General features: G+C 42.8%; 1 protein-coding gene and 1 long non-coding RNA gene across 4 annotated transcripts; one reads left to right on the top strand and one right to left on the bottom strand.

Annotated features, from left to right (window-relative positions):
* Nucleotides 1–29,589: 29,589 nt before the first annotated feature.
* Nucleotides 29,590–140,705, bottom strand: ANTXR2 (ANTXR cell adhesion molecule 2). 2 transcript variants are annotated; one of them, XM_032186531.1, is made up of 17 exons: nucleotides 140,627–140,705; nucleotides 140,007–140,078; nucleotides 136,950–137,021; nucleotides 131,508–131,589; nucleotides 130,416–130,520; nucleotides 130,252–130,320; nucleotides 129,274–129,354; nucleotides 112,216–112,276; nucleotides 111,051–111,146; nucleotides 106,879–106,948; nucleotides 88,879–88,957; nucleotides 86,091–86,186; nucleotides 80,783–80,824; nucleotides 79,541–79,636; nucleotides 75,877–76,044; nucleotides 74,502–74,582; nucleotides 29,590–31,452 (listed from the first exon to the last, which is right to left on the bottom strand). In XM_032186531.1, the coding sequence occupies exons 3-17, from the start codon at nucleotides 137,012–137,014 to the stop codon at nucleotides 31,414–31,416; spliced, it is 1,230 nt and encodes a 409-aa protein (XP_032042422.1). In that variant the 5' UTR covers nucleotides 137,015–137,021; nucleotides 140,007–140,078; nucleotides 140,627–140,705; the 3' UTR covers nucleotides 29,590–31,413. The 2 variants fall into 2 exon arrangements, with proteins under 2 accessions (XP_032042422.1, XP_032042423.1); XM_032186532.1 differs by lacking the exon at nucleotides 140,627–140,705 and adding an exon at nucleotides 87,474–87,497 and having other exon boundaries at nucleotides 140,007–140,065.
* Nucleotides 76,742–109,505, top strand: LOC116488716. 2 transcript variants are annotated; one of them, XR_004253217.1, is made up of 4 exons: nucleotides 76,742–76,846; nucleotides 77,884–78,072; nucleotides 84,866–84,995; nucleotides 109,426–109,505. It is a non-coding gene; the product is annotated as an uncharacterized LOC116488716 (long non-coding RNA). The 2 variants fall into 2 exon arrangements; XR_004253216.1 differs by lacking the exon at nucleotides 76,742–76,846 and adding an exon at nucleotides 77,727–77,790.
* Nucleotides 140,706–144,179: the final 3,474 nt, after the last annotated feature.

Below are 144,179 nucleotides of genomic sequence, written 5' to 3'. Positions count from 1 at the left end.
GCTGCTCTGTGTCCAGGTCAGCAGCAGGCTCACACCACAACGCTCGCTCCGAGTTCCAGGTGTCAGAGAATTCAGCTAGAAAGAAATGACGCGTAGCATAATTTTTTTTATACTCTAGGATGGATTGTGCCTGGTAGTGCTATTGGTCTAATGAGGTATTTTATGTCTTTTTCTATTGAAAGAGGATTATTTTTAAGCCCACAGTTAAGAGAATGTCCGGTATTTTGCTATGATTATCATGTAATTCAGGCTCTGGTGGGACAGAAAAAATTACCAGAGGTGAAGATAGCAAAGGTTAAATTGTGTTGGTAGTAGCTATAAAGAGCAATAAATCCTAGAGAGTATGAAAATAGAGGAATACTCTATCTCAAGCAGCAGAAAATCGTGTTCTTCGAATTTGATACTCTAAATGTGAGAAAAGAAAATATATATGCTGTTCTCCTCCTCCGGTACAATTTCAAAAGAATATTTATCAGCAACTTTAGCCACGAGGTGGGAAAATACACAGAAGCCAAAGTGAAGCTTTAGTGAGTTTTGTTTTACTATTATTGGTTTCTGTTCAATTTGAACATCCTCACAAAGAACATTGAGATAATAAGAGAAAGGAAAAAATCATTAATTTCTTAAATGCAGCATTGTCATGCACTGGTCCTCCAACGACAACTATTTACACAGGGCTTCTCATCATGCCCTTCACAACTGCTGTACAATAAATAATAAAAGATTAAAACCCTAAACCTGGAAAACTTAGGAAAAAAATATTAGAAAATTTTATTTCAGATTATAAAAATCCTTGAATGATTTACTTTAAGGGACAATTTCATTGCTGCCATGTGCAAGAACTAATGATCACCCAGGGCATCTGATTGGCGAGAACGTTGCTTGGGAAACATAGTCATAGGTAGGTGATAAAGTAATCCTTTCTCCATGACTGCCTCACTGTCACCAGGATATCTTTTACCATTTGTTACAAGAAAATGATAGTCCACGTACATATTTATATCTGGGTGGCAATAACATTGGCAGTAACATGCAGTGAGTGATCCATGTTGTTTTAAGGAGCCCGGCTTCTTCCCTGCACCAGCGACCCTTGTCCTGCATTTGATCAGGGTTAAAATAAGAGTTTGTCATGACACAGCCAGCTTCCCTCGCCTCAGTGCTTGCAGAGAAAAATATTCTTTTTCACAAAGTGTGTTGCTTAAACAGAAAAAAAAGGTGCTCTCTGGCTCCTCTCTGGTGTTAGCTAACAATCCGCTTAATTAGGATGGAGGATCTGTTGGAGCCTTACATTCCCCCCGTGAGAACAATGTGTCTTCTGCAGTTTTTCAGAGGAGGGTTGCTGAAATATATGTCTGGTTGGTTACTGCCACAATGCACAAGTACTTTTGTGATGGTCACAGGGGAAAGGATGCTAGGTTCAGGTCCCGTTCAGCTGAGAGCCATGTTACAGTAAGCATGGATTTGATTTGATTTAAAAGAAGAAAAAAAAAGCCTGTGAAATTAGCACATTTATGTACAGCCTATTGTTAGGCAAAGCTGTCAAATGGAGTAGCAGGTGGTGATGCCAAAGCCAAGAAAAAAATACAATTAAAAGTGAAAGGCACTGTACGGTACAGAAAGTAAATGCCTGTGTTTCTGGATGATGAGGAAGACAATTGTGTTCATCTCCATATTTGATGGAGGTGCCCTGTAGTTGTAATAAATCACACCTGTAGCATTTCCATTGCCTTCCTGCTCTCACATGTCTTCAGCCAGTGCCTCGCAGTACGGTTAGTATTGCCGAAGGGTGCCGAGAGCACCGTGCGTCTCTCTTAGCTCCCCTCGTCTTTCTGTTGAGCTGAGCGACTTGTAGGAGCTCTTTGCTTGCTTGTTTCCTTTGCTGCAGAGATGCTCTTTGTGTCGGTAGCTTGGGGAAATCTTCTCCGTGCTTCAGAAGCCTCTCCCTTGCCAATGTCTTTCTGCGTTTTTTCACCTTAGCAGATACTAATTCTCTGTTCCTTGCTCAAGAGTCAGCCTTCTTCATTTATCTGCACTGATTGCTAGCATTTGCTATCTTCGAGCCCAGGTACTTGAGTGATCTAAGTCCTTCTGTGTCTGACTGCGTAGTTGTTTGTTATTTACCTTCCTGACTTTATTATAGTCTGTGAATATGGTTATCTCCCTTCCTACCCATTACTCTAGGCTTCTCCTAGGCAGTAAGGAGTCTAGCAAAACCCTTCTGGTTCTTTGCTGCTGGCTCCTTTCCAGTGTAGGTCAAGTCTCATTAAAGTTTCTGTTGTTTCCCTCTGAAAGCTTTTCATCCAATAACTGAACTCTGGTTTTTCTATACAAACTACAAAGGTGTCATCTAGCAGTGGGCAGTTTTCCACTTCCTGAAAGCGTTAATTCTGTGCTGGAATAAGGGTGGATATTCAAATCTGAAGCCAGGTAGACCTGAGGGCAGAAGTGGTGCCCAGCGGATGGTGCTGGAGGAGATCAGCGGCTCCTAGTCATGTCCCCAGAGCGTGGCACGTCCTCCTGCACAGGGAGGGTCCCACGGACACGTCCCCAGGGCTCTCCTCCTTACCCTGGTCACAGCGGGGAAGGCAGTGCAGTAGGAAAAGGCACCACGAGCTGTGTAGTTGGCACAGCTAGCTTCTGACTTCCCTCTCCAAGAAACATTGGGACTGAACAAAAGTGTCTAGAGTAGCTCACATGAGAAGGATGTCATAAATATAAAACTCTATCTTACCGTTAGGGCAGAGCCGAATGCAATCCACGTGAAGCCGAGTGTAGGGATAAAACCTTTCTCTTAGATGAAATGGGGTGACTGAAAACATGCCAGAGATGTAAACTTGGGAGCCCCTGAACAGGCACCATACCCCTAAACTTATAAGATGAAGGACATTTAATTGGGTTGTGACGTCCACAAATGACATTTATCTGTTCAATTGCACATGGAAAGATGGGATTTATGTGAAAACTTGCATAGTTCTTTTCATTATGTTTATTTAGGAATTATACATATGTAGCAATGAGCTACATTTAAATGACTTCTCAGGGTACAAAAAGAGAAGTTCCTGTGTTGGAATGTTTTTTATAAATGGTGAGCGTAGCTTGTTGATCTTTTATTTATATTCAGAGCTGGTCCCTTAAAGGGAAACCATTAAAAGACTGGGGATATCATCACTTTTTAGTTGGAAATTGAAATCTTTGGGGGAGAAGAGCTCAGCTACCTCTCCTGTCACTAGAAAAGTGAGATGAAGGAAAATATGGGTTTGGGTTAAGGTACTGGAGGATCATTACTTTTTTTTTTTAATCCAAAATTTAAGAAGTTTAAAAGAAGAGAAAATCTCTAAGGCTAAATGTGATAGTGCTGCTTCTGCAGTATTTACACCCACCTTGCCATGGTCCCCTTTGCACAGCACACAGAAAAAGCAAAACGTGAACTTCACAGAAACCCAGAATTGCCAGGAGAATGGAGTTAAACCTGAGGGCTGAGTGAGTGAAGAGGAAATGACTTTTGAAACCCCTCTTTTTATGCTGTTGCCAGCCCCTAGCTGAAAACATCAGTATCAAACGGTACGGAGAAAGGATTCAAAAAGTGATGCCACTTAAGTAAGCAAGGTCCTTCACACAGAGTAAGCCCATACCGCATTCAGTTTTCAGGAAGAAATCGTGGTGGCTGGCAAGCTGCGGCGCAGTCCGGCTCTCACCTTCCCCTCACCCTCTGAAACGCAGCCAGCGTGGGGAGCGGTTTTGGCACCTAGCTCTCTGTCAGCACAGAAGGGGCAGGGAGCGTTGCCTGCCAAGTCGGTGGACCTTCAGGAGCTGACAGCCTGAACCCCACAGATCACCGGCCATGCGTGCGCGGCGCCTGGGCCTTGGGCTGCCCCCGCCTTCCAACTCCATCTCCCGCAGCCCGGGCGCCTTGGCTGGCTGCAGCACCCCCCGTGCCGTCAGCAGCTCCCGCCGTTCCGCACGGCCTCCTCCTGGAAGGGGACTCGCAGCCAAAGGAGGGCCGCCAGTGTTACAGTCCCGATGTGTTTGTCATTCAGGGGCAGTAACAGGACAGTTGGTGGTACAACGGGGCCCGTCTGCTTCAGCCTGCTCTCCAGAAGACATAAGGAGCTGGAATGAAGGCAGTTATGCGGTGTCCTGACTCGGTCGCCTGCGTGTGCGTGTCCTGAGCCCCAAAGCTGCAAGCATTTGCATTCGCTGGGGTGTGAAGTGCCACTTGAAAAACCTGTGATTCTCTGCAGGCCTCCCGCTCCTGCTTCTCACACCTCGGACCCGACCAGTGGCGCTGCGAGCAGCGCTTGTGCTTTTGCAGACGCGTTAGTGATGCGCAGAGGCCAGCAGAGCTCAGCTGTCGCGCCGAGGCAGCCAGATCAGCATGGTGCAGCCTGCCTCGCCTCGGTGCAGGCGCTGCTCTTGCCCTGCTGCTCTCCACCTCCAGCTTGAGACTGCAGTCCTGATGCAGCCCCATGCTCCTGCTTCCAGGACGAGTTCAGTGAGGGCAGGCACCTGATTGTAAGCACGTGGTGATTTGGGGGTTAGGCACAAGGCTGAGAACATCTCAGAGGAGTGATGGGTGGGCATGGCAGCCCTAGGAAATGCTTCGTCCTGTCTCAGAAGGATAAAGCTTAACCCTCTTGTTTACCAGAGTAGCAATCCCAAAGAGCAAGATTGCTCAACAAGAAGCACACCAGATTTGCTGCTGGGGAGCATCAGTTTTAAACTCGAGTCTTACCAGCTTCAGAGCACAGAGCACAATTTCTTTTTGTACAGGTCCTCCCTCCCTCACTTCTTCCTTCATCCTCACAGTAACTGCAAACAAATGAGTATCATCCTTTGTGGGCACAAGGCTGGGTTTTGCAGGATGCTACGTGCTGTGAACTGGGAGTATATTAGAGAAGAGTTGGCATTGATTTTGCGGCTGGAGGCTTTGCTTTCTTTATCTGGGCATGCGTCAGAGATGATTCTTTAACACGAAGAAAATAGAGAATAATTAAATATAACTCTGTCTTCTTCCCCCCCACCCTTTTAATCTACCTATTTTTATACTGTCGTTATGCACATCTTGGAATGCATGTGCCTTGTTGGTAGCGCAGTGTAAAAGCAAGCTTGAAAATGCTGTGTTCCACTTCAGCATCCAACCAACAGCGAGAACCACAATCTCTGCAACAGCATATGATTATGAACCTGCCAAGAGAAGAGGAGCCGAGCCTTCCTCGCTGTTTCCCTGATGGCTCTCTCCTGTGCTGCAAACTTTTTTTTTTGTAGTTTCTGAGGAAGCGAAGACAGCCGTTAAATGGTTGCAGAGCAGCCAGTATGTGAAAAGGGGTTGCCTAGGCACTAATAGATTAGAAATAAACATAATGATGAGGTAGCTCGTTATGAAAACATAGCTAAGTTGCAGTGTCATGCTGGAAAGCAGTTTGGGTACATGGAAGGAATTTTGGCAGAGGGTAAGGCCTAAGGGGCCTTAGGCAGGAGACGTGGACCTCTGGTACCACGCAGTGCTCCTGGTACGGTTACCTTGGCGTGGCCCTGATGGAGCCAGATCCCCCTGGTCTTGTTTGTAGTAATAAGCTTGTTTCAGTAATAAGCTCGAGTATGAGGATCGGGGCCTAAAAGCTATGACTCAGAGCAGGCAGTGCTGCTAAAAACTTGGCTTAATTTGTTTCACTGAACTGCTAGAGAAGCTCGTGCAGACACTTATTTTAAACCTGTCTTGTACTGATGGAACTTAATCTGATCCCCTGGTGATTTAAGCTGTATTTGACATAAGCTGGAATTAAATTGATTTCCATTCACTCCCACGGAAGTTTCCAGCAATTTAGGTAGCTCAATCTTGGAGGTGTTTCTAAGAGCTTGGATCCCAGATGCATCTGAGGAACTGCAGAGCCTTGCGGGGCCTGAGAAGTCTGGAGGTGACAGCCCGTGAAAGGGATATCGCAGGGTACCTGGGCTGCCAGTAAGTCACAGCCCAGTTTGCTTGAGAGTCACTTACTGCTCTTCCCTGTACGTTTGGATAAAGGTGTGAAGGCAAACTTAACTCACAGCGTTACTTGGTCAAAACATTCCCATTGAATGCTTTGCCTGAGGCGTTTTAAGTTCTTTTCTATTGCAGAGATTTATGATTTACGATAGACTCCAAGATGGTGATTGAATGTATCTGTGCTTCAAGACCTAATCACGTAAGCAGGAATTAAAAAAGATATTTTTAAGAGGAATAGGAACTCTGCTTCAATTCCCACAGCTATCAGGGAATCCTTCAAATCCTACAGCAAAGATACGTTTATATTATTATTTTTTTTAATATCCAAATCTACCTGAAGTAAGAAATTGGTTAGAGAAACATCTTTATAAAAGGGAAGCCAGAGAAAAGACTTGCAAGCTCCTAGCCTGAAGGATATAGCACTGGAGATAAATAGAGCTGCTGTAGTATTCCTGCAGAATCCCTCTTCTTGCTCCTGCTCTGTGCTGAAATACATTATTCTGTATGTGGCAGCAGGGTGGTGAGGTAGGAGAGTCACCGCTTTGTTTTGAGAAATGGAGAGGACTGCTCTACTGGTATCTCTCAACACAGGGACCTGCTGGGAAGTGAGCAGGTTGTCTGGCAGAAGTACTAGCTGGTGTTGTACCTTGTACCACAGTCTGCCCTTAACAGGAGGTAGTCTCTCCATCCTGTCGCACCAGTTTAACTTTACTGGTGGAACTGGAGGACACCACAGTGGTGGCCTCTCTGATGCCTCACACTTGGCAGCTGGAGGTGGGCTGCAGGCAGGCAGCCCAGGCAAGCAGGAGCTGTGATTCCTGCTTCTCCCAAGTGCTGCTGGGGGGAATGGAGCCATCGCCACCACAGTGTGGGGCTTCCCCACGAGCTCCCAAACACCTCTTAAAAGCCAGGAGCACGTATAGCACAGGTTCCCAGGCAGATGCTCTTTGAGCTCATGGTTGTAGGCAGCATCATTTCCATTCCTGGTTTGTTGTAAGTCTGGAATTCTTTCCAAACTAAAGACAGGATGTTATTGCAAGGTGGTGAGTACACAAACAGCTTTTATCCCATGGGTGAGGCCCTGGCATTGCTGCCTCTGTTTCTCACAAAGGTGTGGAGTTCCCAAGTGGTGTGGCTGAGCCCATGCAGGAAGCCTTCAGGAAGCTGATTTGCCCAATGGGCACTAACATGTGGCTCCTTGGTTCTTCTCTCAAGTTTTGCTCTTGTTGCATTAGGGCTCAGGTTTGATTCAGTGCCTTTCTTTCATTTGTAATCATGCTGGCAGTTTGTAGAGGGCAGCTCTCATTACACAAACTCTTGGAAATGAGAGAGCCTGAACATCAGTGTGTTGTCAGGGCCAAAGAAAAATAGAGAGCCGGCTGCCAAAGTCAGGCATGTGCAGCGATCTGCTCTCCCTGCACGTGTTGCATCCACCCCTCTTCCATGGAGAGGGGCGGAGGGGAGCAGAAGGAGATGGGGTGTTGGAGAAACAGGGCACCAGCCCCTTCCCCAGGAGACCTGCCTGTGCAGTAGAGACAGAAGCTTTATAGGTGGGGCTGTGTTACACCACATCCATATCATCACTCAACACTGAGCAGCAGATGCAGCCAGAAGTTTTTGTATCCCGCTTTCCTCCCAAGGAGGGGTTGCTTTGTTTCTGCGAGTCTCCAGCTTGCAGCCTTCTGACCCGCACAGGCTATGGCCTGCGAGGCATGCAAAACACATCTCAGCTGTTACACCGAGCCTCTGCGCTGTGTAGGTGATACAAACAGCAAACCTTTGTTCTCCTGCGAGGCAGTACCGGGAATCTGAGCAGCGGAGAAGGGCAGACCATGCTTGCAGCAGTCACTGAGCAGTCACCAGTTCAAAATGCCTTTGCAGCGCTGCTCAGTGTGTCTTCCATCACCACTTCTCAGCAACTTGGCAACAACTTTATTGGAAGAGCAGCAACTTTCATATGGTATGAATTAGATTTGTTTTTCACTCAAGACCATTGGGAGAAATTGTATTCCCTTCCATCTTTACGTGTACCATTTTAAGAGCTGTGCTAACTGCTCCCTTTGAAGAGTCAAAAAGCTGAACTTTTGAACTGTCAGTTTTCGGCGTTCATTCCAAAAGCGCATTTATTGCCAGTTCTGTATCTCCTGAGTCTTTCTGACCCCACATCCCCAAAGCAGGTGTTCCTATCCCACATCCAGTTATTTGTATGCTACAAGCTGTAAAATGCAAGTCTGGAGGCAAGTTTCTGGGTGTAAATTCGAGCTGACCTTAGGCATAGTAACTGCTGTGTAAAACCACGTACAGAATGTACGCACAGCGAGCTTTCTGACTTTCTGGTGAATCAAAGATCCAAACGTCAAATCTGGCTTCAAACTCATGTGGCTGTAGCCACAAGTCAATACAAACTTGGAGCCAAACTTTCAGAAATAAAATGGGAGAAACTTCAGGACAGTTCCCTGCTCAGGCTGGATAAGATTAAACGAATCAGTTAGACTTGCTAACCAGGCAGGACTGAACTGGAAGCACTGGGAAGGTAAAATCACATGAAAATATAACACATGAGGTTCTGCTAGCACCAAGCTGTTGCAGTCTGGACCTTATACTTAAATAAGTGCAGTACTTACAAGTAGGATGGTTGTACTTAATGCTTTAAACTCTAGAAAGCCATGAGGAATCAGGGTTCCTGTCTAGTGAAAACCAAAGTTGCCAAAGCTTGGGTTTCCCCACTGCTACCACAGTCCTTCTCTGATGAACTGCCCAGGATGGGATCTTGGATTGCCCAGGGCCACCCTCTGCTGCCAGGTGCTACTTGGGTCAAGAGCCAGTCCCCTGTAAGGGCATTTTGGGCACAGCACCGCACTGCCAGACCTGCAGCCTGAGGCCAGGTTCGAGATGATGCCGGGGGAAGGTTAGAAAGCCCTCCTGGTGAAAGGAAGTTCCTGAAACTGAAGAAGGAAAGAAGAGGTCAGGAAGAGAAGAATCGCAGCTCAGACCTTGCTTGTTTTTTGGCAGAGGGACTTGTTAAAGGAGCCAAATGGAGAAAATGAGCTGTGAATAGCTGTGTGACTTAGTGGTAAGTCGCAGCTGCAGTTAGAGGACAGGACAGCATTAAAAAGGCCGGAGAAGTTTGATGAGAAGCAGCGAAGTACATTCCTGTTTTGCTATCTGGAGCTGTGGAGCTTTATCAAGGCTCCCACCCCTGCATGCTTGGCAAACCCCCTGCACTGCCACCACCTCCGGGCTGGGGGCACGGCCCCACATCCACCCCATTGCTATGGGGCAGGGGCGGCGCAGGCCCCACGTGTCGGGGAGGAGTCCCAGCTCTCCAGCTTGGCGAGGAGCTGAATAAACAGCACACGCCTGCACACTGGGGTCTCCCTCCTGCCAGCAGGACCTGAACCCGCACGGGAAAGCTCCGCTCTCAACAGAGAGGCTAATCCCCCAACAGCCAAAATGGCAAGTGGCACGGGAGTCCCTTCATGTCCCCCAGGGGAGCACCTGCTGCACTACTGCCCTGTGATGAACCACGGCCTGCGAAGTCATCCCAGGCCGGCCTGGCAGTCGGTGCCTTCCGCGAGAGGAGGAAGGATTTCTAAGCTCTGCACATCCAGCTGGCAGCCTGCTCACTCCATTACCACTAAGTTGTCAATCCTTCCAACTTGTTTGAGGTTATTTTTGACTGGGGAAGCACGTGGGCTTCAGCTGCAGATTTTTAATGACTTACTGCAAAGCGAGAAACTCGATCAAAATCATTATTTGACAGGTCAGGTCTCTGTGGTTCAGCCTCTGAACCTCTCAGGAGCAGAATGGAGGAGTTTGGTGTACCTTGCTGGGCAGAATCCTTTCTGCTGGGTTCGGAGAGCACGGGACTGGCTGCTGCTCTTTCTTTTTCTCTTCCTGGCAAAAATGTGGAAACCTGCCACAAGTTACTGCTTCTAGGAGCTTTGCACCTGTTTGCACCAGGTCTGAGCTCCGTCCTGACACTGGGAGGGAGCCCCAAAGAAAGAACAGTTTACTTTATTATTTTTTTTTAATTATTTGTATTTGATTTTCTGATTGCAGCTGATGGCTTGGTTCCGCACAGGGTTTGCAAAAGGTCACGGCATGCAGCACTGACTCACCGCAGCCTCAGCCCTTGGAGCGCTAACAGTTTGAGCAACACTCAGCGTGCAGTTTTCCAGAATATTAATGTTAGGGAAAGGAAGAAGAGTCACTGAATGTTGTTAAGGATTCAGTTTTGTAAAAGACATCTGGTTTGAATGATTATGTTACCTAATAACCATCTCAGTCTTCTGTGGGCTGGCATTTGACTGCGTATGCTGGCTAAGCAGTGGGTGTCTTTTTCTGCATTTGGATTTCCTTCCTGTGTGCCTTCACTGTTGTCCCTTTTTTAGTGAGCCTCCAGCTTCTCAGAAGTTTAGGAAGCGTGTGCCTTTCACAGGGACTCCTTAAAAGTTCTCCACCTTTTCCCAGCTGCTCCCCTCTCTTTGGCTCTGTTTCGGGGATGTGGTGGAAGGCTTGGGAAATGTGACCTCATGGAAGCCACGAGCAGATAAGCTGTGTTCAAAGAAGTCCTTTTACACAGAGGTAGAAAACAGCTGGTTCCTGTGTCTGGAGCTGAATGTGAAACAAATCCTAGCTTTTAGTGAGGTCCTGGTTTTCTTCCTCTCTTAAGAAAAATCCCAACACTCCTAAAAATCTGTCACCAAGCCATAGCACGTGGCCTTACTGGCACCACCAGTTGTGCCTATGTCTCTCGTGGGGCAGGCATCAAAGGAAATGGCTTCTTTCAAGGCAGGATAGGATGACTTGATGCGTTTTGTTTTTTGTTTTTTTTTTTTCCCTGCTAGCCACATTTGAGGACTGACATCACCTTTGTGGTCTCACCACTGATGAGTCTGACATGTGGGACTGCAGCTTTCTGGATATCCAGGATGTTCAGCAGACCAGGATATCCTAAAACAGATCCGATCCCACTTGCTAAGCTTCTGGTGCTGGTGTCTTCTTGGACTGTGACCCACTAGCCCAGTCCCCTTCCCTTTTGGAGAAAGGAGCGTGCCCTCATCAGGTGGTGCCACGCATATGTCTCCAGGCACACCGTGAGCTGTTGAAGTGTGCTGAGACCCTGCCCAAGCCAAATGGGGCCACAGCAGCTTACCCTTTAGTTAAACAAATGATTCTCGGTATGTTTTTGTTGTAAAAGAGGTCATACTCCGGGTGGCAGAGAGCTGGAGGAAAGGCGCTAGAGGTGTGGAGTCTGCGTGGTACCCTTGGCCCCAGCCCAGCAGCACCTCCCTGTGGGGTGAGGGGTCTTCCCCCTGGTCTTGGCCCACGTGTTGGGACAAGAAGGAGGGAGAAAGGGGCAGCGAAAGCTGCAGGGTGGCAGCAAAGGTGTGGTCTAGAGGGAGGGGACATGGCTGGTGCTCTGGGGAAGTGAGCTCCTTGCCCTGCTCCATGCTCTGCATCTCATCCTTCTTACCTGCTCCTGTCATCTAACAAAGCATGCCAGCTGAAAAACTGGCCTGGGACATGCCCCCTTGGTTTTCCTTAGCCCGTGTGGAAGGAAGGAAAGCTTGCTGCGTTTCTGTTACATCGCTGATAATTAACATACCACAATGCTGTTACGGGCCCCAATAAAAATAAAAAGTCTTTGCAGTTATAATGAGATATTCATGCATGGCAGCACCAGATATAAACTAAACTTTTATTGTATGTGTTAGCTACGGTAAATGAAGCGAAACAGGGCTAAATTCATTACGTCCCATCTCAGCTGCATCTCACAAATAACAGGCCTTGAACATTTCCATCAGAAAGTCCATTTCCTCTTGTTGCCAACAGCCGTTAAGCAGCGCTGAATATTCTCTCTGCAGAGCTGGGCGAACCTGAGGGTGATACAGGACAGCGGTAAACATTTGTTAAGTAATGAATATAACCTGTTTACAAGGAGTGCCCGATAGTCACAACGTAGGAAATAGCATCTCGTGCCTTTTGTCTCTGTCAGCGGGCTGGGGAGCTGAGCAGAGGCAGCGTCGGCCGCGCTGCAGCACCAGCGGGCAGGTCCTGATGGGCTTAGGGTGGGGAAACTGAGGCACACGGAGGCAGCACCCAGCTGCTTGTTTCGGTGGGAAGGGGGTACAAAGGGTGTCGGGCTTGGGGCTGCAGCTCAAAGGCTTGCTTGGTGAGGACCCACAAGCTTCCCTTCTTTTTTTTTTTTTTTTTTTTTTTCTTCTTTGGGGTTGGAGAGCAGGGTGGTCTTTAAGCTAATTTTCCAGCTGACTTTGCAGCACAAGCCCTGGCGTTTTCTGCATTATTTTTTTTATACTGAGGTATCTTGCAAATTGAAGAGCACTGACTTAAAAGGTTGTCTAGTTTGGCACTGGTTTCGATAGATAAAGCTAGACATTTTCTGCTGATAATACTTGCACAAATTCAGAATTAATCATTGCATAATAGAAGCTGGTAGCTTTGGTTGTTAATTCTCTATTGAGGCTGCATCCCCATGTTTATTCTCATTTGTTCTGATAAGGTCCATTGTCTCTAATATTGCTTCGTAAAGGGTAAGAAATAAATCAACGGTATTTAGCTTTTCTAACCATCTGGTCTGGCTTCCGTCCCAAAATCAATTTTTAAGTTGGGCACAGTTCGTGTATTTTTGCCTTGTAACAGAGAGCGTCTCTGGGGAGAGCAGGGAAGAAGAAGTTGCTGCTAATCTCCCCCCAGGGATTAATCATGTTGGAGACGTTGCACTTTCAACTCCACAGGTTTTCGTTGCTGTCATAGCTCCGCTCGTCGGGCTGAGCTTTTGCAGAGTGACAAAAGGAACTTCTTTTTCTTTGTGTTAATGGGATCAGTACTTTGAACAGCAATGCGTCGCTTTGAAGGATGAAAGCACTTGGTTTGGACGTGGAGTTGAGTTGCTGTGGTAGCCCTCAGATACTGTTAATCTTCAACATGTGTATACATTACAACACACTTCTCGGGTCATTATAAAACCATCCTGTGGAGTTAAGCCAATTGCTTTTAAGAGGTGTTGTTAATGTAATGAAATTTAATGCATTTGGGAGCTACTACATGGCCACAGATGGGAAATACGTCTTGTAAACTATAAATTTTTAAAAATTATTTAGCATTGTCGTTGCTATATGGGGCCATGTGGCACTGAGCACGAGATAATTCCACAGTTTTCATTAAAACACACAATAATGAGACACTTAAAGTCCACGGATGATGTTTTGGGGAACTATTATAATGATTAGAAAGGAAAATGGGTTTAATAAAAGTTGTAAACGATTATGATCAGCCAGACCTTGTCCCTTTCTGCAAGCCCCATCTGCATTGCACATCTGGGCGCGAGAAGCAGGGAGTAGCCCTGTTCCATCTCAGCCACCCTGGCTCAGAAGAGAAGGCATTTGCATGTCAGGCTCGCTCTGGGACACAGCAATGATAAAGAAAGTTAAGGAGGACAAATCTGTAGGAAAATAAACAAATGCCTTTTCAATCAGACGTTGCAGTCCTCAACTCCTGGCAACCCGTTCCTGGATGCACAGGACTCATTTTCCCAAAGCCATGGAGCCTCTCTATTTTGCCAGACTGATCCAAAAGGATTTTAGCCTAAGTGAAGATTTAGGGCCAATATTTATTACAGCAGATGGGACACGGTATAACGGGGTCCTGAGCCTCCTGAGGAGGGGAGGAATAGGTCTGGAAGTGCCACTGGAGCTGTGTGTGGTGCTGGTGCTCCCTCCACGTCAGAGAGGGTCTGAGAGCGAAGGCACCAAGGTTCGGGACAGCTTCCTCTGTCGGAGGAGAGGGAGCAACCAAGCGGTGCAGCTGCAAGCCGGCAGCTGCCTCACCCTGCACAAAACTTGGAGCTGGGGCTTTTTGACCGAAGCTTTAGCTGTCAGGCTCCGTCACACCTACCTCTGAAGCCTGGCAGGTACAGCTCAGTAGCTTTTGGTGCGTGTTGGCTGTCAGGCTGAGGAAAGTGAAGTTACAGTTGTGATCTCGTAAAAAAAAAAAACGATGGCTGCACTTAGATGGACTTGCGCCAGGCAGTGCAATCTGTGGGTGGGACTGAGACTTGCGAGGTAACAGAGCCGCTGTGTTGAGCGAAGCGCTCGGCCAGCTCCAACAGCTGGAAATTGGGGCGAGCTCTGTGTGCACAAGGGTCTTGCAAGTGCTCAGAAGCTGCAGCCCCAAATTCCAGCCAGCGAAGGAATATTGTGCAGGCAAGGTTCAGGTTATTCAGGTTTGTAGCTGCATGCATGGCAGCTGTGCCCTGGAGAGCCACTCGTCTGGGTGGAGAAACGATGGGTGCTCGCAGCCACCTCTCCGACTGCAGTTTGCTGTCGCACTCCCTGCAGTGCTCTGTAATTCCTGGGTGCCACGTGGCGCCTTTCCTCGCGGGGGCAGCTGGAAGCAAGGAGGAGCTCATCTGATCACTTAGGAAAGCAAAAAAAGGAGATAACGGGGAGGGGAAAGAGACTCCAGTGATCCTGTGAGGACACTACTGAATATGTAGCTGCGTGGGCCGACTGGACTGTGTGTACCACTGGGATTAAGTGGGCTTTTCTTGAGTCAGCAATCGTTTGTGTCGTTTGATATTTCACGTGAGTGGCAGCCTCTTCAGGAAGAAGCCGAGGCAGTGCCTGAGAGCCATGGTCTGGCTGAGCTCCTCCATGCAGGTACCTGCCCAGGAGGGGCCCACGTTTCAGACAGCACTTTGAGCCGGACTCTGTCCTTCCTTTCTTGACAAGCAGCCCCCTTGCTGCTCTGGGGAAATAAAACCAGAGCAGTGGTGCTGGCCACATTCTGGGTGGGCCCCCAGCGAGATTTACCTAAGGGAGCATTGCTGGAGCTGTTGGGAGGTGATGCTCTGGTCCCTGCCACGCGTGGGCTTGACCCACAGCCCCCAGGTGTGTGCAGGCACCGGGTTTAACCATGAGCAGGGAGCTAGCGGGGCTGCTGGCTGGGAGGCAGCAAGTCCTCCTTGCCTGGATGCGAGCCCATGGGTGCGGGTGCCCCAGCAGCGTGGCCCAGCTCGGCTCCGGCACGAGTCAGGGCGGGCTGCTGGCAGCTGACCTAAATTGAGAGTGAGCAAAGAGAGCAAGCAGCTGCCCCACCACTGTTGCTCTGTTTTCAGCGTGGATCGAGCCTCCCTAATCCCCTCGGATTTTGTATCTACCAAAACAGCTTGGGCCCATCAGTAAATTGCAGTGGCATATGGTCCAGGTTTATGAGTAATCTGGCACACGCTTAAGGCAAGGAGGGACGTCATCCTTCAGCAAATACAGAAAATATTGTGGGGCTTTTTTTTATGACTATATTTAATATAGTTGATGAGAAAGCTGTGAGAAATGTTTACCTTTTAAGCCAGTCCTATTTAACTTCAGCTGCTGGTTGAAGCAGCTACGTAACGAGAAACAAATAGAAATAAATGCAGTCTCATGGTCCTGCAGACATTTTGTCACTAAAGCCTGACCTGGGGGGTGCCGTTGCAGTCTGAGGGCAGTGCTGTCACCTGGTGCCACCAGCCGCCCCAGACAGAACATCTGGGTGCTGGAGGCACCCAGCATCACATCGGCTGCTTCCAGAAGTGCTTGTCACCTCCGTACAGGTGAGGAAGTTCCTCGAGATGGGGCATCTGCCCCCCACTCAGCCCTGCCGCAGCCCTGGGGTGTTCCCAGGGGAGCAGGGGAAAACAGGAGCCACTCCAGTTGCATTCCAGGACATCCCCGTCCTGCAGAAGGCTTGAACTTGCTTTCGCTCTTCCCAAGGATTCATATTTCCTCAACGTCTTTGGGGGAAACCTCACACTTGTCAGCTCTTTCCTAATTCCGTGCTGCTGGCCTCTCCACACCACGTGATGCTTCGGCAGCGGACAGTTTTCCCTGGTTTACAAACCAAAGGGGGCAGCCTTTCTTTGGTGATTTGAAGCGGTGAGTTTGCACCACAGAGTTTACGGTGCGTGTAAACCCAAGACACTGGGTCTCGAGGGCTGCGATCAGTAAGTGCGCTGCCCAGGGTGTGTTCTCCTTCTGTGATGCTCAGTTTTGCTCTCTCGTTAGACACAAAAACCTCACCCCCTTCTCCATCAGCTTTTAAGAAAAAGGTATTTCTCAAGAAAAGAAAACAAGATGGCCTGAAAAAATACTTTTATGCAGTTTTTTATGTACAAGAAAAAGTAGAAATGTTGTGCTTCCCTTTCCGAAGATAAGCTTTCACCTCAGCATTTCTGAAGCTTCACGAGCAAATTGCAGGCGCCAAAAAATCAGTCTTTAGCTGACTTGCGCAGGCTGGATTGGACGCAAACATTGTGTGTCAAATAATACTGCCCTGCAAAATAATAAAAGAGAAGGGGGGGGGGGGGACTTTTGGTGGTTAGCAGATGGTCTGTTCAGATGAAATTATTTGAAGTAGCAAAGCCACTCCATCAGCTGGTTCGATTTAGTTACAGATACAAAAATGTTAGGGGCTAGTTTCGGAGAAGCCCTGCAGTCCATATGCTTGTCACTTTGCAGAGAATTACCACAGAGTGTGGTTTAGACGAATTGGGGGTGCTGAGCATGATCTCCTATCCTGACCGCAGAGCATGGCAGCACGTGTGCTTCATCTAGAAGTTCAGTACCTTGGTACCAAAGCAAACCTTGCGTGGTCTGGGATGTATGTTGTTGTTGCAGCTGGCTCCTGTGCTCCGTGTCCTGAGCACAGCTGCTGCCTCTTGGCAGCTGGGTACGGCCAGGGAGGGCTCTGGGGAAGTACCAAGGGCAGCCAAAGCAAAGCACTGGGTTTTCTGACCTGCATCTTGCAGGTAGAAATAACAGTAATGGAGCTCAGGTGAGATTCGTGGTGTGCTGTGCCCACCACCGCCTCCTTAAACGCTGATTACGGCAAGTAATCTGCAAGTTGCTGCAAAGCTGAGCCCCAGCTGCCATCGGGCTCTGCACCAGTTTTCCAAGCACAGCACCAGAGGCAGCAAGGTGTGTGTAGGTGATGCAGAGAACGGTCCACACGAATCCTCAGGAATCTCTTCTGGAGGGCTTATAGCAGCAAAACAGGCTGTCAGCAAGCTGCTATTAATTGCCATCAAAATAGCTGAACCGATGTGGGAAGAGTTAGAAATGAACATCAAACAGGAATGCAGCAAAGCCTCATTTGTAAAAGTACCTTTTGCAGAATATATTTACCTTTCCTGAAAGCAAAACCTGCAAAATGATCAGTTTCTGAAAGCCATTTCCTTACCAAAATCTTCTTGGTTAATGCTGCGTGGATGTAGTTCTATTTGCAATAGCACCTCAGAAATTACATGAACTGTAAAAATCTCCTCAGAGATGTTTCGTGGCGTTGTTTCTGAAAAAGAATTCAGTTACGGCCCCCAGGCAAGGTGCAGGTGAGCAAGTTGTCCAAGGAAAGGTCCCGTGCTGTCAGCCCCTTGCTTTCAAACCAGCCTTAAGCAGTCCTATATAACTGGCTTCGATCTTTGGTTTATAAAACTTTAAAGATGCCTGTGGGATGGTATTTTATTCAAATTGTATGCATCTTGGTGGCTCAATTTAATAGCTGTTCCCTACAATCTTTTTTTCAGGTAATGCCCCAGTTTGTTTTTTTTAATTTTGCATGGTCCAATTCTGCATGTTGGAAATGAAAGAAAAAATGTATTATGAAAGAGTGAGGGTGAGACGATGAGACCACAGCAGTGGTGTGTAAAAATCCCTGTCCCTGGATCAGCGCATTGTGGAGCTGGTAACTGTGGCCTGGGAGAGCGTGCAGGGAAAATGCACGTGCTTGCACCATTCTTATATTCTTCTGTGCTTATACTCGTAAGAGGGAGCCTGCCATGTGTCAGGAAACTGGACTGGATGGGCGCTTGCTCTGAACTGTTACCCTTGCTCAGGTATTGCTTGGGCCTTAGGAACAACTGGTCTGCCTAACTCTGATGATCAGGTGGTGGAGCGAGTGGTCCCTGGGCTCGTGCTCCTGCTAGAGCCACTGTCACCTCTTCTGTCCAGGCTTTGACTTAGTGAGCTCAGTTTTTTGACTCAGTTTTTGGTTGAGGAGGAGGAGGCATGTTCCCGGGTTGATTACCTGCAGGGAGCAGATGGGTGCTTGCCTTTCTGTGCCATGCCACTAGCCCACGAGTGGTGTTTTCCTGCTCAACAGGAGACCTCCCTCCAACTCGGCCATTTCGTGGTGAGTGGGCTGAAGAGCCAGTCGTAGAGAAAGGGGTGCAGCACCCCGATAATCATTCTCTTGGTTACGTGACCAGCGGCCCCTTCTGATTCATTTGTTTCTAAAGCAAAGCGATGGAGCTCCAAGCAGGGGGCTTAAGTTTTCTCAAATCACAGGAAAGTCAAGGGCATCTGCTCACCGTTCTTAATTTAAGCGTGTGATGACAGGATCTTCACATGCTCAGTTGCTTCGCCTGATTTCGTGGTTGCTTGTTTTGATCGGGGACGCAGCCCCTCCTCACCCTGCTGCTGAGTGTGGGCAGGGCGAAGGCCCTTCGTCCCCAAGCCCTGCGTGCCGAGGAGGGCACAGAAACCCCATGAGGTTACAGAATGGTGCCTGGCCAAAAAAACTCCAAATAAGACCTCTCGTGGATTCACCTGCTGTCTCTCTCTAGGTAAGAAAGCCAATAATCAGAAGAGGTCAACATTTTCTTCTAGTTGCCATGCAACTAGATGCTGCAGTTAGTCCTTCCTCTTCATGTTTGAGGAAACCGTGGTAGCTGAGGCTTTCCCCTTGGGTATTTGTTGGAGGAGACCAAGTTTAAAAGGCACCAGAGACCTTGGCAATATCACACATGCAGCTTTATGGAAAATTATCCTGTGCTCTAGGCAAAGATTTCATCAGTGAAGTCAGGTCATGATAATGAGAAATGAGATGGTAGGGGAAGAGAAAGGGATGCGGAGAAGAGAAAAAAACAAAAACCAGGAGGGGGGTTATTTACTGTTGGATCTATTGTGGTTATAAACAGCTAGTGTAGAAAAAAAAAAATAAGTTCTTCTGCTCCTGCAGCAAGAGGCTTACAGGTGGAGGAGGGCTGCGTGGACCTGCTTGGCAGGACGGGAAGCGGACGGGGAGCCTGGAACTTGAGGGATGTCCCGGCCACGCTACCGAGCAGCCGGCAGCAGCGTGCTGCAGGAGGCACTCAGACGGGCACAGGCCACGTAGGGAACTGAGCACTGTGACAGCGTGCCTCTGCCCCCAGCTTTGTAGGACGAGGCATTTGGGAACGCAGCACCGATGGAAGCAGAGGGAAAACAAAATTAGACAGCAAAGGCTTTGAACGTGGACTGCCATTATTCAAAATATTTGAGCATGTGCCCTTGCTCCTCCAAGACACGGGAGCTCTTTAGCCCCTGGGTTGAATCTCCAGCAAGGTGATTGAAACGTGAAAAAATGAGGAAGCCTGTGTAAGAGGGATGCTGTGGATATATGGGGTTTATTCGAGCAAAAGTATGTCTCTAGGAACATTTTAGGTACCCCAGGAGATTCCAGAATGCCATGGTTTGCCTTTCAGCATACTTGCTATTTTTGGTATAAGTCCTTTTTCTTATTCTCTGGGGAACATAAACAGGAAAAGCCAGTATCTTGTGCTACCAAGGAACTGCCCATTGCCAGCTGTGCTGCCAGCCGTGTATTGCACAACCACAGGGACCCGAGCTAAGCCTTGTCTCAGTTTCTTCTCTTCCACACCGCTCTCTGCTGCATTTCATCAGGTGACCGCAGGTTGTGCCAGCACTCAGGGCATGTCCGAGCGGCAGAGCAGCGTGACGCTCGTCGCCAGCGATTACATCTAATGTATTGCAGCGATGGTCGGTGCCAACAAGATTTCTCCTTGGCAAGATCAGCGCTAGGGCAGAGGAGATTTGTGAGTCACTTAGGAAACCACTCCCAGCCTGCTGGCTGCGGTGCAGCTGAAGGTCGGGATGTCCCCGTGACGCCCCTGCGCCTCTGTCCCCTGTCCCTTGTGGCTGCTCCTGCAGCAAGCCCCTCAGTCAGGCTTGCAGAAGAAGAAACAGGTCCAGTGCAGCACGTTTTGGCCAGTCTCTGCCTGGCAGGATCGTTTCCAGTCCTGAGAGCCACCGAGCTGACAGGGAGTCGTTCTCAAGAGGCTGGGGGCTGATGTCAGTGGTAACGTCCCACTTGTTCCCAAGCTGCAATGCTGAGCTTTGGCTGAAAGCTGCTGCAAATCCTGCCTGAAGTAGTTATCCAGGAATCATGAATAATCTCCACTGCTGGGTAGGGAAGGGTGAGGGAAATCTCTGCGCTGGGTGATCCCCAGGAGTCACCTTCTCCTTGCAGACCCGCTGCCGGGCTAGCTTTAGGGAGGGGAGGCAGAACATCGCTGCAGGCGTGCACTCAGCCAGCAGCCTGGGGACTGCTGAGCCTGGCTTGAGCTTTGCCCAGGCTGCCCTCCTTGCCTCACAGCTGGGGGAGATGCAGAAAGAGGCTGAAGGCAGCTCCGGAGCCGTGGTTTTCGTTTGCTTGACAAGACAGAGCTCGGAGGTCAGAGAGAGTCAGAGCAGACCCGCGTGGTGCTGCTGGGAAACCCTGGCACCAGGCAGAAGCCACAAAGCTTTCTGCAGCTGGAAGCCAAATGAAAGCATTCCCTGTGTGCGGCGAGAGGCAGGTTTTCAAGCCTGGGGAAAGCTCCGAAATGTGCACTCGGTTGATGTGGGTTGGGACCATCACCACTGCAATACGTTTAGGGTGGGATGGGTTGTATGTTTTTTTTCGCCCCTCCTCCGGAAAAACATGCAAAGTGAGAAGGTAAAGCAGGGAGCCAGGGTGCCCCTCCGGTGTTGAGACTTACTTCCTGGTGTGGCATCGTGGCAGCATGACTTGGGAGCCCTGGGGCTGTGCCAGGGCGTGCAGACTGGTGGTGCTGCTGGCCTGGTGGCCGCGAGAGCCTTCCCTGCCACTGACAGCCAAAACTAAACCACAGCTCTTGCTGGGGGCCGCCAGCAGCTGGGGAATGAAAATAGCTCCCTGAAATGCAGCTGCGGTGGCTCCATGTGGGAAAGCCACCTTGCTTCTGTGCTGTGCCCAGGGCTAACACAGGAGGGGGAACGTGACATTTCCAAAGCGTGGGAGCTTCTGAATAGTTATGGCCTTAAAGATACCGTCCCTGCAGGTATCGTTGCAGAAAAACAAATATTTTTTCCTCAGGCTGGTGTCTCTCAGCCTATTCTTAGTGCCCTTGATGTTCTGTTTTTATCTCGCAACTCGATGACTCAGAATTTGGAGCTGGAGCTGCGCACAGGCGCAAAGCGCGCTGCTGCTGCAGGACTCTCGCTGTATCCCTGAAAGCCGAAGGAGTTAACTGGCTTTCAGATTGGCCTATTCATGCTAATAAAGTACCTTGGAAGTGGTCCAGCCAGCAGGCACCTGGGTATTATCCGAGCATCTGACACCCCTAGAGAACCAGAGCCTTGATGAGCTTTATAGACTAACAGAAATCTTGGAAAAGAAAGGAGGCTTTCCATTGAAAATGGATTTTCAGGGCCAGCTGAAGGACATGACGTTCAAGATCATTGCTTTAAAATAATTTCAGCTGCAGTTAATGTGAAGCAAAAAAGAAAAGAAAACCCAAGACAGCGAAAGGATAATTAATTCTGAGTTTGAACTGCAATTTGAAAGGGCTATATTGTGAAGTGACCCTTTACCAACTTATATCTGAACTGGCTCTTCTCATAAAACCCTCTTCCAGATGAAATGCGGTGTTGTTTTACTTTTATACCATATGTTTGTTCTCCCCAAGTATTGCGGAGTGACCTTGAATTCAGGCCTCTCCTGGAAGAGGTGGATGTCGCGAGGGGGGTCCGCAGCCAGCGTGGGCACAGCTGTCGCGGCAGCTCAGCCCTCCCCAGTGCCGAAGGCTTGGTCTTAGCAGGGTTCCCAAGCCCTTCTCCAAGAGAGGCCTTTCTCCTCACTTCTTTCTTCCTTCCTTCTCCCAAACTAACTGTGCCTTCACTGAAATAAGTCTTACCCAGTGTTGCAAAAGGAGGTTTTTGACTGTTCAGGCACCCACTGGGGCAGCTGCAGCATCAGTGCTACCCTCAGCGGCTCACCCCATAAAGCTTCCTTTCTCCACAGCAGCTTTCACCTCTAAGCAAGTTTACATCAAGAGGTGTTGCTCTCTGGCTCCATCCTCATCTACCTGGTGTGGTTCCTCCATTTCGAGGATGTTTAGCAGCCAGAGATGTTTTCTCCAAATGATCAGAAATGCTTTTGGTAAGGAGATGTTGCAGGGACTAACGCCTCAGAGTGCAACGTTTACTACTGGGCAATTCCAATGTAATTTGAAAGATCCAGCTTTCTGGCCTGCTTATTCTTTCACAGCTTACAGAGAATCAAAACAAAAAGCATCAAGGCCAGAGCTCTAATGAGATTCACATTTTGGACATCATATTAGTACAATAATGCATTTCACACTGTTGTTTCCTAATTTGCCTAATCAAATAAGAGGAGATCAAGCATTACATAGCCCAGCCTCCCCATTCCAACAAGGTAGCACTGAACCCATCAGTTTTGCAGTTCAATTAATTTTCCCTACACAGGTTGGCTAAAGCACATAATTTAATCAGCATTTTGCAGTTCTGTCAATAGATACGATATATTCAGAGTGTTGACAATACCCTGAGCAGCTGTCCTGAGTACTAAGGAATTGTTCAGCGCATGGGTACCACGGAGCAGTTTTGGGAAGGAGGAAAGGCACCGTGGGGAGCCTTGTGGAATGATTTCTGGGGCATCAGTACGTCTCGGTGCTCCCTGTTCCTTGCTTTGGTGTTTGGTTGCCTTGTAAATAAAATGCTTTGTGTAGCAGCGCAGTCAGACCAGACAAGTTCCCCTGGGTGTCAGGAGCTTACCCGGAGGAATAAGGGGCAGCACTCCGCATGCATGGCTTCTGAAGTCCTGCGTGAGTTATGGGACTGTTGAGTCAAAGAGGAGTCTCTCTGCAGCTGATTTCAATTTTCTAAGCAAAAGTCACAAACAGACGAGAAGCGTATTTCAGGTGCATCCATTTCTCTAATGGTAGCTTAGGAAATTTGTGACATGATGAAGAGCTTCTCTTTGCCTTCTGTTGCCAGAGAAGGCTCTGCTCTAGGAGTGCCAGGAGGCTGGCGGTGTTGGTGCCCCCACTGGTGCTCACCAGGGCATCCTCTGTCCCCAGTCTGCTTGGAAGGAAAACACATTTACCGCTGTAAGCAAGTCAACCCTCAGTGGGTACACAACAAAAATTAGGGGGGAAAACAGGACCGTCACAGGTGACCAAGGTAAAGGGTGTCTGAAGGTTTGTAGCGAGCCAGTTCTCTTTCTGATCTCCAGTGCTCACTGGGAACTGCCCTGCTGAGCATCCTGAGCAGCACTACAGGCAGCTGAACTCTCTGCACTGTAGGGAGAAGAGAGCTGCTGCATATGTGCTCGGTGTGCTTAAAATCTGGCATCTCTCTCTGGACTGCAGAACAAAATTGAGTGTTTCAAAAGAAGCTGCAGCATTGTCACCACTGCAAATACTGCTCTCCTGAAACTGAGCAGGGACTTCAGCAGAAGAATGTGAGGCTACATTTTTTTAAAGGGAAACTGACTCCTGGGTTGGGTTTGGAGTTCTGTTGTCATTTGTTGTGATTTGGGAACAGCACTTCAGTGCTTGCGGTGTAATAGTGAGAGCTAATGGCAGTCATAACAAACCCCAAGTATTGTTGTTGCCCAGGAGATTTGTCCCCAGGTTTTGCTGTGCTGTAGAGTGCATCTCTAAACTCAAACCAGTTCTGTGCAGGTGGCATTTCACCTCAAAAAGGTGCATCCTTCTTCCCAGTCATGTTCACAAGAGACTTGTGTGTTTTGTTCCAACCAGCTTTGGCCTCAGCACCGGTGGCAGCGCGTGCCAGACGGGATGGGGTCTGTGGCTGAGCCGTGCACGGTTGGCACGCTGGGGCTGGTGCAGCTCTGGGTGCAGCGAGATTTTCCCCAGGAGCTCCGGGCCCCTTGTGTTGTCCTGCTCTTGCTGTGAGCAAGGTGAGGGTCAGGCCTACCCTGTAGGCCTCCCCTGGTGTCTGGGTGTTTTGGTGTGCGTTGTGTCCTCATTCCCAGGACACCTGAAGGCAAGTTCTCCAAAGGCTACAGAACTGCTGGGCCTGGCTGCTTCTGCCGCTTCAGGGTGTTGCTGGCACGCTGGCATCAAAAGCCAGGTCACCAACTTGCCAGCAAATCTCATGTAGGAGAATATTTTGCCTTCCTCTGTAACTTAGCTCAGAATCAGCAAAGGGGATGAGTGAGCAGGGAAGGGCTCCTGTGGGGTTGTGGTCCCCCAGGTCAGCACCCAGGCTAGTCAGCCCCCATGGAAATATCTTTGAGGCGAGAAACCACGGAGCTCCTTGGGCATGGAGGTGACTTCGTGGCCCCTTGCTGCCAGACAGGTTTTGTTTCTCCATAAAGAGGATTTAATAATGGGCAAATCTATGCTGACACAAGCAGCAGAGACCCGGTCCCTCAGACAGCCAGGCGCAGTCCTGCAACGCTTGCACTTCACCATCTATTCAACACAGACTTCAACAAGTCCCTGCAGCTCCATGGAAGGCAACAGCTACAGCCATATTCAACCAGCTGAGAGCATCCCTCTGGATTCCATTTTGGGGAAGATAAGCTCATTTACAAAATAAGGCAGAAAAAGCAAACGAAAAAAATAAGTGTGAATTAAATAATATGACTTTGGTGCAAACATGTAGATCAACTGTTTGCTTTTCCATAGGATGCAGAGCCATCCTTGTAACACGGTAAGAATCATTGCAAGTTCACTGCCAAAAACTAAAAAATCATCGAATATAGGCGGTTTCTTGTATCCAAAGTCCCTCATTATATTAAAAAAATTATCGCAGCAGAAAATTTACAAGTGCATCACAGGACCCACTTGTACTGTTAAACAGATGGCACCTACACAAGACCCAAAAATATATAACAATTTTAATTGAGCCAATGCGAAACAGATTTGTGAAATAAAATAGTACATGCCAGGTCTAATAAGGCTTTTACTAGAAATTTTGACATAAAGTAATTTTGTAACAGCACAAGAGGTATTTAGAAAATGCTCATTAGCAAATGTTACATTTACTTCTGGCTTACTGTAATCTCTTAAGTTCTTGATCAGTTCCTACCTGCTTCACTTTTTTCCTCTCTTGATATAAACTGTCCATCTCCTGGTGACTTCAGATGTTTACCATTTTAATGGTATCATTGTCAAACTCAGCTACTTGGGCTGGATCCTTTTCCTCCTTGCTGAAAACAACAGTAAAACCCACAACCCCCTCTAACAGCCTCATAAAAGGACACATTTCTGTCTTGTAATGCTGAAGCTCGGCTTCTACCACGGATAACCCCATTATTATTCCATTCTACTGATAGTGTCGAACAGGCTGCATGTTTGGACTCCGGAGGACCATTTACCCTTTCTGTGGCACCCACCAGCAAGCAGATTACTTTGTGAAAAGGAAATCTCTGTGTAGCTGCAGGCTGCTGTCAAAGCTGCTGGCTGTGGAGCCTGTTGCTGGCTGTCCTCATTCCTGCACAGGTTCAGGACTTCCTTCAGGACTGCCTGTGAACACCTGTACACATCGATGTGGGGCTGATGAGATGCACCGCTGCCTTCTGCCCTCACATCCAAGTCGCATTACTCTAACGTTGTACTCCTCCCAGTTCTCTTGGGAGATCCTCTGGGCCTTGGTGTGCTTCCCAATCCACAGTGGCCACAGGACGGAGAAGTCAGCCGTGCTTTTGCACCACCAGCACTGCTGGATTAGCTACCGGGCTGTAGGCACGTGCTGCAGTGCGCCCCGGGACGCCCTTACCCCTGCCTGGGAGACGTGGCACCCTCAGCAGCGTGTGAGGCACAAGTGGAAGCGGTCAGAGTCAGGCCCTGCCTCCCAACATTGTGGGCTTTAGCCTCCAAAATTCTCGTCAGAGGCTCCTCTTGCGAGCAAGAAGTTCCAGTGAGCTAAAATCTGAAGACAGATGGTGATGGCACCTTTGCTGCTTCCCAATGAGCTAGAAAAAAGAAAACTGTTCTGCAGAAGACCAATGTTATTTTAGCTGTGAGGTAGCAGTCAATAACCGCAGGAGAAAATGTGCATTTTTCCCACCTGGAAAAACGTAATTGATAGCACTCAGTTTCTTTACCCTTCCCTGCAGACTAAATGGAGATGAATAAAAGAGATACTTCTCCAGCTGCAGGAGGATTATGTTTTGTCTGAAGTGATAGAACACGAAATCCTCGAGTCCTTTTCCACGTGCAGGGAGGAAAAGTGAAAGGTAAAACCTACCCTACCGGTGGCTTCCACTTGTTTTTTTAATACGTCAACATGATTTGAATTGTAAAGACATGCTTAAAAGTGAAAACAATGAGCAGTGCAGTCTTATGTCACCACTAATTTCGAAGAGACCGGATAACTGTGTGTTCATAGTCTATCAAAATTACGGGTAAGGGACATAAACATGACTTGCATGAGGTGCCGTTTACCGAGACTGTTAAAAATAATGTTATTTTTTGCCTTTAAAAAAGGAAGTAAAAAAAAAAAAAAAGGAGAGCCAGGATTGCATCCACAATGCATACATGTTAGGACATTTGAATGTGATGACGTTAAGTAAATATCAATATGGAAAATACAGAGTTGTGATGTCGCATTAAGGGCGATTAGATGAGGAGAAATGCGGCATGGTAATTTCCTGCAGGAAAAATACCAGCATGAATTTTTACCAGGCAGCCTGGGTTTTCATGCAGTGTTTGCGACTCAGAACGAACCTGCATCGCGGCTCTTAAGAAAATTCCCTCACCTTACCCCTTACAAAGATCAGCCTGACCTGTCTCCCTTTGTTTAAGCCCAGCGGATTAATGTTTGATGAAAGCTGTAGTTCTCAAATTAAAAGCTGATTAAAACGGAACACTTAAAATTCATTTTCATTTTATTTCATATTAACTCCAGCCAATTAAATTCCCCTGTTATCAGAATGTATAAAATAAAAACAGTCCTGTCATATTTAGGATATTCTGCTGTCCCCGGTACTGTTTTCATTGATATAAATTCTGCTTTCTCTCAGTTGTAACAGAGCTCCTGAAGGCTGGCTGCTGGTATTTCTATGCATTTTGCACATTGCTCTTCAGGAAAAAATATTTCAGCAACGTGTCGTTCTTCCTGCTGATATTCGTACATGTGGCAGGGTGTGCGTTCTCTCTCTTAGTGTGGTCAAGTTAAAAGGAGCACCTATAAATCTTTTAAAAAATCAGAGATTATTATAGAGTGCTGCTTATGCCTCATGGAGACCCAGTTTTGTTTTAACAGCTTGCCTGTGAATAACACTCCTAGACATGTAGGATTACCAGGGAATCTAGCACGAAGACAGTGAAACCAACTTTCCATTTTCCTAACATTTCAGATTTTTTCCTGTTGCCTGATACAGCATCTGAAACAGGTTTCAGTATAGCTGGTGGCATCTATGGGAGAATCTATTTGGATGTTCTCACTGCCTGGAATTGGCACTTCCTACCCCCCAATAGCTGTGCCTCGTGTTGTACACCCGTGGTATGTTTTCTTTGTGAGCAAGGTGCGTGCCATTTACAGAGCTGATCCCGAGGCAGCACTTCTCAGCGATAACAAAACAAGTGAATGTCCAGTGCCTGTGATGTACAAGGCATCTGCAGGTGGGTGAAATAATGTACCATTTGTTAGAAAACCCATTCTGATTGTCATCTCTCAAGCTGTTTTTTTTTTTTTTTTTTTAATTGCAATGGAACATGATTATTTATTTATTTATTTATTTATTTTAAGAGTTATTATTTTCTTTGCTTGTTAATCTTCATGTTTACAACATAAAGCAGCCAAGCGTGCTGTTTTGCAAGGTAGAGTGTGTGTTTTGTACCCCGTTCTCTCTAGAGGAGACCAAGCCAGGATGTCCCAAGTACTGGTGAGAGGAAGCAAACGGGAGCGCAGCACATAGGGAACGCGCGGGCATCTCCAAAGCCTGCCTTGGGATGGCAGCCTTACGGACTGGTTGCTGGGGCCACCCGATAGGAATGGGAACAAGGAGCTCATGTTCCTGGAAAACCACGTTCCTTCCTGGGAAGGGATGCTCTGAATATGCGTTCTTTCTCCCCAAATTTTCTAACACCTCAAGTCTCCCAAACCAGTTTAACACAGGTGTGAAGGGTCACACCACCCACCCGCTGCCCGTAGTTGCTGTCCATGTATATTTGGAGGGTCACCTTGACATAAAAATAGGATACTGGAGTAACAGTCGGCATCTTCTTGAAGCATTGTTTATGCGTACTTCTAAGGAGACGGTTTTCTGGATTACCCATGCTAATTCATCTTTTCAAGACGCTATTAGGTTTGGTTAGGCAGGCTCAAATAGACAGAAAAGCCATTATCAGGACACGGTCTTTTTGTAAGGAGATACCCAAGGTGTGAAACAGTACAAGGGATGCACTGCATTAAACCTACCGATTACGTTTATCTCAAGCATTTTAAGCCATCGTGCCAGATAAGTCTTACTTTGTGTCAGTTTGAATCAGTGGATTTTAAACCATTATTACCCTGTGCCTCTTGCCCCCCCCCAGATTATTTGTGACAGATATTCTGCACTGTATAATAATGAAACTCTAAGGGTATCATTTCCAGCTAAATGGAAAGTGTAACATAGTGTAATATCATGCCAATTAGAAGGGAAAATCATTGTAGATACCTGAAATACGTTTTTGCTTGGTATCAGCCATTCTGTGAAAAATTGCACATTCCACAGTTTCTAATGAATATGGATAGACAACTATAGAGGACAAAAGACTGTGAGTGGATTTACATTTCTGTGGCTCTGTTTGTTACAAATATTCTCTGAGAGACAACAGATACGTGTGAGGAAAAAATCCTCTTCATCTGCATGTTTCCCTGTTATGCAACACAGTGCTCAAAATGCAAGCTGAAAATTCCAGAGTTAACTCAAAGGAAGCTTAGCATTTACATTAAAAATGGAGGAAAAATGAGTAAAAGTGAGCAGAGGTGTTCATAACTTTGTCTGATGAGATCAGTGTTTCTGCCTGGACTGCTACAGCATTGTGAGGAATGATGTGGAACACCTCGTGTCCTAGCAAACCTACTTAGTTTGGGTTCTATACCTCAAGTTTGGCTGGAGGAGACACAGAGGTTTTAGTCGGTAGCTTGATTGAAACCAAGGACTTGTTGATGGGTGGGCTTCATGGGTAAAATCAGCTTCTGTTACCCCACTGTGCTAGACCATCCCCAACCAATGGCCATCGGTACCAGAGCTGCAGCTGCCCTAGGTGCAGTAGCGGCGAGCCATCTCTGCGGGTGCTTCATCGCTCTGCTTCCATCACTGATGCTGCATGCTGTACGTACCGGTGTCTGAGGCGTCTTAAATGCTTGTGGGACAGGCAGCAGCCCCCGCGTTGGGCTGCCACTGGCTTTCTGGCACGCCGCACGATGCCGCAAGATGGTCTGTCTGCTGCAGCTGGGGCCAGGGGTGGCTGTGCAGCTGGCAAAGTGGAGGTGTAATTTGTGGAGAGGACACGGGACTAGGGGGGAGAAGAAGAAGAAATGATCGCAAACTTAGGTAATCGTTTTATTCATAGCATAATGTGCACACATGGCTGTTGATGATGAGGCTACCAGTGACATAAATAAACTCAAGCAAAAGATGTAAGCGAGTGGATACATGTGTAGGCTTCTTTGGGCGGTGCCACGAACTTGGACATCGACCAACAGAATTATTTATGTCCCTTGCAATTTCAGTGAAGAGCACAAAGGAGATAATTAGACCAGGATGCATCGCATTGCTCTTTCCATCTTGCACACATTCATGCCCACCAAATGTGATATGTTCGCCTTTTCCCCTCAAACGTGATGGTTGTTGAACTTATTTTTAGTGTCATTTGATAAGCCTCCCTGCTCGCAGAGAGACATCCCACTGACCCAGCCACTGGTCATTGTCTATACCAGTTCCCATCAAAGCAGGCGCGCTTTGTCAGGTTTCGACTCGAATATCCATTTTGCATCTGAAGTACAGTATCGAAAGTGACTGGATCATTTGAGCCTTTTTCTTCAGCTGCTCCCTCCTTCCTCCCCCACAGTGTTTCCGCTCACGCTAACATAATTTGGCATCGTCGACGTGACACGACACTGGTTTTTCTAAAAAATTATAATACATACATTGTCAATGTTTTGTGATGGCCGGCGCTCCTGTAAATTTAATTTCTAAATTGATGGAAGGAGGTCTTTTTCCACTGCTGAATCTCAACCAATGCTCGGTGCCCCCTTGAAAACCGAGTAATGCACATACAGTAATAGGTCATTCAATGTCAAAAGGCATAAAAAAGATGAGCAAAATCTTCACAGGCTGCTGCTTGCTGTTGCCTTTAATTATATTAATTAAACTTTGAAATTCTCATGCAAAGAGAGTTGCTGGCTTGTGACGCTGAAGAGCCCTTGGAGATTCGGGGGGAGAAAAACCCTGAGATACCAGCTTAGTGGCTACTGCTTTTTTAATTTTTAAAAAAATAATACATAAGCCTACTACTGCTAGGTATGTTTATAGATGATGATGTTTTATGCGCTACTGAACTTCGAATGCAGGAAGGGGAAAAAAAACACCAGCCACAGTGTCAAGGTCTTGAAGCATCAGTCCCTCCAACTCCGCTCAAGATCTCTGGTTACAGGCTGTCTTCCCGTGGAATAACGCTCTATTAATTTTCTTCCTGTCCCGGGTGCATAATGAAAGAAAGGTGTCTTCAAAAACTAAAGGGCAAAGTCTTGCTTGCTACCAATACCTTGAGGCATCCTGTCTACATTTTGTCATGCGTGTGCACTTTTCAGTGTTAGAATGACAAGATTTCCAGTCAGAAGGTTCCCGTAAGGCACAATGCGATGGGAGACTCGGAAGGGTTTTGTGATCTGACATCGCTGTAAGGCAGTGAACTCTTGCGTTTGCTTAGCCTGGTGGGAAGCTTTATCCTCCGCCTTTGGCAAGCAGTCCCTATTTACATAACACGTGCCATCCTCGCATCTGAGAAACTGCATCTCTGCTAAAAGCACATTATGTCCTGAGAATCTGTAGTCCTTAAAAAAATAACAAAAGTAAAAAAAACATTATTATCTTTGGTTGTCTGTATTCTCCCTTTGTGTTCTACGAAAGCAGAGGCATGCAAGTCAATGCTGCTTGTCACTGTCGCAAGTCACGGAGCGGGAGTGCACGGTGGTGAAACATAAGAGCTTGGCACAGCAATGCTGGCTCCTGGAAGGGGGGAATGCAGAAACCTTCTGAGTTGAGGCTTCATCCAAGAAACACGGGGCAGTGCTCAGTTCTCTCTGCTTGGTCGAAAAGTGGCAATGTGGCTGTATTTCCTCCTTGTATCCTCTTCTCCTCCTCTACTGAGATTGAACTCGGGTGAAGTTAATACATCGGCCCTGGAGGGAAAAAGAGAGAAGCTGTTATTGGTGGGTGAAGTAATGAATGCAACCAAGACTTTCAAATGCTGAATATTACATGCTGTAGGAAGGCTGTAATTTAAATTCAGATGTTTGTGAAGATAACATACCCATGAAAACCATTTTAAGAATTAATGGAAATTACCCAGAGTAAGTATACTACATTTGACTTAGAAATTTAGGTTGTTAGGTAAGCAGTGATGACACAGAAGACACACTTTGAATGCTCTGAGGTCTTCTCTGAGGATAATTTACCGATCTGAAATTCTCAGAAACTTCTGGGAGCAAAATAAAACCTAGCTAAACACACAGTAAAGGGAGATCATAGTGAAGACAGATTCTCACTCCACCGAGCCAAATCCTCACGCAGCACAGTGCAGATAAACGTGACTTGTTTAGCGGAGCAGCTGCTGACTTGCACTTGTGTTTTATTAGCAGTAACCCCAGCTCTGCACCTCCAAGGTGTCTTCTGATGAGCTTAACATTGCTGTGCACCAGTTCTCATGGTGTCATACCTCAGTAAATACCCTTCTCCTGTAAGTGGGTCCTTACGGGTGACAGCTTTTGGTGTAGCTGGATGTGAGTCAAATCCCATAGCGAAGCTCATAACCCCTTTTTACTGATTTGAGAAGCACTGAAAAAATGCCCATTTGCAGAACTTAGTTCAAGACCTGTGCTCCGCACTGATCATTGGTTTCTGAACTCAGGAGTGCTTTCAGCAGAACAGCTCCTGACTTGGGCAGCCCTTCTGGGCACCGCACCTTTTCTTTCCATGATGGACAAGGACAGCCTGTATTGGTCGCGCCTTTGGCCGGGGCATCTCCACGCAGAGCAAGTCATTCTCCGAGGCACGTGCAAGTATTATGCACTGCCTGAAGGAGCACGCGGGAGGATTAGCAAAGACCTACTGAATGTTTTGTCATTAATTTGTCAATAATTACAAAGTCTCTCATTGGGGTAGGCTGCACAGCACCGAGTCAGGCATTGGTGGTCAGTAAGGAGCGTGGGAGGTGGCTTGCCCAGCCGAGGCACCGCTCCTTGCTCGCACCTCCATGGTGCCGCTCGCTGCAGGAGCTGGGTGCCCACTTCACACAGGGGTCCTGAACCAGTGCTCCCCTTCTGCCAGCCTGCTGCACCTCTCTGCTGTGGGGGACATTTGCAAAGGCACGCGGGTGTGCAGGTGTGCACGGAGGTGAGAGGGATCTTACTTGGAAGTCTCCTCAGCTAATTGATGGTGGTGGTTTTTCATTTTTGTGAAAATTAGGAGAATAGGAAAAAAGCTGGGGATATTTTTTTTTCTCTGTTCCTTTCATTTCCTACTTGATGACTTTCAGTAAACTGTGGTGCCTATGAGACAGCTTCTAAGGGACCTTTAAAAGATGATGCCGATCAAACTCTGCTAGTTTTGCAGTATGGAGCCATGCTTATTTCTTGAATCCTATTTAATGATGCATATTTTGGGGAAAAATTACTACTTTCTTTTTAAACACAGGAGATTATGGCATAATCAAACAAAATTAGGCCTGAATTTCATACTACTTCATGTATTTATTTTGAGCTAGATGTTTTATTGGTACCAGCGGAGGACAATTACACACAAGTGCAGTTTGGTATTAATCAGGTCTCAGTTGGCACCTGCCCTCGACTGGTATGGAGGGGGCAGCGTTTTCTAGATGGACTGCAGGACTGAATGCACAGTGCAGGACAGGACAAGGATTTTTTTTTTCCTAATGCCCTTCTAATAATCCTACTTCCTATCAACTGCATGATAAATACAGAAGTGGTGAGTAGTTAGGCTGGGTAATTGTGGTAACTTCTAGCTGCTACCATCTGGATTATAAATGCAGAAGAGAAGCAAAGAGATAAACCCGGAGCACTGAGAGATTCCATTAAAGGCAAAGTAAAAAGGCATGGTGCATCTTTATGGGCCTTTACATTTATCTTTTTCAAATTAAGCATATCAAAATGAATTCTGCGGTAGAAGCAAAGTATTTTTGGAGGATAAAATCCACAAATGCTTTGCAACTCAAGCACTTCTGACAACAAAGCGAACATTAAATATACACTGACAACAAGGACTTTTCTTCTGAGTTGATACCATAATGCAAAAGCAAGACACTTCAGAACATCTTTAGAAACCAGGTAATGGGGGAGTTGCAGTATTTCTCCCATACTGTAAATTAACATTGCAATTTACCTGTCAGTGCAAACGTTCTGCTTTCATTTGTAGCTTTCCCACAGTTCTTTGAACATAGTTACCAGTGCATGACTTTATTTCAATTTGGGGCAAATGATTTGAGGATTAATCATTTTGGTTTTGCATTTATCTTTTGATTAGAAGGCATTTGAGTGGCTCAACACTTTACCTGAGGTCTGCAATCATCACTGAAGGAAAAATACGTTTTTCGAGGCCTGGCTGCGTGACGTGGTTAAGTGCAGTGTGTTAAGAGGAGCTGGGTGGTTTTCCAGTTCATTAAAATGGCATTCATGAACTATATAGCAAATACCACTAATAGGGCATTAAATTAGCCCTTTAATTCCAGGGAATTAAAGAACCACGTAAAGAAAAACAGGGAGAACTTGTACCTTGCAGTCTTGTTACCAACACTCTCTTGTACACACATGTTCCCTGCCAGCCTCTAGTCAGGGTTACAAGGATTTGGAAGAAGCTCTTGTCATGTGTGTTTGTTTTTTTAACCAAAGGTTGAGTCACTGCCAGTCTGAACCCACCTGTAGGCATTGTTAGTATGTTTGATGTATGATCAGATTGTTCTTACGTGTGTGAGTGTCCGTTCTAGCAGCCTGGACTACTCTCTTATTTAAGGGGACTGGAGGATGAGGAATTTCTAATGAAAGCAAGGCCTCCTGTTTAAGATGTCATTTTTTTGTACATAAATGTGATGCTCGCAGAAGACAGAGCTGAAATCAGGATGTTGGGAAACATGCTGAAAGCGCTAATTAATGAGAAGGTCAGGACCACTGTAGTGTCATTAACGGAACAGCAAATATTGCATGCCAGTATAGCAGAGAACAGCTTTTGCGTTTAGGTAATGGGATGTGACAAGGTGCGTGGCTTCACAGTACCTACACATGAAATGCATTAAAAACTAGCATTCAAGCCAATGTAAAGGGCTTTGAGCTCTCATCACACATGCAATTTAACACACTAACTTGCACAATTACCATATATACCTTTAATATTATCTTAGCAAAAATAGAAAGATGTGTTATCAGTAAGCCTTTTTCTTGCTCTCAGCTTGCCACAGTTTGATTCATGTCCATATTTATTTCCATTAAATGCTGGCCTAGAGACTGTTTTCTTTCAGGAGGGACAGAAAAGATCCCTAAATAGAAAATAAGCAATTGGCATTACTGCTCCTCACTTACTTCCTTCCCATCATCTCTATCCCCAGGCTCCTTACTGGAGGAGTCATGGGGGAGAAAGGAGGAGAAGAAAAAAAAGAAAAGGAAACTGGTCAGCCAGACTCTTAATCATGTAACCCATCTCAAGGGCAGATCTCAAGACCTGCATACTCTACAAATCTGGCCTGGAGATTCGCCCCAAGCAAAGCCCCTGGTACTGTATTATTCTTTGAGATGTGGTGGAATGTGGCAAGCAGAGGAAGGTATTTAGTTCTGATTGAGCCGCTCTCAATTATAGATGAGCAAACTGATGAAGATAAAAGACTAATGTTTAACTCTGTTAAGGATTCATCACTCTAAGCCTGTAGGTTTTCATCAACTGCAAATCAGGGTGCATGTGATATAACCAGCATCGCTGTCTTTGTGCAAGTTGGTTTGAGGAAAAAGATTCATACTCGTGGAAGGTGTTTCTCTAATCAAATTCAGAACTCCCTATGTAGTGGTATCTATTTCAGCTTTTAGAAACAGAATATTGAATTTCTATTCTGTTTAATCTGAACTTTACAAAAAGGACTATTTATATCACTAGAAGTGCTATTTACTAAACAGTAGATTTATCTGTCTATTTTTGGCCTTCGGAATTAAAACATGTTTGTTCTATGTAACTAATAAAACCTGTGAATTACCGTCCTAGCATTAGCATGGTCAGACAGTTTGGTGACTTAATGTTACACTCATGTCCCCGTACTCAATTAAACAATCAATACAACCAATTTGAATTCAGATGTATCATGCCTTGTAAATCACTGGATCATAAACCTTAACAATACCAACATGTCGTCAGTATAAAATTGAACTAAATTAGTATTTTAGGGCTACAGTAATTAAAAAATGAGTTATGCAAGCATTCTGTGATCTTTGTATGGAATATGGGGGTTATATCAATGCACCAGATTCAGCAGAAAAGAAAACCCTTAAGTATGAAATGCTTGAAGATGCACTGCAGGATCCACAGGAGAAGAATATGGTAAGTATTTTAGTTGAAAAATAGAGAAAAATCTACAGCAAAGGTTTTTATATAAGAAGGAATATTTTTATGTTACGCTGAAGTCATTTATTACATTGTTGATTATCTTATAGAATTTAACTTACTGAGCAACCAGGATAAATTAAAGGCCTTGCAGGGCACCCAATATTAAAGGAAGGGGATGCTCCTAGTGCACTGCAGGAAAGATCCTCATGTGTCAGTGAAAAAAAAAAGTCCAAGAGGTGTCTGCTGAAATGGCCGTGCTTCCTCCAGCTCTGTGACCTGCGAGCCTGTACAGCCCTGCTGGAGCAGTGCACTCAGCATTTGGAGGAGGATGCCTTTTGGACTGCGCTGTGCTACGAGCCTGGAACTCATCTGTTGATGTTGGCTAGATAGGTATGAGAAGCACTTTAATTTGTATGTGTGCATGTGTGAGCAAACATACGCTGCTTTCCAACCATCTGTAACCCAACACTGGGCTCTTTGGTGGAGGAAGTTGAGGAAACTTTACAGGCTCCTCTGGAGCTGCGCCCACTTCCCGCACTGCCAGGGCTGGCCCTCCATGTTCCCAGTGCTCAGTGGATATTCACAGCTTAGCTCCTGGGTAATCTACAGAGACAAAGGGGCTCTGCTTTCCTCCTGCATTTTTTCAAACTGAGCTGCAGAGTTTCTGCATTTTCAGTTTCATCCTGCAAAGATGTTCACTCGTAAATCTTTGTCCTGGTCAAACATTTAAGAGTCCATTGGGCTTGGGTTTTGTTTTGTTTTTCCTCCCTTCAAGTACCACAGACAGAAGAAACAATGCTCAGCAAAAAGTGTTCTGGGATGTGCAGGGGTGAGAGCGAGAGGCGATGCTCTCCTGGAAGCGATAAATGGCAAGGTCTAACAGTAGACTTGAAATGAGCAATGGTATGATGGCTGCCGTCACCGAAGCTGTGTGCGCTGTATTTGTTCAGGCTGATGTGGAATTCTCTTAATGAGGTCGCAGGCTGGCAAAGCTCTTGACCCTTCCTTTCCCCCATTTCACTGTACTGCCTAGGAAGGCACTGCAGGGTGGGCCTGGGCTGGGGGGCAGCTGGATGGCCACTCCACAAATGCCCAATAGATTGGGCAGAGTTTTGTTGCTTTGAGTCATGCCAGAGTGTATTTTTTTCTATTATTAAGTTCCATCTGGAGTGCACAGAGCTTTTTGAGAAGCATCTTTTTTAGTATATGACATATGCAAAGGAGAGACAAATGCACAGATATGGATGTACGGGCTCTTCTCTTTGTATCTGAAACGTGTACTGCGTTTGCCAAAACAGTAACAGCAGTCCTCATACTCCTACCGCTAAGGCTGAAATTCAGCAAAAAAATGTTCTTCTGTTTTCTGGCGTGCTCTGACTTTGGTACTTGCATGAGACATGCTAATCATTGCTTTCTGAAACGACTTTTCCAAAATGAGTCATTATTTAATGGGCAGGTAACAAGTGCTTTAAGTTTGACGGTTTGCTCCCTTTGGTAATTGCTTGCAAGGATGCGATTAAAGGAAGTCAGGATCTCCAGATAAAACCTCGAACCCAGTGTCAACTGCTCAGTGCTATAACAAGGTCCCAGTGAGGTGTGGGGTCTCCTTGGAGGTCATTCACCACCGACACCCTCCAAATGCTACTCAGCTGGCAGGCTTGGATTACCTGCGAACTGTAAGCAGTTTGACACGAAAACTTGAATTTTAGAATCATAGAGAGATTAAGGTTGGAAAAGACCTCCAGTCCAGCCGTCCCCCTAACACTAATATTACCCCCTAAACCATAAGGGGAACAGAAGGGACAGAATGTTCTCAGTTCAGCATAAGACATGAAATCATTTGCTAAGCACTGAGATAGCTGGCTGCTCTGGGTAGTCATAGGGATTAAGGGGTAGCTCCTAACATACTGTCGCTCAGATCTCTGGCTCTTATTTTTTGGTGGTGTTGGTGTGTGTGTGGCTTCGCTTGCAGCATTCTTCTGTAACTGAGAAAGAGCATGTGAAGCAGTCTGTGAAATCAGGGAGGCTGGAGATGGGACGTTTACGATATCCATCCACCCAGCCTGTGCCGTGTACATTGTCACCTGTGCATCATCCTTGCTTGTGACGTGTTTCTGTAGCATGCTGAGTAACTGCATACATGTAGGTAAAGGTTCCCTGTACACTGCTGAATTGTTCAGCATCCGACTTACGACTGGTAACAACTGCATTTTCTGAAGTGGCACTTAAACCATCTTTTGTCCAGAACAGATGTCTTTTGTACTGCCCTCTATAATACACACTTTCATAAAAGATTGGCTCCTTTTGGACTTGCAGGATCAAGATCCTACAATGTCTGCCAGTACAGTGTCTCAGCAGAGGCTGAGCATCGTGTGCTTCTTTCTTAGCACGGCTGAAGGGTCTCCATAAAGAGCACATACCCTTTGGGGAGTTGTCTTTTATGTGGCACACGTGAGCTCTGTGCCCTCCAGCACCGTTGTTCAGCGCTTGCAGAGCCGCGAGGAAGGAGAGGGTTTTAGAATAATGGCACTCCTGAGAGGAGTATTTAGCGATGTCGTATATGTTGGCCCTGTCTTCACAGCACTGTCAGGGCATCTTTCTGCCCTGTGAGCCCAGGTTTGTCGCTCCTCACAAAGCTGTCTCGCAACAGCTCTCTGCTACAGCCTGCTGAGGCTGTAGATGCCAGTAGGGCCCTCAGGCGAGAACCTGGTTTACCTGATTCTACGTCTGCGTCCTCCTAAGCTTCGTTTCCCTGTGGTGTGCCTCCCTAGAGGAGTCAAAGTTGCAAGTGTGAGGTTCTCCCCTGTAGTTGTTCAGTAAAGAACTGGACTGCGTAAGCCTTTTCTTCTTTGCAGTAATACAAGTGAACAGGCAATTTCCTGCTTTCCAAACCTCTTTGGAATCATTAACTCCCTTACTGGGTTAATAAATAAACTCCTACCTGTGCTCCTGGCCTGCAGGCTTGTACGGAGTGGTGACAATAAAAGGGTATTTTAAAGGAGCAAAACCGGTGGGGATTCAAAGTAGGTGCTAAGATGACACCACTGGCAACACCTTCCTCCCAGTCTAGCAGCAGGAGCCGTGTGGCAGAGGGGATTTCCTTACTGGAGAAGTCCCGCTGCCTGCCCTCGGCACAGCCCAGTACCGGAGGGGCACACAGACAGCAGCTCGTGCTGACAAACCTGTGCTGGGTTCGTGCGCCAAACCCACCGCGCTACAGCCTTTGGAAACGGACCTGGCTGATCATGTCTCCCCACAGCCAGCTAAAGCAGTGTTAACTACAGCTCATGTCACCTTGCCCCCATCTCCTGGGCATTAAAATTCTACTGGCATTAACATTCGTGTGCTTCTTTACTAGCTCCCCCGCTCGGATGTATTTCACTGCTATAACCGTTATCACATTACACTCACCTCATAAATATCCATTGACAAGCTGGAGCATACAACTGAAGTTAAGTTTATATATATATATCTTTTTTTTTAAAAGATGGCTGACTTATATGTTTACTTTGGAGAGCGCTTGCTAACCCACCCATGTCCCATGCAGCCCTAAGCAGCATTCAGAGACCTATGCTGGTGTCTCTGTTTCTTGTGTGCTTGCTCTTTGTCCCTGACAATCAGGAAATCCCTGGTCCCAGAGATCTGGGAAGCTCAGAACATGGCAGGAATTTGCTGACAGAAACCTGTATGCTCTGTTGCCAGGCTCTTAGTCCTAAAACCTTATCTCTGCAGATGTGCATCGCTATCAGCATGTTTATTTTATATATTTTGCTTAAATAAAGCAAAACCACTTGAAGTTGTTATCTTCCTGTCCTTGCACATGTTGGATTATTACCCACAGAAGACAACCCACACCACGGCACAGGGGCTGTGTGCTCACTGACTGCCGTCCTGACACGGCGCCGTTCGGCAGCCACACGCATTGGAAGTGCCGAAGTCCCAGTTGGCAGCAACAAAGCACGCTGTGGCGATGCATATTTAGCACCTGGGAAAAGATGACTCGTGGTGCTATACACAGCTGGAAGTATCATTTTGTTCACAGAATAAATCAGCAGTGAATCTCTTTGAGGAACTGGCATTATTACTGCAGAAAATATTATTACTGATATAGACATCAGGAGCATTTCTAGGGCTGCCCAAGTTGTCTTTCTCCCCAAAATTACTTAGCCTATTGCTGAAATGTCACTGACCCAGATGAGGTAAGCTCTGATCCCCAGCAGTAACACTGGGTATGCTCAAAATCTACCTAAAAGAGCAACCGCATAAGAAGAAACAAAGTACAGGCAAATAGTGCTACATATTTTTAACCTTAGGAGGACTTTTTTTACACTGTCATATTTCTTCAGCAACTTGAGATAAGTGGAATGTCATATAAGTTGTTTATTATTCTCGTATTTATGTAATGTAGCCTCCTTAGCATGTGTGCATGCACCTCACAATCTTTCCAAGCAATCTGGCAGTCATGTAGGTCAGTTTTCAGAAGACACATATCTGAATTTCAAGAACAGTTGTTTCAGGATGAGAACTGGCAGCATCTGACTGCTTTGAGGAGAATGTGCCAGCACAGGTTACAGATACCTCAGTAGCTGAGTCCGACATCAGACCCAGCTCTCATCCCTGGGGCTTGCTTTAGGTGAGGGCGACTAAAATGAGAGCCAAGTGCAGAAAAGGAGGACAACACAAATTTCTTTTAAAAGGTAGTTCCCTTTTTCTGCACCAAATAACTACTGCATTTTAGAGTATTGGCCAGAAACTGTCAGTAAAAGGTTCAAAACAGGTGTTTTAGAGATGTCACCAAATATATAAAGTGTATAATGGATGGCCAGGTGGCTGTAGCTGCTGTGTCAAAAAATGTTTCTTGCAGGAAAATACGTAGCTCATCTGTAGCCATCTTCCTCAAACTGTTACCTTAATGTAAGTACTACTTTGTGGAGAGAAGCCCTGTGGGTGTCTTAAACCCACTGATGTGTTATATCTGATGTGGTCCTGATTCAGTGTTCACTACTGTTCAGCAAAGCTGTGAAGATCTGATTTGTTTCCCCAAACGCCCCTGACTTATGCATGTGGTTTGGTAAATCTCGTGTTGGCGCGGTTTGCTGTTTGGAGCAAACATTCACTGGTTGCACATGCGTGCGTACAAAACGCTGCTGTTACGATCTGGCAAGGCTTGGTAACCACTTCGTACATACTTTGCTCAGATGTAAATGAACATGCTTGGTGCAGTGAGGAATCGGGGGGTATTAGCTGTAGTATTTTTAGTACACTGGCGGCTTTGGGAAAATGCTATTAAGAACAGCTTTTCACCCCCACTAATAACGCTTATTTTGTAACTGGACATATGGACATTTCCGCACAGTTGCTACAGTGAATAAAAGCTTGGAAGTACATGCTTACCAGTGGTGTAACCTTGTGAAAACCAGGACTGAAAGGATTTGTAGCTCAATATGTTGTGTGGCACTGAAAGGAGCATTTCTACCAAGACTCACGGTACTTGAGAGCACCGATTCAGGGGTAGGCTTTGAAGACATTTTTCCCACCTTGGAAAACTTGAGAAGAGTAACCCACAAAGTCCCCTCCATGCTATGCTCCTGGTAATTAGGTTGAATGCAAGCAGCACACGCGCTGCACAGCCACACGTCTGTGTCTGCAGGGAGCTGGGCTCCATGGGGCTGCTCGGGGCGTGAGCATCAGCAGGAGCAGCACGCGCCGCGGTTATTCGTATGGTCGGTACCCTGCTTGTGTCTCTGAGTGCCATCACCCTGTGACTTACACCGCAGGGAGACAGTTCGTGCCCTGACCAGTTTTCAGAGAAGGGCAAGAAGGGGAGTGGATTGCCGGCAGCTGGGGAAGTTAAGGGAAAAAAGTGCTCAACTAGTGTGAGCATTTGCTGTCTTGCCCAGACAGGTTGCGGTAATGAGGAAGGGAGGGATTTATCTTCCTTTGCCAAGTTTTCTGTGAGTGCTTTATTCAGCAGTTCTCCAAATAATCTACTGCCTTGAAAAAGAGTGGTTGTGACAAGCTGCTTCTCCTGCGAGTTGGCCTTCCAGGTCTGGGAGAAGAGAGGACGATGAGCTGCTGAGCTGGTTGTGTGGGCCTTAGGGGAGAATAAAACTGTATGCATTTGTAGCATCTGCTTCAAAAGGAGGTTGTGGCAAATATTTTATTCAGCAGAGCTGGAGGTCTCCTGTCTCTAGAGGGCAGGAGTTTGTTGTTTTCCTCAGATGAGGCAAGCATTGCTTATGCAAAAGGAAAGGATGTGGAAATGGCCTGCAGAGTCCCTGTTTCCCCGTCGCGGGTTCTGTGGAGCGAGGGCCTCAGCTCTCTCCATCTGACCCCTTGGCAGGAAGCCTCCCGCACTTGCAGCTCTTCTGCCTCCATGGAAATACACCATGGCCTGGCAAGGTTTGACCCTGCTTTCCTGAAGGACACATTAATGTTTTCCCATTGCAAGCGCTTGCCAATGGAGGGCTCTGCTCCTTCAGATCTAATTATGCCTTGGAAGGCAGCTCGGGCTTGTTCTCACTGCCAGAGGGAAAGTGATCTCTGTCCTGGCGGGCGTCCCAGCACACACCTAACCCAGCGCTGACACTCACCCAAAGGGGCGCGCTGACCGGGCCACCTCTTCCCCCGTGATGCCCAGAGCGATAAGCTGAGCTGGTGGGGGGAGAGTTCCCTCTCCTCGAGTGAGAAGGCGGGGGGCGTGGGATCGTGGGATTTTATTTCTAGGTGCAGCTCCAAGAGTTCTTCCTTAATTTCTGCGGTATCTCATCCGCTGTATTGTTCTGTGGTATTTCTGCTGTAGCTCTGCAGGGAGGCGGAGGGGGGAGCTCTGAAGATAGAGCTGTTTTCTCTGAGAAGTGTCTTTCCTCTTTGAACTCTTACATGTACGGGGATGAATCCTTGTCAGGAGTATTACTGGGGGACCCCATTTATATTATGGGAGGACTGCAGCCAAATTGATGTCAGACCTGAACTATAGTGCCAAATGGCTTCCCCATGTTAGCATCAGGAAGGACTTCTTGAGTCCTCTACATCTTTTCATAGGGAAAAAAAGAAAGAAAAAAATACGCTTCTACATGCGTAAAATTTCAAACCTTGTGAAATCAGAAGAGGATCTTAAGAGAAGCCCACTAAAGCCAACAAACACCACAACCTGGCATTTGTAGGAGTTTTTTCATCAAAAAAGGCAAGAATACCAGAAATTTACAGTTCCTAGAGATGGCATCTCACACGCAAAAGTCTAACATCTCCATTATTCTTCCTTCATCCCCTGTATGCAACCATTTGAAGTGGGAAGAATGTAATTTATCTTTCTCTGACATCGTTGATAGCAACAGATAAACCAAAACCATTTTCTTCCAGCTCCTTCCCTCCACAGTCATGACCTCAGCTGAGGAAAGTCCCCTTCAAGCCCATCCTAAAACCTCCTTCCTCTACAGACACTTCCCAGAGCCTTGTCTTCCTGATGCACGTCTTTAACACACCCTTTTCTGAAGAAACATCCTCTCTGAACAGCCCGTGTAAGTAAGAAGCAGATGCTCTACAACTGTAATGTCTGCGAGTCATCCAGGGGTCACGTTCTCAGCTTGTAACACAACAAAAACATGGAATTCATACCCCAGCTCATGGCCTGGCTCTTTTCATTTGCAGCAACTATCTAGCGTATGATAATTACTTGAAAAGAGAGGATGAACATTTAGGATGATATATAATTATTTTTGCCTTTTAATAATGACCACATTATTACTGTGGGGGAAAATCTGACTTAAAATCTGTGAAAAACATGAATCTGCTGGAAGATGTAGATAGGGTTTAAGTGAATTCTCTTTGGAAGAAGCCTGGAAATCCCCCAGCACGGTGGGTGGGTGCGGCTGCAGCACAGTTGTGACTGCTGAGATTGAGATGGCTCCGTAGCTGGAGAGACAGAGCCGCAGCAGGAACCTCACGAATGCCTGCGCGCACACTGCATGTAACAGCCCTCTAGATGCCACTGTGATCCAGCTGTCACTTCACCAACTGAAGCCTTTACAGTGCTATCTGATAGCTGGATCCTTCGCCGTAATAATGAATTCAGCATTAATGACATTGACCACCGGGCCCAGTAAGGAACGCGAACGCCAAGCCGTTTCCGACCCCTCAACCCATGTCGCCTTCCCTGGTACAACGAGCACATGTCGACGAGTCAGCTCCCCTTCCCGCAGACAAAACCCCACAGCACATCATTAGGCTTTCGTTTCCATTCACATGGATTACTAATTGTCAACTCTGCAGATATTTGGACATCGCTGCTGTCCCTCTACCAAACCTTTTCCATACAGAGTGGTGTTGAAGTGGCAGCTCCAGAATCCTCTACCTTGAACCAAAGCCTAAACCCTTCATGACAGCCAAATCCTTGTACAGCACAATAATTAAAATGACCACAGGATGTATTTTCTGCTGTGGCCTGCGCCACATCTGATTTAGACCTTCTGGATTATGAAAGAGGAGAATTTATAAAGCTATCTGATTTATGTTCTTACGCATCGCTGTCAATCTGCTTTGTTCTTGACTTGCAAAGATGTCTATTAATGGTATGTCAGGCATAATTCAAACTGGGTGAATTTATGGCTATTGTTGCTAGTATTACAGCTGGTTGAAGCCCTAGTCATTGACCCACGATCTGCTGTGCTCAGGGCTCAGAAAGCCTGGAAGAAGAGCTTGCCATAACTTGTCTGTTACTGTACCCAGTGCTTATTTCTGGTGCTAATAAAGGGGGGACAAAGGTGCAGTGGCAACACTCATTTCTGCAGCAGTCCGGCATTTAAGACTTGGTGTCTCTGTCAAGGACCACAAACTGTTACAAGTAAGGGCTGCAATCTTGCTCCTTCCGTAGAAATTAAAAGCTCACCCTCTTCTTTGGACATCACAGACTGCAGAAAAGAGGTGCTGCAAGGAGTGACAGGGCTCTGGTGAGCTGCAGCTGCTCATAGCAGGCACAGGTCAGAGCAGCCTTTGAACTGCAGAGCTCTTGTGTGGTGGAAGATCAGGAGCCAGCAGAGGAAGAGAGGAATGTAGGAATTGTGCTCATACAAGAAGCTATTCCAGGAGGCAAGACAGGGTGAGCAGCACACGTGCAGCAGGTTTCTGTCATAATCTTTTGCAAGAGGTCTGTAAATTAGGAATATTTTTGTCCTATACTATACTGATCCCTAGCTCTGCTCTTCTGACCTCCCACTAGCGAGACATGTACAAATTCAGGTGTGGCAATACTAGAGATAACAACTTCTCTTAGTTTTTAAGCGCTGCTTCTCATCTCGTGTCTTCTTCTGAAAATCAGAAGTAGTTCCTTTAAAGTCAGCAATGTAAAGCTCATTGAAATAGGATCAGAAGCTGGTCCTCAGATTGTATTACGACAATGTGGTGTCTACTGCGGGTTCCTTTTCAGGACTAAGTAGCTGGCCTGTCACAATGGTGCTAGCAGCCGCTAGGATGTGTGCACTGCAGAGATACAGCTCGAGTCCTTCAGCAGTTGCACCATTTTCCTTCTTCCTTATGGACCAGGCGATGTGGTTTGGCTCTCCATTCTTTGAAATATTTCTTCCTCGTGGGGAATCACTGCTACAGATGTGCTTAGTGGAGATGCTGATGTTCTCTAGAGGCTAGGATTTGGTGTGGGTCTTTTTATGCCTTGAATCCTGAGGGTGTTATTTGGTTTGCAAAGCTACCCATGTGGGATTGCCTTTTGTCACTGCCCAGGCACTTTCTAGATCCCTTGACTGTCAGGCACCTCTGCATTGCCCATCTTTCCTCTTAGGAGCTCTCCTGAGAAATGCTGGGGAATGGGTACATGGTGCTGGTCTTTGTTTTTTAGTATCCGCCTTTCCCTTTTTCCCTTCTTGTACTTTGATCAGTATAATTTGTATAATGAGTTCGGGGTTTTGGTGAATTTTTATTATACATATGCCTAGAGATCTTGGTATTAAGTGCGTTTTTAAAATTAATAAATAAATATGCTCATTTGTTATAGAATTTCTATTGTTGATTAGGGAACACTAAGCTCTTGCAAATCTCAGCTTTCACCTTGCCAATCACTGTATTCCTGTAAGTGCACTGCAGTTATTTGGAACCTTTTCTGGGTTGGTGTTGGCATCCTTTTACTAGATTACATTTATGCATTAGTACCATCTGTGCCTGCTGTACCTTCTGTGAGTTAGCCCTGGCCAAATGACTGGCATTTATCTGGAAGTGCACTAAAAAAGAGAGAGAGAGAGAGAGAGAGAGAGAAAGAAAGGGGGGGAAGGAGGAAGGGAGACAGTAAGGATGGTACCTAGAGCATTACGCTGGCACTAATGGATCGCAGGGAGGAAGACACGCTGGTGAGCACAAACACCTGCACTGATGCCCCCACCTCAACTGCTGATGAAATCTGCCTTGTCCTTTCAGAGCCTTTCTCTCTGAACAAAAACCAGTTCTTTCTGCCCTGGTATCCAAACAAACTCCCCTTTCCCTCACCTTCTAAAGATACACTGTTGAGACTTAAAGAAGCTACTGCAACCTGAGGGCTAGTTTGGGGCTGGGGACAGTCTTTTTGCATTCCATCCTGGTTCAGTTTGGTTGCAGAGTTTGGACCGAGTGCTGCCTTTAATCTGTCAGCTAGGACTGGAGGTTATTTACACTATTCACTGCGTATAGGAATGCAGATGTCAGCTGGATCTATCATTTTGCTCTCCATGCAGAGTCATCTGTTGGTCAAAAAAAAGTGTGAAATAGCTTCTAACTGTGTTTTTGCTATAAATAAGGGGTGAGGTAAGCATTTTCTTCTCTAACTAGTCTTTAAGTGTCTGTCTGCTTGCTTGTCACTATTAACAGATATTGTTCCTTGCTCAAAGAGCACTGATAAACAGCAGCACAGCCACCTCCCTCCAGGACTCCTGAGAAATGGCAGCATTTCATGCAGCCCAAAGCTTTATTACCTGTCTTGCAGCACACGCTACACGGCTGCCTCACCTTCATAGCCGGTCACGTACCAGAGCCAGGCTCCACCTTCAGCCTCTTCCCACTGGGACTGTTTTCTCCCCCACGGCTGTCTAGGCTGAGGTACTTTCAAGAGAAGGGCCTTTGAACCTTAAATCTCTGCCTGTCTGAGAGACAGGGAGAGTTTTAATGCTAATACAAAGCCAGTGACAGCATAATGGTCCGAGTGGGTCTGTCTTTGGGCTGTCTCTGCACACAGACTGACAGAGCATTCACAGCCCTAGCTCCCCTCAATTCTTAAGTTCTCTTTTTTCCCACTCCAGCTATGTCTGCGTCATGAGCTAAGTTGTTCCTAGCCCTGTGGCTCCCTTGCCCAGGTAAACATGCTGTTTGTTCAAGAGATGGGCAACTGATTCTGTAATTCTGTGATTCTGTGATAAAGGCAAAGATGTCCTCGTTTTTACTACCTTTGTGGTTTCAGACCAGTTTCACTGAACCCAAGAAAAAGAACTCTGTCCACCAGGCTTTTAATTGATAGCAGTCTGTATCGGTCTGTCCCAAGTAGGTAGGTACAAAATACTAAGAACAGATATAAATACAAATGAGGAGTTCTTAAACCAAACATAGCTGTCTGCTAGGAATTTAGAAGGTAATTATGTGGCTTAAAAATGTTTTTAATTTAATCAGTGCAATGTCTGTCAACAAAAAGCATGTGCCTTAGCCAGCCAAACCTATATTAGAGAAAGAGTGAGCACGCAAGCCTCTGGCAGAGGGGCTAAGAAGCCACCTCTGAGCTGAGCACTATTCCTACTTGAATGTTCTGCATGAAGGCAGGACTTATCTTTGTGTTTGTCCAGACAGTGCCCAAACTGATCAGACTCTTTCTTCTTCCTACCAAGACCTGATGCTGTAAAGCTAGAGCTTGTGATTTATACAGCATGCCTCCTTCCTGGACTTGTTCATCTCCACTGCCCGTTCTTGCTGCTTGTTTTGCGTTCACGGGCAGGTGTACTAGTGTGGGAATGCAGATCACATCCTTTGATCACTCCTTGGTAAAGGCAATTTCTGATTATGTTAATGGCATAATTGTACTTTGCAGGGACTAGCTTTTCATCATGGCATTTTTATAGCACCTAGCACAGGGACTCATGCCTGCAATAGCAGGCCCACCGCTGTCTCAGCCGAGGCGAGAGAAGTAGTCCCAGACAGGTTTTGTGGGCAGTGGGCTGGGGGGGCCAGCCTGGAGCTGGGAGTGAAGGTCCCCCTTGTGCTTTTGGATCCATTGGCTGGAGGGAATAGTCCGGGAGCACAGGCAGCTGAGGACACAGAAGGCATGAAAGCAGCAGTGGCTCTTGCTCTGTTGCACCAGCATCCGTTTTTCAGACGTGCTCTTACAGATGTATTGAACTAATCTGTTCCCCCCAAATACTTGCAGGCATTCTCTTTTCTGCACTTTGGGCTGTCTGGAGTGCTCTTACTTCAGATTTACATCACAATAAATAAGAGAAGAACTAGAGCTGGTTTTATAAATATTTATAAGTAATACTTTTTTTTGTTGTTGTTCTGAATGACCACTTTCACACTGTGGAATCTTTTCTACCAAGAATATGATGTTTGGAATTCACGATTTGCTTTTTCTTTCTTTCCATATGTTCTGTGTTAAACATATGCTATACTTTATATTTAAAAACTAGCAGCAGACTGAAAAAAAAAAAATAGACCACACCATAAAAATATGTTTGCTTCATTATCAAAAGCTTCTGGGTTTCGGTATTTTTTTTTTAACACATGGAGGGGGGGTGAACACCCTTGAGGACAATTTCAGAATGTGAAACTAACTTTTAAGAGCTGTGGAGGGAGTGAACATCTGGTTCTTCATTCGCAGCATATATAAGGCTTGTCAGAGCTTAAAGCTGTGTATTACCATGTAGAGTTGGTGATCCAGTTGTCCGTTCTGAAATGGAGAGAGGAACCCTTTCCATTTATTTTAGGAATCCAGCCTTTGAATGCTTGGGTAGTACTTCAGCTGGCCTCTTCTGGGAAACTGCACTGGTATGAATGTAAAATGGGCAGTCTGACATGAAGGTTCCTACCTTCTGACCTGAAGCACCTTCTTTTCTACTCTGTTTATGATCACACTCTTCTTCTACTCATCTGCTGCTTCTGTCTACAGAAGTACCTCTTGCTTACCTAGTACAGGCAGTGAACAAAATTCAGTGCAGAACTGGGCACAGCTGAATGCTAGCTCTGCATCTGGCATAGCTGGTTAGGGGTGATCTGTCTTGCAGTACTGAAATGTGCAGAAACATGCCACCATTATTTTATATAAACTCAGCCTGTGGTTCTGGTTTGCTGGGGACAGAGAGGAGGGCCAACAACTCCATCATGAGCTAGATCGACATCTGTACAGAGCCATGCCCATGCTCCTGGCCAGCTACCTTGTAGCCTTGAAGTTGTGCAGCTTGGTTAGCCAGGGAGGAAGAGGAGGAGGAAGAGGAGGAATGGTTCAGCCAGGGGCTGGCTCCTGTTAGCTTGGAGACAGGCGTGCTCCAGGGGTTTATACACTGGGGGGAGCTACGGCCAGGAAGCTTCTGGTCAGAACCACTGCTGAGCCGCTGACTACACCCCGGCATAAAGTGTGTGGACAAATCCTCTCCCCTCTGCAAAGGACTGCTGAGCATTGTGGTTTTTCAGCAGCACGTGAGATGCTCGTCTTGCAACCTCACTGCATGGCGCACGTGGAGGTGCGCTACAAGCGTAGCAGGCCCCTGCGCTGCTGCAGGTGTGACAGTCAGTGCCTCGCCAGTTAGACGGCATTCCTCAAATTAGGGAACTTGAAAGAAGTGATCGTTTTCCTCATAATCTGTTTCAGTTTACTCTCTAAAGCATTGATTTTTATTATTTTTTAATTATTAAAACAAAATTAAGAATCATCACAAAAAAGCCCGTTTTTAAGGGTAGGGAAATGGTACGGAGCGCGTAAATGGAGTAAGATTAAAAAATCCTGTGATAAATTTAATTGGTGAATTTAGGAAAGGAAATGGGGTTTGTCATTTGTTATATAAAAACCAAATTATGTGGCTGTTGCTATGGTGACAACTTGTTTATTATACAGCAGAGTAAACTGTGAAAATTTGCTGCCTGAGAGAGCTTCAAAGTACGTACTTTTCCCCCCATTGTTTTAGGTATTTTTCATGAATGTTTAATACGCTGCTTTTGGGAGAGGAGGAGGAATGCCCAGCCATCCCCTAGCTAGGTGTGAATATTTTGAACTTTACGAAATCACCGCTAATTTAGAACTTGTCTTCTGAAATTACCTGGTAAATGGCCACAGCAACATTTAGAAGTAAAAAGCAATGAGGTGTGCACAATTATCTTCTAAAGCTGGAGACGCACACATACTTAAGCATGAATTTAATTATAATATAGGTAAATCGGTGTCTTTTTTAAATCCTGTCACTGATGGGGATGAAAGCTATTTCTAGTTGAAATCATAATCAAATAAAAGCCTACAATGTTAAATTATAAACTTATAAATATTCTTGCAAAAATCAAATACAGGTTTCATTATTATGATAATATATTTCAAATTATATTTTCAAACAAGTGTAGTTAAATGAGTGAGAATAGCTGTGTGAATAGTCTTAAAATGGCTTACATATATTTAGCTGCAGTCAGTGAAGGGCTAATTTCAGCTAAATGATTTTTAAAAATTTAAAATGTCACTGGCGTGTTTGAAGGGTCTTATACCAATTTTCATAGAATTTAATCAGGCCAGTCTATCATTTGTGTATTGCTGAAATAAATAGCCCCACTTTGCTTGCCTAAAAATCCTTGCTTCTAATCGTCCATTTGCAAAGCAGCTGAGGTTTCCGAGCTGGTGAATTACGTACAGAATTCAAGTGTAAGCAGTACGAGCCCATCATCAATATACTATTGTCACTTGAGCCTGGATTAAGAAGATATACTCCTAGCTTTGTTCCTTACCGGTTGAGAGCTCTACAGCAGTGTCTGCAGTTGAATGTTAGCATATAATCTTATTTGCTGTAATAGACAAATTACCAACCCAGGCTTTTTGCTCCCATGATCTGTAAGGGTGTAAACTGAGAGAAACAAAATGCATCAGCAGAACTGAACAGAAGCTGCCATCAATGAAGTATTTCTTTTCTTGACTAATCCTGTTAAAATCAACAGGGCTACATTAAGATACCAGTAAGAATAGGAAGATGAGGTTCCTTCTGTACAAAATATTGTCAGTATCACATAGTGTTCCACTAGAAAATGTAAAATGTAATGACACGGGGAAATTTTGTTACGAAATACAGCTGTAAAAGCTATCAAAACAATCCAAAAATAAACAAACAAAAAACCTGACATAAGTTGGCAGGTGGTCAGTCTCTGTATTGAAACAAGTCTGATTTCAAAGCAAAGTCTTTTTAAAAGAAAGCCTTCCTCCAGCGCTTGCAACCCAGCTAACACAGCATTATAAATTAATGCAAAAGATGCCAAAAGGCCCCTTAAGTAGAAAACATCAACAGACAAACGTTAAGCAAGAGATTTGCAGAAGAACTTCCAGCCTCCAAGTCCCACTGAAACACTTCACATCCCATAAGCCCCTTTGAAAATCTCAGTCTCGTCCTATTGCTGTAACGTAGTCAGATCTACTAGTGGGAGCACATTCTCCTTCAGACTGGACACAATTTATGGGGATGGATGATCTCTTCCCCACACACCCATGACAGATTCCATCCACTGAATGTGTACACGTATGCATGCACAATATCAGGTTGGAGTAGCACCAGAATCATTCCCACCCCTCTTCCTTCCCTTCTCCTCCCTGCCGAGGCCCAACAGAGGTCTCAGATGAGCACACGACGTTACGTGCCATATGTGCTGCAATACCTATGCACAAGAGGATGAGTTAAGGACAGAGTGTCAGCCCTAATTGGAGTAAGCTGTCAGACCAGAGATGGGCTTCTGCGTTTGAAAGTCTGCCACTTGGACATTGAAACAATCACATGCCAGAGCTCCTTCTCTCCCAAAGGATAGTACAGATTAAACTCAAATGATGAGGTTAATGTGGAAAGAAGTGTTTTTAGTTACGAATACAAGAGACAGGCTTTTTAAAAAAAGCTTCTCAGTAAACAGCTGATTCAAGCAAAAGGAGTGCCTCATGTTTCCATAGGGAAAGACATGGAACATGCACGTACAAGCACTTGAGGGTTTCTTCCTAAGACTCCTTAATAAAGGCTTCATTAATAAGGTTTTATATATACACTAAGAAAACCGTAGAAGCAGATTTCTGTTACAAATAGCAAATGTGAAGATGCATTACAGAGGAAAATTCAGAATTTAATTGATAGCAGAAATCCTACCCCCACTACAACTGCAGACCTGATAAAAAGCTTTGGCTGAATGCAGACAGGAGGCTGCCAGCACTCACTAGGAGAGATCCCACCCTTTGGATGAGTACATTAGCTCAGCTATGGCCTCCCAGAAAAGAGCCAGCTTACCCTTCTTCCTCAAAACTGCAGCCTTTGAAGAGGCCAGGGATGTTTGAGGCAAGAGTAAAATGAGTGGGTACCATTGAAAGAAGACCAACCAGAAATCTATTTGCTACTAAAAGTTAGGGATTTACACTTCACTGATGGCAGCATTTGTTATTTTAGGAGAGCTTAGTACAAATGTCTAATTTGCTGGGGGAAAACCCTGTAATCTCTTTAACATTTGGTGTGGGTGAAACATGAGCAGGAAGGAGAAGCGCGTGGTACGTCTGGAGGAAGCACAGGGGCTGACACAGCTGAGCTCACCCTTTCGGCCTAACCTGTTTGGATTTCAGCTGCTACTGCAAAGCCAGGGCGGACAGCTGTAGCATACCGCGGGCCAAAACAACCTCATGCAGGCAACCTCCACCAATTCTCCGTTGTTTTACTATGATTTATTGCTCTGTAGGAAAGCACTGTTTATTATAGGTATCAAAACCTCACTGCTGCAATCGGTCATATCCAGACCTCTTATTAAAGTAAAAAAAGAACTGTAAAAGCTGAGTACACAGTTAACACCGGGAAACGCTCTAAAAATACATTTCTGCGAAGTATTGGGTTTTCCTATACAATAGCACTCCCTCTAATGAGTTACCTGCAAAAGGGTAAGAGCCTGATAAGAAGCTGACTAGGGAGCTGGTGGTAACAAAGAACAAGCCTTAGCACACAGCTACACGTGCACAACGCATTCAGCCAGGAGGACAGCAGCTGGATGTTCAGCAGGCTGCCAAGCCCCTTCCCCAGTACCACGGTTGTTACAAGCTTCTAAGATCAGAATAGCCAGGGATGTTACTGAGCGAGTGACTTCCCGTTCTGAGCAGGACCTAAATGCAAAATCCAGGTGTAGCTGTGCTCATCCATGCTCCCTTAGGTTAACTTCTGGTGAATGAAAGTTTGCCAGGAATTCATGAGTAAAACAGTGAGAAGGGAGGGGTGGGGTCTGGCAACTATTTTCTCCTCATCAGAGACATTCTGGGGGGGGCTCAGCAGTTTCTGGGGGCAAGCAAAGAATGAGTTGTACATCTATGTGAAGAACGGATGCTGGCACTGTGTTACTCCTCTGGCCTGTTCTTGCCACTCGCCCCTGGATGGGACCTCTTGATTGATCTTTCTGATGTGTAGCTGCTGTTCAGTCAGATTGCGCTCTGCCTCCTTACAAATGGCGTGTTTGGTCAAGGGAAAGCCTTTGCTGTGATGCTTCTGCTCGTGTTTGTCCTCCACCCAAGGTACAGGTCACCAACTGGCACTATCAGGCTCAATAAAACAAGGCTGGATCTTTACTGGGAATTCCCCATTAGGTGTAACTGGTTAGAAGGCTCAAGGTTTCCAGGGGGAACAAATTCTTAATGTTAATAAAAAAATAAACCTTTTGATATCTCTTTGAGAGGATATTCTCATTAAGGCTTCGCTACTACAAGTACAGATCAGGGAAAAAATCCTTTTCTTACTTCCTCCCACAGACAAGTGATTTGGCTATAGCTAATTAAAAAGAAGAAAAAAGTGGCATAAGCTTAATTAAGATTTTAATTCAGTTACTAAGTATGAGAATAAATCACTGCAGACATGATAGTGACAATAAGAAAATACAGTGCCTATTCCTCCACTGTAATAGAGATAATAGTAAATGATGAGGAAGGAAATCTGATAAGGAGAAAGGAACGCAAGCTTCTGCCCCGTCTGGAGCCCACTCGGGCATGATACATTCACAGGGGGGTGACACCACCTGCGTAAGTGCTTCATGTCCAAGGTGGGATTGCGTGTCCCCTCCTAGGGCACGCGAAAGTAGGGAGTTCAAAAAACATCTCCTCCCTTCTCAGCCACCCATCTCCTGTGAACGGAGTGCTTTGAGGCTGGCCATGGTGGTGCCAAGCTACAGCCACGTTGGAAAGGAATCCCAAACCTTAGTACTGTCAGAACACTGGTGTGACAAATCATAGAGCATCAGCAGGTCTCTCAGACATCTGCCCCGCAGCCAGGAACCCCTGTGTCCGGATGTGCAGGTACAGTGGCACATCATGCCTGATAGCAATGCTTAGCTAGTTCTGGTACTGGGAGCACAGACAACTGTTGTACTGCAAGTTTTTCTATATCTCTGTCAAGCCAACAAAAGCTTAAGGTAAGAAAAGGTAAAAGCTTAGGCAAGAAATAGGGAAAATGTGAAACTTGGGATTTTTTTCCCCAAGTACCATAATGACTTTCCTTAGTGCTTAGCAGTGGCTGCAAATACGAGAATGAAGCACGTCTTCTCAGCTGTAGGGACTAATCATTGCAAGTGGCATGGGAAGAAGCAAAAGCAACCCTCCCTCCAGAATCTATGCAAAAATCCTTTTTTCCATATTCAACTCAAGCTAATTAAGATAAGATCCCTGAAGTAGACTTAGTTTCTTTGAGAAGCACCTCAGCTTGTGCAAATTATATTAATTTTTAATCTAAAACCACAACAATTTTTAAAAGTAGCTCTGTGTTTTTAGTGTTAAGAAAAGGTGATGGGGAAAGAGCGCATCTTCACTGCTTGGCTAGTACTTGGAAACAGCTCTCCATTATAAGATTTTCACATGAAACTTTCAGTTCCAGATCCTCCTTCGCAGGATTTAACATAGTATTAAAAAGGAGAAGTGACTGCTTTATTTTAAGGGCAACTTCCTTTTTACACAGAGTGCTTAATATACCGAGCAGTATGCAAGAATAATTAATCCTAGTACAATTGTTTAAAAAATTATATCATCTGAACATTAAAAATGCTGCAGTAGAAGAAAAAAAAAAGTTCTGAATTTTATAATATTGCATTTCAAGAGCTAGAAAGGGAACAAGAAATACATATATAACTAAACATAGAATCATCTCCATGCTTACCCCCCTCTCTCTTCATTTTATCCCTGAAAAATGGCAAGTTTTATAATATTTTGGTCAGGGAAATAATGGACAGGTTTGTACTTGGGCGAATACCATGCAAGGCAAGCAAACTGGGAGCTTGAAAAGGCAGTTCACAGGGCTGCGGGCAGGCATAAGACTTTGGCACAATATGGGATGCATTTACAATTTAATTTCAATAGGCTGTTAAGCTTTTAACCACATTAAGCATATCCACCACTGCTGGCAAAATCTTTCATGTCTTCGAGTCTGCCACTTGAGGGTTTCCTGCTTCTGGCCAGGCTCTAGGGCCCCGCCGGGGACTCTGACCTCCCAGCACACTGCACGTTCAGTCATTCTTTTCCTTTCTTTAAAGGCAGGTGTGTGTGTGTGTATAAACACTGGGCATTGCAAACATGGAGCTATTTTTTTACTTTCTGAACTTTTAAGATCATTCAGTGAATGCATAACTTTGTAGTTAAGGTCTTCTTGCTTCTTGCAAAATTAAATGTCATATATCTAGGACTTTGCAGTATTGGCTCAAATGCTTTTTTAAAGCTCCTCTATGGTGAGCTCTGTCTCCAGCAGGGATATAAACTAGTGCTTAACTAGTTAGCGCTCTCAGCTGCCAGGTAGACATACTATCTTTTCTAACTAACCATTTTTAAAATTCTGTCTTGGTTTTCCCCTATGCACCACGCAGAAGGGTCTTTTACTATTCTGCACATGCCTCTGGAGATGGTGGGATTAATGGGCTGCTGTGGTTTTGTACTTGCTAGGGACTTCCAAAGCACTACCTTGAAGCCATGATGTTTTTATTAAGTCACATGAAAAGGCTAAGAATAAAGAAAATGAGACACAGCCTGCTGAAGTTCAGCAGGTGGATGAAAAATGCAATCCACATTTCCTCTGTGAGAAATCGGGCATCTCACTCAGTTGCCCCCAGATTATAAAATCCAGGTTGAAAAAAATCAACAGAAGTAAACAGAAGTGAAGCTAAACAATTGTGTATCATCCACAAGGTATTATCAGAAAAAGCTAGGTGGTCTCCCCCAGTTTTGAATGTTACCTTCTAGTTTGCATGTTTTTACTTTTAAAATATTAATTCTTGCACATGATCCTTGCTGATGAGAAGTCAGTTCAGACAACGCAGTGGCTGAAAAATTATGTCCCCAGTGCATCATGATATTGACAACATCCTCGGATAAGGCATTTCAGCAAAGGAAGTGCTGTCCCTGAATAGTGACGATGTTATTTTAAACACTGTTTTTTCCTTTGGAATCAATCTAGCTGCAATTTCAATCACACACTGTCTGTCAGCTGAATCACAAATCACAGTTGGCTGGGTTTTTCCCCTTCTTTTCCTTGTTTAACGGAAGAAAAAGAAGCAACAGCAGAAAGAGAAAAAATAGCGAAATAAAAGCCAAGGATGGCCTGATGCCAGAGATGCTGGAAACTACCAACTCCTCCTCTTTTACAGTACCCTCTGATGACTCCACAGTCATTTCCTCAAAAACAAGCAGTTCCACAAGAAATCAACTCAATGAAGCCTGGTTCCCCATGGATACCCAGCGAGCGCATCGGCACAGGCATGTCCTCAGGGAGCTGCCTGTGCTACAGCTTCTCCTTCCAAACCACACCACAACATTGTCCTTTTCTACCTGGCCACCTCTTCTATGAAACATGAAGGGAACGTGATGTCTCCAAAACCTGCTTCATTGTAGAATGTCCCAGACTCGTTCTGAACTGACCAGTGCTCAGCACCTCCGTGCTGCAGCCTGTCCACACCGTCACTGCATGACACTGGCACCTCAGTCTCAGCAGAAAACCAGGCCAAAACCTGGGATGCCCTTGGGCAGAGAGTGTGGCAGAAACCCTTCTTGAAAACCTGCCCCAGCAGCCACTTCTGCATCCAAATGGCTGGTGTTGGGTGAGGGACAGGATGGCGAACGCTGTGGCTAGTTAGGACACCTACAGTGGCATTTCAACTGGTGGCAGCCCACAGCCTTGCTGGAGGAGGGGACAGAAACAACCGGACAGCTTCAGAGGAAGCATGGCCATTTTAGCTAAGTGTGCAATTGCATTTTCAACATAATTAGCTGCCTAATTGTGCGCCTAGGCCTAGCTGATGTATTTGCACGTGTATCTAATTATGATTTATGTAAAAGCTCTCTGCCATAATGCCATGCTCTCCAATCCACCAGAAGCATTTGTAAAAGTGAGAAATTAGTTTGAATTGTTTCTTTTCCGTAGCTTTAATTTTAAACTGAAATCTTACTTGTTTGGGTTTTTGGAACTGATTAAGCTGAGCAATGTCAAAACTCACAGCAGCATTACTGCAAGACAAGAGTAGTGCTACATGAACAGCTCTGAAGCAAAAAAAAAAAAATTAAAAAAAAAAAATTCCAGGGGAAAGGCTAGGATAAGGTTAATGGATAATATTTCTGTGTAAGGCTTCTAAACAGTGCTGATGTTGGATTTCTCTGCGTTTCACACTGAAAGAGCTTCCACCAGCAGTCACCGAGGTCAGAAGGGATCTTCTTTTGGCAACTGTTAAACAGGAGCAGCAAAGTTACCAGCTCTTATTTTGAATCATGAGTTTGTTGCTTCCCTGATTAAGTCGAAAGAAAGCTGCCTTCTTCAGCAAGCCCTGCCTGCGAATCACACCTTTTAGTCTAATGGTGACTAAAACCAATGGTTTGGGTTCACTATCTGCAAGCCTCTTTGAAAAAGGGCAAGATTTAAAAAAATGTTATTACATTACATTTAATACATTTAAGAAATTACATTTCTTTCCATTTTGACATATTCTTAGTATCCTCTCTTACAATTATTCAGCTGCCATTGAAACTGACATAACAGAGACACCACAAAATTCTCAAGACCAACCAGTCTAAACAGCCAAGCAATCAGACCTCTTAATATAAACAGCACTGTGAAAATGTCTATTACTTGCCTTGAGTGAAACATTTTTAAACGACAGCATCCAGTCATTCTTTATGGTGTATGATGTCAAAAACACTTAGTGCGCAAGCAGAGATCTGTGTTTCTTTTGCCACAGTCAATAAATCTTTAGTGTCTTCTCTTGATACGCATCACTCCACTTGATCTCAGGAGGCACTATACGTCTCTCTTTCCCTCTCCCTCTTCTAGCAAGGTCACTTTCTGGTGATGAAACAACTTTTCCAGAAGGTATAGTGTTCAATAATTAATATCTACTGATAATACCTTCCCAGAGCAGCGCTTTAAAGCTAATGCAGGCTCTTCACAAACTTACACCTTGAAGAACCCTTAAAATAAACCCAAGTAGCATCTCTGCAAAAAATCAGCCTCAAAAACTTAAAATGCATAGGACTAACCTCAGCACTGATACAAACAGTTCTGTATCCACTTACACCAAAAGGAAATTCAGTACTTCCTCTCTCACCAATCATCATTATTTTACTGCTTGCCTGAGAACACTGTCATCCAAAAACTTGTAATAGAATCTGCCATTAATAGAAAGACAGAAATACCTCCTGTTGCTTTCACTACTGTGCGCACAGGTTCTGCAGTAATACCACAAGTGTTACTGCTGCCCAGGAAGGTGTCTCTTACTGCAGGATGGATGGTGAGTCGCGACAGGAAAGACATACCCTGCACCAGAAGTTGCAGAGAACACAGAACATGGTTTCCTGTTGCTGTTCTTGTGCTCTCTTCTACCAGCTTTTTGACTGCTGCCAAACTAGCTTTTTCAGGTGATGTCAAGTGAAAGCAACAGTTGACAAAAACAAAAAACTGCATCCAAGCATGTACTGAAAAAAATGCTATCATTTGGATGAGGTCTGCATTCAATGCGATCGATGGGAGACAGAAGCTTGTTCATCAGAGGCAGGTTTCAGACCACAGGAGCCTTGAAATCTCGTGTCCCTGTCTCTGGTTCTTCTTTTGGAGTGATGAGGTTGAAGCATGCCACCTCCTTAGGGATTCATCAGCAAAGATGAGATAATCTAAGGCAGAGTCTGCAGCAGCTAGCTGTAATGGCACTTTTTTATTGGACTTGATTTCTTCCTGTACATGAACATTTCTCTCCTCAATACAGATCTTGCAGCTCTTGCAGGTGGTCCAGCAGCCAAAGAAAAACTTAATTCATAGCTGCCAGGGTGCTTCACATAACCACATAACCCTGCAAAGACGGAGCAGGCACACTGGCCACACCTCTCCTGCCTCGGGTGTCTTCGTCCCCATACGGGTGACCTGCCAATACCACAGGACCCCGTCCACACAAAGATGTTTGTAGTCCAGGAATATTAAGGCCAGAGGAACAGAAGGAGGGATGGAAAAACTGTGTGGAAGAGATGTTTCATCTACTCCAAACTCCTAAAGTCCTCCACTATAATGATCTTGAGAGTTGCTTATCTCCCAATTCAGTGAGAGCACGTGCATGCTAACAACATCAATGGGGACCAGAGGGAACAGCATGGAGCTGTGTCAGTGGAGGTTCAGGCTGGGTGTTAGGAAAAGGTTCTCCCTGAGAGGTGGTTGGGCACTGGAACAGGCTCCCCAGGGAAGTGGTCAGCAAGCCTGTTGGAGTTAAAGAAGCATTTGGACAGCACTCTCAGACATGTGGTTTGATTTTGGTGTGGTCCTATGGGGAGCCAGGAGTTGGGCTCGATGATCCTTGTGGGTCCCTTCCATCTTGGGATATTCTGTAATTCTATGATCTATTGCTTATAGAAGAGCCAGCCGTAGCAGGGAGGCAGAAAATGACGGGATATGTAACACCTGCATAGCTCTCAAAATCAGGACATCCTGGGCATAAGATTCCTAAATCCAAAGAAGCAGAGAGAACTGGACAAGGGTGCTTAAGAGGTTTCTCTATTGCAACCCACAGCCAGGAGGAGAACAGAGCTGTGGAGCAAGGCAGAGCCCATACAAGCCTGCCATCCGGGTACTCAGACTTTACAGGAGGCCAGAGCCCTTACACATTCCTGATGAGTTACATCTGACAGGATCCAGGAAGGACAGTGAGGGAGTCTCACTGGTGTAACTTACCCTTGGTATTACCTGAGCACTGGATGTCTGTATGCATATATACGGCGCACACACATCCAAGCACAGAAGCCCCAGACACAAAGAGAGTCAATGTTAGTTTAGCATCCAGACACATGTCCCTTTGTACGTCTGGGCTAAGAGGGGTCTATGTATGAAATAGGGGCTGACAGGCAGTGATTATTCCAATGCAATACTTGTACCCTGAACAAGGGTGGCGGGGATGGGGTGTCAACTGCGGGTCATTAACACTGACAGGGGCTGCAGTGGGCTCTAACAGCTGTCCCTCTCCCAAGTAGGCTGACCGGTGATGCCACCACCTTGTCTCCAAGGAGGCTTGAAGGTGCGTGGCTTAGGCCTCATACAGTAGGTAAAGCAAATAGTCATTGTTCAGAGCCACCTGAAGCATAAAGCTCTGCATGCTGCCATATTCTAACACTAGGCAGCATGCGTCTCAATATATATATATCACTCTGTATAGCTCAGTTTAGCCTGGCATATGATCTGACTTCAGCTGATTTTTGTGCTGTACACAGGGTAAAATCCCTGTCCCGTAACCTCTATGACAAGTAAGAGTGTGTTTAGTTATTAGACCTTTCCACAAAATGTACCAATGTGGCATTGTGGCGGTGTGGTCACAGTGGAGAAACCCTAGCATTTAAAAATGATACGATAGTTTTTCTCTTTTCTAGTGATTAGTTGACCCCAGTATCACAGTAAGATCCCTGTTAGTGGAGAGTAATACCAGTGAGATGTTACACAGAGTTACGTTTACGTGTACTCAACAGAGCTACGGGAACAAACCTGTTTATGTTGCTTTTATCTTGCACCAAAGGTAATTGTCTGCTTTGAGGGCTTAACTCTCCCATTTTCATCTTCTAAAAACGGAATATGAAGTCGCCTACCCACATCAGTTCTACTCCTCTGTTCCTAGCTGTAGTTCACAGGGCTCACTGGAGGCCTCTCTTTTCTCCTCATCCCATAAGTGGTTTTGCCTTCGTTAGTTGGTGTTCACATCACCTCTACAAAAACGTCACATAGCATCACTAGCCTCATTCTTTATTGCGTTGTCCTCTTCGGACCCTGTAACCCTTAGAAACATGCTGCTGTATCTCTTGTGTCTTAATTACCAGCACTGTCACTGGGGGGAAGCCCTGCTGCATTGCTCAGGGACGACACGCTGCATTTAGCAAACCCGCAACTTCAGTGTGTGGCAGTGGTGCAGATGCTGGGAAGTGCTGAGTGGAAATCAAAAATTAGCCAGTCCAAAGACATGCTTTCTGTTCCTCTTACATCTTCCTCCTGCTTTTTGCTCAAGTGTATTTCATACCCTCACTCCAATTAGCAGCATTTATGTCTGTGTTGTGATCTTGGTGGAGACAGTAGACTAAAAAGGCAGACTAAAAGAGTTGTCAGACGGCAAACATTTTTGCTTCAGTCTCTGCAAGCCTCAACCATTCTGAAGGAAAGAAGAGGAGATTGGGCAGATATTTAGCTGCCGTGAATTATTCTTGTGCTCTCAGTAAAAATGAGGATATGGCCCAGCTGGGAGATTTTCCCAGGGAGAACCCAGGGAGAACCGTTGTACTCACTGCTGAGGCCCATGCATGGTGGTCTTTCTTGCAACAGCAGAGGTGTTGTGAGAGACTGCAGCATGAAGTGACAGCAGGTTCAATAAAAAACATGGGTCTTGCTTAGAATTTGATCAGTGCTGCTGTCATAGTCTGCTGAGACAGGTCACACCATCACGATTCTCTTTTATAGTAACCTCCTTTGTAGTGTTTCTTCTTACAAGGTTCAGGAATGATGTTCCACTTAAATAGGTAGACTATTTTTAAAAACCCAAAGTATTGTAATACTTTAGAGCAAAGAACTCACAGCTACTCTGCTTGTGATAACCATCTTAGTGGTATCACCGGTAATGGCAAGGGGTTTACCGAGGCTGGTCCTGCAATCCTCACTCAAGGGAGGCACCTCTTGCTCATCCAAGCACTTCTTCAAAACCCAGTAAGAAATGCTCAACTGTGACTAGACCAGAGATACAAACTGGGGGAAAATTTCTGTTGCATTTTTACCTTGATGAAAACATGTGGCTGTAAAACATGCTGGACAATAACATCTTCCCCAGCATAGCGATATCATATACTAATTTTCTCATGACTTCTTAGCCATTTTTTTTTCCCCAGGCAAACAACTGAGCATGTGGCTGACCCTTTTAAGAAAAGGGCTATAATTACATTCGAGATAGGAAACTCAAATATAAAGAAATTGGAATATTTCTTTCTGTTTATCTTTTTTAAACTATTGGAAATACATTTAAACTAAATTCTGGAAAGCCTAAACCAAAGGTATTTTTCAGTACCACATCCCTAAGTTGTTACCAAACCCTCCATATGGCTGCGTATAAGCTCAGCATAGTCATTTACAGGTCTAAGTCAATAGCAGACACAATTAGCTTGATTTTTAACTCGAGTTTTAACACACAACCTCCTAAGGAATCAGGTGTAATGAGCAATCATTTCAGCTAAAGACCAGTTGCGTTTACTACCCCTCAGATAAGCCTTAGAGAAAACTCCAAAATCCATACTGAAAACCACTGGATGTATATTTTAGGAATCAAAGGTAGGAGGCAAATGCCACAGCTAGGGATTGGCTGTGACTGTTAATCTCCAGCTAGCATCTCTCCACGCAGGTGGGGTTTGGACAGGTTGAATGAGCTGACCTAGAGTAATATGGCAGGAGATGAAGGGGTTTCTCAAATACTTGTGACACAGACCTCAAATCCTTAAAGTCAAAAGTAAAATTTCACTTGCAATTTGAGACACAGTTGTACTATTTATCTAGCAGAGAGAAACTGGCTTTTACTCAGTAAAAATATGTTATACTTGACAAGAATTAAGCGCATGAAATGGTATGAAGTGCTCTTCCAAGCTTGATGGCTTTGTGCTGTTGATTGATTTGGCCCTGACTAGGAGAAGTGCTAGGCAGATGCAATTGGCCTTGATACTCTTCGGGTCAGTTCCACAGAGACATGAAGGCATACAGTTAGTTTGGAGGAAAAAAGAGGAATGATAAATTGGATTTCGGTTTGGTAGGTCTGAACATGCCCACACCCCAAAAATGCAAACGCTAGGAGCAGGAAGGGCTTTCAAGGAAAACAAGTATGACTCTGCTATACTCTGTGATTAAAGGGGTACAATCCCATGGCACCCCATGTGCACATGTCTTTGATATGCATTTGCAAGGCTGAACTTCATGAAATTTGTTTTTTCTTGGATTTTGTCTTCACTGGAGTGGGGAGTATGATAACTAGCTTTAAAATATCTGACATGTGGAAGTTATTCAAAGCGGGAGAGTCACTAACAAATACCAGGATGGGGGTAACATTGTGCCACCTTCCCTTCAATTAGCACCAAGGTAAACTAGCAGTTTCTTTTACTCTGCCAACCACAAGGCAGTTTGTGCCACTGCACTTCTAGAGCAGATTTGAGAAATTACATCCAGAATTCAGAGATTTCTAGGTCCAGCAAAAACACAATCCATTGTATCCTCCTGGTCCTTTACACACCTTTTCTTTTTGTTATAAATGCTGTTATCAGAGGGGAAAAACATATTTAGTTGCCATCATAATCTTTATAAAATGCCCCATCAAGTTCATTAGCCACCTATGATCTCTGACCATCTGCTTGGGGTACATCTATCTCGTATTACCAAAGGGAACTGATGTCTACTAATGCATGGCAGATTGGTTGTTGGGCCTGACCCTGAATATCATTATGAAAATGACTGCAGAAATAAAAGGTCATTCCCGTCAGCTGCCTGAGACTCGAAGTGGCTATTAGAGGGCAGAAGCCTTTGTCTGTGGACACCTTTATTTTATTAATGAAATTAAATAAATGACCTGCAACTAGTTGTGGTTCAGCTGTGATAGGCACTCTAGTTTCAAGATAGTGAGCAGAGCTCTGCAGTAGCGAGGGCAAATGCAGCAGTCCACACAGAGAGAGAATTGAGCCAGGAATAGGGCAAAAAGGCAGCACTGGAAGAGGGAAGGAAGCAGGACAGACATAAGGATGTGGTCTAAAATGCAATACTTGTTTCCAGTGGTAAGCAGTCATTTTCTAGCGGCAATACACAGGATTTGTATGATTTAGGGACCTGTGACAGTTTGTTTTGATGGGATGGTTTGGGCTTTGCTAGGGAAGTCCTTCCCTGGAACTGGGTGAAATTTTAAGAGCCCTTAGGCTTTTCTGAAAATTTTAAGCCCTAAATAATATACTTTTTTTTTTTTTTTGGAGGAGGGGGGGAGAGGTGGGATCATTTTCAGCAACCCAAAGATACCTGTCCCTGTCCATCATTTTACAACCACTTCAAATTTTAGCAGGTTTTATGTTGTTACTGTAATATAACATAAAATATTACCCATCTACTTTGGCACAGAAAGATAAAATGTTCTACTAGCTAACATGTACTTTCCATCTGCATTTACCCTCTCTCATCACACAGTGATGTTTTGCATCCTACATGAGAATTTATATTTCAGACCATCAAGGGAGTTCTGTTGTTTCCAGTGGAAAAAAAGTGATAACAAATTCCAGGAAAATCTGATCCTCTTTAATTTGATCAAATTCAATTTAGTTGCAGGGTTTGGATTGCTAGACACGGTAATAAAAATGGAGCAACATTGTGGAAGAAAACTACGGATAGAAAAGTGCAACAGAAATAAAGTAATCTTTATATATGAATGAGCAATCCTGAGCCCTAGAGTACAAGCAATGCAGTGGTAATTGAAGTGCTGTCCTTAGAGGGTTATGTTAAACATTCAAAGGCTATATAGGTCAGTGAAACTGTTACTTATCATCTGGTTAGCTGTCCGACAGAGGCTGTTTAAGAAAGACAGTGAGCTTAGTCCATTTAAATTGAAGTGATTGATTTTCATTTAGCATTTGTCCACCACAGTTATCAGAAGTTGCAAAATTCATTTCAGAGTGACTTGAAAGGAACAGAATCATATGTATCCCTATATATTTAGTGACATGAAGCAGCATTAATAACTCCATTGCTTGTAATTGAATTAATTTTTTTAAGACTGTGTTTAAATTACATGAAGGCTATGACACAAGCCATCAAAAAGCGGCACATTCAATATTAAAATTAAATGTTAAGGCCGAGGGCATGCCATTATGTCACACTGTTGGGAGACAAAACTCCAATGTATCAAGGCATTCTAATTTATGGATAGATGTTAGCCTGAACTTTTATGTATAACGGGCTTTGGCAATGTATGGCACACTCACTTCTCTTAGTAGGTAGAAATTTCCTCTTGAGACAAAACATACAGATGAGGATCATAGGTGTATGTTACTTTAGGGCACTCCATATAAATATTAAAGTTGAGTTACCAAGAAAATATTACAGCTTAGTTATTTTAAGATGTTCATAATTCAAGCGTTTAGGATTTTTGTTAGTTCTTAATGGATCTATAGTTCATTATGGACTTGCAGACACACAAAAATAGATTTCAAAACAAAAATAATTTTAAATTATGGGAATAGACTAAAAAGATCAGAAGCAGTAAATTTAAATGTTAATATTTTTTCTTCTTGCTTCAAACTGTCCACCTCTCACAAATAATTGTCACGTTCAGCAGTAGTCCTTCCCAACTGTTTTATGCAACCAGTGTCACAAAAACAGAGCAGCTCCATCACCCTGCCTTCTTTCTGATAATGTTGTATTAAAGCTAATGAGAAGATTTGCTTGCATGAAATTATTGTGTGCAGCTGTTTTCAGGCTTTAGAAGACTGTTGTATTGGTGCAGTGACAGCATCTGGGTGGGGTACTTGCTCATACTTGGATCTCACTTAGCTGTAATTGAGCACAGGTTCATAATAAACTCCTCAAGTAACCCACTTCGAATTGTAGGTTGCCACAACTACCTGCAGGTGACACTGACACCTTCAACATGATGCAGGAACCCTCCTTTCTAAAAATACTCTTTTCAAGATGTTTTTATAAGCCTTTCCTGTTGCTTAGGGAATTAGAGCCCAGTGAAGTCAAAGGAAATTTATCCTATTTCTTTTTCCATTAAGTGTTCTGAGCCTCCCGCCTCATTCTGTTATCAAGTTCCCTATCCCAGACCCCAGCTAGCTCCTGGGCAGTTGATTTCCATCGTCAGTTATCTTTGTTGATATAAACTGTTTGTAGTGATCTTCTCCAAACAGCAATGGAATCCCAGTCTGATTCTTGTTAAACATGCCAAATCACTGATGAAGAGTTCTGGGCCCTTTCATTTCTACAGCTATGGAGAATCCCATCTCCACTGAACATTACCATTCCTAATAATCACTTTGAGCGTGGGAGCTAAAATGACTAATGCATTATTTTTGCTCCAAATAAAATCTTTTCATTTAGATGTTGTCAAAAAGCAAAGGAGTAAAGGACGCACAGCTACGGGAGATTCTTTGCAGATTCTGCGTGAGCCAATTGGAAGACTTTTCTTCCACGCCTGGTGTTTTTATTGTCTACAATGTGGTTTCAAATTACTTCAGTTCCTCCTCCTTATCTGTGATTCATAGGAAACGGCAGACACAGAGCTATGCCAAGGAAACATGGTCATTAAAGTCGTTTCATCCTTGGATTTCAAATTTGTGATGAGGTGGAAGAAATGATGCCATTGTTTGAAATCAAGTTCTGACCTCTTCTTTAATGTGCCAACAAGGGGGCGTTCCCAACTCGACAACAAAGCTCCTGAGACACCACAAAAATGGATTATCTGCCAGATCAGTAAGATGCGTTCTTGGGAAGTCTGCTGTTACTATGCTGTTCCTTCTCAGCAGAAGTACCTCCAGTGCTAAGTGAAAAATTGCAGATTGACTCAGCTGACTGCTGAATGACTGATTCAAAGCAGGACTTTACTAATATCCACGTAACTCAGTAGTCCAAATGAAGTTACAGGTGTTGCTCAAGAGGAGTAAATCTTGGAAGAATAAGATAGAGGATAAAAGCCAGAAATCTTCCACAAGTGGGACTTTGTTAGGAAAACAACCTAGCAATGAGTCAAGATCTATTTCTTTCTAAGAGCCAGAATATGCTGGAAAGTTACTTCTGATGAAATCCAAGTTGAAGCAGAGAGCAAAATCAAAGACAACAAATCTTTGGGAGGTGAGGGCATTCATGTGATGCCCCTTTGTGGCACTGCAAGTTACTCTCTGTTACAGGAAGACTGGATGCAATTTACAATGGGAAATGAGTGAAAGTTGTGGGTAACAGTTTAAAGAGGTAACACAACACGCAATACAGGCATGACAGAACTTTCAGTTTCTTTCATGTGCTTCTCCATTGAGTCTACATTTAGGTGAGACAGTAACTAATCTCCTTTCCTGGGAAAAACTTCGAAATCCTTTGTCTAGCTTGTTAGCAAGTCCCCCTGATACTTGGCCATTTTTAACCCTTCCCAAAAGCAGCAGTTACACACTTCTCTCTCGTCTGAAGGATCACAAACCATTTTTACTTGTGAACACTTTTAAGGGCAGACTTTTCAGCTCATGAGTAACTAAATGGTTGGCTTCTTATAATATTTGCATTTTGCTTTGTAAAGCAGGACAGCATGGCCTAGTACGCTGAGCAGGAAGCAGGAGTCCTCTCCACTGTCGCTCACAGAGACTTAAAACTTGAGGCCTCTTCAGCCCCTGGCTCTCCTTCTGTATGTGTGATTAATCATGTAAATAATTATCTGTAAAAGGATAATTTATAGTGCAGTTTGAATCTACACAAAATTCAAATGCCAGGACTCTGTCATAGCATTTTATCTTGCCTAGTTTATATGCTCAATCCATAATTCAATATTTCCTCCTGCATACTGCACTTTGGTAAACATCAAAGCTGCATTACTGGGATTTATCGCGTAGCTACGTAGCTGCAGCTATGGGGAGTTATACCTCTACCCATTCTGGCTGTCCAACAGCAACTTGTTTAAAAATAAAACAAGGGAAAAATGAGGGCCTGAATATTAACTCCAGGGAACTGCGAAAGATAAAAATGATAATGTTTCTGTACAAGATCTGTAGGTGTCTTAATGGCCAGAGGCACATACGGACATGTGCTACACTTCTGTTAAACGTGAACGTTATGTAAATCTGCAAAATCAGATATTTCCATTTAAGAAAGAATTGAGATAAGTGGCATGTATAATGGAAACAGATACATAAACATATGAACACAGAGGTATACATGTTTACTATGTGGAAATGTAACCTATGTGCACTGTGTTTTTTCATTTTCATCAAATATTGCCAAAGAGCGTGCAATGCCTCTCTGCATGCAAATGTTTCTACAGCTATTTGTATGCATATATACATATATATGTGCACTTCATACAGAAATATATGTATGTGCAAATTGTGTGAATGTAAATATAAGATAGGCCATATGTCCCAAAAGTCTCAAAAGAGCATCTGATGTTGATGTGTAGACAGTATGTTAAGGATCTTCCTAATTAATAACCCAGATTAAAACCTCTTGGCAATCAATTAAGATTAATGACAGAAGTCATTCTCTATCCCCCTACGCCCGCATATCGGGCTGTGAAAACCCTGGGTCGTGAAACTTTAATCCTGTTATCTGCTGCCTTCTCCATCTGAAAAGCCTACAGATTAACAGAGCAGACATTATCGAATTTACAACCAGCCGCTCGGACAGCTGCCCTACTTTCAGCAGTTAATGGAAAAGGAACTAATCTGGTTAAGAGCATAGGACTAGTTCATAAATCTGGACGCACAAGACAGTTAAAGCTGTCACGTCGCTCTTGGAGAGTAGCGACTGAATTAACCTGTCAGCTTTCCTCTTGCTGCTTCTTGAAGGTAGTCAGTCTTCCTGTAAGCTGGGCTAATGAGACTCTCAACATTAACATAAACTCCATTGGCCTTCCCTCTCTGTAAGGGCTGTGCCCAAGCTGGGAGTTTATATCTGGGTTTGGTTAGATATATGCAGCACTCTCTTTGCTGGAAGCCAGGTAGTGATTAAACGTAACTTTTTACTGCAATCCACCCTATATAAAGATGCGTTGAGGAAGTAAGGATACGATTATTTTTCCTTTTAAATTATGCTCAGTGAAACAGTGACAAAAACTGAACTGCCAAATGAAATGTTTTCTTCTCAATACAGTATGGAGGGGGTGAGGGGCGGAAGGAGGAACTGTAATGCTCTTCAGGCTGGGGGAGACAGTGTGTGGCAGCTGTAACAAATTCATAGTCCATCCAGAAAAGACTGACTTCTCATTTCTTAATAGGCATTATAGGCTGCCAGCACAGCTCAAGTTACAGTGATGCCTGGTATTTTAGAAGGCCTAAAACACTTAGCTTACAGATATCTGTTTGTAAACTAATATAGCCAGCAAGGATTCCTCTGGCTGCAAACTATGGTAGCAGCTCAGCTTTTTAAAATGCTCTACTAAAATGTCGTGGCTACACGAAAGGCGCATCCCACATTTTCTCATGACAGTACTTCCACCAGGACCATCCCCGACCCGTGTAGCCTAATGGTGCCACCTCCAGAGACAGGCTTGCACAAGGGCTGCTAGAGCTGCTTTGTCCATTTCACTCTGTAGGAGTACCAGTCAAATTGGTAAAAATGTCAGGGCCTGAAGGCTGACAAGTAGATTTATTTCTATGTATTATTTCATTCATAGAAGTGTTCATACTCACACTGCTGAATTCTGAAGGCTTGATTTTAAAAAAAGCAACAGCTCTGATCTGCACAAAGTCAGGGAGTGCCAAAAGTGACTGCCTACGTATGTGGGAAAATATCCTTGCTTCTCACAATGGCAGGACATCATCATTTTTTCATAAAGATGACTACTACTGCTTTTGGTGATGGACAGCTAAGAAATCTATTAAGATACTACCTAACATCAGCCACTCCAGCTAGGGTGGAGGAGCACCTGAGACCCTTCTCAATGATTGAAGGAATGATAGAAGGAATATTTTGGCAGAAGAGATTTAAGAAAAAGAGTTGCACTTTAACTCTCTTCTAATCTCACTTTCTTAACAGTTTTGCATCTTCTAAAATAGCAGCAATTCAAAAGATCACAGATAAACATAACCTTAGCTTTATGAATGATACTTGTGTTTCTTTTTAAAATTGTCAGGCAACATCTTCTTCAGCATAATCCCTTCTACATTATGCTGAAATATGCTATGGTGTATTATCATTGAACAAGGAACTCAAGTGAACAATATTATGTTGTAATGCAAGTTGCAGCTAGTTGCAGTTTGAAAAACATTCTAAATCCAAAACTGTGCTACCTATAAGTAACTACAGTAGTCTTCCTCTAACCATGATTTTTTATTTCTCTACACATTTCTACCATTCACAGATAAAAAAAAGAAATTGCCTCATTTTCTAGTGGGTCCTCCTTGGTTGGAAAAAGGCCAAAAAGTTCAGTTTTTAGAAAATAATGGAATAAACCAAAAAATCCTGATATCACCAGTATTGTTCCCGTTTCATTACTGTACAGGAAGCCAACATTGCTGAGTGAGTTATGAAACACAAAGTTACTACTCATGCTGGCAGTGCTATTGCAGTGGTAGATGATGAACTGTCCTTCAGACCCTGTTAAAGCATGGTGTGGAACTGAAAGTTTCGGTTCTTCTAGGTGCTGCAGTTAGTCTTTTGATTCAAAATAGCATGTTTAGACAGTGTAAGGCACTTACAGCCTCAGCTTCCTAACAATTCCTTTTCTGCTCTATAATTGACAGACTGAACTAATGATTTGATATTTTCTGCCTGTGCCCAGCATAGGAACTACTGAACAAACACAAAGGGAACAGGAACATGGGCCTCACCTCAGAGAATATGATACTGTCACAGTCCTTTGAACTGCACGTTTGTGGTGCTAACAGAATTACAACATGGAATATAATTTCTCTTGCATCATGTAGAGATGCTGACAAAGTAACATCACTTTAAATAGATGTTTGTATGAATTCTACAGCCATTATTATAAATTCATCTTTAAAGCATGTACACACTAACAGGTTTAAAAATTATATATATATATTTGGCTGCTTTGTAACATTGAAAAAGCTGAAAGTATTCTATAGTGCTACTGTAGAAATTTTTGTGCAATTAGCTGTAGATTTTTTTTCCTGTTACCTGACACATATGTTCACATCCTGATTGTGAAATATCTTAAATGAGAGTGGCACAGACTGTTTGTGGTCTTAAAAGCAGTTTGTCTGCACATGTACACAGAATCAGAATCTCAGCCACTATCATGTTGTGCAAAGCAACAAGGTCCTACTAAGCATTTGAGAAACACTAGTGATAACCTTTAGGTGCTAAACTACAACTCGGAAAATAAACAGAAGAATGTATGTAAAAGAACAGGCCCCTAACAGTCACATTGCAAACCTGTGCCAAGTTTCTTTCTCCTGCAGAAACAAACTCTGTGAAAGAGGTGTTTCAGTATGGAAACGATGGCAGACACTCCCGCGCAATGCTCCAGTAACAGCACGCGCCTTCATCTCTTTCCCATCTGAATATAACACTGTGGGCTGAAGGTTGCCATATCCTCAGCTAAAACCTTTGGACAGTTAACTGGTTTATCATTATCAAACTTCCCTAAAACTACTGTGGCTCATTCTTCTTTACCTCTTAAAAAAAAAAAAAAAAGTATAAATAAGAGTAGGAACACAGGGTAATGAATCATTTATAAATTATCTTGTTAGTGCAGAAAACAAAACACTGCTTTGAAAACAAAACAGTCTCCTGCCACGGACTCTGCTATGTTTGATGGGAGCCCTTCAAAAGAGTTCATGGCTTAATGGGGGCTGTTTATGTGGGGACTTCGATCTGTACCTGCTGTCCCCTGTCACTCCCTGGAAACTTGGCGGCAGATGTTGCAGCGTTAAGTTGTCTCTGAAGTGGCTCTCTGTCCTCATCTCCCCACCACAACAGAGTCAAACTATATTAGATCTCTTTATTTGTGCCCGAGGCATGTTTGGGAGTGCAGCTGTGTCCACCCCCAATCTACCTTTACTGTTTCAGCCCCCAGGCGGCAAATGTGAGACCAAAACTGTTCTGCCACTCTTAACTACATCTGCTGACAATCCAGCAGCCTCGCTGCAGGCTGCTGAGGACCTGCGCCTCTACTCAAAACAGATGTCGGCAACAACCTGCTAGCTCACACCTGTACAAGCTTCCCTAACCTCACGGATTGCTGGCTGAAAAATTTATGACTCCAAGGACTTCCAGCCACAATCAAAGCTTCCCGAATCAGCTGCGTGCAGCCCTCAAACTGGGCCACCCTCGGCATTATCTGGCATCATGGAAGAGGTGGCAGAGGGGATAGAGAAGGAAGAAAAAGCTCTCTCCGCTTTGATACTTCATGCCTAAATTTCAATTACTTGATCAAGGACTTGAATTCAGCAGTGAATTCTTCTACAAATGGGAACTACTAAATTCCTAAGCAGTAAAAGAAACAAAACAAAACAAAACATCTACGTGGCTGCTGTTTCCCATAATAATGCTTCTGAATTAAGTATGTGCATGCATGTATCTTGCAGTGCACATGCGTGACTGCTCATCTGTTTACTGACAAACCCACCAGGGGTATGGCATGGGACCTGTACCTAGCAAATTATAAACAAGATGTATTTTTTTCTCCCAAAATAGAAAATACTGAGTCAGACGCGGAATGCATTCCTACAGTACCACAGGTCACACTTGTGGTACGCCTGAATCATTATTCTAGCCTTTATTCATTAACAGAAATTCTATTCCCTTTTTCAGTAAGGACACTGAAGATTAGTGAGGTTCCTCTTGGTTTTTCTAAACCAAGATGTTGCTCAGTGTCTTCCAGTCAAGTCCAGAGAAGATGAATGCTTGATTTCTCACTGGTGCCAAAGTGCTTTCCCTGGCAGGCACATTTTTCAGCACCTACCTGTCTTTATGGCCAGAAATCCTCAAAATAGAGCCTGACAGACAGTTTTTAGCCTGTTCAAGTACCTGGGAAGTTCAGGAATCAATGTTTATATTTACATTGAGTTGACTTTTTAAAGTACTGTAAAGCACTGTGTATTTTCCATGAAGAATTAATTGCTATTGTTAATTCTTGTGTGTAACATACATGCAAACAGTAAATAATACGCAAACAACTAGAATGATAATACTAATATTTGACAGCTATGCAAAGACTATGCTTTCTGTTTCCAGCCCTGCATTTTGTCATTCTGCTTCTTCCATTACATGTACATACGTCTCACCTTTTCTTACTTTAGAACAGTACCAAAATTCATCCCTATCATCACGAAGATAGCTTAAATAGTGACTACCTCTCATGCTTTCAAAGGTAACTCACTCACTTGATCTTCTCTAATTCTTATGTCATTTTTATGACGTTTGCTGCAAAAATAGAGATTCTTACACTGCTGCTTTGTAGTACTTGAAAATCTTATCTGTCATACCCATCTGTTTTTGGGGCCGTTTTGTTGAGAAAAAGTTGCCATCTCACTTAGAGGAAGTGTCTTTGCCCCTAAATCCCTTCAGATGTGTCACACACAGGAGTGGTGAATGGTTCCAGAAGATTTGAAATACCTTCATCATAAATCAGTTCCCGAGGTAAATGCCAAGATTTAAAGTAATGCTTTTCTTAAGGAGCAATAATCAGAAAAAAAATACAGTCTAGATTTACTGTAAAAAGTCCAAATAATAGCTATTTCCTTTACTTTGTAGTCTTAGCAGTCTTTGTAGTGGGGGCCACTTTTTCATGAGTCATGAGTGTACGGACAGAAAGAATTGTCTGAGAAACAAGTTTTGCCTGTGAATGTTGCTTCTGGCATGCAAGTGCAAAGCATCATGAATCTATGTGCACAGAATTTATTGGGGGTCACTAAATATGATGTGGTTTTAGTATTCTGACTGCCAAACTCTGTTCTTCCAAGGAGCTAAATATTAGAAAGTATTATGCACCTGTTAGAGAGAGGTTAGACCACACGAAGTCTGTGTTATGTTTTTGTTTTCCAGCTGAACACGCATAAAATACAGAATTCCTAATTATACTTGCAGGACATCCATGTTTCCATAACATTTCTTGCCTGGTCTGATACATTCTTCAATGCATGTTTTTTCCCAGTGCATTATTTTTCCTGTTGTGTCATTCTTTTGACTGCACAGAATTACCAGTGTTCAGCAGCCACGAAACCCTGGCTGTAACATACCCCTTTTTTGCCCACCCTGCAATACCCTTGCATAGCACAAACCTCGTCTCCTTGTTGTGGTCGCATCAAAGAGACTCTGTCGTACTGTCTTCGTAACAGCGCCCACAGTGCATCAAGTCGACCCTGTGGCAACAGAGCAACAGGACTTTATGATAAAATCAGTCAACTGAAAGCACACCACACATGCTGAAGTTCTGTCCAAGAAGAAATTCACCAGCAGAACTAAACATCCATTCCTCAGAGCCAGGCTTAGGCTGCCTCTCACTCCAGATAGCTGTGGTGCTGATCTTTCCCATCAGTGAGTACAAATAAAGTACTTATACCTCTGCTGAGAGCAGAGAAACCATGGACCTGCCTCAAATTTATTTCTGAGTGATCTAGAAGTAACCTGTTTATTTGTCAGTACTTCAGGCTGATCTGCCACATGTCCATCTAGGATTTCTCCCACATAAATCTATTTGTTGTTACAGCATGTATACAGGAAGTTCATGGTTTTCAGGGAAGCCTTGGACCTGCTAGGCATATGGCTGATCTGTGCTGTGTTGCAAGTCCAACATGTACTGAATGCAGCAGGTTCACTGTGAGTGCTCAGACTGTGCAGAACATGCAGAGCAGCTCTGATGCTTGTCAGGAAGCATCCCACTCGCACGGATGGGCTGCAGAGTTTGTGTGTGTGTGCAGAGAACGTGTTCAGGCCTTTCTGCAATTCAGAAAATACTTACTAGGAGTTAGGAAGATGGATTAGCTTTATTCATACCACAGCTAAACCTTCGTATTCTCTGTTCTAACGTATTTCAAGAAAGGTAGTTATGGAGCCATCTTCAGTTTTTAAGAAGAGCTTATTACAGGTTTGCAGGTGACTCATGCAATCTACAGAGGAAAATGTCTGTATTTTATACCATTTATTTCAGTCAAAACTTTTTGCATTGTATTGTTTTATATAATTTTTTGCTTCTCTTGATTAGTAATGGGCAAACTAAATATAATAAATGCTATTCATATAATATTTTATACAATAAATATTTTATATAATGAATATAAATAATTATATAATAGTAAATTTGCAAACATTGCAAACTTAGTCATCAGCTATGGACTGTGCAGCCTTGATTAGGTATACACGGAGATAGATTACATGCCAGTAAAGCTCCCATGTATTTTAATAATCTTACTATATGGTATGTCCCTTTGTGTGGAAGCATAACAGAATGTGGTAATTACTGATGAAACACTGATGGAGGGATAAAAACTGCTCCTGCTATTCATCCTGAGTAGGTGTTCATATAGAGAACAGTACATTATATTTGGTCAGGAATACTTGGAAAAAATGTACAGTTCAGCATGCGTAAGACTCGTAAGGCACACAAAATCCAGCGTTAGTACAAAACCGTATTGTACTGAAGATGAAAAGGATTACCTTAATTGGTGTATACCACTTCTCCTGAATGACTGGTGAGGTAGGCTTCGGTTTAGGTGGCTTAGGATGAAAAGGTTCTTCTGGTTCTTCTGGGAGTTTCACCACAGCATTTTTTGCCTTTTCTAATCTAGCCCCTTCTTCAGTGGATCCTTTATCACCCCAGCGAACCTAAGTAAAGACAGAGTTGAGATGTAAATGCAGCGTAGGCAAAAGACAAGAAAACTGTGACAAATTAGTGCTTAATAAGTAAATGTGTAACATGTAACAGTGTATATTCTATCACTGCCTCAAGAGCATAAAGTATATACAAATAGTTCAAACGGAATGGAAACCCACATTATTGTTGTTGGTAAGATGAGCACGTATTTCCACTTTAAGGAAAGGCTGGAATTACTAGGCCATAAGGAGAAAGTACAGAAAAAAAAAAACACAACACACACACACAAAACACTTTCCTCCAAGAGAGATGGTATGTTTTGCTATGGTAATCTTATTTCTTACTGTAATTGGAAACATGGTGCAGCAATTTGAGCAAGTATGTTTGCTGTATCCTACAAACAAACAAGCCTAGACAAGACTCTTACTTTCTCATCCAAAAAGAGCATCTAAAAGATACAGCTGGAGTTTAGAAGTTCTTGGTAAAAGTGGTCCCAATTATTTTCAGTGCAGGACTTTCTATATCCTGCTATCTGCTACAATCTAGCATGTAAGAAGGACCTTATAAACCTACAGGCAGGAAATTAAGTTCTGACACTACATCTTGGGTAACTGACATGCTGGTGAGTCATGAAACAGTTTCTGGAAAGCAGCTAACCATTCTTGCAGGACTCCACCAACATACTTGTTTTTTTTTCAGGGACTTCCTGACAGAAGATGCCAGACATGAAAAGAGAAGAATCAAAATAAAAATTGGAGAACAGTGACCTTCCACTTTGGGGACAGAATTAAGAGCATCACTGCACAGTGCTTGGTAGGTATATGTCAGTTCTATCTTGCTACCTGCCAATTTGAGCACTTGGAAAGTAGGCAGAAAAACAGTGGGATGCAACAATTCTCCCAGTGCAAGGGGACACAAAATTGTTTTGCTCACCAGGAAAAAGACATACCGCTAGTCTTCCCTCTGCTACCCAGACAGAGGAATAAGACTGTTCTGGGTCTGGTAGGGACTCTATAATGTGCTGGGATAACTATGCCATGAGATGAGAAAAGAAAGCAGCCTGATTTCTTCATCCTCCTCACCTCCCTATGCAGAACATGCTGATACAGAGAGTGAGGAAAATATATAGGTAAGTCGTAGTCTGCCCCTTCTTTCAGACAAATGAAAAACCCTTGTTAAAATCATGTCATTTAATCACCAAGTGTCTGTTACCACTGTAATCTCAATGTAGAGAATGAGAGCACCAAAGTACAACAGGGATTGTTTTGAACCTTTCTGTTATTTTGAACTTTACCATTTGGCTCACTTAGCGATTTCTTTTTTTTCACTGGGGAATCCTGTCTCTGCAATATTAGATTGGGCTTTCATGTCCAAGTAGACCCTGCTGAGTCATTAAAATGCATCTGTATCTTTCACTGTGATCAATGGTACTTTTACAGTGTTTTTTATGAGGTTGTTAAAATGTATTTTAAACACTGTTAAAACCATTTAGAGATAGATGGTAGATGCCTTACTGATAGAATGACCTTCTCCTACAGGCTGAAGTGGCTTCACCAAGAAGAAACCAGAATTTGTGGACACTGACAATACAACTTTAATATGAAAACTTACTGTCTGTAATGGGTAGAGTCCCGAAATGACATCATAAAACTCGAAAGCAATGCCTAAAGACAAATCTAGGAAGAGTGAGCCACACTGGCTAACTTGTTCTGGACTGTCACAGAAGGGTGAAGCTAGTGGGGAAGGAAGGACTGAATGTAATTGCCCTGAAAGAGAATTTAGTAAGGTAAGTTGGACAGGACCAGTAAGTGGAAGTTTATTGTTTCATTCTCTGCTTTTCTCTCTCTAAGGAAATTGCTGGAAAAATCAAGCTGTCAGAAGAATGGCAGAAGAACAGAACACACAGAAGATAGAAGCAATTAGAATTAGACAACTGAATGACCACATGAATTGAAAACACTGAAGAAAATGGAATGACTAGACCAAAAAGTTTTTCATTGGCCACAGCACAGAAACCACTATCCATGCTGAATTGTCAGGTAAGGAATGACCTCCCTTAGACTTGCATACCTTCATCATGATGTAAGACTGTTTTTGTTTGCTGTCCTGTTTCCACACTGCTCTGATTCACCAAATGAGTAACATTCTCTCAAGCCAGTGAAAGGTATGAGGTCAGATACCTCTCTGTCCAAGCAGCTGGAAATAGGTAACTAAGACAGCTTTCCCCTCAGCCCCACTGTAACAGATTCTGCAGGACAGAGTTAAAGCTTCATATTCAAATGCTGAGGCATCTAAGATGAGTTGCCCAACCCCCAAAATTGCTGACTACTCTCAGGTTCTAGAAAAGGACAGAGAGACAGCTCCAAGGAATGAAGTACCTTTTAAGAATTTGTGTTGTCAGCAATTTCAGTTGGTTTACATCTTTAACCCTTTGTTCTGCATAAAATTCCTAGTACAAATAAAAATGTTTTCTAGCCTTCTATTCTCTAGTCTTCTCTTTTTTTGAAAGAAAACACTGTATATTTGCCATCTGATAAACACACATTTCTTTATGGTACTGGTACTATTTGTGTTCATTGGGTATCTATCAGGTTTCTGTTTCATTGGACAAGATCTTTTGTACAAACTGTAACGATTTAAACCCTGAAATCCCTTCTGAGGCACATCGTGGAACCCGTTAAAATCCAGGCTTGCAATTCTTTATGTTGGAAAGCATTTTCTAGTTTGCATTTGAAAAGCACTATACAAAATGGTTTCTTTTTCTAAAATATGAGGCTCTTCTAAATTTGCAATTCTGAACTGCTGAAGGAATAACACAGCTTTAAAGTTGCACGTTCTTCTGCTGCATTTCAAAAGAATGCAGGCAAAGATGGTTCTTAGGCCGATACATTTACCATTTGATCAAGATATGTCTATATGGCCTAGGTGGGTATTTCAGACAGTGGAAGTTTCACAGATTAAACTTAAACACAGAAAACTGCTTTGTAAATTCCATAAAGGCTGACTTGACTATAAAATCTGACATAAGGACATGCCCATAAGGATGCACATTTTTCATTCTGTTTTAATTAACATGATGCTATCATGTCTCTTCAAAGACAGGCACTGTTGTCGCTGAGAGTTCCTCTGGGATCAAGCTTCTCCTTAGCGTCACCATTGTCAACGCATTTGGCTGGCCCACAGTTAGAGGACTTATGTTTCACTGTAATTTTTTCCAAAACATTCAGAAAAGGCTCTCACTCTCTACTTTTCATTAATTTGATGGAAAGAGCATGTCTTTGGGCAGCTATTTAAAGTTCCAGTCAAATGGAACTACTGAAAGCTGTTCTTTCATAAGCAAGGTCAAAATTATTTGATATGGTAAAAATTTTATAAGGATTATGTCACGGGGAAAGAAGAGAACATTATACCATTGTATTTCCAATACACTTTAAGTCTTTCTTTCCACCATTTGCAGCCTCAGAGATCTTATGTTTTAGTGAATTGTCATTTCTGTATGGCACAAACCTCCATCCGTTTAATTCCTCCAACTCCTCGTCCACCATAGTAGGAAGCATCCACTGTGGGCCACTTCTTGGTAGGCAAGGGTTCTTGTTCTTCTTCCTGTCAATAAATTCAAAGACATTTTCTTGAAAAGGATACTTCTTTTTTATTTTATTGTCTTTTTAGTGTATTTCATTTTCAGTGTATTTCACAGAGAAAAGGTTTTCCTATCTTAGGTGTGAAGGACCAAATTTTTAGGTTCCTCAAATGTTCATCGATTTCCAAACAAAATCTGATCACATTTGGAAATAATCTTAGGGTTTTGCATGGGAAAAGCACTGCTGGCATCTATTAGGAAAATCGAAATGGAGAATCCAACTGTCTATTCTACTGATCAGTATTCATTCTGAATCAGTATTCAATGAATACTGATTCAGAATGAATACTGATCAGTATTCATTGATCACACTGATCATTTTCCTTTCCATTAATAAAAACAAGCAAAATACAAAGAAAAAGATTGGTGGTGTCTTCCTCTAACAGAAAATGTAATGCCTTCAAAGAGCCAGATTATCAGTCCTCCTCATTGGGATTCAGCAGGCAGCGTTCAGCAGATCTGCAGATAAAGGTTATGCAGCCGATCACAGTTTCCTAAGCCAAACTTTGTCAAACTTGCTCTTGGCTCCCTCAGCTCAGTGAAGTACCTTATCATGGATTTAGCTGTCAGAAGACACTTGAATACGTTCAAACAATTGGCTAAATCAAGATGAAGAGGCAAAAAACACTGAAGACACCAGGAGATCCTCTATTACATTATTGCCCTTAAGAGAGAAGTTCCCTTATAAGGATTCTTCAGTGTCTAAAAATCCAAAGCTGTGGGAAAACCCTAGTTAGAGTCATATGATAAATCTTTAGACTGTCATAAGAACTATTTAGTCTTTTTTGATTTTGATTTCATTGCAGAATGAAAAAAATAATGTTCAACAGTCTTGGAATAAAACTCCTAAATATTTCTTTGGATATGTACTTAAGTGACTAAATTCACACCACTCTGAGATGACAAAGACAGAACAGAGATGTGGACATTGGCCATCCTGCTCTCAGCCTAAGACTTCTCATGAGACAGTTCTTTCTTCTTGAGCAGCTGTTTACAAAGAGCTTTATTTCCTAAAAAATACAAAGCAGCCAGATGTGCAGAACACAGGAGAACACTAAGGAATGGTACCATGCAACCAGCGTGATAAGCGGAGCACTTTTATACTGTACCTCTTTTGGAGGTGGTGGAGGTGGAGGGGGATCTTTGATGACCTAAAAAAAAAAAAAAATAGCATAAGGAATTGTGCTGGCAGCATCAAAAAGCCAACAGAAAATTTTAACAGTGAACGGTTTCCATCTGAGTCCCCCACATCTGTTCATAAACTGGCAGCCACTGCTGCCAAGTCCCTTGGGTATCGATTATCAAGGCCTTCTGGAAATTAACACCATCCGTCTGATAGAAAATAAAATCAATTGACTGGCAGACACTCTTTGGGCAGACGTGTCTGCCACTTTGCTTCCTGACCGGATAGGACTCAGTCATTCTAAGTAATAGCCAGTGATGAAATCCTATGGAGTTAATTAGCAAGCCTGGGAGGAAAAGCAGCCCGAGGTCTATGTGAGGTCTTGCATAATGTTGGGCCAAGACGCCTGCTTCTTTGTGCCATGCCATGCTGCTGGATAATTTCTGGCCCAATGACAAGTGTGAAATGCCTTCTGGTAGCTCAGGCTTCACCTCTAGACGTCCAGACCATTTCCACAGGTCTCACATTTCAGACTAATAATTTAAGTATGTCGCTCCTTGACTGTTCAGTGCCTGCAAGTGGGAGTTACACGTTTGCAAGGCTGCTTAAAGCTGTTACTGGATAAGGACCACTCATATGGTAATTCATTCACACCTATATTTAAACCTCTACCTACATTTTCTTACTGTTCTCTTTCTTGCATGCATACTGTAAATCTCAGGGAGTTCCCTGGTACTGAAAGGAAACCACCCAGCAGTAAAGGGAGGGGAAGAGGAAGACGGCAACCCTTTTAAATGGTAAAGGCAGAAAATGAAAGCACAGGCATTATTCCACAAGAAATGCAGGCTAATAAAGCTAAAAAGAAGCACTTGAGTGATATCAGGGCATTTCTTTTGTGCTGGAATGTTGTATAGAAATGATTAAAAAATATACCATGAATGTAAAGGTATTTATTTCTGCTATGCCTTAGACCAACCAAAATTGTCCTCTCCTACTGCAGGATGAAGTACCTTAATTATGATATGTATTATTTTCTGTGCTCTGTGTAATTAATTACAGCACTTCTGTTAACCCTACCACAGCCTACAAGCATTCTGTCGTTGCACAGATGTATAGCATCAGACATTAAGGAAACATCTTTTACTTGACCAGTAGTCAAGAGTTTTCCTTCTTGACTTACATCCAAGTCACAATGCCACCAAGATAGTTACTGCCAAAATAAGCTGTGTATCTTTAGCACTGGATAAAGGAATTAGATCAACTCGGACAAGTAAGTTATGGTACTCTTGGAAACATTTTTCCATGGTACTTCAGGTTTAAGATACTGAACTGTTTATTATGCTCAGAGTACTTCCAGTGGATTGGGAATTCAATTTTGGATTTTAACCATATATGCCTTTGCTGTAGGATGTTGCTAAAACATGCCAAGAAATTGTTTTTCTTTAAATATTTCTGAATATTTTTTCCTACCAGCCATCAGGAATTTTCAAAGTACTAACAGAAATCAACTATTTAGTTTGTCAAACATTGCTGAAAGCCAGATTGCAATTACTGCCTGAACTTTACAGAAACAACAACACAGAGGGATCATGGGACAGATTCTGAGAGATCTGGGTGCTGAGCAAGATTTTCCAAGCCATGAAAAACTTCCATTCTCACTGAAAGCAATTAAAAGACTGTAAACAGTAAAATGATGCTCTCAATCTACTAATGTTCACAGTGTTTTATTTATTTAACTCTCATTTTTCTTTTCCTTTTGCCTGTCTCTAACCATTACCTCGAAAGCACATATTTTCCTGCCAAGACTGCTAGCTATACAGGACAAAAGGCCGAGCTAGGGTGCACACTTACATCATTAAACAGTATGATCACTGCACTGTCTATAATTCTGTGATTCTTAAGCCCTGTGATCTCTTCTCAGCAAAGACAGCTTTATACAGCAAACTTCTAAACATGCTAAAGTTCACTTGGGCCCTGTGCCTACTGTTTTTAATGGAATCAAAATTTCTACCCCAAAGAATCAAGGAAAACTCTGTTTACCTCACAGGGCTTGAAAGTCACAAGTCAGTGACAGTTTTTGTTTGACTCCCTGAGCAAAGGATTCAATCCTACGGCAGCTGCTAAAATCCCTGAAGTTATAGGGTAAACCTGATCTGAAACTAACCAATACATTAATTAGCTGCTATTTCTAATAGCTTCAGAAAATGAAACTTGCTTTAAATGTGACAGTGGTGTGAGAAAATAATCTGCTTTGAGTAGCAGATACTCACCCTTGCTGACAGAAGTGGAATGTAAATGCCTGCATCCTTATGTTTCCACAGGCTCCTCACACACACACACTCTCTCTCTCATGCACACACAAAGAATATTCTCAGTCTTGCCTGCTATTTCACGTGAAATCAGTAGAAAAACATTTTAAAAAAAGAGAAATCCAAAGAATGAATGTGGTTTCAGCATAAAGCAGTGCAAGTGTAGCATGACACTGCAGATACTGAGATCATCATATTGCTAAATTAACTTTCCCTGAACTTGATTCAGATTGTTGAAATACTGAAAACTCTGGATAATGCTGCTGTCTTATTAAACACATGTAAAGATGAATTACTTCCTAATTTTGTTTTGTTTTGTTTTATCATCATCATCATCATCGCAGGCAAGGCTGCACCTCATCTATTTAGTTGCAAAGAATGAAGACTTGAGTTTGGAGGAAAGCCGATTCCTTTAAAAAAAAAGTTAGTTGCTTCAGGCAACAGTCCCTTTGATCTGCTCATTAACACTTTTCAAATGTTCGCGTGATGTGGGCATTAGGAAATGTCAGCACCAGAGCCTGAAGCCAGCTTGATGCGATCATATGTTCTGATATTGAGGGAAGAGTGAAAGAACTGTCAACAGTGAACTGCTTAAAAAAAAAAAAAAAAAAAAAAAAAAAAAAGCAGAGGGGCGGGGGGAAGGGAAAAAAGAGAAAGAAGAAAAAGGAGAGCCCCTACCCCAACACGGACTTTGTATCAAAGAACGCTGTGAAGACCGAGTCCTAGCAAGGACAAAGTGGAATTCCCAAACCACCTGAAGCTCACATTTCCTGCAGGCAACAGGGATCACCCCCTTGTGTGGCTCAGAACACCCATTCTGTACTGTCTGCAACACCTTTCACTTCTCCCTTTTCCATTCGATTCTGCAGCCCATGACACAACACTTGAAGGCTGCTGCTTTCAGCCTTGCTCCTGGGTTTTGTCCCATGAAATAGACATGCCACTCTGCCAGGGAAGTAGGCTCAGAGAAAGGGCAGAGGACCTCCTGGCTGGCCATAGTATGCTGGCCCTCTTCTCAAACACCAAAGCCCAGAAGTACTTAGGCAGAAGTGATAATAGCATGTAATGTGAGAACCTAAATGCAGAATAGAAGGAAAAGAATAGAACCACAGTATAAGGAGGCGAGGAAACAGACATCAAAACAACAAGAAATGAAGAGTCGGTATTTGGTAAGAGGTTCAGTGCAAGTATGTGGTTTTGGAACTCAGTGTTGTTGTAGGAAACGATGACCTAAAATGACCATTTCTTTTTAAGGGAGCAGATAATGTCTATGAGAGGTGGGAGGAAATAACAGCACTAAAATTTAAAGGGCCCTGGTTTTATTGCTCCCATACAAGATAGGCAGCTTCTTAGTAATAGCTTATTAACCTAGAGCCAAAGGCTTCCCTAGCAGTAGCCAATTACAAACCAAACACCGCATCCAGAAAAGCTACTCTGGGTAAGTTACTACTCCTTAGAGTAAACATCAGGGAGTAACATACTTAAGCATGAGATTAATCAGGATGAAGGGACATTTTCTTACCTCTTGGTTCAGCTATTTGTGGAGACGCCCAAGTTATCCCCACCAAGGAGGTTAGCCCAGACAGGAGCCTGCATTAATAACACTGTGCACCCAAGGGCACCCAAGGTACCGTACCCAAGGCAATTCATTACACAGTGCAGCTATTCAGTTAATTTTAGTCACAGAGCTGCACATTTGACTTTTTATAGAGGACTTTGACATACAGATCCAGAAAGCATCGTTGTAATTGTCATTACAGAATCATCACTCTGCTCTCTCAGGAATTCCTGCTCTCAAGGGACTGAGACACTGCAATTGCTATTTATTGTAACGAGAGGAAGATGCGTAGTGTGAGAAGATTTGCCATACGATGGGAACTGTGAATCAAGGTGAGCCAATTATTTTAAAATACTAAATGGGAAGCTTTCTTCTTATGATGTTATTTTTTTCTATTCCATGGGAAGATTCATGATATATATCATTGTTGAGGGAAAACAACTAACAGACAATGTTCCTAGATTTCTTACGGGACTCTGATGTGAAGAATGAGACAGAAGAAAGTCATTTTATTAGAGGAGAGTTTGTAGGTCTCAGAAACCACAGACTATGAGGAAGGAAACAGGGATTGAGGATTTCTTGTTCTAGAATAGCCTGGTGTCTAATAGACCATGACAAACAAAACTTTTCAGTTTTTTGGCTTCAGCATGGTCCGGAGAGAAGGTCTGTTCCTCTGCCACCATCCTTTCCACAAGTCTGAGAGAAGACAAGGAATACAGTAACAGCCTGGAAGCAATCTCCACTTCTCAAGTCTTCAGTGCTGCTGTTGAAGTGGATGACTATTAAACTCCACCAATTTAAAAATGCTAGCATTCGAGGAGATGGAAGGAGAGTTAGTGAAGCAGCATTGCTTATTGCTGCTAGAAGGATAAAAAGCGTTCATTATTCAGATGAAAAAATATGTAATGTGGGCAAGATGAAAATTTAATTTTTTGCTAGGGATTATTAATACAATAAGGGATTTCCAACTTGAGAGCCTATAATGGACTACAAATACCAATTTTAGTGATAGTACTTTTAAAATGGTCTTTGATTTCAGGATAACATCTGTGTACCATTATGGCCAACAACTTTCAAATAAAAGAGAACTGTTTTTTTCAGAGATTTCACAGGAATATAGCACATCTGCTTGCTCAGTAGAAAGCCAATGAGCAGCACATCAGCCTGCTGAAGCTCGTCCGTGTGTGCAAGTCTCTCAGAAAGCCAGAAGTACTGCTAAAGGTGCAGTGCACAGTGTTTAAACTGGTCTCTTCTTCAGTTTATTGCCTGTCACTAATGAAAGAAAACTGCCTCATCAGATGGCTTATGTCACATGTAACCGTCCTATTACTTAAGCTATTTCCCATGGTATCTGTATTTCCCAATACAGTTTAGGTTATGATTGCAAATCACAGGTCCACTGAGTTTTTTTAAAAGTCTTTACTCACCACTTTGCAACAGAGGGGCCAGAACCACCAGAGCAGGCCAAGCGCCACCAGAAGTAACAGCACAAGAACAGCAATAAGTGCTGCTACTCCGCTAGACTGCAAAGAAAGCAGAAAGACAACATCAGTGGATGGTGCAAACAATTCCTCTCACTTGCCCCCAAACAGCCTCCAACTAGCTGATACAACCAAACAAATCCACTTATTTATTTTTTATTTTCTATTTACTGTCTCACTTTCTCTCCAACAGAGAAACTTAGCACAAAGGATCAAGATAGGTATCTCAGTCAAAATCGTATTTGGTGTAAGTTCAGTAACACCTTCCATTAGAGGCCTCAGTTCCACATGTTTTGGGTAGGTGGGTGGAATTTTAATGAATATTTACCAATAATCCATATATTCTAGTCAGGCTTTTATGCTTAGGATCCATGCATCTGGGCAAGTTAGTAATAAGCCATAGTATTTGTTCACACTGCATAGACTATAGCACACTAAATGCCTGTAGTAGTGGCATTTGAACCTGAAGCAACTGTCCTGAGAAATTCTCAATGACTTCTATTGCTTCCAGCAATGTCACTCTTAATGAGGAAGTGAGCAGCCCATCTGCAGCACCTCAAACCCACATCCTGTAGGTGCTTTTCGTCTTACCCTTGGTAGCCTGTGCCTCTGTGCCGGTTTAGAAAAACACTGAGAAACATGTCATGGTGACCTCATGAAAACAGAACTTACTTGAAATTCAGATGGAGGAAAAGGAAAGGAGAGACGTTTAGGAATCACTAATGCTGGAGTACAGCAAGCACAAGTGATTCTGCCAAAGCAAGCACAGTTGCAAGTGAAGCAGAGCTTTATCCGAAGTATGTGTAGGTGACCATGTATATACCAGGCAGCGAGGTTTACAAGAAACAGGTAAGATGCATGCCTCAGCGCGTAGGTGCAACACATTTTTTGTTTGTTTTCTCTGCAGCAATGTGTGTTTGCCAGGGGAGGCTGGAACTTGTAACTCTCGTATACCAACTAGCCATCAGCTGCTCAGCCATCAGAATTAGTGGAAGAATTCTAGCAGTGACCCATTTCTTGCAGTTGCCCATCTGCTACTATGGAAACAGCAGTTCTCCTTGTATGGAGCTCTCTTTGCTGCAACATGCATGAAAGACAGAAAAAAAAAAGATGATCAGAAGTTCCACTGTTTTTTCTGTCAGTGCACATCTGTATTCATTCTGTTTGCTGTTAGTTAAAACTTCTGACCACAGGGAAGCAATATAAGCAGAGGGAACAGTTATTTTGCTTCACCCAGTAATTTGGTATGATCTCCTTTGCAGCAATGCTTTATTTTTACCTATGTCAGCAAGCTTAGCAATCTTTAAGAGGGCATAGAGATAAACTTACTGCGTACTGGTTTCTCTGGAAGGACTAAAAAGGAAAAAGAGGAAATCCACACTCCTTAGGTTATCATGCTGAGAGGCTGCTTCGTTGTGCTTTGGTGTAAAATTGAACTGCATCCAAATGACAAAGAGGCGCTTAAGCAGAGAAACACAGTTTGGGGAGCATGTGTTTCTTCAGCTCTCAATTTATTCAGGCTTCCTTCCTGAAACTTAAGGGCTGAACTGAGATAACTTTGACTTCTATAGTTACCCAAGTGTTTAGTTCTAAAATGAAAAGAAAAAAAAATACTATTTTTTTCTCTTTTAGTTTAATTACCTATGAGTGATGAAAATACTGTTGGAAAAATACATGCTGATGAGCAGAAGGCACTGTTCTGTATGCTTCTGTGCCTGACAGGAAAGCTGCACGGAAGTCACACTACTCAGCTTCAATCTGCTCCCACTGATCCTACAAAGTGGAGCTGTGCTGCAACAGGACCCCAGGTGACTGTGTCACACCTGGCTCTTAAGACATTATTATGTTTATAGCGAGCAGGTCTCTAATGGCGTGGAAGCTTCCCAGTATTTTGAAAGTCACAGCTGCACAGTGTGGTACAGTAATTTGTTGTAATCTATTTAGCAAAGCACGATTTGCAGGCTATAGCACAACACAGGCACAGCACAGACAAGGAACACACAGACAGAGCCTGGATCTCAGGACAGAGCCAGCTGAGGTAGTGTGGGGGAGGAGAATTCCAGGACTTTCCCTCTGTGTATAGTTCTGCATATGGTCTAGATCAGCAGCTCCTGAAGCAGCTAGCAAAACAGATCAGCAGTAATGGAAGAAGAAACCCTGATTACAGAGCCCGTGTCAGAAAGCGAAGAGAAATCTCCAAGCCTACCGTATAAGACATGGCTTTCAATTATTATTTTTAAGTCTAGGGTGATAGGCACAGTAATACCTCACTTACATGGAATCCTGAAATAAAGATGCTCCTAACATAAAGCTGTCTGCCACCGTAATGGGAAGAATTAAATCGTTTTGTGTAACTGTAGAAAAAAAAAATTGGCTGTAACCCCCACCACGCACACTTCATCAAGGAATGCAAAACAGCTGAAAAACTTCCTCATTGAGTGTACTGGTGTTATAAAAGAGATTATAAGCATGTCTCAAAACCTGGAGAAAATTACTTAGGACATACATAATATGTATGCACTTAAATATTAAGAAATCTTGTATCATCAAATTCTGTATGTTCTGTATGTCTGCACAGGTGTGTTTTTCAGTTAGGTGGATTTGTGCATTCTAAACACCTAAAAGACCTGCCACGCATTGAGGTTCTCTGCACTGGGAAGTCATTCAATGATAAAACCATAACAGAAACTGAATTTCAGCATTTAGCGTTGAATTACATTAGCTCTTTACTTACACACTCTGAAGCAGTAATTGTTAATGAGCTGGACATGAAAGATTGCCCTTCATTCAAACTCACCAAAACTTCTAGAGTTCTAGAAAGAAAATGGAAAAAAAAATCAGCAGCCATAAAACTCAATAAAGGCACATACATGCTGTGGAGCTTCTTGTACATACAGACTGTGTTCAAAAAACAGAGGATGTGTTCAAAGAGAGAAAGATGGGAGCCAGTCCCTCGGAGCTGCACTAGCTGAGATTTCACAGAAATCCTAAAACTAACACGGTTACTTTGCATTACCATATGTAGACACCTCTGATGACTTTTCAGTGTTGATGGTATGTAACTGTTACAGGGTTGTACTTTGAGAACAACCCTGGGGCTTTCAGAAACCAATTTTTGGTAATTTCAAATTGAGCTTTCTATTCTTCAGTTTATGCTGCTTAAAATTGAATATATTAATAGCTTGCAGTGTCCCTCTGGTGTTGCGTCGATTAGTATTTAGAAATCTCAATAGTCTTCTCAATAAGCAGTTGAACAGAGAATATCCCTTCTCTAACATAAAATACCCTGAAAAGTTTTACATAAAATAAATTGCAGATCAACTGTAAAAATAACATTGTTTCATCTATTCCATAAACATTTCTTTAGTCATATGCAGACATTATGGATAAAAATGTCGGATAATTATAAATGGTCAAGACTTTCTATAAATAGTACATAAACACTGCATACAAATAGTATGTGGTTTACATTTTACAAATTAACCCTAGAAGAAAACAACACATGGTGAATGTTAAACAGAAGAAGACTCTTCAGCTTCTCTGGCTTGGATTCCCAAGATTCAGACAGTTTATACTTTGCATAGATGTAATTAAATAAAAATATAGATATCCATGAACTAAAATGATTAATCATTTATACTGTTCTTCTTATATGTCATGAATTTTTATTCTGGCACAAATGCTTTAGTCAATATGGAGTTCAAAGCTATTTTAACTAATTTGGCTAATTTCTTTTTCAGTTTTAGTAAAAATGAAGTAAGTTGCTTCTACTAAACTAATTTTTAAATGGTCTATGTTATGAATAATTGATCTAACAGAAAGAATAACTCTAATTTACTTCTAATTACTACGGGAGAAAGTGAACCAGAACAGATAAAATAAAAAATTAATTAAATTCCCTCCCAACTAACTAAATAAAGCAAACTGTGAAAAACTTTAGTTAGGGATGAATTTTTAAAATGCTGTGCTTTTTATTATCTTTTTATTTTCAATTTCTCACTTTGCCACTGTAATGAGAAATGATGTGAGAAACTTGAGCATGACAACTCTGCTTGGGTTTGACTGGCCAAACAATCCTCTGGACTTAAGTGCCAGAGGATTTCATTCCATGCTTTTGTTGAATGGAGAAGGACTTAAGTTTATGATGTGCTGCTGAAACACAGCCTAAATCCTGACAGATGTCCCTGAAGAAAATTGTAAGTTTAAACCCTTCAACTTTGTTGAGATTTGCAGATCACGAGCACAGTGCACGCAGCATTTTTCTGCCCAAGGCACTGACCTACAGCCCAGTAAAGTTACCGTGACTCTTTCCAGCATCACTGGGTCACATCCTTTTGCACTCTGATCACACCATGGTATTAACTAGGTAACTGAGAACTGAGAACTGAATTCAGTCGTTAAATCCAGAAGAAATCACAGCACACAGAAGTACTTCTGGATGGCAACTTTTCAGTTATGTTCAAATCCAAACAAGAAAGATTGTTCTCTTAAATGTTTCATTCCCCCCCGCCTTGTCTTTTTAAAGCTTGAGTTAGAGTAACACCACAGGCTCCACACCAAATTTTGGAGTTGGTTACACCCAAGAAAAGACGTTCATTGTGGTTGTGTTTCCTGACCATAAAGCCTATTCAGCCTTTATGCTTTTCCTGAACTTTCTTGTATAATGGTGGGTGCCTTCCCAGTGACTGATGCCTAAATTGGGATTATACTGCTTGGTTCAAATCCTGGTAGCACAGTAAGAACCCTTCTACAGTACACCAAGTAATTTTGATTTTTAAAATACCATACGATGTTCTTAAATTCTACAAATCCAAATGCCTACATATCTTGTACATTTTCATTATTTCCCATATTATTATAACTGTGTCTAAACACATTTTAGCTTTTCCTCAGCTCTTCTATCGTTGTTTGGAACCATTTTTCTAGTCTTTCACTGGGCAAAACTCCACTGAGATCAAAAATAACTGTGCCTGTGCACTAGTGAAGAACTCCTAGATTTGGCCAGGAACATCTGACCACAGTTACTGCTAGCTACTGGGGTCAAATTTCCAAACTGCTTTCAAATGCTTGCTTTTTCCCCATTTCATGTAAAAATAAATAAATAAATGAACACGAATCTTCGATTTCATATGGATTTTCTTCTGCTCTCTAACCAATTCCCTTTGCTGCTTGGCAGTATCATCCTTCCTCCTGACCAACTTGTGCTCTTAGCCAGGAATACTTTCTAGTACCTTTTCACAATGTTTTTTACCCTCTGGTACTTTGTTTATCTGCTCACCATGCTCCTACCAGTCCCAAACATAAGTGGTTGAAAAGGAAGATGCATGAGTGCAACAAAACACATTTAAAACTTTAGAAGAAAAGCAACGTTGAAGCATGTTTGCAGTATGGTGGCTGTACCTCTGACCGCTACTGATGTTTCATTTCTTTCTCATGCAAGGTTTGTATATGAAGGCCTACAAACACGCACAAGAAACAAACAAACAAAAAAACCCTGCTAGGTCCACTAGAAAGATAATATAGATCATTTCCTACAGCTTCTGATGAAAGGAGGCTCCCAGGCATCATTCAGACCTTTAGGTCTGAATTACTTATTACAAATTACTTATTTTGCAGCAGCGCTTCTTACACTCACAACCTCCACACTGCCCCTCTCCACTGACATGTTCTTCAGCTTCTCCTCTAAGAAAGCAAAAATCTCAGTGCCCATTGCTGCACACCCTGACGGTGGCTGTGTTAACTAACTCAAGTATCACATTTCACACTAACAGTTCCAGTGTGTAAAGGGAGAAAGCGTATCTTGGGAATTCCTGCACCTGCGACTAGGTATTGGGGTTTCTTGGATTCCCAAGGACAGTTCCAGCTTTCAAGAGTTAACATACAATCCTGTTAAAAAATGTCACTCTTTTTTTTTCTAATGTATTAGTGCTTGAATCAAAAGTGATCCTTTTTTCTTTTCCCTCCCCTTTGCCACGCAGCACACTCCCACTGCAATATATGCTATTTTCTTCAATTTACGTTCAGTTCTCTACAAACCTGAGAGCTGTGCTCTGGTTCTGTTCATTGACCTAAATATTGACCTGGGATTTAGGAGAAAGCTTGTGAGTAGGGATGTCTGTCATCTATTCTCTTCAGCAACGTGCCTGAGTTTGCGGGAGGTGGGTTTGCTGACAGGGCAGGGTTGCAGTGGCACGACCCTCTTTTTTGTAGCCTCAGTACACAACCACACTTACACACCAAGTAAATGACACATAAATGGTACCTGTTTGAGTGTCTGAATTGGAAACTGAGCCTCAAAAGTAGCACAAAAAATGGGGAGTTTACCCCTGTTTGTAGGAGGTGCTACTATCACCCTCTCCAGGACTGAACTCTTGCTGTCAGTGGGACCTGAAGATCTTATCCTCAGTCACAGTTATGCATCTTTACACCATTCCAGCAATACAAGAGGCCCCAGAAAAGGGCACTGATAGCATGCATGTCTAAATGAGAACTGGGCCCAAAGCTATAACTCCCACTGACTGCACTAAGAGCAGGTTTTGAGTCCCCGGTGCCGCATCGCTGCTGTCAGGCTTCGCATTCCCCCAACCTTTAGCTGTCAGCTGTTCTGACAGATATCCCAAGCAGCAGGCTCACTGAACACATCAGCTATCAACACAGATACAAAGCAGTAGGAACAACCAGTTTCTGTATCAACTTCCATTTTGATACACAGCTGCAGGGATAAGCCATTGGAGATTTTCAGAGGAGTTGATCATACTCGTTGAGTTCTAGAAGCTACAGAGTGAACTCATACAGATAATTATCTCATCTTCAAAAGGATGAACCTGTCAACATACAAAATCACTTCTGTCCTGAAATTGTCATGTCTGTAGGGTATAAGGAAAGCTTTTTATTCATTTCTTTAGCATCCACCTGTTTGGTGGGCTGTGTGTACTTCTGCTTCCTATAAACAATACCCCTTCAAATTTGGAGCTCAATAAAATGAGCACCCTGTTTCTTCTATCCACTCCTTTGTAAATGTCCAAGGGAAAGCCCTATCCACAAATACATCTATTTTAGTTAACCATTAACTGTCCATGTATGCAAGGCTTTTAGCTCAGTACTCTGCATAAACCGTAACTATTCTGAAAATAAAATGACATTCAGAAGTGATTACGGTTTTGGGGTGCCTTCACTTCCAATTGTCAGTGTTGTTTGAGTACTGCATTCCTTCAGTGATGTCCCGTAAAGCTCAGGACAGTTCAGAGCAGAATTAGTTGCTGTCAGCAATTAACATTTCTAAATCTTTGGACCTCTATTGATCCTTTTTTTTTTTTTTTTTTTTTTTTTTTTTTTTCCAGAGGCAGGAGCAAGACAGTTTAAAATGTTAAGAGACTGAAGTGGTTTCTTATAATAGGCTTAAATCACAGGTGAAGGAGCACCACAGATTTTGGTCAGCTGGTATAGGACCATACTTTCGGTCTGCCTGGTAAAAATGATCAGAAATACTTCAAAAATGTCTTCACAGGTAGTAACGAATGGTTTTGTAAGTGTGTGGCCAGATCTGCTACCATGTCTGTGAGTCACATGACTATAGCTGCAGTATACTAAGTACTTTCCAAATACTTGAGGAAAATTCATCCCTCCTCCCACTGATGTCTGTAGAGAGTGAGACAATTGAAGAGCAGAAATGCAGTGCTGGCTTGAGACCTGTGTTCAAGTCTTCACTGTGCTCACCTCACTGTGAATCTTATCACACCTAGCAGCACACACAAGGGCACATTTTTCCTGTAGTAAAACTAACCTTTAGACACAACCGTATTTTTGCAAGGAAAGGCTAGAATGATACTTTTTTTTTTTTTTTTTATCACCCCAGAACGCAAACAAACGCTGAACTCTGCTATGAAAGCTGCTGCAAAACAGAGCATCTCCTCAGGTCAACCCCGATTAAAACCCACAAAGAATCAGGAAGTGTAAATGTTGATGTTGCTGTGGCAACCCCAAAAGACATTCTTCAGCACCCCGCTAAAACCTCACCTCTGCTGTGTTCGTGGTTTATGCTGTGGGTTTAGTTTTGTGTGCATGGGGAGGGGAAGCGGGCCCTGAGGATAACCATCAGCTCTTCTAACACCACGCACAAACACCATGGCCTGGCAGCCAGAAGCATGAGGAGTTGGCCAGCTTCTGCGTGTCTACCTTGAGAAACACGATGGCAGGAACACGCCATCAGGGAAAAGCAAGTGCAGGCCTTCACACTGTTCCTCCAACAGCCTGCAGTGCCCAAGGCCAGCTTTTAGCCCAGGTTCTCCTTCGTATCTTGCGACTACTTCTGACACAGCACTTGAGTGAAGTGCAATCAAAGAGATGGCAAACTTGAGTTTATAAGCATGTGTAATTAGCACACCTATTCACAAACTCATTTGTTTTTTATGTAACACAGGTTTAACATGCAATTTGCCAGTGGTCCATGTTTTTAAACCTACTTCATTATAGTGAAAAAAAATGTGTTTTTATTTACAGTTCATAACCCTTCCTGAGTGTGGAAGGGATTTTCCTGTATTTTGTCACAGGCAAGTGTCACCTTGTGGATGAGAATCAATACTGGAAATACTCAATGTGACAGAGCTTTTAAAAATACTCTTATTTATGACCAAAGTTAACCAGAAGACTCTTGCAAGTTTAAACTGCATTAGCCACAGACCACTGACCATTCTAATAAATAATTTATCAAAAAAAATGTAACTTGAGAAGTCCCAACAATCCCAATTTGTTCTTTCCTCTATGTCCACTGCTGTTTTATTGATACGGAAGAGGAACTTGGCCCATTGCCATATGTCACTACAGCTCTGGTCTAAAGACTTTCATACCCTGTGAAATACAACTGACATTTCAATCCACAGTAACCTATTTGCAAAGTATTCATTTGCTCCTTACTTTATGAGCATCCAATAAAAGACTGCCATTTTATGACCCATTAAAAAAGATGAAAAAATTAAATAAAATTGTGAAAGACATTTGCTAGAAGTAATAAATAATTTACCTCCAATTTTCACGCACTGAAAATTAAACTGGCAACTGCTCAAAAAGTTATTAAAATTATGGTGACTAAAGGTATTTTAGAATCAAGTGCCAGCATTAAAATAGCTAAAATGTTGTACATAGTCAGAAGGAAAATAATAGATCTATGTATTTGAAAGGGTATTAAGTAGTATTTAGCCATGCATTCCATTAAAACAACTACTTCCATGAATCGCGTGTAGTTTTATTACACAGTTGATGTTGGTATGCCAATAGTAAGAGTGCATGTGTGTGTATAAATGCATCTATACATATCTACATATATGTACATATACAGAAATCAGACACTGGAAAATCAGTACCAGTGGCAGCAGAGGGGTTTGGTGGAATGCTTCAACTATTGTTTTTTGTACACCCATCACTTTACCCCTACATAATTTCTCATCCCCTGCACAACATTTTGATAAGACAAAGGGGTGCTAAGGTGACCATACTTTATTTTGGTCATCCAAAGGATGGGGAAACTGGAACCCACTGTGACCGACCATAGCACATACAGGTTTTTAACCCTTCACCACTTTTCAAAGAGGACCAAACATGTCCTGATTTGGTGCAATGTTGTGTTTTTGTTTGAAGGGAAAGCTCCATTCCCAAACAATCCTGACCTCATCTCAGCAGGTGGACTGAATACTTTTGTGCCAGGTGAAGTGGCCTTTATGATGCTGACATTATTTGCTGGGGATCCAACTAGTACTTAGGCATGCATTCCCACCAACCGAAGCACAGAAGGTCCTTTCACCTGTCATTGACTGACAAACACTCCAGGACTACAGATCTGACGCTGAGTCTAGGGCCACATCCCTGCAGTGGGAGGAGGCAGCGCAAAGCCAAACAGGAAGGTATTTCAAGCCCACGCTTCTGGTTTTGGTCCTCTTCCTAGATCAAAAGCCCCAGCTGCATATGGACACAGTAAGTTCCCTTGGAGCAGGGTTACAAACTTTGCTTGCCAAATGTTTTGTGCATTTCCCCTGTGCCAAGGGTCATTATGCCTAGGAAGCATAGGAAACTGTTTAATCACTGAGAATTTTACCGGAGACAGTTAATAATCTGCAGTTATGACACATGCTCACAATTGTTTTTCTCCCACAAGCCACACAGGCATAAAAAAATGAATACTTTTTTTTTTTTTTTTTTCCTGAGACCATCAAGACCTCTACTATATGCAAATCTTTATTGTATTGTTTTGTGTGTGTGTGTGTGTTTTTTGGTAAAAATTAGTACAAACTCATGTTAATTTCCTACTTCTTTCTTTGTGTAGCTTAGCACTGAAATTAAATCAAGCTACAACTGTCTTAGGATCCTCTCTTACCACCCCAGGACTACTTAGCTTTCTCAGCACAGTGCTCAATATACTCTCTACTTGGGTTTGGCTTTCCATGGGATGGAAGTCCAGAGGTACATCAGTATTTCACTGCTGGGAAGTGCTTGTGAATCTGAAAGAGCTGGAAGCCAGCAATGCATTAGTTGTGATCTCATGGAATCATGGGAACCTGCAGTAACAGGGTATGAAATGTCATTATTATGTTAAATTAGTCTATTAATTCAGCTCAGGATACTATGTCCACTGCATAATATTAAGCACTTAGTTCTGCTCACGCACTCTTTCTTAATGCTCTGGGAACACTGTGTGCCCTATTGAGGAACGTGAAGGACTGCATTAGAAATTACTACTGATCTTAACATCAGATCCATATGTCTTAGGAGGCAGTTAGCCTATACAATTCATTGAGGATGTTTCCATCTGTGAATAGTTCCAATTATAATCTAATTGTGTCAAACTAAATGTATTTCTAAAATATTTTCAGAAGTTAATATTTATACCAGACATTAGGCCTAATGTAGCTGTACTTCTGTTTTTCTCCTACCTGACTACCTAAGTGCATTTCTCTAGTATTTTTGTTTGTTTTTGTTGGTGTGTGTGTGTTTTGGGGGGCGATTGTACCATGTGAGTAATCAGTGATACAGTGGAAGTTGAGCTGCTTACATGACAGATAATGTTAGTATCAAATCACTGGGCTTAATTAGCCATGAGTAGATCTGTGCTGAAGAAGAATTCTGATCACCTGAGCACAGATGCTCTGAAATGAACACAGGTGACAAAAACCTGATTAATTTAGAGATGGCACCCTACCAATTAGGGAGCACAATGAAGTCACATGAGGGACGCAGGAAAGTTAAAAAGAAGCAAGCATGCCTCACTTTCCTGTTAATGTTGACTGTTGTTATTTCTGTAGCCTTTGAGAACTACTCAGCTACTGTGCTTAAGGAAGACAACAAGGGTTCTGGAAGCTAGCAAGCCAAATAAAGCCTTGTGATTATTCTGCTGGTTGGTGCCTCTTTTTGGAACTGCAGACTGCTGGTTCTCCTTCATCAAGCTCTTCCTAAGGTACAACTGTGCAACCAGTTACTGAGAGAGAACAGCTCACAGGTTTAGTGTGCCTGTGCTTTTGTATACAGAGGTATTATCTTGAATGTGAAGTATCATCGTCTTTTGGATACCTAATAATTAAGAAATTTTATTTAATTTTAATTTTAATCGCTCCCATTTCTCCAGATGAAGTGTTATTAAAAATAATATATCCTTGTAATAGAGCTTCCAGGCTGGGGCCAAGACTTCCAGGGTAGGTCCTTAAACCCATGCTTGAGCCTGCCTCACCTGCAAGCAGCTAAGTACTCATCAGGCAGCACTTACACTAATGACTCATTTTGTTTTGTGTCCAAACTAATCCCCTACTATGTTACAAAGATTATGGTGATTCTATTTAATTCACAGTATCAAATAAAGAAGGTAAATATGTAATTTAATTTGAGAGAAAACAGATGACTGTCAACAAACACCCTGGAATATTCATCCACCTCTTAAGTGACTCTTAAAAAATACTGTAAGTCAAATGCGAATTTGCATCTAATTTATGTTCTTTAACACATGTTTTCTGTACCTATGTGTTTCCAAAATCTTACATTTTTCAGACAAGGGGTAGTACAAGTCATGACTACGCCTTTAAATAGCAATTTGCAGCTATAGCTGCAGAAAAGGACAGTAATTACTACTTTCATCTGGTTCTCAGCTAAGTTTCACACAACTTCTATCAATACTTCTTAAGGCAAACAAATTAACATTCTGCTCAAATTAACGCACTTAGCAAAATGATGAGCTTTCCTGAAGGAAAAAGGTAATTTTGTAGGGTTATCTATGTGCTCTGGAAATGCACTGAAATTGACCAAGTGAAGTTCTGTGTGCACCTGATGTGGGGGGAACACCTGGTCTGACGTGAAGAGCATCCTTTAAATGTATATGCTTAGATGTCTTTTGTAATAAGCTAAGAAATTCTGGATATATTACCTACTTGATATTTTCTTTCCATCTGGTAAAAGGAATGCTGAAAGACAAAGGCTAATTTTAACTTATAATTGTTATCTGGTTACTAAATAAGACAGTGCTGAAAGGTTGCCATGTAGGATGAGCACAGCAGTGGTTCCTGGTTCTCAAATATGTGCACTGTGGGCAGTGTGGCTGATGGATGCAAATTGTGAGTCTGGGAGGTATTACAGTGGCTGTGGTGCTTTGTTAGGCCAAGAGTAAACTAGTAAGATTTAAAAATGGGTGCTGGGTTACATCTAAATACTAGCTCACTGCCTGCTTGTTTTTTAATGATTGTGGTGTTAGAGGGAAGTACAGTTGTGTAATCTTAACAATAAGTTAATGATACTTTTGTGTGGGAATGTAAATCTGCATATTGTTCACGCCCAGCCCCCACTTGCACACGTTTCCAAAGGCATTCATATGCCTCCTTTGAGAGAACTAATGATACTGTATCAGCTCTTGTTCAATTTAGATATTTATTTCATATTTGCTTGAAGAATCAGGCCAATGTTTTTGAAAGCACATTTAACTATACCATATGCCTACTTAAATCATCCCTATCAAACAAGTTGTAGGATGATGCTCTGGTTCATTCTGTGCTGTTTTCCCTTCCTTCACAATGTGTTTATGTATATTTATCCAATTTGTTCTGTTCTTCTTGCCAAATTGCAGGTTTGAGATCTCAGCTATGCAGGGGCAGCTGTGCTATTGTTGATGCCTTACAAAACAAAGGTCACAAACTGAGCCTGTATCACTACAACTAATGACAGCTGCATGCTAACCATGATGGCATAGCCACACAGAATGGGCAGGGTTCATGGACCCTCAGAACTAGGAATAAATCTTACCTTGCCCTTTGGTGAGCAAGAACTCAAGTTTCACTTTTAGGAACAAATTTTTGTGCAAATTAGTCTTTTGCTAAATATACTGCAGTTTAATTTATTAATTCCTCCCCTGTGTGTTGGGGGGGGGAGGAGGGAATGACTTGAAAACCCTACCACCACAAGGAAAAACCTTTTTTTTTTTTTTTTTTTTTTTTTTTAAAAAAAAAAAAAAAAAAAGCTGAGTTAAGAGGAATGATCCCTCTGCATGTAACTAATAATAGCTTTTCTCACTTTGGAGATTGATAAGAACTACCAGCTGTTCCAGCCTAGGATGCTATTGATGGCATAAAGGAGTCAGCTACACAAGATGATGTTTCCCTCAAAAGAAGGTTGTTTCCAAACCTAGCCCAGCAACTCCAAGTAATGAAACACCAGGGCGGGACTGTTTCGAATGCCCTTTGTTTGGTAAGAGATCAATCTGCAAGGCTTGTGAATTCAATGCTATTTGCCCCTTGGGTGGCCTGACACATTATTTCTTCTGCTGCCTTTCAGAACAGAAGCCAAGAGTCCAAAGTTATTTAAAGGGATGTTTCTTAGAGCTACACGTAGCTTTTTGAAATACTAAAGAAGAGGGAGCGTAATAGATGGAGCGGACTAATGAGATGAGGCACATGTCCATAGATCCAGCTCTGAGACTATACAGCTGGCTTTGAGGCTGTCTGTCTAAAGCTACTTCACTAGTGTGCTGTTAATTATTTAAAAGGGAGCACTGGGGAAACTACCATCACATCTGTCACCCATGCACAGGCAGAACCTTCACTCATTGCAGGACCAGATGTGTTTATTCGAAACAAATACTAACTAGCTACTTAATGGGTTAGAATTATTAGCCAGAAGTTAATTAGGCAAACGTACTAAACATCAGTCATCTTACGCAGCATCACTTGAACACTGCTGTACTACTTCAGAGCCCTCATAGACCACAGAAAAAAGGGGGAAAGTAGACATCCTATAGTGGAGCTGCAGTAAAAATACAAATCTATGGTATTTGATCACTGTGCATCAAATGCAATGCTTTAGCTAATTGATTTAACTAGGTGGAAAATGCTGCCTCTTAATACTGCAAATGTACTAGCATGTGGAAGGAAGCAAGTGGATGTTGTTTAGTACCTACAGGTGTCAGAGCAGAAAAGGAAATTAAATGTAAAAAAATTTTTCTAAGTACAGGCAAGTCAAACTTGCAAAAGGATGGCTTCACTGCTTTCACATGCATTATACATATCCCTGAAGATGCAGGCACTTGCATGGCATTCTGCCTGTGTAATGAGCTTCAAAACATGTCTGGCCTGTGTAAATGCTCATTTCCCAAGGGATAAACATTTAAAGCAGTTTTTAAGATGATGGCTCTCAGGTTCATGCCCCAAGAAGCAGTGGATGGAGTTACGATGTAACATGTTTTGAGGGGGAGAAATAGTTGGGATCCTTTGTTAGCAGCCTGCCATGGCAGCCATTTCAGAGAACACCTTTCAGCTGCTCTCAAATGAGAGCAGCTGTCTAAAAACCAAATGAAGTAATTTACAGGATGGAGCACCACAATCCATTCGTCTCCAGTGTCTGTTTGCTTTTGTGGTTCCATGCTCTTCCTCCTAAATCTGGTGCTGGGATTAATTAAAATAATACTTTTTAACTGGAAAACAAGGCTCAAAATAGCAATTTCCTACATGTACTTTAATGGAAACATCTTTAACTCAAAGCACCTGAAATAATGTGAAGGAAGTGCTTGTCTTAGAATTGAGAGGTTGTTTCCCATGGAGGCAGAGAAGGAAGGCAAGAGCATCAGTGACAGCCTGGGCATGAGCTCCTGGGCTTCCAGCTAGTTTCAGTTCTCTCCTACATAGCTACAGTAAATAACAATCAAGGCCCCTAAAGCACTGAGCAGCAACTTCCTGTAAACTGCAGTTAATTTTTAAACAGCCCCCCTGTGGTATTTGTTTCACTTTGAACTCTTTTTATGTGAATTTGTCACAAACTCCTAGGAAGAAATGTCCTGGATTTGGAAGTGTACTCCTCTGAGCAGGGCTACAAACTCTTCCAGAATACAACTTTCGCTTCCCTTAAGGCCCTATTGAGAGAGGTTCTCAAAACCATGTCCAACTTCAAGCTTGTGGTTAATTCCCATTGTCCTCAGCCCTGCATGTGATTGACAGCAACAAGTGGAGCAGCTCATTCTGCCTTAAATCTGTAGCTCAGAGATGAAAATTATACCACTGAAATTTGGGACAGCAAGAAAAATTTTGCCTGCATTCAGACTGTCACAGGCTACCAAAAGGGATAAAAATGGAGCTTGTTTAAGCAGTAGCTCAAATGAAAATAGGCTGAGGGCAGGTAATGTGAACTGTCAAGTACAAACAAGCAGACAGCATTACTAGACATCATGGCAAGTCCTGCAGTGGAAAGGAATTGATTTCTCTAAAAGTGAAACAGGAAAACAAGTCATTTGTCTTGTCTAGAGAGAAGTTGAAACTTGCAAAGAGGAAGACATAGATGTAGTAGGTACCTAAGCTAGGTCATGAAACCTGTTAGTGAAAAGGCTGACAGCACTATGTAATGAGATTTTGTTCCCTCATTTTTTTTTATTCTTAAAGGCTAAGGAAAGCATCTGAATTGCAAAGACAGGCTCAAAAGTGAAGGAGTGATAAACCAAAAAAGATGAAAATCTGAAGACCTGAGAAATACCAGTGTAGAAACCACAATGTGCTGCTCCTGCTGAGCTGCCATCCCACTGACAAGGGAGTGCAGAACAAGCCAAGCAGCTGTTCTTCAACAGGAGGAACAAAGGCTGGAATGACACAGGCTCCTCCTGTGAGAAGTCTGGTTAACAGCCAACTGAAAGCATGTTTCAAGGTGGTATTTGCAGCTCAGAAACATAAATCCATGTCCTCAGTCCTAGAGATCCCTTCCCCCTGTGTTTTTGTTCTAGGACAAAATTTCTTAGGTTTTCTTACAGTTGTGAGAGTCTGAGCTATATGATACTCCAATTAACTTCAGACTCTCGTAAGACTTGCTCAATTAAGTTCTATTTTCCCTCTGTGACTCCTTACTGCAAGTCTGGATAGGAAGTACATTTAAAGTTACTGCAAAACTTGTGAACTTGTGTGTTTTTCCAGGAGCTTTTACTACTAGCAATATGTAAGAAACAAACTGATGATCTTTAACAGATTCTCTCATGCACACTTGTATGCTTTGCTTGAAGTGAACTGCACGTTGGAGACTGAAATTCAGTCAGATAACTTGAATCTAGAGGAAGCGAAGAACTGTGGGACACAAGCATGGTATTTTCTTATTCCTACCACAAAAAATAACTGAAGTTCAGTCCTTGCTTCTTAAGCACCATCAGCTGCTCATGTTGGACAGGATGTAGGAAAGGATATACGCAAACTGAAGCCAACATGATTTGAACAGAGGGCAAGTAAGGTTGTTCAAGACATGAATGCAGGCTGTCATTCTCTGCATGTGATCTCATCACAAACTCAAGGCGGCTCTCAGCATGGTCTCACTTGCACTCAGGTTTGTTTGGGTTAGTTCTCTTTATTTGTTACTCCTTAAGTTTACAAGCCCAAAAGCAAATGTACTGCCCACTTCAGATTATATGGTCAAGTGCTACTTCACTGGAAAGGTGTTAACAAATCACTCAATTCAGAGATGGAGGGAGGTGGTGAGATAGTTAAATGAAAGCAATGATCCTGCTTGACCCCATGTCCTCTCTTCTGCTGGTGTCTTGAAACAGGTAAACCTTCTGTATGTGAGTTCAAACAGATTTAGTATGTTTCAAGGTACAAGAAGCTTATGTATCTTGTCAGAGTCAGAAGTAAATGCTCACTTTGCTTTTGTCAGCTAATCTTAAAGCAGATATTTTGTTTGAATTCAAGTGCAAGGATGCATGAAGCTGGTCAGCAACAATGCATGTGCATTCTGAAAAACTCGTCTGAACTTCTCCAAACTATTCTAGGAACGATTATTATTTCTCAGCCTGTTGGTTCATTTTGAAGATGTTTCTTCCTAGCAGAAACCAAGCCTCCATTTTGCATTGTTTATTTGACTATCTGCATGAAAATATTAAACTGGATTTTAGCAGTAAGAGCCAGCTAATCCAAAAGCTCAATGTAATACACCAACAAGAAACTAGTTTAAAGAAAAAAATGAGGTAGTTAACAGGTAGATATGTAAATATATAATACAAAATATTTCACTGAAATGTGTTGTAGTTTAAATACTTGCTTTGTTGCACTAAGAAATATTTGTAAATGTTCAGGAATTAGAATTATCTTGTCCATTATCTTGTCTTGGTTGAGAGGAATAAAAGCTGTCAGTTACTGGAGTTAAGTCTACAAATATATATTTTCAGAGTGTGATCGCCAAGAACTTAGAGCAAAAGGACTAGAACAAAAGCTGTCGTAGTGTAAGAATGTATTCTCAAGCTTTTTGTGTACTGCTACTGCAAAGTAACAGTTACTGTAGAGTAAGGACTTTCTGAAGTACAATGACTACAGAAACCTCTAAAGTAATTTTCATAGAAGAAATGCTCTGATCTAGTTTGATTCCCTTGAAGCTGTGGCAGGACAATGAAGTCCAGCCTTTTCTATAAAGAGGAACTCATTTTCTCAATTGTTCTGCAAGACCCTCAAAATAATAGTGCTCTTCAGTTGTCAGTGCAGGAAAATGGATCCTTTTTGCACACTGGTTTGGTTCTAATATTACAGTTGCCCTCACAATAAGATATTTCTCACTACATGAAGCAAAGCAATTAACCTTCCTTGGGTTTTCATCATCCCATGGCGTACAAGAGATTTCTTCATTCTGTACAGTTTTAACATTTCAATTTTGTATAATGTGTAACTTGCTCATGTAGAACTCACAAGTAATTATTGTCTGCCGACTAGTCAAGGGTCTTGCAGAAGAGATGATTTTGTCAGAGAACAATGTAATTTTGCACCTTGGAAGTGGTACGTCAAGAAGGTATTTTAAGTAGCACAAGCAGCACAGTCATGTTGTAACATAATGTAAAGTTAACACATCAATCTCTTGCATGGTACTATGAAAACAGTTTGAAAAGAAAGCTTAGTTATTAATCTACAGATGGTATTTTGGAGGCTCCTAACTAAACACAGCCAGCAGCTGGAAACCAAGTATAAATACACAATGGCACCAGTCCAGGGACCTTACCTAGTCTACATAGGCTTTTTATTGCATTTGAAAACTGCGAATGAATCACTCTCAAAGTGTCTCAAATGACAAAAATATAACTAAACCCATTATGTGAGTCTTTCCTGTTTACACAGAACCAAAGCTGCAAGTTTAAGAATCACAAAGCTAACTTTGCTTGTGTTGTACTTAACTCCGCTAAAAAGAGCACTAGAAAATGAGCAGACCGGTTGTTGCTACATTAGCAACTAATATTAGCTCCACTACATGAGGAATTACTGGGAGTTATCCAGCAATAGTCTGAGCTGTGCCAATGGAAAGTCAAGAGTTCAAGTATGTACATATCTTTCATAGCTGTCACTCTTCTGCACAGCAAATTGTTTATCTCCGGGCCAAAGCTGTAACTACTTCAAAATAGGATTGTGGATCTGTTTTACATAGCAAGTTTTGAGAAATGGTTTTCTGTGAAGCTGCACAACTTCGTGTGTGGTGTTCATGTGTTCTTATAAACAGTGCTGAGAACAAACATGCTGTGAATAGGTGCTTCATCTAGACTGTAGTTACATTATCAGTTAGTTGTCCATTTCAGTAATGTGTCACAGAACAAGGGAAAGGCAGCATGTAACTTCTATGGTGCTTTAATCTATACAGATAAATATGCCATGCATTTCACATTCATTCGGCAGGACAGGCTGTTTACAGGCTCTCAGACTGTGCTATGCTTTCATTTTACAAAATGGTTTCACTTGAAGCTTCAGGTTTTGGGGTGTTCAGAACTTGGGGCCTAATCTGCTGTTGTAAGGTCATGTAACTCCCTTGGAATACTTAGCATGGAGAGGAGGAGTTCTTAATGTGACTGATTTATATTTTCCTCATGATAAAATTAGGTCTCACAGCTGCACATGGTGCTGATTTATTTTAGCTAAGACAGCAGTTTGCTACAGCTGTTTGTTGTACAACAGGCACACGACAGCTTGCAGCCCAGCTCTATCAAAACCAGTGTAACTGCACAGTGTAATGTAATAGCAAATTGTGCCGCAGGAGTTTGTTAGCACTAAGGTTCAGGTCAACATTTTGCGTGGTTGTGTTAAAGGCAACTTCAGTATCAGGAAAACTTAAGGGAATTAAAAACTCCTCCCACTCCATGCCGATTTCCTGCATTGCTCTAAAACAGTGCACACTCCCCAGAGATGAGCTTTGGCTGCTGCATGGAGACTACAGTGCAGCTCCTCCACAGTGCTTCACCCTGCTTTCTTCCACTGGGGTTATTCACTGAAGCTTTTTCTTCTGCTGCTTCCCAACTTTTCTCCTCCCAGTTGCCATTTAATGCACAAAACAGATGTGCATTTGGGGTTTTGCTATCTGTCTTGCAGCAACTGAGGTTGTTGATTATAGCTTAATTCAGAAAATGAATTACTCAATCTAAGCAATATGTCTAGTTCTTAAATGGCTAAGAACTCTCACAAAAATTGACAATGTAAAGCTGTAGCAAAACTTAAAAATATTAAAAACTCATCCCAAATAATTACTTGATAAGACCTACTTGCAAAACTGAGAAAGTAAACAGCCTTCTCCCTCCCACAGGGCCAAGATCTGACATGCAGTTTTTCACTTGTGATTAGCTTAGAGAACTTTTTTTATTTCATGCTGCTATCTCATAAATCCCAACAATGAAGCTGAAGTGGTTCTAAAAGCCTTGGGCATGTCTGAATTTGAGAGGAGGGGGGAAGAATTAGTTCTCCAAGGGACAGAAGTAATCTGCAGCCATGGCCTGTGACACTTAGAATAAGGCTGGAACTGTGGTTTAGCCACGGTGCTGTTAGGAGATTGCTGCCGTTGTTAAATTAGTGCCTCGTTTTATCATTACATGTTGAGCAGTGGTACACATCTTGACACATAATTTTAATAATAGCTTGTAAGTGTCAGTGATAATGTAATCTGTTTAACAATGAGCCTAAAGATGATCCAGAAGAGAGCGTATTATGCCCTGATAAAGCAGCTAATCTGCATAAAACTTATGACAAGCCAGACCTTTTCAGTGTTGAATAAACTGGCTGAATATTCATTTTTAAGGCACTGTCCAAATTGCTTTGGTCACAGATGACTATTTAAAGCCCATTCTAAAGCTGGCAAATACACCAGGGAAATAACACAAGAATGAAAAAAATACACAAAAACAGTCCTCCATAAAAAGACTGCCTCTAGCTAAAAGCCCACATGATTAACATCAGCAATAATGGGTCCAATGCTAGCAAAACATAGGATGACATTTATTTCAAGTACTTACTGGCCACTTCTGTATAGGATTGGTGCAGGGCACAGCAAAAACTCTGATTCCACCTTTTTGGGTTTTTCATCTGCAAAACAAATCACATGAGATGAATATACTGTGCTGTTTAATTGAGACGGTGATATGTAATGGTGCTATGAAGTCCACACTAGTACCCAGCATACTGCAAAATGGGATGGGTTGTCTGGAACTTGCAAGCTAGGCAAGCCCAAGTTAGGAAGAAAGCTGCTTTTTAACAACTCATACCTTGTGAAGGGCATATTACAAACCCAGAGTTAACTTTAAATCTGAGCCCATGTCATATTACTTGCTTAATATATGTCAGATCATGTCCTTGCAGAGAAATGTTTGCTTAGAATCAAGGCTTTTTTTTTTTTTTTTTTTTTTTTCAGGAGAACATCATTTAGGCTTTCCTTATATTTGAAAGGTGTGTATTGGTTTCTAAGTGAGCTCAATACAGGATTTGAGTTAATGACTGTTCTATCAGTTGAGACTGGAGTGTTTTCTCAAGTGTTTCTCATGCTTTTTGGTGTCTCAGTGCTTGCAAAAGTCATAGACGTTTATTTGTAGAGCAGCGTGTCCAGCAGAACACTCCTTTTCTGTGAAAAGCAGAGGAGAGAAATAAAGTTCCACCCTGCAATTGGGTAGCAGAAGACAGCAGTAAGCTTGGAGGGCATCCAGGAAGTGACCAAGGGGTCAAACAAGAAAAACCTTGTACACAGAGGATACTGTATTTGCGGAAGGGAGCTCTTTTATCTCATGTCTTTGGTAAACTGGGGAAAAGTCTGTTCACGTCCACATGTTGTCCTCCCAACTTCCCCATAGAAGTGTTAATTTCTGTACTGGAGCTGCTCCTGCAAGCACAGACTAGTTCCTGATTTGGCAGGGAGGGGAGATGAATGATCTGTGAGATAAACTTGGAGATGACTCGGTCCTGCACTCAGGGAGAAGGCAGACATACAAGTAGTTCAGGGGCAGCTGAAGGAGGAGCTGTTAGCATAAATGAGCTTTTCTCATGTGCTATAATCTGCACTGACTGCTTGGCCTAGATTTGAGGCTAGTTGTGAGGTGGGGAAGAGGGATTAGCACATTGCCATATGTTTTTGTCTTAATGGTATGTTTCATAGATTATTTTTCTATTCCACAGCTACATTTGGCAGGTTTCCTTTCCAGCATTTGGTAATGGTTCTTTATAAATGCAGAAAGAGAAACATGCCAAATGTATCTTTCAAAACCTGAAGAACTGACAAAAAGGTTGGCTCTGAGGCTGGTCTCAAAGAGGAGCCCAGGCTATCAGTAAGGGGAACTGTCACAGTGTCCTCCGTTACAGGCTCACGGTGAGCACACCGGTTTTTCTGTACAAGAGAACACAACATTGGAACACAAGAACACAACATTTTCCCTTTTCTTGGGAGCACCTCCTTCCTCTCACTAGAGCTCAAAGCCCTTCCAACCCTTCTCATTTAGCCTCTCTCGAGAGGAAACTGCTTGCAGCCCAGCACAGAGCTGCAGAGACAGCTTGCATATCAGAGGAAGGATGGCATCAAACTTCCCTATTACCTCCCTGTACCGTTCAGTAAACATTTGCTGTTGTCCATTGCTGAAGACAAGAAGCTTGGTGGGTTGCAGCAGGCCCTTGGCAAGACCCCATGCAGCAGATTGTGTTTTTATGCTGCAACATATAATAATACATCACTGTGCCATTCCCTTCCCTTTGTGTGCTTTAGCACACCCTTTACTGAAGCCAAGAAAAGGAAAAGCAGCCCAGAGATCTACTTGGAAATTCTCACATCAGATGCTAGCAAGTATTTGGGGGCTTCATCCTGTCCAAGTGTAGCTATTTCTACCATCTCAAAGCAGACACATGCTCTGTACAGCTTTAAATCACTACATGATCAGGGAATCAGAGACACCAAAGTCAGAAAACACTCTTAAAGGTCATTTAAAGAAGGCAATGCGGTTCATGCATTTTTCAGTGACATTTATCTAAGCATTTAAAAGGCTTTCTAGGTAACCTACTCCAGACCTGAGAAATGTTTACAGAGAGAATTGTCCTAATAACTAAGCTAGAGCTGCTGCAGAATTTTAAGCCTGTTGCGTCTTGATCTCTTCTCAGCAGGTTTGGAAAGCCAAGATTACTATTTACTATTACAAAAAATCGTCAACTTTGACCATGCATCCTTGCTGGTAAATGTAAGAAATGCACTTTTTCAGTCCTTCCTTATAGCGTGCGTGTCCTCTTGACTTCTGCCCATCATGCCAGCTTCTGCTGAATGTTCCGCGGTGCATTCACAGCCCACTCTGAACGTGCAGCAGATCAAAATCCGGGTAGCCAGAGGCTGGTTTTGGCACCACAGGCCCTGGTTTGAGTAGCACTACAACCTAGCAATCATTAAGTACTGTAAGCCTGTATGCTGGTAGCAATGCTACTAATTAATTCCAAAACTGTTGTTACAATAGCAGCAACCACTAGCAGGACAGGGGAGGCTTGCATTTGTGATACTTGTGAAAAATAACTACATCCTTCTCTCTTGCATCCTGTAGGTCCCTACCTTCAGCCATACCTTATGGGACTCCTGAAGATCTTGAACATACAAATACCACTATGAACTTAACTATATGGATGTGAGCCTCAAAACACTCATGTGAAGAAGGTATGCGCTATTATTTTCATTGCCCAGATGGATGGACTGGGGTTGTAAAGAGGGGAACTGCTTATAGTAAACAAGTCAGAAGCAAACCAGGAATAGAACTCGGCAACTTCTGATTTGCAAACCAGACACCTAAATGTAAATTTAAGTTGTCGCTATCTTAGTCATGTTACTGATATCTCCCCTATTGACCCTAACTAGTGTAAAATTAACTTTTTTCACCTAGAACTATGCCTGTTTACTCACTTCTCCAAGTAAGAAAGGTACACCAGGATAATAAATACAACTGTACTAATTCAGTCGTGTTTCAAATTCTAGTTCTATAAAGCCAATCCATAAAGCAAGTGTAAATAAACAAGCTACAGCTTAATACAGGGAACAAAGGTGACAATTTCAATTGAAACAAGGGGAATTGAAACAAAAGTATTTATGCTAGTTGCCTTTATCCAAAATCATGCTATTCTTTTTCAAACTGCTTTATAAAATCTTTAACAGGCGAGAGAAATTGGAAGGAAGTATACTGGAAACACAGGTTGAATAGGATAGGAATTCAAGAGAAGCTAATACAAAAATCAGACATTATGTAGGGGAAAAAAGTTTTTTCTACAGGTCCATTTTTTGTAACTTTTCCAGTCTGGCTTGCTTCTAAGACACACTGCTCAGAGCAAGAATTGGATGTAATTCTACTAGCTGTCCCGTTTCTGGATATCAAAAATGGCAGAGGCTTCTCTTAATGGTATTTTTTTCCACCATCATCTCCCTTTTGCTAGTTCAGGGAACAGAGCAGCAGACTAGGACTAATCCAGATCCTGGCCTGACGCTTCCTCTGCCCTGTTGTAAGTTAATGCACTGAGCAACAGAGAACCAATTCGTGAAAATTCTGCCTAAGATGATCTTTTCCACTGAGATTCTCAATAAGATAAGCAAATAGTTCATGTTATGTTTTTGGAGTTCCTCTAACTTCTGAAGCCCTCTGCTCAGAAGAATTTCCCAAAAGACAGTATTTTGACAGAGGAGGAACAAAGGATTACAACATCTGACCAAGGGTGAATGCTAATTAAAACAAACAACACTTTCCCAAAGAAGTGATTCCTAATCATCACAAAGCTACAGGCAAACTGCCTGTAGAAGACACCACGTTCACTTTGAAGAGGAATTCCTTTCTGCATGTCAGGAAGTTTCTATCCAGATAGGGATCTGGCTGCACTGAGCATCATTGCTGGAGAAGAATGCTGCTAAAGAAAGCTAAACAAATGAACTATGTCAAAATGCATGGATGGAGTTATTTCATGTGGTCAAACACTGGTCACAGTTTACAGCTAATGGTCATCAGTAGCAAGTTCAAACCACAGTGTGAGATGTGAACCATCTTGCCTTCTCTTACTAATCCTCAGAGCTTGCCCATTTTTCTTTCATCCATACCTTTCTCTTAAGACTTGAATTAACTGAGGCAATGATGGGGAGAGGGAAATCCATTATGAAGAAATATGAAGGCAGATGATCCTAAACTCTACTTACGGATGGTAGTTCCGTTCACGTGGTAGGTGCAAGTAATGCCATCAGTTCTTCCACCAAGGGTTAAGCCACTTCCTCTAAGAACAACTTGGAACTCCTCTAGAGAGGAAAAAATAAATAGTCAACTGTCTTCAGTATGCTGCAATAAGGACTAAATTTAGAAGGGGAGAATTTCAATACAGCTAGCAATAAATGAAGCTCAGCACAGCAATGGTTCAAACCTAGAATACATTCTTTGACTCCTAGTACCTCGCTTTTCTGTTAAGTCATTACAGGGAAAAATAAAAACAACTGTTCCTGAATCAGTATCAACTGAATTTGAATCTGACTAGCAATAGAACCTGTGTAAATGAATTTCCTGCATCTCGGTTGCATATGATGAAAGCTTCCCATTGAGTATTTAGATAAATAAGGAGTCTGGGCATCTCCTGGGAAGACTCTCCGGATTCTGAGCAGGCCCACTTAAAACGTTCTCTTCTGTCTCTCCTTCTTGGAACTAGTTCTCCAGAAGTTGTGTAAGGGCCATACTATTTGTGTGTTTTGCAGAGGAGGAGGGAAGAGTTTGTTTATTAAGGCCAGTGTTTTCACTGAGATTGATGTTTTTAAAAGACATCAAAACACAGAGATGTTGCAACCACCTTATTTTGTTTGGTTTCAAAGTATGTGTGAAATGTGAAACTAGAAAGAAGACAAGCCCTTACAATTTAGTGTAAGTCTTCTACGTCAATGTTACCTCATGCTGTATCAAAACAGTCAAATGCTTTACTGATCATACTCTACAGATTCAGGGCACTAGAAATATTCTCATGTTTATTTGAACTTAAATTATCAAGATTCCCAGAACTTGTCTCGGTGACCATAGGTAAGAATTTGAGTGTCACAAAATGTATCATTGCTTTGAATACGAGGGTAAGTGCAGAGCATGACTAATGGCACAGCAGGAGATTAAGTCTCTCAAAGTTTATGTACAAACTAAATTATAAGAGCAGGCCTTGGAAGAGAGCTCCTGAAGAGAAAAATGATCCAGAAGAGAAGGATCTGATTTACTTTGAATTCCCTGAGGATTTTTTAGGTAGAGTTGCTTGTTTTCTAGATGATCTGTGGGATTTTCCTTGGAATAAAATACAGGTATGAGTCCTGTAGTAATTTTACAATGATAAAAACTTACCTCCCACACAGACACTGGATGGTTCCAAATATAAAATCTCAGTGCATGATTGCTTCAGTATCTGTTGCAAATAAGGAAAACAGAAATGGGTTTCAGAATGCTATTTCAGTGAGGAATATTTTAAAACAAATGCCTGTACCTAGAAGATGTACATGCACAGCTACAGATTGGATTTGCACGTGCCTGACTTTGTAGGACATTATTGTGAACCATGTAAAACTTCTGCACATTGGCACAGTCAAATCTATGAAGAGTTCATAAGACTTGGATTAGTGTGTTAAACCTGGGATACTCTTCAAAACAATTTCTGGCCTTGAAATTTCTGTCCAGTTCCCTGACTTAATTTTCCATGGAACTCACTCTGGAGGTTTAAGCCAAAAGTTAGTCACAAGGAGCCTGATCCAAAATCCAGCCCAGGCAAAAGTCTTCCAGTAACCTGTGGGTCAAGCCAAGTGCACGTTATTCCAAGTGCTGGCATCTTGCCATATGTAAAGCAGAGCAAGAACGCATGGCTTTCTTGAACTGCATTCTGTGGTGTGAGGATTTTTATTTTACTGCTGTATCATCCAGCCTGCTTTGCTTCTCCAATCAGTCATGGAATATTCTTCCAGAGGGCTGGGACAAAAATGATATTGCTACAGCTAACTTGAGAGATAAAGAGGATGGAATGTAAGGAAAAGGAAGAACTAGACAAATTAGAATGACTTGTACTAAAAAAGGTGGTTGTGGACACTTGGCTTAGTTTCAGCCAAGTCTGCCCCTCTGTAAGCAAATAATAGGAGATTTCTGTTGACTTGGGGAAGAAGTCACTTGAAACTTGTAGGATTTAAAAAAGAAAATGAATAGCTTTGTCTTTTTCTACCCTCGCATAATAATGTGATTTTACCCAATGGTTATGAATTCTTTAACTGTCCTGTTGTATTTAAACAGGTTGTTTGTAGTATGTTATTTTTAGCAGGCATTCTTGTGTAATATTATATGAAATCAAATCATGTGCATAGTATACTGTCCTGTTACCATCCCTTCTGTACTTCCATTTGCCAAAACTGCCTGTTCTGGAGCTGGCCTGTCAGTAAGTGTACCTGTCTTACACTCAGCTCCTTTTTGTCCCTTTAAATGCTACCTTTTTCACTCTCCCCTGGGCTGGTGATTTTTGTTGCTACATACTGAGACCCAGTAGAAACAATAACATGTTTGTCACTGCACATAATCAAAAAGCATGCAGGGTTCCAAGGAAAAAAAAACTGCCTGTCTCACTTAACACTTTCCATATCACCTGTCTCCCCTCAAACTGTTGCACACAAATTATTTTTGTAGTGCTTTCAATGCCCACTTATAAACACAAAGCTGTATCTAAAAATTTTAAAAAGAGACCTTGCAGGCACATACATTTGGATGAGACACAGCAACAGAGATCTTTGGAAAGAATGTAGCTTGAAGTTCAGTGTAAGTCAAGCAGTTTATATTAGCTGAAGATCTCATTCTCTTGCTTCCAAAAAAGGACTTAGCTTTTTGATTGCTATTTCAGTGGAGGGAGAACTGTTCCTTAGTTTATTTTTGGAGAAAAATAATGAAGCATCTTGTGCAAAATAAAGAAGGAATAAAGTATTTTATTCCTTTATTGTAAAAACATGTTCTCTTATTTCTCTGAAGACTGAGTCCCATGAATAGTCCCATTTAAATCAATGAGACTATGGACTTGTTTCAGTATAAATGATTTAGCCCTTGATCTAGCTTGGCTATATGAAGGCCCATAGAATTCACTGGGATTCTTTCACATCGGAGTAGCCCCAGATCCCCAGGAAGAAACTTAAGAGTTCCTATATTGTCCCCCTTTGCTCACTGGTGAATAAGGGCTGCATTATGAATTGCAGTGTAGGGAGGACCTGGAACAAGGACAGATGCTTGAGTCATCTGTCTTTCTGTGGAAAGTAGTATTGTAGCCCCACCATATTTGATAGCAATTTTCTAATACCATTTCCAGATGCAACACAAAGCAGGGAAATAACCTATTTGGACATGCTTAACTCCCTTTGTATTTAGAATAAACAGTGTGTGTGGGGGGGAACTGCAACTGATATATAGTATGGCTTTGAGTTAATTATCAAATTTCATGAACAAAAGGGAAACATAATAGTTCAGGATATAGTCTTCCCACATGGTACCATGCAATTAATATTTCTACATGTAGATGTGCCATTTGTGACAAAACAGGAAATCAGTTGTTCAGTACCGTTCTTAGAAATAAACAGACACTGCTTTTCATCATTTAAACTGTTGTCATTCTCCACATAGCTTGAGACAGCTGTGCTCCCCCAAACACCCTCAATTTCTTGGCAAGGGTATTGACCTAATGCTGTCATTTGCATGCGAACCAAGCTTACACTAGCAAAGCTCTGAAGATACTGAAGTTTGTTTTTCTGAGGTACTCCAAATAGTTCACTACCCTTTGATGCAATACTTCTCCTGATAGTCCATGCTTATTAAAAATATATATTGCTATAGAAATCTGCTTTATCATCTCTGAGAATCTCTCCCAACAAGCAAGCAACCTGAAGAAGCAAATATCAAATGTACGGAGTTGAATCAGGTGGCACCAACCTACAAGTATACAAATAGCTCTTCACTCAGCCTTTACTTTCTGGGTTCTTCCAAATGCTCCCTCAAAGCAAGACTTTATGGAGAACTTAACTTTCAAAGGCAAATCAGAAATAACATTCATGTAAAAGGTCTAATCTTATTAATTTTAACAGCCGTAATGATTTTGAAAGGCTTTGCTCAAAAAAGTAAGGTTTAGCATTTAGCTGTCACAATGGAGAACCCGAGAATATTTCCAAAGATGGCAATCAACACTTGTTCTTAATCATCTTAAAAGGATGTATGGAATCTTGAGGCTTTTTCACTCTTCTTTCTCTGGCTCACACTTCTCTATCTGTTTTAATATTCATTTCTCACTCTTTCCATGCAAGGTGTTCCTTCCAAGCTAGCACAATGCACTCCAATAAAGAAGTTTCTCTTCAGGATGAAGGATGGGAAAGCATTGTAGTCATTTTGTCTTAGATCCATGTTCCGTTACTAAACGTGCTTTTGTGCCCGTAGATTGGGACTGTTCTTTCACCCTTTTTGAGTAGCCTTCTGGAATAATCTTTCAGGAGCTTATGAAGGATACTCAGAAGAGATGAGGACTGTCTAACCTCCCCTGTTCTAGAAATGGGTGCCTTACCAGGCACTTAAAAGAAGAAGCACTGGGCTTGGGCACAGGAGGTGTGGGAGTTAGCACCCAATGCTGAACTGTAGTATTCTTGCCACTTGTGCAGCCAAAGAGGAGGATGAGGTCAGTCTTGACAGTAACAGCTTTTAGTGGAGCTTTCTCCTTTGTGTGTGCTATGGAAGCACATTCAAACAATGGCAGCACACAAACCAAAGCATCTATATAATTTCACAGCCCCCCCTTACATATTAAATGTCAAAACTAACTTTAAACCATCTTGCTGTGGAAAACTGGACTGCAAAGTCAGCAAGATTGAAATGAACTCTTCAAAAGACTGTACTATGCTCCCTCTTCTCTGGTTCAGGACAATCAGGGGGAATGATTTGGCATTGCGAAGTCATCATTTAAAAACTTACTGCCCCCAGGAAAAGTTGAAATAATCACTATATAAGGCCATTCTTGAATAGGATACTTAAGCACCCTGCTGAAGTACAATAAATTCAAATATGACTGTAAACTGCCTTAGTTTAGCAGCAGGCAGAGGAGAGATTTGGAGTTGATGTCATTCATTTCATTTCCAGAGCGCCAAACCAAATATAGGGCTCTGTTCTCCAAAGCTTACAAAGGCTTTCCTTCTAGACACCTCCCTGAGTGCTAGTTGTCCCAGAAACAAGTATTTCCCCACAAAACAAAGTGCAGAATAGAGTTCAGACCTGTTTGTCCTGCCTCCTTACAGCTTCAGAAAGGAATAACTGGAGGAACTACAGAGGGGTCTTGCAAGTCTGAGGCAAAACCATGCTATGCAGAATTGGTTACAGCTGGGAATACCCAGGGACTTACGAAATGGAGAGGACTGTATCAAAATCACAGCTGTAGGCTTGTCATTTTAATGCTCGTTAGGAACCATGTGTGGCTGCTGGAAAAAGAGGGCAATGGTGCTGCTCTTTAGGGTGGTGACTCTCCTGTACTTAAGGAAAATGAGACATGAAATTCAGGCCACAGATGTCCCCTTGTTCAACAACAACAAAAAACAGACTGCTGAGAAAACCTTATTCTGTAGCTCCTCCACACGCAGTGTTTGTTGTGTAACTGCCATATTGCAGCAGCTAAGCATCTGACTAAAAGTTACGCTGTGCTTTCTATGAACAGTTATTACAAAAGCTACCTCCACAGCTAGCAGCATGAATGCAGCCTATGCTCAGTGCAGCAAACACCACCCTGAACAACTTCTGAGGGTTAGCTGAAGGCAAAAGAGCCTTAGAGGCTTTTAGTGAGATCACATCTTATGGCCATTAAGTGAATGGATCCTGTACAGGTTCCATAGCATTTCTCAGTAATGCAAGTTAATCATTTCAGAATGCTTCCAAGAGCTGAATTTATCAGAATAAAGGCTTGTGAACTATCCAATGGGCACTCAAAAGCAAATTCATCCTTGATACAAACTCATGAATGTACACTGGGATTCAATTTGGTTAAAAAAAAAAAAGCTTCCTCTTCTGAAAGGGTCACTTGTAGATCAGCTGCTGGTCTGCTCGGTTCTGAGCACTAGTTATCACATTCCTAAACTGCACGTGGAACTGTAGGTGCATGGATGTTCATTTGAATACAGTAGGATGTGATCCTGCCTAAAGATAAGTCCATGGCTGGATCAATGCTTTGATGTCCCATGCAGAACATGAGATTCAGCTTCCTTCCACAACAGTTCAGTACTATCTGGCAGCTGCTAGAGGCTCTGTCCTTTAGAGGACCTTCTATGTACTCCACTGTCCTTATCACACCGTGTTTACTGGCTCACTTACAGCTAATGGCACAGCAATGGTACAACACTGCAAGCGTTTAGCTCCTGAACCAGATAACTGGCATTTAGGTTTTCATCTGAAGTTCTACATTGTCTGATTTGTCACCTATCTCCACCCCTCGAGCTATTTTGGAGGTTTACAGCCACAGTTTTGTGTTCAAGGAAAGTTCAGTCTGTTTCAGGTACAAATTAGCATGTATGTAAATGTCTCAAAACAGCTGTAGAAATCCCTGCCATTTTACCAGCTTCTCAAGGTGGGACTGCTTTTCACCTCATCAATTTCCATCCAAGCAACCTGTCTGTTAATCAGTACTTAAAAGCCCCATCAATCCACACAGGTGGCCAGGATTTCTATGTGTTTCCCACTAGAAGATTCCTGAAGGCCGATATAAACTGCAATGCCTCCTTTATAAGTAAGTGGTTTAGCATTTGATTCAATTAGAAATGTTTTACAGAAATGGTGTCAGTTTCTGACCTGCAGGTGTCTGAATTAAAAAGAGAATCGTGTTTTGTTAGAATTATTTAAGCTGCAGAAACAATACAGCTACGCAGATAATTACATTAGCATAGAAAAGGCACGTGTCCTTGCAATAAATTAGAAAAAGACAACCAAATAACTGGATGAAGTAAGTCTCATCGCTGCTTATATGCTTTGCAGACCACCTCTGTTTATAAATTTTGTCTTGTCACAGGTCTTGCCCCTGCTTTATGCAAACATTTATTCCCATAGAAAGCCTGCCTCCTGCATCTTCCACTACCTCTTTAACTCGTCACACACTGGAACCAGGTCTGCTTTGACTCACTTTTCACCCTTGCTGCTGCCTCTAAAAGTTCTGGGAATTTGAACTGTACAGCTCCTGCAGCTCTGCAAGTATTTTGCCTACCATATCCTCGGAACATACTGCGGAACAGAGCCATACCATGCGGTACAGTGCTACGCGCGGGCTAAAACAACGACTTTCCCTTCCAGCACTTTAATGAATTTCACGTTCCAAGAAATTGTGAAAACAATGCACTAGTAACAAGCCATGAGCAACCCAACTGTACATCGACAATTAACAAAATATGCTAAGTGTCAATTCATTTCACAGCATCATTCGATTTTGCTTAGCCCCAGCATGCAGTTCAAAAGTTTTTGGCAGCAAACAGCACCATAAATCATAACTCTCATGGCATCTGTTCCTCCCCAGAACCGTAGATGGAGTTCAGGATTTGGGGTAGGTCATCAGCACAGCTGGAGTCTTTACTGAACCATCACATCGATTTTCAAATGTAGAAACCAGAAAATGATATACGGATGTGTAAAGTATCTGCTTCCTGGTTCAAAGATGAGTGTAGGCACGAAGTGCTGGAGGAAGAGTTTTTTGATAATTTTGATCACACGTGGCAGATGAATCATTTTGAACAAAGGATTTCCAGAGACGGTTCCATGAACTCTACGTACAGTAGTAAAACAAATGCATCTAACTTGCTTCTCCAGAACCTAGTTCTGAACAGGAAAAATGTTTACCTTTTAAGAACAATCTCATTTGCTATACTTGCATTTGACAAGCCACGAGAAAAATATGCTGACAGTGCAAGATAATCACTTTCACAGTCAGCGTGCAAAAATATATTTGCAGCAGTATGAGCTCCTGCTCGTTGCACTCTGAGCCTGCAGCCTGGAGCACTGCCTGTTGATATTCTGCCAGCCAGTCATGTGTACGCTCGCTGCAAGATGTGTGCTGTACAATTCAGAAACATGGCAAAAGAGTGCTAAAAAAGCTTTGAATGCTAGTTTACCAGCAAACTCCAAATACTGGCTTTTCTGTAGATTTACACCCCTTTACTTTCCTTTCTTTCTGACAGAGAGTTCATCATTTTCTTTAACAATGCCATAAACACAACATAGTGAGCAAACTAATTGTGAGGAAAGCAGAATTAGGTCCACAGCAAACTACAAATAGAACTAAAACTGAAGAAGCCACGTGCACAGTTTGACACCAAGATAATTGTGCCTTTCCTCATACAACGTACCAAGTACATCTCTCAGTTATATATGACACCTACATCAGGAAGAGCTGCACCTCCTTCACTTCCCCCTTTGACCAAGATGCAGTGGTACACATATGGTACTAGTCAGCCACCCGCAACCCTGTAATTGTTGCTGCAGAACATTGCTAATTATTTTAAATGTACTGAAAGGGGAGGGATAGATGAGGAAAGAAGATGCTACACACGACAGCTAACTTGCAAACAGCATCTGTGAGGGGCCCTGACAGCAAAATAGCGCTTAAAAGTAACTTTAGCATGACTAGTCTCAATTGGATCCATGCATCCAGGCCAAGCTTTCTGATTGTCAGCTGCAACACTCAAGTTGTGTTGGCTGTTTGCTGATTACAGACTGCCCCTACCTTTTGTCTCCCACTAATTGCTAATCAGGGAGTGCTGTACACCTGTACAGCTAGCTGGTGCTTGGAGAGCAGCTACATAGGTGGTAGGCAAAGTTGCTGGAGTGCAAAGGTTGTTAAGAGGCAGACACCAGTTTTTGTAGCAGCATACATAAAAGAGGTGTAGAAAGACTGGGTTAGTGCTGCATGAAACTGACTGAGGCTGTGGAACAAAGCACCCGAGTTAGTTCCTTCTTGGGTAAGTTAATAGCTTCTTGAGCTTTATCCCAGCTTGGAGCTGTAAAAAAAGCTTAGAAGAATTTGTAATGAAAACAGTGTTGTACTATTGTTTGGTTTAGTCATTTCCAGCTAGGTTGGGCGAAGGGCCTGCCTGGCCAGACGGAGTCAAGAAGAACCAATTGTAGTAGAGGTCACAGAAGTGGTCGGTTTAATTCCTAATATGACTTTGCTTTGTTTTTTCTGATTGGTTGCATAAGGACTAGGCTTAACCTGTGTTTCCATGTGTTTTTATTTTTACATGAGTCATTTAAAAGTTCTATCGGAAACTATTTTTTTTTTCTTCCTATAACTGTAAACTTTTTTTCCACTATTGCTGAGGCAGTGAAAATAAAGTGAAAGTTAGACAGGAGGTGTTTCAGTGGAGCAGTGGGCTAACTTGCTATTTTTCTTCTAGAGAGTGAAATGCTGACTGTTCATAGAGCAGTCATTTTCCTACTGAGCTGAGTGTTGCGGTATGCAGAAGTGAACATGTGAAATCAGGGTGATAAGAACTTAGGTCTTATGCATTTGGGTATTGCTAAAGATTTCTCTCTCTCACAAGTTGTTGGTTTCTTCAGTTGAGTAAGAGTTTTCCCCCCTTTATACTGTGGTACAGCTATGCTTTAAGGTTAAAGGCCTGAAGTAGATCACAAGACCAAATGAAAATAAGTATAGCCTTTGATTTCACCAATTACACCTGAGTAGCTTTAATTGCATTTAGAATATGTGAGTCAGAAACACTCTCCTTAGTCTTTTTAACCAGACTACTCTCTAGACAGGCTGATTTCGCCATGCAGCAACTAATGGTTGAACTTCTGGAAGTAAACTGCATGTTTCCGAAGTTTAATCTTGAAGTGTTTCAGATAATGTTACAACGTCTGTGTCTTCATCCCTGGAAGTCTTCAAAAGACGTTTAGATGTAGAGCTTAGGGAAATGGTTTAGTGGGGACTGTTAGCGTTAGGTCAGAGGTTGGACTCGATGATCTTGAGGTCTCTTCCAACCTAGAAAATTCTGTGATTCTGTGTGTGATTCATGATCTCAATTTTTTTTAAAAAGAGGAAAAGGGGACACGTGGGATCCTTATGCAAAGGGAAATTCCGTACCAAATCTACGGGATGTTATTGCATCACGTATCATTACGATGTTAAAGCAAGCTACATCTTTCCCTGCACATAACCACATCCCTGTGCAAATTCCTGAGGAAAGCCACGAGGCGCTAGATGGAAGGCAATCTAGTCAACATCACTTGAAACGAAGCAAATGCTTTCATAGGAAACACCGTTTTGATGCTTCTTGCCAATAAGCGATGGCAAAGCAACTGCAGCAGTGCTGTACGCAATGGGGACCTACTTCTGTCTGCTGCCAAACATCTGTGCTCTTAGCTGGGACTCGCTGCCAATTTCAGCCTACTTCCTGACGGTGCTCGGCACTGCTGCACACAAAGTCCAACAGGAAAGGACGTGGGGGAAGGGTTGCTATCCTGTCCCCCACTGAAATGAAAAAAAAAATCCCTGAGACATATGGTCTTGCATAAAATAACCATCGGAGAGAGCAGCCTGGTGCGGTGTCAGGTTAGTGAGAATATTCTAATTATACGATGTCTAAGCAGTGCCTCATTTGCAGTCACTGAGTAAACCAAATGTAGATGACAAAACTGCAGGTCGGAAGAGATGCGTATTTTAACAGCATCAGAACCTTTACCCCCAGATTACTAAAAACAACCCCAAGCCCATTACTTATCAAGTAATGTAAATAAGAATTGAGACAAACTGTTATTTTCCATAACAGGAAAGAAGTTGTTTAGGCTCTTTAAAAAAAAAAAAAAATCTGTCTCAGAAACTTATTGCTAAGGAAACACTAGATTTCAGTTGGAGTTGTGCTTCATTTTCAGCAAGTTTTACAGCACCCCTTATGTAACAGAACTGATAGCCATGCAGGAGAGCTGACAAGTCTCATCCGAATCACAAGGCATGCTTGTGCTCGTGAAAAGCGGAGCCGTGTCAGTTAGGTTGCTGGCTTCTCCAGCTCTCTGTTCACCAGGAGAACATTATAGGGTTGGTAATATGTCAGAGCATGTCAAATTAAGGGCTGCACAGCAGTGAAGGGTAGAGCAGAAAGCGTTCAATTCCAGGCCATTGAGTCCCTTTAACAACTACATGCAGTAATTCCCCAAACTATCTACTCAGTCTCAATCACATGGAAAACATAGCACAACGTTAGCTCTCAAGCTTGCACCGAGTGCAGCTTGAATATTAGACCATCCAAGTGGATTAAAGAGGATGACTGATTTAATCAGAGTAATTCTTTTAATGATAACTTGTTGCATTTCTCCTCCCCCCATCTCCTTAAACATTTAATAGTTGGCTTCCTGGATTCCCGGTGCATAAACTGAGCATATTTTCTTCCTACAGGAAATGATCCAATTACGTCGATGTATAATTGATAATGAGCTGTTTAAGCTGATGTTGCTCTTGAAAGGTCTTCACGGCACGAAGTCCCTTTGCCGGCCCTTTTCCCCTCATGCATAGCTCAGGGGTGTAATGTAAGGAGAAAGCCGGGAGGGGAGTGTTTGGTGTGTTCCAAGCACGGTAAACAAGAGAGGAATTTCAGCTCTAGTCAGCTGAGCCAGCTTGGAGCAAAAGTATTGACTACTTCAAAATAATTTAGTTCCTTATTACTATTTGATAACCAAATTGCTTGCAGTTTTAGCCAGTGAGAGAGGAGCAGTTCAGACAGAAATGGCTCAGTAAATGCTGGTATTACTAGCTCTGTTTAAGAACTGAGGACCAGTAGTAACTCAGGACCACGCCAGCACAGAGCAAGGAAGTCCTACTGGTAGCATATCTAGAGCAGAAGGTTTCAGAGGCTGATGAAGCGAGGCTGGAGCATGTTTCTGTAAACTAATTGCAATAGGGTTTACAAACCTAATGGCTTAAAATCATTCTTAAGGTGAAAGAGTTGATGCCTACTCTCAGTGTAGTTGGCTGCCCCTTCTTAGACTTTTGCTCTCTTCTCTCCACTGGCGCCAGCTCACTCAGGCTTAACCCCCACAGTGCCTCTGTCTCCCTATTGATTTTAGGATTGGCTGTGAGGTGTGCAGGAACAGGCTGGCTTCTCACAAAATCTCATCAAAAGCCTGCGTGATCCCTTTCACTGCTGAAATGTTGAGGTACAAGTGCAGTAACAACACCTGTCACGTCACTTGAGATCTTGAATGCCAAGTCAGGTGTTCAGAGTTGTTGTCTGCCACTGCTGCATGCCCATTATATAGGGGCCCACTTGGGCCCTACTAGCCTACCTGTGCACAGTCTGTACAACCTAATGGCAGGAATGCATTGTCATGCAGAGATGGGCACAGGAACCATCCAACTGACACAAATTCCCCAGGTATTCAGTAACTATTATTCACTATTCCAGAGGGCTTTTACTGTCTGTTCTTTACAATCAGAGCAGCCTTCCCTCTATTATCAACAAGACTTTTACTGGAAAGAATTTTTACAATTAGGCAGTAAGATTTTTATAGCGCTGCCTTCTCATACCACTTGAGCAGGAGTCTGCCACTGGGTATGTTAAGAATAAGTTTATTTTAAAGGACGCTGAATACATTATGGCCTTTGTTCACTTTTTGTGTTCCTAGTATGCTCTTTTTATGGTTCAAAGTAACCCTGCTTTGGTGTTGGAGTTGACATCCCAAAGACACTGAGATTTCTTCTCTCCCAGGAGAGGTAGGTATATGAGTAACCTGAGGAATCTTCACTGCATGGGGTAAGATGCCAGGCTGCAAGTGGTGCTACTAATTTCAGTGCCAGCATTTCCACAAAAAACATTCGGTATAAGCACTACTGATAGATGTATTACTCTGTTCTTCCAAGAATCTTTCCTTCCTGTTGTCCTGTCTCTTCATCCATCAGTTACACAGCTAACTGACCTTCTTCCTATTTCTGTCAATATCCTTCCAGCGAAGGAATTTATAGAGCTGAAGGCAGTAGGCAAGGTACAGCTGTAGGTGGGTTGTCCAGACAACAAATACCTTGCTCCATGGTGTCTCCCCACACCTATGCCCAAGTCCAAGACCTAACGAGTCTCTCATTTGGTTGAAATACTAACTGCAAATTTCCAATTGTTTTTTTCATAAAGTTACAACTTTGTGTTAAGGACTAGATTTTTTTTTATTTCCCATAATAGGCTTTGCCAACTTAGAATCAATTTAGCTTCAAATGTGCAGTAAAAATTCTTCTACCTAATGCAACTGCTCAGCTTATATACCTTGATTTTTTTTTTTTTCCCTACTGTGTTAAAGGGTGGTTGTACCTAAAATGCCCAATTCAAAACTAAGCACCTGCAAAAAGAGATGAACACTTGTATTTCTAATTCCTTTCAGGTAGAATTCTCAATAAATTTTTGTAACAATGCAAGGTAAAACAATTCTAGACAGAAATGTTTTGTAAACTACTTCCTCTCAAGTTCTCCATCTGTCAAGATTCTGTAGTCTTACTAACAAGTTCTTAGGGATTTCTGAAGTACAAAATATATTTTAACTTCCAGCATTAAGTGCTGCCAACTCACTTTAATACAAAAATGTTTTGAAGTCTACTTCTAACTGCCACATACTGTAATAATGTTACTGAAGCAAGCTCCATTAATTTATCTTCTTACAGGCCTTGTCCAGTTCTGCCTGCAGAGACAACCAGACAACTTTCACAAATCGGTAGGACTTGTGTTTGCGTAAGGGGAAGAGGAAGCAGAGATCGCTATCTCTTCTTGCTTTTCAGAATGTGGCACATAAAAGCAATTCTGACTTGCCTAGCTGCGTGAACCACAAGCACAGAAACATGTCATGAAAACAGACAAAATATGAAAATACTGCAGGAACAATTGGAAATCAAATGTCATGCTGATTGACAGTGGAGGTCTATGGGGATATTATAGGCAGGCAGGAACTTCAGCCTGATTTAAAAAATAAATAAATTAAAAACAATGGGGTAACAATCTTCCAAAGGCAAGCCTGCCAGCAGGTGTAACATGCACAACAGAAGCAGGGAAGGCTGACTGTACTACATACTGCCCCTATATTCAAATACGCAGCCAAATACAGATGGGTTAGGGCAGAGAAGTAGACAGGGTGCTAGAAAACACGTGGAGCTTTCCAGCAAGGGAGTAGAGACCTTATTGTCCACTGTAAAGCTCCATGTGTTTGATTCAAATGGCAGCAGCATCCTGGCTCCCAGATCCTTAATTTAATCACTTTTTCTCACTGTTCCTATACCTTTCATTTCATAAATGATGAAATAGTTCAAATAAGTGTTCATAACTGCAAAATTTCCTGCTTCTGTGAACAAAGGCATCTTTTGCTCGTGTCCTTGACGGAGTCCAATACTGTTCCTGCATTACAGAGAAGTTAACCTGATGCCCAGTATGTTTCACAAATTCTTCTAGGCTGCTAGCCCCACAGTCCCCAGTCACCTTGCGGAAACTGATCCTTCAGAGAAATTTGGAGTGTCTGAGCTATTTAATAAGGACAAAGTCTCCACAGTGTTTCTCTCAATAAAGGTTCTGGTTCAGGACTATATGTGGCGAGATGCAACTGAGGCACCCTTGAGTTAGCTTACTTACAGACTGGGTCCTGACCCTGCTAATCTTCCTTCTCCCAAAGCTGCTCAGAACCCGTGTGCCTGATAGCTGTAAAGACAAGTGCATTCTCACCAGCCTCCCTCAAAGCCATTTAAGAAGGTGGTAGTTTGATTATGACAGACCGACTCAGTCCTAACAATGAAATTGGTAACTTCCTAAATGGTTCTTCAAATATAAATTAAACAACGACAACAAAAAAAGTTTAACCTCAATAATATAGGGGAGGAGACGGGGAAAAAGAACAGTTTTATTGTCTTACATAGTACTGAACTGTCACACGCTGATATAAATTGTACAGTCTGAAACCCTTTCAGTTCACACTGCTATGGGTTGCTCATGAGGCCATACTCCATGTAATTATCAGCCAAACTACATCAGTAAACTGTTCCTGATAGCATAATAACTTGCCTTCAGCGTTTTTCTTTTAAGCTCTAGACTTCTACTCAGATTTATTTGCTCTGACAATGCTGTTCAGTTACTACTTGATAAAGTTAGATACTAGCAATTCCAGAAGAGCTGGAAACTTCAAAAAACAGACTTAAAGAAGTCTGTGAGGAGTTTCTGTTTGTCAGTATTACTTGGAAGAAACACAACACAATGTGGAGGTGCTAAAATCCTTGAAATTTCACTGGCCTTTTTTATCAGAAGTAAGAAAGTCAAAACACAATACAAGCTTTCAAGATTTGAGCTAAATGCTCAAAATTCTCTAAATGCAAATCTCCAACTGTCTTAAGCATTAATCCATGGTAATCATTAAACGTATTTTGTGCATCTCTCCAAAGAAAATAAATTGTAATAAATTCTTAGACTGTAAGCAACTGCAGAAGCAAAGCAGGTTGTAGTAGATCCTGTAAGATAAAGCTTGTCACTTTTTTCTACCAGCAAATGAACTGTTCAACATTCTGTCAATTTACCAGAAGTATAAAATCAGAGCAGCCAAAAAATTTGCAGCTGAGAGTCCAGTAAAGACAAATGTAGTAGAAGCTCCTCCTACAATTCCTACTGAATGTTTTTTTTGTTGTAGTTTTGCTCGAGGGTTTTAATTGCTGGGTCACTGCTATTTCTGTAAGCAGTACTTTTTTTAACAAGAAATGTTCAATAATGTTAACAGAGGTTTCAGAACTGCACCTTTGATGCTGCACTTCGAGCAATACTTCTGCATGTTTGTGACTTGGGTATTTCCTCTTTATCTCTTTTGAAATTATACTTCCCTTTTATGACAGCGTGTCTCTTTCAGCCTGCGTTCTTTAGCTAACTTGCAAATTGAAATGGATTTATAATTGTGAATAATAAGGAAAACTGTGACTATTTCATATTTGATTAGATCTTGCTTATCGATTTTATAATGCAATGAGAATGAATTGTCACAATCAGTCAAAACCCTTTCAATGGAAACTGAATTATAACTACAGCATACTAAACAATCATGGCAATGCAGCCAACATGTGCATTAAAAAAACGGGGAAGAAAAACTATAGATACTTCCCTCCACGCACTGTGGTAAAAACAAAGATGCTGGCAATGTATCATACTCCAGCTGCTTCCAGCAAATACACTTAAAGTGCTTTACTAGAGAAGAGAAAAGGAGAGAGTCTTAAATGTCATGACAGGAAAATGAAACTCCAGTTAGATTCTGTGCTTTTCAGGAAGCTGGAAACAATATTCAAGCCCCTAAAAGCTCTCAGAAGGTATCACAGTGCTAACGCTTTTTGTGTGATCGCTTATCCAAACAAATGAGACTGATGAAACAAAGACTGAAGCAAGGTGGTACATTTCCTATTGGAGAAGTTTTCTCATGCTCCTTTGTTACAGCACTCACAACAATTACAACATTTTCCATAGGCCCAGAAAGCCACAACATAGTCTTTCTAAGGACAGAAATAAGCAGCAAGCTGAATGTTGAAGCATCTGTTACAGCTACAATCTGCTTAACAACCCTAAAAAATTCCAGAGTTAAGTCAGAGTGTAAAGAGCAGGCTATGTTTAAGCTATAGAACAACTTCCTTTAAGTTTGCTGTTTCTGCACAGTCCCTGTCCTAAACTATTCCTTTAAAAACAAGGTGCTGCAACTAGGTGCATCTTTTCTTGCTCTGCAGCCATGATATGCATTCATCTGCTATTTTTACACTTGAGATTTTCATGAGTGTCAGAAGAAGGTGGACTGAGACTTGTGCAAAAGCTATCTGCCAAGCTGACTCTGTCCACAAAGAAATGGCAGTGCTTGAAAGCTCCTGGGAGGAATGAGACAAATAGTCTGAGCCTGCCCAGAACCACACTGATGAAAAATAAGGGAAAATGAGACAGCGTGCAGGATATGTCAACTTTCTGTATATTTTAATTATAGAATTCTCAAGCTGAGCTCTTCAGAAACTTCAAGAGACTGTACTCCCTTTGCCTTCTCAAAGAGCAAGAAGAGTGGAGAAATCCAACTCATTGAAGGGTCCAACCTGCAGGTCAGTGACTCTTGTTTGAAAGGACAGTCCAAATGCAGATGTCTTCTTCCTTTACCTAGTTTACCTTGACATATGCATTTTGAAATTTAGTACCATTGGAAATTTATTTGCTTAATGAATTGGGACTAAATATTTTGCTCTTATCTATAAGTCTTTCTCTGGTGGCTTCAAACGTTGCATTGGTTTGCACTAGCAGAAAAACTGATTTGTGTAAGTATTTAAAATGGCATAGATTGAGATTTAAAAAAAGGAGTACCACATGGGGTGTATATCATTTCAGGAAAATAAATGTCACTGCATGAAAAGGTTGATTATCTCTCTTTAGAATGTGCAAGGAAGCTTCTCAAATTACATTTATTTTAAGCAATGAGAAGGAAAAGAAGTTGTTTCATGATGCCGTTAACTTCCACAAAAAAAACACACTATTCAAGGGAAGTGATAAATTCATGACTGCATAATATCCTGTATGTGAGTAGTATCCTTCATTTATTTAAAATAGAAAAAAAAAGATGGAAAAGGAAATGAATTATAACTCTCAGAAAAAGGATTTCATTATTGGTTTTGACTTGACAGTAAGCTTTTTTCCTCTTTTGCTGCTTATGTGCAGCTGCAGCACGCTTAACCCTGCGTAAGGCACGCGACCTTTAGTTAAAGTACAAGGCAAACAAATTATGTCCTTTCAACCTAAGGTGTCTGCTTTAAATGCAGCTACAATACTGTCCAGCCCCTGACCACAAACAAAACATTCCTTTTGCTTTGATTCTTGCTTGCAAATCACAGTAAGAAGTTGAAGAGCCCCATCTCACTGATGCGAGTTGCTCATGGCATGTTGGGGGGGGGGGGGGGGGGGGGGGGGGGGGAGGAACTGAGAGTCTTGTTATTTACAAGAAAAACAAGCAATTAATGTCAAGGCTAACATATACATGTATATTTAGAATGCTTCTCAGTATACCAAGATTTGTGCACTATGTATTTGTCACTCATTCTGAATAACTTTAACCAGTTGTTCTCAACTCTGTTGGAGTAAAAGTCTCAATTTGTTTTAGATTAAGCCTGTAGCAGCCATTCCTCAATGCATCCTCCTCAAACCCACTGTACTTTATAGACCTGGGAGCTATCAAACTCTATACAAGGTCTGAGCATGAAAAATTGCAGGAGCAGCAGGCAATGTTTATTTACACAACTGCTTCTCTGTGTGTAGAGCACAATATATTGGTATTACACATTTAGGAACCAATTCTTCCTGGAAGAGCAAGTGGAAGTGGAGAGTATGCTATTATCTTGAGGAAATGTTCAACTTATTGCCTGATACTCACAGAATTGATGATCCCCTTAAGTGCTTGGAATCCTCCAGTGACAGGGAAGACTTGCTCTTTTGTGTCAGCAATTTTTTCAAGCTTTGGAGAGAAAACACATGGAAACACATGAATCACTTGGCAAATGAAGCTCTTTAAATGATTTTTCAGCCTTAAAATAAAAAAAAAGATGTACAAAAAAACACACCTTTCATAACTCTGAAAAGAGAAGGAAAAATTTGGGTTCCCTCTCCAGTGAAGAAGCTACCCATGTTTTTTCTAAGTGGGAGGATCTGTGAGAACCTACAGCAGATAACAATATGGTGTAGTAGCTATCCATCATGTCAAACAACGACAGTAAAAAAAGCTTTTAGGGCCTGTATTTCGGCAGTAATTCTGCATCTCTTTCCAAAGTTATGTTCTTTCTTCACTCTGCCTTACATTAAAAAGCCTTTCTACATGCCTTTATTATAGTAAAGCATCTCTTGTACACTGCTCCCTTTAAGTCAAGTTCATGCTACGGAAGTAGCTCCAGGGATGATTAGGACAGTTTTGCCAGAGAATGGCAGATCTGGAAGAACTTTTAGTTGGTGAAAGATATCGATCCTTTTTTCTTTTTTTTTTTTTTGAAAAATTTCTTTTCTTTATCCTTTTCATAAGGTTGTTATATATTCTGCTTAAAGCTTGTCCATAGCAATGCAGTTAATGCCAACTGTAGCCTGATCTGGTTAGTGTCTTAATGGAAGGTTTTACCTATGTCCCTTGCTGTAGGCAGATATGAGGTAGCAAGGGTATTTCTGGCAGTTTTTCCTGCACCAGAAGTGCCACCCAAACGTTCTGTTCATGCCTGTATATGCATTTGAGTGTCTGCTTCCTGAGCCAGAGAAAATATTGTCCTGCCTAATGTAAGTAAAATTTATTTATATATTATTTAACATGAAACACGTAAAACCCTGTAACAAGGTACGGCCTACTAATCTAAAATAGTAATGTTCTTACCTGTTGTTGCACAAAATCCAGGACGCCAACGCAGTAAACTCTAGCCCCCAGACTTCTGGATATCTTTGCCTGCCAGGGAATAGAAGAGAGGATTAAGTATTTTTTCATTCAAAAGGCAATGCAAGCTCTTCAGAATACAACATGCATTTTCACCTAGTGCTCACCTCCTTCTCTGCATACAAGGGAATCTGGCCATCTAGCTTGCCATCTGTCAATGCAATGATGATACTAGAAAACTTTGCTCCATGCTGCTTAATCTGATCATTGGCCTAAAAAAAAAAAAAATGAAAATTATATCTGAACATTTAACCAAGATGTCTCTTCTAAGCTAACATGGCATTTGAAACAACATGCTGCTTTATCTTCAAACCCATCTCTTCCGACGATCCTCTGCCTTCCTTTCACGTGTTACTAACAAGGAAATAATTTGTCACTACATTACAGTTAGTAGTGAGTGCATCTCTGAAGTGATAGTCAGTAACTGATCAGTTTTTGAAAAAACTTGATTCCTTCAGGACGGATGCTTTGAGTTTTGAAGCTCACATTTCTTTAAATCCACCATAAGGTTTTCTCTGCTACCCGCAGCTTTTAAATGTCAGTCAGTAGGTTCCAAGATATAAGAAGAGTGGCTTACCATTACCATTTTTTAAACAGCAACAAACTTCTGTTTGCCTAGCTTTTCAGCCCACAGATCATAATTACAATCTTGGCTCTATAGGCATAAAGGAAGAAAGTAAGTTTCTATCCATAACCATGAAAGCTTAGTTCCTCACTTTACTTCTTACCAGCACGGTTTGAGGCTTTCAGCAAAATGACCAAGTGTACTTTCACTGTTTATCTCAAGAAAAAATAAGTAGTTCAAAAAAATGCTAGTTGTTTCTGAAATTCTGATCTGTGCTGTTAATTGTCAATGAGCACCTTCTTTAGAAGGCCCTGCTATATGTGCAGCCTGACAAAGCTGTGTGTGAGTATTTACCATGTAACTGTGTCAGCTGTTTGATCCAGAACAAAGAAACACTCTCTGCTGTGAAGGATCAAACCAAAGAAATTGCATATGGCAAATTCCTGCAATGGCCGGTCTGCCTCCTGCATGGGATCTGCTTAGTGTCCGGGCAGTCCCAGGACCACAAGAGAGCCAGAAATATTTGAGTGTAACTCACCAGAATATAAAATCAATCCATTTATGTTACAGATTGTGTTACCCAAAGGGTGAGAACAGAGATGGTTTTAATTGCAAGAGGGTGAGTACAACCTACCCGTTTTAATCCTTCATGTATGTATGTGTCCCCTGCTGGTTTCACCTCCTCCAAATCCTTAAGACCTTGCTTGATTTTCCCTCTGAAAACAAAAAGGTTAAGGATTTCAGCATTGATTTACAGTGGGAAAAGATGTTACTTTATTGATGGAAAAAATTAGCATTTGTTGTAAACGAAGCCTGAAATTAAAATCTGTAAAACACGGCATTTAGCTATGTGTGGAGGCAGATCTTATATTCACAACGGAAGCAGCACTGTGCTAACAGTTAGTTTAAACCTAAATAACAGAATATGCCTCAGTGAGTCAAAGAGCTGGATTTGGGTAAAATGTTTCAGAGTAAATACCACAAAAAAAAAGTGACCAAGCCTCAGCATTAAAATGGCCCACCAGAAATTTTGTTTTATTAAGTTTACTTTGTTCAATTAAACTGACTTCACTTCTGATCATGCTGCAATTAGAAAAGGAAATCCCTTAAAATAGCAGTTATATTTCTAGTTAAATAAATCATCCTGGTCAGTCTGTGGCTATTTAATAGGGTAGGAGAGAACTGCAATAATTAAGTTCTTCTGCCTTAAAAAATTAGTATTGATAGGCAAAAGCAGCATTTGTGGGACACCTCTTTTATCTAAGGAAAGGGAGTAGCAGTAAGGATAGTGTTAAAGATTTTTTCCAACTAAATCTGGAAGTTCTTAATTCTTAAAGTTCCACTCAACCCATGGAAAGTTACCCTGGGGGGGGAGAAAACAAACAAACAAGCAAGCAAAAAACAGCTAAGTAAAGACATGACATGTGGGGCAGAGCATATAGAATAAATATAGGTAACAATGAGGAAATAAGCAGGGGTGAGGAGACGGAGGGAAAATACATTGCAGGATGCATGAAAGCTTTCCTTAAGGCAAGCAAAATGAGAAAGAATGCATATGCCGGTCTGCCTGAATGCCACCCACTAGGCATTTGTTCCGCTGATGGGGTTCCTCTATGTTTAGAAGCTCTGTTCCAAAGTACAATCCCTAGCTGCAATAAGCTCCCAATCACAGGATCAACTGATACAATTAAAAAATAAAAATAAAAAATGTCACATTGAATGTATGGAGAAGAACAAGTTATGTAAGATAATACAATCTGTTTGATCCAAATATTTTATATTCAGCATCTATAGAAACAACTTGAAACTGATTATGTATGAACGCAGATTATAAACCACATACTTAGTGCTTGCCAGGATGAGTGGCAGCACATCACAGGCGTTAGCATTCTGCTGCCAAGAAACAAGCAGCAACTCAAGTCCCAGTTTTCTGAAACAGATTTCATTTTGCAAAAATAGCTTTTGTACAATCAGTTCAGTTTTATTTATCTAAAATGTCTTGTGACCCAGCCACACAGAAATCTCTGGTGTTTCCAGGCCTCTGCCTACAAGGGGTTCCAGGAAAATCTTTGGCAGCAGCAGCTTTTTTAGCTGCAACTTAATCAGTCACCATCCCTTTTTGGGGCACGTGTTACCAGATCAGCCCAGCCAGACACAGGGAAGCTCCACCCCTGCTTTGGGAGGGTCAGGTAGGAGCAAGCCCTGCTCTGACTGTCACAAGGCGAATGCACGACTTACAGCCCAAGCAGACCGCCCCCTAACAAGCATCAAAACAGATCAGCCGAGTCACACCAAAACTCACATCCAGAAGGTTTGGAGGGAGGGCACAGGAGCTCATCTCTGCCTGAACCCCTGCAGTAACAGGACCCTCTACTCAGCCAGCTGTAGTACTTGGAAGCCCTCTTTCTTGCTCTGCAGTGCTCTCAGAATTCTCTTCTCCCTAGTTTCGGTAATGAGTTGCTGTAGCCACAAAACTCTGCGGAGAAGGTCTGGTTTTATATGAAGCTCATCTGTACTGAAATAACAGAACCATGACCTCAGCCTGGGTGTCTGGACACCACTGCACTACAATTCAATAATGGTAATAAAGGCTGGATTGCCTTTGGCTTCGTGGTTTAAGTCAGACAAGGGAGGGAGGTGGAAAAGGCAAAACAAAATCAGCAACTTGCAGCCTGTCTGTGTTTGGGCTGAACAATCACAATTTTAATATCTCTTCCCCATTTGGCATATGTGCTGCATCACACCTCTGTCTTTTAGAAAAGGCACGTTTAATTTGTTTTACATACCCTGTCTGTTCTCTCTTATAAACTTTGCAGCTACTTCAGATAATGCTTCTAGTAGCAGGCAGGCAAATGCAACCATGGCTATAAGCACTTTGTCATTTTGATCCAAGGGTTCTTTTGGATTCTCTTGTGAACTTGTGTGAGCAGGGGCTGTGGGGAAGAGCCCAGCCCAGCCCAGCTGAAATCAGGAGAGGTGCCGGGCTGAGCCATACCCTTTGGGGACCTCTGCTGTGCTCTGTCTCGGCAAGCAGGACCTTATGCCAGCATTACACACTCCAGCTGGAGAGGCTTTGTTTGCTGTGTGGGAGGCTGTGCCAACTCCTCTGGGAGGCACGTGGGCCTGTCTACAAACACCGCTCCCTGCCTGGGCCAAAGTCTACAGCAAACTCGTCTCCTACCTTCCGTGCCCCAAGACAGGGTGCTGCAGAACTACATTTAGAAGTTAAACCAGACCATTTAGTAAAGAGCGATTACAATGCAGCCCAGCTTTGCAAACAAATAAATCAATTTAACGTAAATTAAAATGTAGCAACCTTCCTTTATCTGAGCATGATCCAGAATTCAGATTTACTTAAATACTGGAGAGCTAGATACAACAATAATAATCATTATGCTTCAAATTGTAGGACTCCTGCATGTGCTTTGAATAGAAAACAGACAGGCACCAAAGGGCAGCAAAGGAATGAACTACATCAGGCTGTGGACAAGCATGGTAGGGTGCAGCTGGTAATGCATCAGGTACTTAAGGGTCCAATTTTTCCACTTTCAGGAACATAATCTTTCTTTATATCCCACAGAATCAGCACAGCTAGTTCTGGCTATGGATACCAACCACGTGCTGCAGAATCGGGCTTACAGAAACCTGAAATTCTGCTGGCCAGCATACAGCTGGCTAGAAGAGAATGCAGAAGACATCAACCTTTGCCAGTGTAACTGCTTTTCTGAGCAGCTTTCTTTTTTAAAAGTGGTAGCATAGCTGAGCCCCGAATGTGAATGCACAAATCTGTTTATCGGTCTGTATACAGTTTGCAGACAAACTTCACTGGGGAACGAGCATCTCTACAACAGTAGTTTCCATTTGGGTGTTACTTTTATTCCAAGTATTTGTCACAGCATTGTGTGTACTGTGGTTATCAGTGACTTCTCTTTGCACAGTTGTTTACATAGTCCCAAAAATATTTGGCAATGCAGGGGCGTTAGCACTGTGGTGTGGGTTTCTTTATATCCACATCTTTATTATATAGGAAAAAGCAACAATCACTTTGTGCAAACAATTAGAATGCTTTGGTTTTTTAAACAAAAAAGACCTCCCTACTTTGAACTAACTGCTGGGAATGAGTTGTGGTTTCACAAATTGCTAATTGGTGAATTAGCAAGTGAGTGTGGGGAAAAACATCCTGGCAAAGCTAAAATGCACGTAAACTAACAAGGCTGGAACATCCCATAATCACGAACACCCATCCCTGATACCGCGCTGTACTTAGCCTGCTCACCTCCTGTTCAGAACAATGGGAGTTAAAATTGTAAGTCATTTTTAACCATTGACTACTTCAATATTGAAAGTAACAGCTGTTCCAGCTCTATCTATCCGTTCTTATTCATGTAGATAGGGTCAGGTCACAGTTACTGTTGTCTCCCCTCCACCTTCCTTTTAGTTCCTCCTAAACATGCTCAAAACAATTGGCAAACCTTGTATTTAAGAAAAGTCCTTCAGAGGAATCCACAAGAGAGTAAATGGGTTCTTTCTATGCTTTAAACTAGATTTCCAAGAAACACTTGATTCTTTCCACAGCCTGAAGCGTGCCATAAGCACGCAACGATAAAAAAGGCACTTGTGCTCATGTGGCACAATTCCAGAGCTCTGTCCAAGTGCTCTGTGTGGTATCAATGCTGACTCTGAGTTTGATAAGGAATAGAGTACTAACAGGGATTGAGAGCCTATTGAAATCGAGAGAAAGGGTCTCATTGACTTGAGCAGTCCTTGGAACAGGCTTAAATGTCCTCTTCTGAACCCTCTCAAGCCATCTGGAAAAATGGTTTATAACCTTGTCTCTCCTTGCAGAGAGCAGCTCCAGCATCCAAGTGCAGGCTGGGGCGTGAGCACTTAGCTGTTCTCAAGTCAGACCACTTTTTGAAGTGCTTGAACAGGTAGGGGCTTGGAACTGTGTCCTCAGACAGTCTACTTCTAGAATGTCAGCCTCCTTTACTATAGGGCGAGACATTTGTCTGTTGCCAAGGTCAGTTCTCTTCAGTGTTGTACTTGCTATTATGTATCCTTTACTAAAAAAAAAAAAAACAAAACTGAGTGAAAAGGACACATCATGTTTTGTATCAATTCCACTAAAGGAAACAGAAAGGAAGGACTACCTCACTTCCACCCTGCCACAGTTCATTAATATGATTTGTAAATGATTTATCCAAATGTTCCAAATCCAAAAAGTTGTTCATAGTGCTTGGCTTCTGGACAGAAGGGAGACAGTAAGGGTGTGTTGTTTTGACAGGGCTGAAAGGATTTCTGAAGGACCCAGGTGATTTGAGGGTACTGCAACTGTCCTCTGCTGAAAGAAGGGATTCCCCAATATAGTTCCCAGTTCCTGTGGTTTCGGTAGTTAATTTTGCAACAATCTCTCCTCTACCTGATTTTTTTGCTGCTGTTTCCCCAACACCTATCCCTGACCTGTCGTAGCTGCTAATCATCACTTCTTGAAATCAGAGTGAGTAGCCTTGCATTCCATTGCCCCTAAAAACATCAACAGAAGGGAAGATGTCAGGTACCTCAAGACACGTCCATGGTGTCACAAAGATCTCTCATCTTTCAAGTGGCACAAACTTTACCATCTAAAACTGTTTTTGAAGTCATCATTAGAACATAGACAATATGAGATAATGGGAAACATTAATTTACTATTGTGTGCTTTACCTGGACATAAACATTGGAAACTTTTATCTAAAGAGCTTGCTTTATAAAAGTACATGCAAAAGTAATTTCTCCTGTTGTGTCAAGGAAGGTGCAGAGTCATGCAAGAGATGAAAAACCATCAACTCATAGTTGGTGTGCAAAGCAGCAGCAGAATTCACATCAAGAATTTTTCTCATCCCTCTCCTTTTCCCTTTTACCAGGCTTTCCATTGAGATGTTCACAAAATTAAATCCATCTCTACACCGAGGCCACGTGACTGACCACCACTTAAAGGTATCGGTTATTGTTCAGTATCTGTGACTGTTCCTCTGATTTAATAAGAGCTCTTGGTGGGGAGAGGGAGATGGGAATTAAAAAAAAGCAGTGCACTAACCTGTCTCCAGTTAATGGCATAATGACTTGTGCCTGGGAGGAAAACACGATAAAGGATAATCTCATCTTGGGGCTTTTAAAAGGGGAAAGAAAAGAAAAAAACAACAGTTTAGACAAATGAAATGTACACATGCACATCATTCCATTCATGTACTCATTTATTACTAATGTCTTTATCCTCTAACTTCCAAAGAACACACTTTTGAACTAGAAAACAAGAACAAGAAAGGAACTGAAGGGTTTCTGCCCATTTCACTTCCTTTTCCAGGCATGCATTGAGAATGAAGTAGCAGAATTAGAATTATTTTTCTCTTCCTCCTGACTGAACTCCAAATCAACACATGCTGAACTTAAGAGTTAAGAACTCGTGTGACCCAACTGAATGTGAAATTCATGGATTGTTTACCAAACAATCTACAATCTACATACAATTTGATTATCTACCAAAGTATAAAAGATGTTTTCATCATCACTCGCTGGTGTAAAAATAAGTTAGGGCTATGCGCTTACAGTGCACCCTTGCTCCAGGGCAGTAAACATGGACACATGCACAAGTTAGTTACCCCTTCTTAAAGTTTGATCTCAGTACAAAGTATATTTCCAACTATGCTTTTAGGTCATAAAATCACCAGAATTAAAGCAGCAGCACTGTCTGGCTTTTTCAGCTCTAGTCAAGTGGCATGACAAACTCTTTCAGAATTAGGATGTTTGTCTCTGACATAGAGTTGTGCCACTTGTGATCGACATCTGTAAAATCATCCAGGGAAATGTCATTGTACAAAGCAATCCTGTATGAAATTACTTTTTAATAAGGAATTATATCTTTTATTATTATTATTATTTTTGAGAACCCCACTTGTCTCTTAGTAAGACTAAGAGAAGTTAACTCCAACTGTCAGTGGAAAAATGCATCTCTTAAGAACTGATGTTCTGGAAGGCCAAGACAGTAACTTCCCTAAGGTAAGTATTAACATCCATCCTACCTGCCTTGAATTTATATTCATGACAAGATATTTGGTAAATTTTATAATTCATGATATATGTGTATCAGCACTGATTTATTGGGTTAATATTAGTAAAAGACAACACTTGTAGAGATAAATGACTATGCATTTTCAGTTATTTTGTGTCAGTGATGCAACTTAAAATTATTGACATCACGGAAATAAAAGTTCTGGGAAAACCTTTGGCCACTCACAACTTGGATTTAAGATCCAGTCTTGTAGGCTATTGAGGTACTGGATATTAAAAAAAAATATCTGAGATGCTCTAAATGTAATTGTAATCTAAGTTGTGGGTTTATCAGTTGTCTTAGTTGCCACAAGCAGCTGCCAAACAAACAGCTGAAATCCCCACCTCTGCATTAGATCACTATCTATCTAGCCCAAGCAATGCCAGACTTCCCTCTTTGAGATGCAACCCTCTACAAGTAGAAACGTCAAAGTTACTACTTAACTAACTTGAACTGTCCTCTAACTAACCATGAATCTGTCCTCTTTGCAAGACACCCCATTTCTGTTTTGTGTTCCCAGCACTTGGACCCCAGGATGATGGAGGAGGGCAGCAACAGAGCTACTACTGAAACATGTATGCAACAGATGAGCCAAACTGGTGAGCAGATGCACACAGGTCACACAGCTGTGAAATAATTCTTCAGATGAAAACTTTAGGTGCGGACTGAAGCAACTTGCTACCAAATGGTTCCCTGTGGTTCTGCCCACACTTTTTCAATTTAAGAAAGAGCAGGGTTGACTCTGTACCCTGTTTAAAAGTGTACTGAGGCCTGAAGGGGGCACAAAGGCCCTATCAGTTCTCAGAGGGCACAGTATGAACTGCTCAGGCTCCCACAGGAGCTAACCGATGGTTGGTCCTTCTGTGAAGGCTTAGTGCCACATAAGGTTGAGTGTGCAGATGCTCTGAGGTTAGGTTGTCTGTCTCTGCACTGTTGTTAACACTCCTTTGATGTGTAAGATCAGCTAAATAACTTACCAACTAAATTATTTTAGATAATGCAGCCAGACCACTACACAACAACTGTTGCAGAGGGCATTCTAATTTGGCTGCAAAAGATGGTGAATGGAAGGATTTACACCAGACAAGCACCACTCTTTTAGTGGGGACAGATGTATTTTTCAGTGGTTGTTGAAAAAGAAGTGGTGCTACAGTGTCCCCAGGCTCTCTTCTTTTTCTTATAAACTTTACAAAATAACTTTCAAAGGCTCATGTGAGCCATTTGCTTAACATAAGACTTGCTTTACAGATGATGGATGTAGGCACTGTATTAAATTATACAAGCCTATTTGTATCTCTTTATTATTAGCAAGCCAAGATTATAAGTGCTTGCTGAATTTCTTTTTCCAGAGCAAAAACTGCCACATCTGTCTCCGTATTTTTGGAGGTTTTCTTTGTTTCACTTTTTTTTTTTTTTAAAGCAGGATGCTACAACCCAGTCACCCTCAGCTGTTTGTACAGTTAGCCAGTGTTTACAACAGCCATTTCTGCAGCACCACTACTTGCCAGACAGTACTGCGAGCCAGTTAAACATAAAGTTGATTACATGTACGTATGACACATACACTGTTACCAAGGCACAAACTTCCTGTGTATTTTTCTGAGCTTGAAAGATGCTTCCCCATTTTTCACCTGTGCCACACATTTACATGCACACACAGAGGTGTAATCAGATTGCTATCTTCATCTAGATCTCTAAAAGCAGTATACATGAAATGCTGTATGAGAAGTATCTCCCTGTGGTTCAGGCAAAAATATGTATGAGAAGTATTTCCCTGTGGTTCAGGGAAAAATAAGAGCAGAAAAAGAGGTATTCACCCCTCAAAGTACTTTGAGAGACTTAAGTGTTTAAAGATGCTTACTATCGCCTTTTTACTGAGTTCCAAACATGAGAAAATTAAGGGAAAGTTTCCAAGATTTTCTCGCAATCAGGGCATTAGAAGCCAAACTCTTAACATGTTTGTGAGAGGGATCTACCGAGCTTACGAAAACGTGGGCTTTCTCAAGCTATCCCAGAACGAGAGACAGTGCAGGGAACAAAACGCACCTCACAAATCTTTCCGTCAGTTGATGCACAAAATCAAATATCTCGTGCCAGTTCTGCGCTACGCTCCCAGACCTGGAAAGAAAAGCAGAAGCGTGTGAGTCGTAGGCCTGAGTTACGGAAAGAGGGGGGAGGAAAGGGGCATTTCCAGCGACACCCAGCCCCCCGGGACTGTTTGCTCCCCTCAGGACCCCCCTGGAGGTTCCCGGGAGCGGTTTTGGGGCCGTTTCCCGGCGGGGCAGCGAGCAGCAGCCGAGCCCGGCCGCCGCAAACTTCCCCGCCACAAACCCCACCGCCGGCAGCTGCGGCGGGGGAGGGGCGGCAGCTGCCCGAAAAACGGCCGCCGCCGGCACTTTTTTTTTTACTCGGAAAACGCCTTTTTACCTCACAAAAACAAAAATAATAATAAAATAATAAATAATAATAATAAACCAAACACGACGGTGGCGCGCGGCGACCGTTAGCCCGGCGCGGCGGCGGCGGCTGAGCGCGGCGTGGGGACCGTTAGCCCGCTGAGGCGAGCCCCGCGCGCTGACCGTTAGCCCCCTGTGGGTGACCGTTAGCCCGCTGAGGCGACCGCTAGCCCCGCTCGCCGCCCCCTCAGCCCCCCGCGCAGCCCTTACTTGTCCAGCACGAAGTACAGGTCGAAGGCGCCGTGGCACGACGGCTGCTCCGGGGCCGGGGAGGCGGCGGCGGGCGGGAGCAGCAGCAGCAGCAGCGACAGCAGCAGCGGCGGCGGCAGCGAGAGCCCCGCCATGGGGCCTCGGGGCGGCGGCGAGGGGACGCGGGGGCCCGGCGCGGCCGTGCTGCCGCTCAGCGGGCGCGGGCGCTGCTCGAGTGGCCGCCCCTCGCCCGCCGCCGCCGCTGCTCGCCCGGCCCGGCCCGGCCCGGCCCTTCCCCGCCCGTCAGCGGCGGGGGCCGGGGCCGGGCGGGCTCGGCCCGCCTCCCTCACCGCCCCCCCCGCTCCCCGGCCCCGTTGGCCGCCCGCAGCCCCGAGCAGGGCGACCCGGCTCCGCCGCAGGCGCCTCCCCGCCCGGCTCGGCCGGGCCGTGCCCTCCCCTCAGGCGCTGCCCTGCCGGCTCTCTGAGGCAAGTTTGAGAGCCGAGCGAGGCGCTTGCCACACGCCACGGGGCTCGCATTCCCCTCGGGCGGTGCAAACTCAGAAGCGAGGCGCAGCCGGGGCTCCCCGGGCCCCCCGGCAGCCCCCTGAAGGCCGGGACGCCGAGCTCAGCCCGTGCGAGCCTGCCGCCCTCCGAGGAGGCTGAGCCGCCGGCCTCCTCGCGTTGTGTCTTTTTAAACTATTGTTCTTATTTTTAGATCACTGCTTCCCTTTGTAAGCACTTTGCCAGCTCAAAGACCGCTCAAGTTCTTTTCCTCCCCCCCAAAATCCACCAAAAGCTGTTCCAAGTCGTGTTACATCCATGCGCGTTAACCATTTTCTCCTTTCAGGAACCGGCTCCGACAGACCCAAACTGTTGCTCTGGGACTGCGCACGTGGTAACCACCAAACTGCACCGCTTCACAATAGACTCTGCCGTGCTAAATATAGAGCAGGCATTTGGTCTGAAGCATAAGCTGGATCCTTCGCAGCGAACATGAGGCACTGTGGAAAGCGTCACTTCATGCTGCAAGAATATTATCTTTTCAGAGTTTGCCATCTGGGGCCTCAGGTTTTCGCAGGAAGTTCAAATATGCTTTATAATCTTAAAATATTATCTGAAGGCTAAAAAGATGCGTGAGTTTTCGCTGATGAAAAATTCTAGCCACGAGCTGCATAGACCAAAATTATCTCCCCAGTTAAAAATAAATGTCTAGCCTCTAGTTCTTTGTTTCCTGCATGGAGTTTTCGCCGCAAGCACTATGTGACGAGTGATTGACAGGATTTCAAATAAAGTTGTTTTTTCTTTTGTTCACCATTTTGTTTTAACAGCATCTGATCCAAGCGGCTTTAATTTCCAGTGGGCTGCTTTCACAGCTACGATGCAGGGAAGCTGAAGGTGTGGGGCTCTCCAGCGCCAGAGACTTCAGGAGAACTCACGAGACTTCAGGCTTAGGGCTAGGCAGGGCATTCTTCCTCACCATGCATTAAGCTATGTTTTTCTAGCCAAGTAATACATCCCAGAGCTCTCAAATTTACCAAAAATGTGTCTTCTACCACGATATCAGCCATGGGAGCAATGAATCAGTAAGGCTGTCCAACTGTGGCAAGATAAAACATGGGTCAGAGGTGCCCAATGCCTTACAAGAAAATACAAGTTTCCTTCAGAATTGGACAGTCTCCTGAAACAAATGGCTTGCGGTGGAACTGGCCACAGGGTGAGCAGTTTACCAAGACAAAAATCCCCCAGAAATTACCTTTTTCTGCCCCATCCTCTGCCAAATGAATTATTCAGGAATCAATATGGGTTTGTGACTGGCAGTAAGCTGTCACGTCATTGTGGCTTTTATTAAATTAATGTTTTATGGGGTTGCAGGAGGCCTGGTACGCAGGGAACACAGATGGGACCGGGGGGAATTAGCCTCTTCAGACGTGTAAGAGGGGTGCTGCAGCCGAGTGCTGCTGGCCTGTGTTTCAGGGCTGCTGGGAGCACACCCGAGCGTGACTGTGACCTCGAGCTGTGTCCCTATTAGAGAAGCACATCGTACTGCAAGCTTCTGTGACAGAACCTCTGCTTTACTGCGGGTATGGCTGGCACACAGCTTGGGAGAATCCAGCTGGCTTGCTGGGTGAGAAAAACTTGCGGTGTGGTGGACTGGTATTTGTTATCCTCATGGAGCCTCCATCTCTGAGTCGACATCTTTCTTGTTCATGCGTGACAAAACACAAGAAGAATCCCGTGTCAGTCACGGCAGCGATAAGCTGGCAAAGTTGATATCTCTAACATCCATCTTCTCCTTGTCACTTCTAACAAACAGGTTTCCCACGCTGAATTGATTGTTGGAACGACAGGACGCCGCACAGAATTCTAAAGTCTTTTCTTGCTAAATTGGATCGCAACACAGTTCCACTACTGTGAGATCAAACAAGTATTTTCTGTTTCCCTGCTGCAGACGTAGGAACAACCTTGGTCTTTAAATGAGTATGATTCCCTACAGAAAGAGTGATGTGAGGAGTGCAGAGACTGGTAGGGGACACAAGCCAGCAGAGGGCCCGAACTAACCAAAAAGGTGTTTCATGCCAAACAGCGTTACACTCAGCAATAAAAAGGGAAAAGAGAGGAGTTAGGGACGCTGACCGTCCTTTGCTTGGGAACTGGCTGGGCATCCCTCTACCCTTGGGAGGTGGTGAGTGGTTGCATTTGCATCACTTGTCTTTGTTTTCTTTTTCTCTTCTTCTACATTTCCCTCACAAATTTAATCTGAGCCCATGTTTTCTCACGTTTGCCCTTCCTCTCTTGTTCCTCCATCCCCTTAGGGGGGAAGGAAACGAGCAGTGATTTGGTGTGGCTGCCTACTGGGGCTAATCCACAAGAGGAAGTCAGAATGGCAGGATTGAACAGAGCCTGAGAAAAAAGTGTGTGAACTACAGAAATTACATGCACCTAGAATCCAGTCCCACCCTGTACTGCACTGGAGCAGCTTTGTGACCAGAACCTTCATCTGCGTGAGCACAACCACTTTATTGATGTTTTTTAAGTGAGACAGTGACCTAACAAGGATTGTGTGCCTCTCACAGGCCTCGCAGGTGAATCAGGCACGTGGCCTGCTCCAAAAGGGACCTGAAGCCTCTTCCCTCTGCAAGAGGAACTGGGAAAGCTGCAGTCAGAGGTGGCTTGATGGAGATCTTCCTCATGGGCACGGTGCTCTGCCCTGACACGGCCGTGTCAGAATGCCATCTCCGTGCCAATCGGAACACAAACCTGAGCCCTGGTGTGAGGTAAGCTGGAAATTTCACCAAAGTCTGTGGACCAACACTAATTGATATCAACCGAAGATCTGGCTCATGAAGTTCTCATGTTTCTGAGCTAGCAAGGCTAAAGGGTGAGTAAGCTGCATTTTACAGTTCCCGTGAATGTTCAAAACACAGAAGATTAAGGGCTGAGCCGCCTGTGCTTTGCCAAAGACTCAGCAAAAGCAAAGGCTGCAAATCCGCTACTTTTAAGAAAGGCCGAGCAGCGCTGGCCTCTCCCTCTCTCTGCGGATGCCTCGAATCCAGCACGGCGTGGTGAGGGTCAC

The sequence above is a fragment of the Aythya fuligula genome, chromosome 4, assembly GCF_009819795.1.
Source record: "Aythya fuligula isolate bAytFul2 chromosome 4, bAytFul2.pri, whole genome shotgun sequence".
Taxonomy (NCBI): domain Eukaryota; kingdom Metazoa; phylum Chordata; class Aves; order Anseriformes; family Anatidae; genus Aythya; species Aythya fuligula.
This window is presented reverse-complemented; position numbering and strand designations above follow the sequence as displayed.

What these genes read in the sequence shown, in the direction of transcription:
- ANTXR2 (XM_032186532.1), bottom strand. Translation starts at nt 137,014, where the DNA reads ATGAGATTATCCTTTATCGTGTTTTCCTCCCAGGCACAAGTCATTATG. An exon ending in ATCCAGTGTCTGTGTGGGAG is followed by an intron (nt 111,147 to 112,215) that starts GTAAGTTTTTAT and finishes TTTCCTCTCTAG; the next exon opens with AGGAGTTCCAAGTTGTTCTT. An exon ending in GACCACAACAAGGAGACGAG is followed by an intron (nt 31,453 to 74,501) that starts GTTTGTGCTATG and finishes TTTTCCCTCCAG; the next exon opens with GGCCGATGTATTAACTTCAC.